Source organism: Eucyclogobius newberryi, unplaced genomic scaffold (genome assembly GCF_026437365.1).
Source record: "Eucyclogobius newberryi isolate DKJ021-1_F unplaced genomic scaffold, fEucNew1.0.hap1 SCAF_10, whole genome shotgun sequence".
Lineage (NCBI taxonomy): Eukaryota > Metazoa > Chordata > Actinopteri > Gobiiformes > Gobiidae > Eucyclogobius > Eucyclogobius newberryi.
The window spans coordinates 23,972,056-24,116,234 of NW_027315724.1; the positions used below are offsets into that span (position 1 = coordinate 23,972,056).

Sequence of the window (144,179 nt, forward strand, 5' to 3'; positions counted from 1 at the left end):
TTACAAATATGAGCCATAAACCAAGTCAACAAATCTGCATTCTGACCGTTAAACCACAAATTCAACCATATAATTCTGACCTGTCTCAGCTCAGGGTTCTAAAATGTCTAGAAGATGATCACGTGAGCGCAACCTATTGGTAGAATGCAGTAAGGCAGCAAGATTAATCGTAATTGAATCGGAATTTGAATGGAGGCAATCAGCAAAGTGCAAAGGCATACATTTTTGGAGGTATAATTTCCTCCACAAACAACTAGATAATGAGTCAATCACATCTTCTGAAACGCATGGGATTCTTTTATTAAGTTGTTAGTGTAAAGGCAAATGTGTCAGTTTTTGTCAATTCTCCTGGACGTGTTGAACTTTCTCCATACCCTTGTAGGACGTGATAAGATATGAGGTGACTCGTTTCTTTTCTCTGCATGTCCTACATTCAAAATGAAACAATCTGAAATGAATTGCATCTCTTAAACTACAATGTTTTAAGGCACATTCTACAGCTCTTCCAATGTGTGCACGCGTACGACTACTACGGTTTTTACTTTTTACTGGGGGGAAAAAAGCCTAAAACTATGCCTCCAGCTGTCTCGTTTCTTTACCAGTTTGTCAGTATAACATCACTCTGTTTAAAAGGTTAACCTAAAAAAGGTGTCCCCCATGGAGAAGAGACTTACTCAAAAGCCCACAAACTTTGGAACACTGATCTGATTAAATGGCCTTTTTGAACTGGAACTTCGAGTTGCACATCCATCAGAGTGAACTAAAAACCCCAAAACTTCTTCTTGGGCTCATCCCTCTTTCTCCCATCTCCTCTTCTTCAGTCACCAGTCTCTCAGCTGTCCCGGGTCTCCTCTATCAGTGTACTGTTTGTCCCAGGGCTGCCCTGAGCCCTTGTCTGGGCCGCTCTGTCTTTTGGTCTGTCAAACAGTTTCCTTCACTACATTTCTCTCCCCTCTCGCTCCTACTGCTCCTCCAAAACAACTGCACTCCTTTTTCCCATTATCCCACTGATGGACTGTGCAAAGCTATTCTGGAGGACTAGTTTGATTTGATAGTGTCATTTATAAAACACAAAAGCTACTAACGAGTACTTAAATGCATGTGTTGATTCAAAGCACATCACTAAATCCACCCATAGTCAGATATGTACTTATATTTAGTTAAGTAACTTTTTAAAGAAATTGTAGTTTTCAACGTTCACTTTTCAAAACTACACCAAAAAGTACAATTTCTTCAAAAAGTTACTTAAGTAAATGTAACTGACTAAAACCCGAGATATTGATTATATACTGCAGCTAAACTAAAACAGAAAATTGTGTGGTACTTCTACGAGTAAGCAATCGCGGAGAGCTAAAATGGTGGTGGGAAATCTAAAGAGACAGTAAAAAATGGCAGACTGCGAGAAGGGCAGGCGTGTGCTTGCTGGGTAAATGGAAAGCAGGACTCGGAGGGTTAGCTGGTGAGAAGAGGGATGAGCCGGCCCAGCAATGAGGAGATGTGCAATGAGCCAGAGCGCGGCATATGAAAAGCCCATCTTATTCCTGGTAGGAGATCTTTCAACTCTACAGCTCACAGGTGGAGAGTAGCACTCACCTCCTATAGCCTCTTACCAGGCTTTGAGTGTGCACACTTTTAATGTCTCTTCTCCAGTATGGGAAGGGTAAAGGAATATTCTTAAAAGAGGCAAAGAAAAGAGTGGATGGTAATTTCTATTGTGTATATGTTTTATTTTCTTCCTCCAAATACAACCCAGTACAGACCAATCCGCCTGTCGTCCGTATGAAGCCGCCATCTGCAGCCTGGGTTTGTTTGATCTGGAGCGTGTCATTGGCCCTTGAAGGACGCAGTTCTGTCTCGTAAGACTTGTGTAATAGGTGGAGGACGTCTTTGACAAAAGGAGCGCTCGGATTGTGTCCCAGATGAAAACTCATGACCAGATAGCAGCACTTCCTGAGGGAGATGTAACCTTTTCCCTTTTTTTAAGATGTTTCCTGGTGGATTATGTGTATTTCAAGCACGAGTTACAAACTACAGTCGAAATGGAGTCTTATCAGATGTAGATGGGCTTGTAGGTGTATTTGTATTCACATTTTTGGTGTCCCTTTGGCTTCCCTGGCACCCGGACACTTACAGAGTGTTTATTTCCCTCACAGAGGTTCGTTCTGATGCAGCGTCATGAGCAAAAGCTACTCTTGGCTGTGTGGTGGGTCAAGCACGTTTTTTTTTGGAATTTGGTTCCAGTGGGACGAGACACTGAGTAAGAGCGTCTCGCTTTGAGTCCATGCTGCACGGTGGAGGACAGATTGGTGCGTCCTGTGCTCTTGCTGCAAGACAAGTTTATTTGTAGAGCACAATTCGTATGCAAAGTAAGCCAAAGTGCTTTACAGAACAGGAAAAGCATCAAAATTACAATACTCACAAACTACTCGAGACAAATGCATGGCATGTCTGGATTGACACTATACATTTGATTTTGGCAACGTTTTTCAGATGGCAAAAAACAGCCGATATTGAATGTGGCTGTATTAGATTTCATTATTAGATTTCAATTCAATGTTAAGCCATTGTGGATAACAGGCTTTTCGATTGATTTTGGGGGTAGAATTAAAGGTGCAATGGACGATTTTTCGGCGATTTGAGAACGCAGGCGGAAGTGCGCATGCGCACTCCCCCGTGCGGACTGATACAACACACACGTGCGTTTGTTTATTAGCGCAATGGAGCGCATCGCATCTCTCGTCCAAAAAAATGTCCATTCCATCTTTAATTGTTTAACAGTTAAAGGTGGTATGGACGATTTTTTTTCAGCAAATGTTTTATCATATTTCCTCGTGGCGTGGATAAATCATTTGTCCTGCCACGTATCAATCATAAAACGCACCTATCGCTCACCTGCAGCCGCGTCAGGCTCGGCCCCAGGTTTCCGCGTGTCTAAGCGCATGGATCTATCATAATATAGTTCCCTCAGTGTACGGGGCAAAATGAAGACGGAGAAAGACAGTTCGAGCTGACGCAGAAGTGGACAGAAATCTACGGGAGACGAGAGATGCGATGCGCTCCGTTGCGCTAATAAACAAACGCAAACGCACTTCCGCCTGCGTTCTCAAATCGCCGAAAAATCGTCCATACCGCCTTTAAAACTGAAATTAAATAGTTTTTTTCTTTTTTTTTTTTTATTATACAAGGTAAATACAAAAAATAAAATAAACATAAAAACAGAACACATACAACTAAGCAGTCATATTTATAGTCCCACTTTTAGTCCTGAGTTTGGCTCAGTATTTGCTAGAATGATTCAGTGCAGATGACGCAACTCCCAGAGCAGAGTGGATTTCATTCCATTTTACTGCACAACTTTCATATGCAAACATCTTTGGGTGATGTGTTACAAAGCAGTGTGCAATGTCCTGTTCATTTTTGGACTCCCACCTCCACAACCTCACTCCATCACAATTAAAACCCTACGCGAATGCCACCTGCCATGCTTAAGTGTCTCATACTCTGCTGCGACTCCATAAAGAATTTAATCTGGGCTCTAATTGCTCACACCAGCAACTAAAAGCTCCTCTTGGAACATTTACAAGCTTTAATTGGGAGAACGCTGGATGTGAATATGAATTTTCGACTTATCTGTCAGTGTGTTAATGGTCCATTGGTCAGCGGTGGATTGGCTTGAAACGGAGGCGGTCATCCTTATGTTCATGTACATGTCATTGTTGTCCATAGGCAGCAGGCAGGTTATTTGGCTGCAGTGGCTGAGCCTGTGGCAGCAGTGATAAGCTCCACTGCTTATCTCAATAACCAAGTCTGCGTGTGTGAGACGTGGACACATGGCAAGAGCCAATTCAATTTTTTATTTTATTTTTTTCAAATGTGTGGGAAATATTGGGCCAAGTGAAAAGATTCTGAAAACAATACTCAATCATCATGCTTTCAGAGTGAGCAATTTGGTGGCCCCATTGCGATACAATGAGTGGACAAAATGGTTCTTAAAAATGAAATAACCCCAAAATGTTGCCATAAGAACAGGCATATCATTTTGGATTTGGTAGAGGAAGCTGCAGATAAAAACGTATACCGTATTTTCCGGACTATAAGTTGCACCTTTTTTCATAGTTTTGGCCTGGTTGCGACTTATACTTATATTTATACTTATACTCCGGAGCGACTTATATGTGATATTATTTGTTATTTTCACACTTGCAACCTTATTTCATACTCCAGTGCAACTTATGTTTTTTCTTCTCTATTATGTATTTTTTGCTGGTGTGACTTATACTCCGGTGCGACTTATAGTCCAGAAAATACAGTAATGCAAATAAGTATATAAAAAAACAAAACAAAAACAATCAACGGTATAATAAAGCACCAAACAGTTGACAGGACACTATTGGGGTAGAGTATGTGCTGCTGTACTATACTATGTCTACAACTGCGACAGTCCTCGTTATCTGACCTACAGCATCAGATGAAGCGTGTCCAGACTCGAATGGACAATACCACTACAATGTCTAGAATATTCATATCACAACTGTATTATCAACTCAAAAATAATTACAAAAATAATACACTATCCAAACGCCTTCAGTCACCATATTTCAATTTTTATTTAATTCATAATGTATTTTAAAAGACTAAATGAACACTAGAAATATTTTTTTTGACTAGCTAACTAATCAAACAAATTTGCTATAATTGCAAAGCTACAAAAACAGATTTCCAAGTTCCGAGTTTAGTGGTTTTGGCCGTCACCAGTGTTTCAATTTGTCTCCAGGCTAGACAAATATGAGGCTGGCGTTTGTTGATCTGATGACTAATTCCACAGAGTTAATGGACAGATTTCCCAGCGGCTTATCACCACACCAGCAATGGGGAGGTCTGGCTGGAAATTGCCTCAGCCAATTATCCCCGCTGATGGGAGGTTATCGCTTCAATATTAGTGTTAGCCATGCAGTCTGAATCAAGAAGTAATGAAGCGGTGGACAGAGCCAATAGGACACACACAATCACGCTCGGCTGGAATGTTACCAACAAGGCTGCGCGACATTTTAAGTTGTATGTGTTGAATATTGTAATAATACCCATGTTTTTACCTTCATAGTCTTAGTTAAAATAAATTTAGCAATGGTATTATGTCCAGAGTCGGTGGGATAAACTCCAGTCACTCGCAACCCCCAATGGAGAAGTTGAATAAATGAATAAATGGAGATGCAAAACAATATGGTAAAGGTTTCACACTTTGGTTGATGAATGTAAATCCCAACAGGAAGGTTTTTGAAAGTTCTAATTTAAGGAGAGATACAAGGTCATGAGCTTAGTGGATCGAATTGGGAAACATAAGTTACAGAGAAGAGGTAGGTGCTATGACTAGATAAAATGACATTGTTATCTGCCAGTTTGAGAAAAAGTTGTATAATAACTAACTATAAAAATGACTGATTGCTTTTCTGTTTTATTCAGCTCTATGGTTCAAATAACCGTCATTATTGTTCATTGAAGTATGTTACGCTGAATGACCAAAGCAAGTTCACGGATTTTGTTCACTGGCAATAAACCTTTTCTGATTCTGATTATTATGAAATTCCCAGGGGGGTCGCAAAAGGATTTCAGGGGGTCCACAGATAAGGGGAACATTTAAATGTTATGCAATAGTCTTAAAAAAGGCTCGACACCCTTCAAATGCAGTAGTAAATGTAGATTCTTATTTCATGGGCTACCAAATTATAGTTTTTAAGCCTATATCCTGAAAGTAGAATATAACATTAATTTTGATCTAAGGCAACTTTATAATTTTGAAGTAGTCCATTTTGTGTGTGTGGATTCACTCTGTCACTGCATCCAACAGATCAGTGTGTGGATGCTAAACAACATTCTCCAGCTGAACTCAGACAAGACTGAAATCATCGTCTTTGGCCATAGAAACAAAGAGAAAGTGTTAGTGTTCACCTCCGCTCTAAAACCTACAAATAGAGTTAGAAATCTGGGGGTAATAATGGGAACTTAAACAGCCACATCAAATCAATTATTTTTTACCATCTAAAAACATTGCCAAATTCAAAAGTATAGTGTCTAAACCAGATTTGGAGAGACTTATCCATGCTTTTGTCTCCAGTAGATTAGACTACTATAACGGCCTGCTCACTGGTCTCTCACAGCTGCAGTACATCCAGAACGCTGCTGCTCGGGTCCTGACCAGAACCAGGAAGTACCATCACATTAGTCCTGCTCTCAGGTCTCTGCACTGGCTCCTGTGGCTCAGAGAATAGACTTTAAAGCAGCTTTGCTTGTGTACAAGTCTCTCCATGGCCTAGCACCAAAGCACATCTCAGACATGTTAGTGCCATATGAACCATCTCGGACTGAGGACTTCAGGGACCGGCCTCCTGCTGGTGCCCAGAGTCAGGACTAAATATGGGGAATATGCGTTTAAGTTTTGTGCAGCGAAAATCTGGTTATCTAAACTCTGAGAAATTAGACATATGATCCAATCTATTGCAGAGAATGAATTTTGACTACAAAACAAAGATTGTTTTTTATTTGAAATGAAAATAGCCCGATATGACAGAACAACACACACAGTACAGCCAGCGGTGGCGTCTAATTGTGTAGAAGCAGCAACAGGAGGGAGAGAAGCTTGTCACAGGAGCAGTGGATAGGAGAGCTTGCCTACAGCGACATTTCAGTGTTTGAATGCACTCTTGTTGGTGGAAAATCATGCAGCTCCGCACACGCAGCGTGTACAGGGCTTTGGGGTTTCAATATTCTGGGCCGCTGTCCCACCTGGATGCTTGGTCTGCTGAAGTAGCACAGCAGAGGAGGCAGCGAGCAGAGAAAAGCATTTCACCTCACAGTGGGAGAGTGGGACAGGCCTCGGCAGGTTCACACCATGAGTCTGTCATAAATGCATGGCCACACATACAGACACTGAACCTGTATTACAGACCACCAGTCAAACTAAGTGGGGGATCTGTGGGTACATTGTGCAGTTTATTAGAAGAGGCAATTTCCCTGTATGAAATGAAATTATGCTCATTATGCTAAGATCTATATTTGGTGACTTTAGCGGAAAGAACTACTGAACGAACGGAACATTTTTGTACAAATATATTTCTTTGCCGGAGATGATCAATAAGGTCAACTCAGTACATTCTGTCCATATAATATATAATGTCCCAAAAAAAAGTTTCCACTTGGATTCAACTAAGCAAATAGATACGAGTCTCCTGCTGGAGAACTGCTGCATGGGTGAAGATCTTTCAGCTGCAACACAGTGTTTAAACCCAACTGATGCTGTGAAAGGCTTCTCATTTCTTAGACAACCATGTGGAAAGACAAACCCCGTGGTCATGGAAAAGATGTCCCAGTGTGTCAGTGTGTTTAAGGGTCAAATCATTGGCATCAAACAGAAAAAAAATCTAAGGAGAAGCAGAAACTAATCTACTACAGTTCCTATCAAATATTAGAGGGTGTGTCCCTTTTTTCTGTGGCATCTTTATTTTTGGACATGCAGTGTATAAGTAACATATACTTTATGTAGATTGCGGTTGACACATCATGGAGTTCATAGTTTAACTTGACCAACCAAATATTATAATCAATTCAAAATAATTTTCAGCCTGTCTAAATGTAAAACAGCAGATGGAAACAATAAAACAACCTGAATGGGAGAAAACAATGTCATGAAAATTAAACAAACATGAAATGTATGCATGATGCACTTTAAATGCCTTTTGTGCACATTTATATTAGCTCTAACTTAATTTGGCTCTTTTGTTTTGTAATGCTGGAAAAAAGGGTCAGCAGTTGCTTTGGTAACAATTGGTCAAGGACAGAAAAGACGTAAAGAGAGAGAAATGCTGTGAACAAGTCTGACATCTTAACAGAGCTCCTTCTCTACCCGTCTGCTCTGGACCATCACCAGACACAGGAACTGTCCACCATCTGTCCCTGCTCTCCTTCTAATAGAAACCTTCACCAAAGAGGCTTAGTTAGGCTACAAGGAGAGTCTGGACTTAAGTAACACTCACTATGTTTTCATGCGCAGTGAACAGTGCTCAAAATAACCAAATAAAACTTGTATTTCCTCCAAAACTTGTCAGTCCACTCCCAGTCTACAGCAAGGCCAAGGAACTGATTATGTGCGAGCCTAGGACTGAGGGAGGTTCAGGGTCATGTAGTTTTTTAGCAGTAGCACCAGAACATTTTGGCAAACACAAATAAGCAAACTCTCCTTTAGTTTGTGCTGCGGAGAGCAAATAACATAGGAGTTCAATTGCAGTTCTTAGCATCTATGAAAATCAAATGTGCAAATATTCGCTTTGAGATTTTACTGTAATTTTAACCCAGCGGATCAAAACAAAACAACATGTGCGAGTCAGCGGTGGAAGGGCCATAGTTTGACATTTCTGCTGATCACAGTCGGTTCCACTCTTTATTGGTCAATACAACTACACACAGACTTCTCCGGATGTGTTATTGGGATTCGAATCAAGATAACTCAATTTTCACCTCAACTTTCCGGGTTTGCATGTATTTTGAAAAATCTGTTCGAATTGGACTAGGTAACTTATCTGGTTTACCTGGCGTGCATGTAACTGTTGTGACAGACTCCCAAAAAAATGACCATAAATGTGTTTGTTTGTATTTTCCTGACAAAAAGGGTATGTGCACTCATCCTTTCACATTCGTGCTAATGTACCATCGCTTTTAGTTTTTTCCCTCTTCACAAAAAAAGACGTGTTTGAGGTGAGTGTTATTGCTTTGACACAGTCCTTCCCATTTCCAGTGCCCCAAATGGATCCTTCAGAAAACAGAAAGCTCCTTCACGGTCACTCATCAAGGAAACTGCGAGCGACAGATGGAGGAGAGAACGTTGTGCGTCTGTGTGTCTCATGATGCTTTCTGTGGCAAAGTCCAAATAACACAGTATAAACCACAAATTTTACCTTTTTACTTTATATTTAAGAACACAACAAATATTTGGACACGTTGAATCATACGGATCCTTGGAGCAAAATATTGGAATTTTGTTCTATAATCATGCCAGGATCCAGAGATACAGACTACATAATCAACCTTAACCGTAAAGTATGTATCTCTCAATGTGACTTTAAAAGAACAGGTTGAGTGCCAGTGACCACACACTTCCGTAACTGCAAAAATAAAAAGTCCTGGAAACAGAGTGGTAGAATTCAATCATGATGGTGAATTTATACCCGGGCCATATTTACTGCTTTAATAAGAGTTGGGTAAGCAAAGAGGAGCACTGGAGGGCAATGGGGCTGTGTCAGCAGATCTACACACATGCACACGCACATACACGCGCACATGCACACATGCACGCACACATGCACATACACACACACCCGCCCTTGTCTACGTGACCTGCTTTACATATCAGTCAATGCATAAGCAGCAGTAATTTACACCCCACAGCAGATGAAATGTTTATGCACATACTTACACTTTGAACGCCTAACAAGCTCTAGGGGTTAATAAGATGAAATCTGAATAAATAAAGAAATAAATAAGGGCATTGTATTTCGTGCGATGGAGTGATATCAAATGAAGTGATATTGGAATATTTGTCTGAGGGCGATAGAGGGCAATGAGAAAATGAGTCCGTATAATTTAATGCCCTTCAGATATGGCCTGTAAATAAACTCAGATTCTGACTTGTGCACAATATATTTCTGTACCAAAAACGATGTATGCCTTTTTTAATCATGTTGGGGGATTTATTGAGCAGCTTGCCTGGCTCTGGGGCAGTCACTGATAACTAAAGAGAGGTCAGAGCAAGGGGGGGTGTGAGCGCAAGATAAAAGTTCACCGATAAAAGCAATGCAGAGATAGACGCTTGGTACTGAATCTCAATGGGTTCATAATAACACTAAGAGGCGCAACGGAATCTATGTGTAAATGTATTTGATCTTTCTGATGTCGATGAGGGTTGAACTATTTGCCATTTCTGCAGAACATAACCTTTGAAAATCTCAGGGTGTATCTTATTCCACACAGACATGAGCGTGTATCTATGGATAATTAATGGTTCGCAGGTATCTTTTCGAGGGATCAAGGCAACTGTGAAATATTTGAATTAATGCAATAAGAGCGGGCTGAGAAACGATTAGCGAACCGATAGACATACGGCATTTGGTTCAAATTAGAAAGATCATTTAGAAGTTGCAGCAGAATGCGTCACTACAGGAAACCGCAAAGAAACCAAAGCCGAATGTCAATTTCAGCGAACCATCTTGACAAATAATACGCTGCAAAGTCAGTTTTCCACCACTGCATTATTCCACACAATCAAACCGTGTCGTTTCTAGCCGATGATCGCTGTTCCTGCATCTACACAGACAGACAAGCATGAAGTTCACCTTGACTTTTGAATCTACCATTTCCATAAGCTTTCCACTAGAACAGACATTTTCCGGCAGGACAGAAACCCAGCAACCTTGGACCTAAATCTTCATTTACCTTACGATTTTAAGTCAAATGCCCTCCCTTACAACATGTTTTTATTTATTAATTTGTCATCATCAAGTGACCAAAATTGTGCATTTTTCTGATAGCATAATAATGGTGTCATCAGGTTGTATTATTATTTGTCAAATCATACCTATTGCATAATTTATAGGTATCAGTTATGGAATTACCTCTTCCTGTGTCACAGCGGCTGCTCATGTTCAAACAGGGAGTATAATTATGAGTCACCAAAACTGTAAAAGTGGAATACAGAGTGATTTTGTATTTAAGTTTAGAAGTTTTTTGTTAAACGTGTGTGCAGTTTGCAGAAAGAGCGCAGATATGGGAACAAATCAATCTAAAAGTGATGTGTCCATCCCGGAGACACCTGTCATGCTGCAATGTCAAATAAATATGGGAAGGAGTGTCTGGAATGCCTGTCAATGTGGTCAGATAAATTTGGATTTGGCTAGGTGTTTTTTTTTTATTTTTTATTTAGTTAATTTTATTGTATTTCTTTTTCTGTAATTTCTTTGTGATTTTAACGCATTTTTCCTGCTGTGTGAAGCACGTTGAATTTCCTTGTGTATGAAATGTGCTCTACAAATAAACTTGCCTTGCCTAAACTGATGCGTGCACAGAAGGGCAAGCAATATCATCTGCAAGGAGACAAGCAGGTGGCCAACTCCCCACCAGAAAAGATGCCTCGTCGAATATGTTGTGAAGACATCAAAAATCTATAAAAGGTTGTACCACAATTTCCAAACACCTGTACACATATATGTTGCCCAATGCCATTTTCCTGCCTGACAACCTACTCTATATCCATGACTATAAATGCCAGGTGGTGACCGCTGTCTCAAGGGGCAGGATGAAGGGAAGACTGAGAGGAGCCGCAGAAATGGAGGAGGGTCTGACCTGTGGCTAGAGCTGCCTCCTGGAGGCCAAACTGACAGATGGGGCAAACCAGATAGAGAGAGAGAGAGAGAAGCAGGTAGAAAACAGAAGTAGACTGATTGGTCTATTCTCCCTGACATCCTCAGTGTACTGGGTGACGGAGGCATCCCTGACTATGATACTGTCAATGGCCAATGTTGTAAGCTGCAGTATGTCCACAATCAATGAGATAACTGCATTTAAACACATACAAATCAGATATTACATTGTGACCACCAGCCTTTTACTGGTATTGAGTGCTAATGCCTCCTATTGAACAACTCCCTTGCCACAAATTGCTACACTTTTGATTTTAGAGATGCTCTGGTCCGGTCAACAAACAAGTGGTTCACTTCTAAAGACTAAATTTAGATGACACCAGGTTGAAAATAAAATGTCAATGTTGTGGTTGTAGTAGTGCATACTGCCTCCAATGTTGAAGTAAACTGGTGTATGAATGAATGTGTTTGAGAAAATGTAGGACAATGGATGGAAATTAGCCCATGGCAACAATCTGGCATGTTTATAGCATTTATCTCATGTATGTTCATTAATATGTAATCTCCACTCTATAAATACATACAAATATTGATAATGACAGACCCTACACCAATCTAGAAATCACAAATCTTTTCAGTTCACTGTGCACCATCTAAACCATTTTTCCAAATTCTGATAACCACAAAAATGGTAAACATTTTAAAAACGTATTTTGCCAGAGATCATAAAGTTGCATCTTATGGAAGAATGTAGAAAGGGTCATCCAAAACAATGTACAAGAACTCCTCTGGCGTGTGGACAAAGAGTGAAGCGGTTCGTCTTCGCTGTTCGCTTCTTTATTTGGTGTGAGTGGCATCTGCCCAGGCACTGTCAAAACTCAGGCAGAGACAATGAAATGAAAGCGGAGGAGGAGGAGAGTGGTGGTGGTCAGCCGGGCCAAAGGTTACACAAAGCTGTTAAGAAACACCTGATCTACCCATTCACAGCTCACTTTGCCACCGGGAGAGAAGCAGCCAGCCATAGAAGAGACATGGTGTTTCCATTATGTGTGTTCTCCAGGTTTCTGTCTGTACGTATCAACTAACACACACATTTTGTCATGGCGTAGGCTATTGTGGGTATGAACTGTTATGTAATCAAAACAGGGGTAATAGAATTTGCTGCTTACTGAAAATGATAATAGATTCAATTAACAAGGAAGGGTTGTCTTGGGGCCGTGACTTCTTAATTGATTATCCATCCATCCATCCATTTTCTACCGCTTGTTCCCTTTCGGGGTCGCGGGTGACTGGAGCCTATCCCAGTGACTTCGGGCCTTAAGCGGGGTACATCCTGGACAGTGACCAACTTGTCGCAGGGTCAACACAGAGACATAGACATTACAGACAGTTCACTCTCACATTCATTCACTAGGGCCAATTTAGAGTCACCAATTTTGCCTAACACATGTATGTCTTTGGATGGTGGGAGGAAGCCGGAGAAAGTGGCAAGTAACTAAAGCATTTTTTTTTAGTTACTTGGCCAACAAATACAGTCTAGAAATTCAAGGAGGTGTAACATGTTTTATTTTCTTACAGGATTTTTTAAAACGATATAAAAGTAAAATTCTTATGTCAAATAAATGAATCCAAAAACACTGGAGTATGGTAAAAGTGCCTCTTGAATACACTGAGCCATTCATTAACAATGGAAATGTCTAAAACCCCTCACACAGGCGTAGTGTTAGCTGCTCAGATCACTGACACAGACAGATACAGGATTCAGTTCACCTCTGCTGCAACAGAGCTCTCACAATGAAACTATAAATTAAAATACATATATATGTATGAAGCAAACAAGCTGTACACGTCATCAATAATGCGCATAAAAACTTGATGCTCAACTTAACCTAATGATTGTTGATTTCCTCTTGCCTGGGATCCAGAATTCACACTTTTCTAGTGAGTCTAGTCACGACCATTGCGCCTCAAGTCCAACTCAAAACAGCCCTGTGCAATCACAATAGTCTACTGTATTTCTGTGACTAAGGGTGGGCAACATGCCAAAGAATAAATAGCATGACAATTTCAAATTTCATGTAAAATGAGATCACTTTTAAGGGATAAATACAGTCAACTACTTGTACTGACAGTTCATACTTCACTTTGGTTAATTCTGTCCTTCCCTCACTTACGTATAGTCCCTTAGAGCCTTGAGGAAGTTGACCAAAAAGCGTTTGATCATAGAGCTGCGTTAAACAGCAAACACTGAATCATGCTCTCACGATATCAAAAAAAACGATATAATCCAGCCCCATCAGTGAATTAAACAAAATCAAACTTCTCTTACCCTCAGATTTTGTGCTTCGCTCATTGATTCTGTCGAAATCGGCAATGTCTTTCATTCCTGTGATATTTTTTTTCCTTTCTACTTTCTCATAAGCAGCCAGGTTTTCTACATGGACGGACGGATGCTTGTCCCTGATTGGCTAATCCATCTGTCAATCATGCCCATCTGAACTCAGGGAGATGAACACAGTAACCAGACTGATCTAAATCTATAGAAAAATACAGAAAGACATTTCTCTGTATTTTCCAGGCAATATTTACCATAGGGGGATATGATATAGACATGATGACCTTTAAATATCTTGAACTACAGGTGGATGAAAGTTTCACAGTGACTAGATCTTCCAGAACTAGTCTTTTATGGTTGGTCACTTTTTGAGTGTTCTTGTGTGACTGATGGAAAATACATATTTGAACAGTTAAATGTATTCATCTATTGACCTTTATTTAACCAGTAAACTCCCACTGTGTATGTAGCATCTAATTTTCAGGGAGTTCTGTTCCCAGGAAAAAAAAAAAAAAAGCACATCTATCTAAAAAGAGATTTCATGGTTTCAGTAGTATATTGTATCATCCCATCCTTCTGTATTCATCTCATTCCGGCAGATAGACTGAGCGCCGTCATCAGATGTAATCCTTCTTCCGGTTGTATTAGTTAACAGGGCTGCCGACCTCGAGAGAAATAAAGTTCTACACAGACTAACGAGTCGTTTTCAGGCCGCCCAGGGAATCTGTGTATTGTTGACTTGTTGGTGCACATGAACACTTAAGTGCTACCCACCACGCCATTACAGTGGAAGTGCCAATCCGGGGCAAAAAGACAAATGCAAAAGTGGGTGGGGCGGAATAAAGTAATTAGGACCCATATATAACAAATATTAGCTTATGGTGCATATCCAGTAATGTAAACTTCCATGTAAGCCATTTTCATGTTTGTTCAAGACTCAAAGAGGAGTGTGTGGTACCTCCCCATAGTGAGACAAGACTCTGGGGGAAGCAGCAAGAGTCTGAAAGACATTTTAAACATAGAGATGGATAAGAGTAAATGCCTTCAGTCTGCCAAGCACATTACTGAGGAAAAACTAGGTAAAACAGCAACGTAATTGAGAAATCTAGATCGTACAAGCAAAGTCCGTTAAAATGCAAGAACAGGAAATTCACAAAAAGACCTATATTGATGGTGCTGGCTACAGTCCTGTTAGAGCCAATAGTCTTATATGTTCCCGGTTTCCACCACACTCACCAGAATAGACTGTCGTGCCAGGCGACTGTGCACACAGAGGGCCGTCTGGGAGATAAGGGGCTAAATATAACCATTACACAGACTTGCGTCGTGCTCCTCCAGCCACCAGGCCGGCTGTCGCACTGAGACCAGCGCCTTCCAGGCAGACAAATGATCTGGATCTGACCCCATTGATGAAAACTAGCACAATGAGCGTGCTTTCCTATATTTGAAGTATGGTCTATTGAAGATGTAAATATTGATAGTGCAATTCTGTTCATTAGCCTGGTTCTGAAAGCTTACAGCCCACAATAATACTGAAAATCTTAATCCAATAGTTATAGTATTGTATAGTATAAGCAAATGTACTTTCTGGAGGTGGTCACTTGCATGATTCCACAGAAACCATATGTTAAAATCATACTTTCTCCACAGAAATGGACACGTTTTATGCCATGTTGTAAAATATACTAATCAAAAGAACAACATCTCCATAGAGGCAAGCAGAAGGAGGCTCCTCCAGGCCAAGTAAGTCAGGGTTTTCAGTGCAATAAAAACCAAATTTTTTGAAGAAACATGCTTTTATATTAGCCTATTTAAAAAAAGAAAAACATGGTGGGGATTTAAAAGAGGAAGCTGTTTATTTTACAAAATAAAATGGACTTTGAAGAATAAAAAAACATCCATATTGTTAGTATTAGCATTTCAAGGTTGATTTAAAATTTTAGTTTTGCACAAACTGAGGATATTGCATTTTCCAAATAACACAAGTACAATTGCCATAGTATTAGTATCAAAGGGGATGCTCAGGCAAAGCAGAAAGCAGATATATTTTTGGTGGTGTCGGAGAGGCCAATTAACAGCCAACACACCAAGGCTGTGAACATAGACGAGAATAGCAATGAGGACACAGTAAATGGGAGAGACTTAAACAGAGATGGGACTTTTGTGAAATGCCATATTTTTAAACACTAATACCACACAAGCAATGTTCACCATCCTAAGAACTATACTTCCCCCAATTATACAGCCGCCATGTGCAAAAAGCTGTATTAATCCAAATCAGTGCAGAGCAAGTAAAACTACACGAGTGCTGGAAAAGGATGCCATCTGGGATAAGCAATTATCCACTAAAGTAATGATCCTTTATTGCGCTATAGTGTTTTAGTAAAACTGAGATGCTGTATTCTGACTTAAGCTTATGTGCCTGTAAATGGTAAAAGGCATAATTATTTCATAAGCCATTTTTCTTCTTGAAAGCTGAATATTACTTGTATTAAAGATTCATGGGCATAATTTTACATATTAGATTTTTATCTTATAAATCTTTTTAAGGACAAAAGGCCGTGTAACATTCTCCAATTATGCATCTACTAGCACTATACTTAAAACATGGATATTGTGATCTCATCTTGGCAATCCACGCATCGATTCAGAAATTCAAGATTCAAGTGTTGAAACAGTTTTCTCATTGGGTTTTCCCTGTAAAAATAGATACAATTAATGAATTGTCATTGTTGTCATAGAAAATTAAATTTAGTTTATAGCATCAAATACTGCATAGTTTTGATGTAAAGAACAGTACAACAGTGCAATACCTTACCCCCATAAGCCCCCATAGATAACCACAGTGTTAAAATGAGTACAATAAAGACACATATGTTTGAGTTTTATGTCATTATACAACAATATAAAGTCCGGTTAATTGTTATTGTATTGGTGGATGTGTTTTTTGTCTGTGGGAGCGGGAGGGGGGCACTGTTCAGCAACCACACAGCCTGAGGATCCAGTCTGCTGGTCAGTCTGGTTGTTCTGGCCTGAATGGACCTGTGCCTTCTCCCTGAGGGCAGCAGGGAAATGATAATGAGTGTTGGTTATGCAGCATGTTGAGCACTCTTTTCAAACATGGCACTGATCTCTGCTCACACAGGACTGCCTTGCTCCTTCCTTCCTCCAATTTCATCATTAAATTCACCAATGACACCACAGTGCATTAACAACAATGAGAACATTGGTTTTAAAAGGATATCTATGTATCAGGACAGGCATTGTATTGTGGAGCCATTGTATCGAGAGGTACTAAGCAATACCCAGCCCTGGCATCTACTACATATTTACAGTCAAAAACACACAAGATATTGCATGATCAAAATAGTGTTTGGCGGAATCTGCCAGGAGAACCGTCCGATCTTTTGAATGAAAATGGACGTTTTAAATCATTCTTGCACTAAACCCATTTGGCACATTCTGCTGCCTCTGAGAAGAACTTAATAAAACAGAGTGAATAAATTATTAATAATTCTATTACAGCTCATGTTGACCCTGCGAAATGAGACTATTGAAGATCACTTGCACTTTTTCGCAAGTTTTATTAGACATTTCAAATTATATAGAGCACCACTATTGGAGATTTGTGGAAGAACCTTTGGTACCTCTATTTAAAAAGGGCATTAACAACATAGAGCATAATTTTCTAAACCTGATGTAATCCTTTTGACCTTTAAGAGTTCACTGGTTTACAACAATACATTTAAGGCTACACTACGAGATGATTCAAAGTGGTACTGATAGTATCCAGTTGCATTTCCCAAACATAAGATAATACTGAAAATTTTATCTATTATGCTCACAACAAGGCAGATGTCTGTATTCTGTATAGTGGATGTCTGGTCAAGATATCCCTCCTTTTTGTACGGAATCACATTATTTTACATGTCATGTTACATTATATACTGTATATATTCTCTGTTCACTGTCTGACCTAAAATGCAATTTGCGGCAGAGGGAAATGGGTGAACTAATTGCATGACAGTGGAGATAGGAGGACAGAAGCGAAGAGAAAAGGCAAAAAGTAAAAAAAAAAAAAAAGAAGCTCCTCACGCCCAGCATTTAGAATCAGATGTGATAAAGCCTGAACTCAGGTGCTGGGTTTGTGTCATTAAAGGTGCTGTGATGAGTTCCACTGAAGTGAATTATTTTAAGTTTATAGTGCATTGTTGATTCAGTCAGAAACTAAAGCATAGACAGCACATGGTTGTTCTTAACGGTTTACAAGTCATAAGACATACATTGTGGTCCGATTAGATTTGTTAGGTCTTTGCGTTTTAAGTAGGATTGCTTGTAGTCAGACCTGTATTTCAGTGTCGTACCTTCCTCAGAAGTGCCACTGATGTTACGGTGTTTGTCTGGTCGTCTGATTTTGGCGCAGTCTTCCTACTTGGAGCCGTAGGACAACAGCACCATCATTAGGAGGCCATTGAGATCTAGAAACGCGCCCACCAGACTAAATAGGGATGAGGGGGCATACCATCTTTCTCAGAATTCTGAAGAACTGTATGCCGTACTGTGGGAGGACAGCGTCAAAATCTGTTCAAACCAGCTGACCAGGCACGCCACAGTAACAGCAGTGAGTAAGAGTGAGTACAGTGAGCAAGAGTGCAGACAAAATATGTCATGATCCGCCACTAAAATACAGGTACAAGAATACAAGAAATCCTAAAACGAGACATGAATCGTGTTCAACTACAGCAGGCCATACATGATTTCAGAACAATACAGATTAGAAACCAGCAGTTAATAAAGTATCATATCTTTATAAAAGGTGAGAAGTATTCAAAATGGGCCCTACTGCAAACAACAGGAAGCTGAAACCCATGAATACAGCTCCAAAACTTCCATAACTTTAGAATAACTTTAGACCCAGTGAAGGTTATATAAGACATAGCTGTCAGGTTTCATCCTCTTACACCAAGTTATGGGCTGTGATTGACCGGTCTGAAAGTGCCAGATATCTTTTGCGTCTGACTGTTACCATAGTAATGACAGAGCATAAGTGTCCAGGAGCGAGCGCATGTCTAAACTTCTGGAGGGACGCACGACAGGTGATGTTCATATTGCACATGCAACTGGGCGCAAAAATGTTAATGTGTATGCAAATGAGGCTTTTGCTGTGGCTTCAAAGATTCCATCTATCATGGACAAAGGAGACACTTCAAAGACAAGACGCCTGGCTGAGAAGATTCCCCAACACAGCAAAGCATACTAACGGCTCACAATATGATAACACCTTGAGATTATATACTTCTTCAGCAAGAAACAAATACAATTAAATGCACGATGCCGCCTCTCCTTCAAAACGTACGGGTAGATCAAAAAAGCACATGAGAAACGGCAAAGATCAAATAGGCCTGTGAGAAATCCACCTACGGGAGTCTCTGCAGGCATTAGGAGTGAGGAAGCTCCTGCACCAGGAGGGGGAACCACTGAAAATGTACAGTAATCATATTTTCTAACTTCTGAATGTAAGTGGTGATGTAGAACAATTAGAATTGCATTTTAAAAACATTATGTGTGTGTCACCAGTTTCGATTCAACACCTGCCATTCACCAGTGGAGGAAAGTGGAAGATATAATGTAGAAACCACTGCTGTTACTACTATACTATACTAACATGTCAAACTCTAGAATAGCAAGGTTTTTTCTTAGTATCAAAATAAACTGAAACCTTTAACACAACAAAAACACTTCTAATGGACAATATCATGTCATTTTCAACATAAGTAATCGTTCATTTAATATTATCGTGACACTACTCAGGAAAGGTCCAACATTGTCCTTTTTTCCCCAGTATTGATACAAATAGAATGAGCAGTTTTATTATCAATTATGGATGTCAAGATTGTTTGGTATGGATGATATTGGATTGATAATCCTTATTATTCAGGTCACAATATAATAGTAAGAACTTAAAGGACAAATATTGTGTATTATTTGTATTGTTTTAAACATGCTCTTGAGTACCTTGACTTTAGCATTTCATATTTTATTTGTTTTGTTTGGGGGGGGTTTAACAAAAAAACAATATAACTTTGCCACAGCCTTGGGACATGTCAGAGCAACTGATCTTTGGCTGAAGAGAAATTACAAAATTTAATATCAACACTGTTTGCTAATGCAGCTGCTTGTCAAATTCCTGGTTTTAGCATGTAGCAATGATCGTAATTTGACCGCAGAAATGCAGAGAATGAGTCTGCTGATGATTTATGGACTTAAAAACAGCAAAGAAGATGCTCTGAGCCATGTCACATGTCGAGAAAACACCACATCAGGTGATTCAGAGTTGTGAGTGTGAGTGTTTTTGACAGTTGGGAGGGAAGAGGACTTTCAATCCAGTATTCATCAAACTAGCGTGAATTAAGCTAAATGTTTCTCTTGGTGTGGTTAAAACTAAATTTTCCATTATAGAATTATTTTGAAAATAATAATTGTGACAATCTTAAGCAAGTGAGAGTTCTACTGATGAAACATGTGAGAGGAGCGTGGGACAGTGGATCTGCTGCAGCTCTTTGAGGAGCTGTCAGCGGCCCTTCCCGTGTGTTGCTTCTTTCTGTTTTGTTTCGTTGCGTCTTGTCTTTATTCACAAGCATGAGCTCCGGACCCATTCATTAACTTTTGAAAAGAAGCGATTTTGTCCCGTCCACTTTTCACAGCAGCTGCTCGTCACAACCTGAAGTCTGTCTTCCCTGTGTTATATGATCTATATGCTCATGCGCAACCCTCCAATTGTAAGTGAACTCTGTGTTGCTGCTCTGTGAGTTTCCGTCTTCCCTCTGTGCTTCCTGCACAGTGCACAGCAGGGGAGAAGGAGCAGAGGTGCAGCGCTAGTGAGTTTACAGTGCAGAGGAGAAGGTAGAGACACAGGGCCTGATGTCCACCAAACAGGGAACATTTTGCTCTTTGAAGTCTTTCATTTTGTCTCAATTATTTTAAAAACAAAGGGCTACAATTTCAACTTGTAAAATATGTTAAATACAGCCCTGCAACCTATTTAGCGATTGATAACGTTCAACATTTCAGACCGTTTCATTCATATTTGTTCAGTAGAAAGCCAGAAAAAGCAGGAGGCTTTAGATTATACTCATTTCAAATTGTGATAAATAAAATGAATACTGTTCCAAAGATTTATGAATGAAATCGTATTTAACCTTCTGCTGTAATTGACTGAAGCATCAGCAGTGTTGTTTTATGAGGGAGGGTTTTTATTTTAGTTTTACTTATTTTAAAAGGTGCACTTTGTAACGTGTGTGTAGGTATATGCATGGTTCTTGAGGAAGTGCCTGTCCCCATAAAACTGATCTCTTGTCTAGAACGTTCCACAATATGGTATATCTCCCTGGAGACAAGCAGTTGCACCCACCAGACCTACAGTAGTTACAAGTCAGATCTGTGGAGAGGTTACCGTGCTCAAAGTAAAGATACAGATTTTATTTGTACGGTAAGTAAAACATTTTTTTGAGTAATAAAAACATCTGTAATTGAGCAATTGTAAGATATATTTAATGCTGTGGAACCTTCTAGGTAAAGCAGTAACAGCTCCACAGAGACAGCAGGACCCCACCGGAAACAGTAAAATGTATGCACCTATAGTCTGCTGCCCGGTAGTCGAGCAACGTAACATGCTCCAGTGTTTTATGTGTGTATATTACAATTATAAATATAAAATATAGCCGCAAGCGGCAATGATCGGCCCTCGCCACGCCGCCGCCGCTGCCCCGCCGCAAGAGGAGGGGGCGCTAACGCGTCCCAATTGTCCTTTCAGTACGCCTACTGCTGAATCTGTGACGCTGTCACATCTTCTCCCCTTTGTTTTACCATTCAAAAAGCAATTTTATTTTGAATTCTTGGCAAAATGTGCGGCTTTGCCGCACAGACACCGTGACTCTTTGAATAAAAATGTGGATAACTTTTGATGGTCCACCCCAGAAGATGAGTCTCACCAAATTTCAGGTTAATAGGGCTAACGCCCTAAGAGGAGTTCATGAAAGTCTAAAGTGAAAACATGTTCTGGCGATTTCCCCATTGGAATAACATGGGAGGTTTCGGTCATCGCTACGGCAACGCCATAACAATTATGACATGGGTCTCATTGACTTTTTTGATTGGGATGCCAAAATTGAGTCGTGTGTCAAATTTCATATAATTTCGCAAAACTAAACATTTAACCTCCATATAAAATCTGTAGGGGGCGCTGTAGCGCCAAATTAATTTATTTCACTTCAAGTAGGTTTAGGGCAAAGAGTTTATCAACAGATTCTAATTTGACGCAATTCGGACTTTATCTGCGCAAACGGCAGAAATGTTAAATTTGGGAGATTTCTGAAATTCTAGCTACAGTTTGCGGCTTCGCCGCACAGAGACCGTGACAGGTATCAATGTAATTTGAATAACTTTTGATGTCCCACTCCTCAGTACCATTTTCACCAAATTTCAGCTTTTTAGGGCCAACGCCCTGGGAGGAGTTTGTAAAAGTACGACGTTTGGAAAAACTCCCGAGTCATGCTTGAAGCAATATGGGCGACATTTGGTTGGGCGGACGGCGTTGCCGTAATAATATTTTTTACTTCTCTTGTCACCATCTACCTCTGCGCCAAATTTCATGATTCTACGATCAGATGTTTTTTGGGTCATTTCCTATCTCTCAATGCATTTTTGGTACATTTGGGGGCGCTGACGCGCCAATTTTTTTATTTTAGAAAAGGGAAATAGCCAGAATGTAGAGAGGCACGATTTTTAGAGGTGTGCAAATTTTTGTGACTTTGTCAATGTTCACTGGGTGAAAAATAGGGGGGTTGGTCCCGAGAAGAAAGAAGAAGAAAGAAGAAGAATATTCCGATGCGAAAACAATGTTTTCCCATTTTTCAAATATCATAAACTATACATTTTCGAGCGCTTTCCTACCTCATGGTGTGGGTCCCTGGTCATTGACGGGTACTTTCGTTAATTTTGAGTGGGCTCCGCCCACTTTGTGTTTTTGGCCCTCTATACAGTAATAATGTTCAATTTTTGCATTACATGCTTATATGCACAGAACATACAAGAGATGGGGAACGTATTCGTGAGCTACTTAGCGCAAATGAGTGCTTTATATGGGGATCCAATGTAAAGTGCTCGTTTAGTGCGCACTTTTGCACGGGCTTCGCCCGTTTACAACGATAATGTTCCATTTACCTACTACTAATTAGTATGCACGGGGCGTGCATGAGTGGAGGAGTGCGTTAGTGAGTGTTTGGAAGTGGGCGAGCGCTTCGCGCTCGATTTCGTGCGCACTACGTGCGCACTTTCGCAGCCGTGCTTCACACGGCCTTACGAGACTAATAGGCCTCTCGCCAGCTTGTGGCGCTCGGGCCTAAATATACAAGGCATTGCAACTTTACACTATGGTTTGATGCATGGTTCTGAGCATTGGCCAATCTGGTTTGACACTTGAGATTTCATCCTCTTATAGGCTCTTATATATAGATTTTTTTTTTTTTTTGGACAACTCTAATGCCCACCACCAGATCTTATATGCAGTTGGGCTTTCTTCATTCCTTGACTTCCCTCTCTCACACCAACTCCCCTGACATTGCACGCAGTGGGAATACTGTCAGTGGAGAATTACTGGGCCTCTGATCTGCTTAATGGCCAGTAATGGTCAGGGCTAACAAAACAGAAGAGATGTCAGAGAACTGGTGAAGAAACAGCATCTCCTCCTCCCTCCATGCTGTTTTCAGACACTGGTTTTACTGCTGCTGCTCTTCTCTAGGGGCCTCATTATACTGGCCATAGCAGCCCTGTATACATCTGTATATCCACTGAGCAAACAGGAGAAGAGTATAGAGGATTTAGAGAAAATTCTAAAGGGGAAAAAAATTCAGACATGAAAAAGTGACGGTGAAGGGTATTTTCATGTTCAGGTGGTACAACAGTGCAGCTTATTGCCCAAGGTACCAGATTGCTACAGATGGTTGGGAGCCTCCGATCAGATTTACAAGTTGCTGCATCGCTGCTATAAGAACGTATACATGCCATACATCCATGTGGCCATATGTGAGCTGTGCTTGTTTTGTTTGAGTAATGTCATCAATTGTTTTCAAGGTAACTAAGCAATTAGAAGCACCAAGGATGTTCCAGATGGGAAACAGCCTCTAATTGCACACCAAATGTATAGGATTACATAGAAATTCATAGAAGATCACGCTGACATTGGAGGTAAAACAACAGCAACACCCTCGTCTTGTTAATTGATCAGTGCGTAGAGCTGGTGTAACTGATTTTACAAATTGTGAAAGCAAATCAAAATATTGGTATCGGGAAATATTGGACAAATATTAGACATTGGTATTTGCTCAAAAAATGTAAATCCATATCAGACCATCCCTAAAAGCAAGTATTTAAATATTACCATTTAAGTATTCCTTATTACTGAGAAAACTGTGTCATTTATGGAAAAACTACAGACAAACTACACTTTAAGTTCAGAAATGTTCACCCTGAGACAATGTTTTGCACAAGCCCTTCTCTCTATCCGACTCCAGCCAGACGAGCCCGGGCTGGTTTGGACAGTAAATAACCCAATAGGCAAATGTCATGGCTTTTAAATGAGTTAAGTCTGATCGATGTCAGCCCCAGCACACGGGAATATAAATGCATCACAAATGAGACACAAAACCTGTTTGTATCTGTCTGAGCTAGCGTGGCACCGGTGCATGTGTGTGTGGTGTGTGCTGTGGCAGGAAAGGTGAGGTGACAAGACTATTATAGAAGGATATGTGAGACTACTGCAGGTATAAGATGAGCAAATGATCTCCCACACGAACGCAGAAATGCTTACAGTCACAGTTTTACACAGCCATTGAAAAGAGTGAGCCAAAAGCATCTGGCTGAGGAAGGAAAAGATCAATGTTCAACAAAGACGGCCAATTTTTCTGAATGCCTTCCTTGTTTTTCTGCCATCTCTCCATCTGAAATCATTCCATTAGTGATCAGGCAGGAACAGAGTAGTGTCTTTGTCAAGTCAGCACAGGACAGGAGCAGAACACAGCTTTGATCATTGATTTGAGTCCCTGAATACAGCTCACTGGACACTCCCATTCAGCTGTGAATCATGGACGTCCACGAGAAGAAGTCACAGAGCACTGCTTATGCCATGGAAGTACAAATGGGCATGTGATGTTTTGTCTAAACCAAAAGATAATTATTTATATTGTTTGGGGTATGCACCTTTTTTTTAGCCCACATTATTAAGGTAAAGGGGAAGGGCAAATGAGAATTGGGATTATATAAATTTGTCAACTAATAAATGACTAATAAACCATTGACAAATTACTAGAATAAACAACTAAAATAATGCCATCCTTAATATATAAATACATCTACTTAATATACTTCCAAAACAATTCAACATTTACAACTGATGACTATTTTTTCAATTAAACAAGTCAACAAATCAGGGCAGCAAAGAAATGACAAACACAATTCAAACTGTGTAAATTACAGTAGATTGTTGTTTTTGCAATAAACATTCATGTGTTAATTTGACAGCTACTGTAATGTAGACTGGCATGTTTTTGACGTGTAGAAGAATAAAACATGTATTGCAAATTATTTTACTTGAATATTCCTATATAATAATATATTTTCAAACAGTGGGTTATGTTAACATTACTAACATAAAAAGTCCACTGCAAAATGACAGTAAAATATAATATTCCCACACATATGTCAAAAATGAGTCCTGGCTTTAGACTTTACTGCTCCTTTGACTCTGCAGCAGCTCCAATGGCTCTGCAGATACGCCGCAGCGCTGTGTCCACAACAGTCAGACCTATTGATTTACTATCAGTGGGCAGGACATGTAGGGTCCGGCCCCCCGAGGTGTATAAATAATACATTCAGACCTTGGGCTTTGGCAGGTTTTAGACCACCTCGGCTGCCATGCACTGCACCCATAAAATATAGTCGGTATTGATATAAGGATTGCAGATGTGGAGGATTTTCAGTTGGGGAAGATGCAGAGCTTCTGAGCCACATCTACACGTTTGTGTAACGCGCGCGCACACGCGCACGCGCACACGCACACGCACACACACACACACACACACACACGAATGCCTGTCTTTCACATCGCTCATACAACATCCTCAAGAGGGCGATGCGTCTGAATCAGGACAGATCCAGACCTGATGATGGGTAGGAGCCAAGAAATATAGAACCATTTGTAATATTGGAATTCTTGCTTAGAAAATATGCAGAATTGATTGTTATCATCTAGAACAGTTATTTACAGTTCATGTTCAGATCATGTTTTTCCATTGTTACTCGCCAAGAGGAGATATTATTTTTTTGTCAAAATCCCCTACCCCTTTATGACTATATTACTTTAAGCCAATAGAGGTGCATCACTAATTAGAATAGTGACAGACGTAAAAGTAAAAAATTAAGTATAAGATATTGTGTTGTGTAAAATGGACCACATTGTAATGTATAAATTACAATTATACAGATTATTATAACAGTAAACCATAGAACTCATATCAAACTTGTTCTGATACTTTATCTGCTCACATGGAGCACACGTGCCATTCACTCCACCACCAAGCAGCAACATGTTAAAATTTCTTAAAGACATTGTTCCTGATTTTTTCCATTTTAACAATGTTAAAAACAGCTAGTTCATTTTGCACTTGTTCCTCACATTCTGATTCTTCACTGCAATGAGTTTATAAGCATCTTTCACACATTTCAGAGACCAGATTTTTGCTGTCACACTACTGCTAAAACAACATGCTAAACTTGCACCAGCGCATCCTGGTGCAAGTTTTATTTATATAGATGGCTAGATGGCTAGATGGCTAGATGGCTAGATGGCTAGATGGCTAGATGGCTAGATGGCTAGATGGCTAGATGGCTAGATGGCTAGATGGCTAGATGGCTAGATGGCTAGATGGCTAGATGGATAGATGGATAGATGGATAGATGGATAGATAGGTGGCTGGATAGATATAATCTCCTAGGGATGAACTAATTTGACTTTATGATATGAAAAAACATCAAGTACAGTCCATTTACATTTTACAAGGAAGAGATATGCATTTGTTGTTTTTTGTCATCTGTTGTGCATCCAGCTTTAAAGGACACATATTGGACAACATTTACTTTTATGAGCTTTTAACCATGTTCTAACATTGATCCCTCATCAGAATAGAATATAATTTAGCTTCATTCATGCAAGTTTGATGAATCCTGGTATAAAAATCCTCTCCCCTCCAAACGTCAAAAACACTGAATCCTCTCAATAACTGACATTTTATTGATCTGTGAAGTGGCTCTGAGAATCTTCATAAATCATCACCAGACTCGTTCAGTGAATTTCTTCCATCTAATCACGATCAGTACAACGGTGTGCCGACTCCGAATTGAGAGGCCAGATTGAAACATGAAAACATGCATCTGTTCATCTTAAACTATATGTAATTCAATCAGCAGCCAGAAGATGGCATGAAAACCTAGGTAGTCCCAAGGAAAAGAGCAGAAATCCAAATGTAATTCTGTTTGATATAAACCTTTTTTTTAGTTCCAAAACATGATATGCCAAACTAAAAGGTACTCAAGAGCATGTTTAAAGGCTAATAACAATACAGATCATGTATAATACTGTCTTAAAACTAAAACACAGATGTTGCTGCCGATAAACATTAAAACAAATAAGGAACGAATAAATATGATTGATTCTCACCAACAAAACAACAATTAACATTACATACAGAATAATTGCAGTAATCTGAAAATGCAACAGAGACATATTGGTTGTCATCTTGCGATTTAAAGTTAATGTAAGCAAGTTGTTATTAAGAAGACTCTTGCTACTTCACTAATGATGAAGTATTTCGAGCAGGACAAACAACCACAAATATAAAGACATACGCACTCACAGTTCCCGGTCCATCTGTTTACTGCAGGAGTCATGGTGTTCTGTGACTGGTTAAAGTGAGCGGAATATAGTCCCCCGCTCCATCACGCGCAGACATGACATCAGATTTTGTATGCCAAGCAGCGTGGGCTAGTCTTTGAATATTTGGTCTGCCACTTAAAAAAATAAAGCCATCTTTTTGATTCATCTGCTCATCTATGCCGTCGCTGTTGCATGTTAACTTTGTTCTTTCTCTTCTATTAACAGTTTCTTGGCTGACTTTATTTTTGGGGCCTTTGTTTGGCTGCCATGCCCTGTGAGCACTGTTTAATTTCTCCACAGAATTCCTTTGGGAGACAAAGGCGGTCGGGTTGGTTTGACGGGTAGGACGGGGGCAGAGGCACTTCATTAATCAATCAACTAGCTAAGAAAATTTACCTAATTACCGGCTAATTACAGATCTGGGCATCGTGCCAGCTGGCATCCCATTCACCCTTACCAATTCGACCCCTGCAGTCACCCAGATGACACTAGAGGTAAACAGCCCGCCCTAATCTTCCCCAGTCTTTGCTTTTGCCTTTAGAAGACTCATTAACACAGCTACTTAGTCATTACATCATTTACAGAAGCTTCAACGAACAATAGGCCACTTCAGTCTTCACTGTTTTCCTGCTTCGTTAGTGAGATAGTGAGATGGTGGTCCTACCACAAAAATATTAGTTGGCATCAGGAGGCTGGATGGCACAGTCAGACTCTGGGTATTCTTCTCTTGGCCGGTCCTCTTGCCCCGTTTAGCTCGCCAGGCTCGCTGAATCCTAGAGGAGTTAGCAAACAGCAAATCTTAGACTCCAACTAGTGCCTTGCTTTACTTACCTAGCATTAGAGTACAGTTTCAAAATTAAACATATCCAATAAACTATTGATTGAAAGGATGAGATAGAGATAGAGATAGAGATAGATATATAGATATACACACAAAACAAAATACTCTTTGTTGCTTTTGTTTTATATATAAAAATGTAAACAACAAATCCTTTCAATTACAACAAAAAAGAATAACTTCAACATAGGTTTAAAACCTTGGAAACAACAATATCACAATATAATTCCAAAGGTTGGAGATGTGTCTTTTATCCTTGCAGTGGGCCTTACAATAAGGCCCAGACTGGAGTCCTGGAGTCAGATCAATTACTCAATAAAGAAACACATTCACCTCCAGTGGAGCAGAGAGACAGTCGAGCCAACAAATTGAATTAAGCCATAACTTGGAGCTCCAAAACCAATACCATTCCCCTGGCCATTTTCCAACCATAATCTCCTCACTTTTATTCAATACTCTTTCTTCTACATCTTTGTTCTGACATGCTTCTTGGTCCCTGCAGATATTCTGCAGTTGTTTCTATGTTGTTGTTTTGTTTTAGAAAAAAAATCAATGTGGCCTTTCCAGGTCCGTATCATGTTAATTCTACTCCGAAACCTTCATTTTCTTTAATCCCTAATTTTCTTTGAACCGACAGCTCCAGGCAACCGCTGTCCTTCCTCGTTGCTCCTATTCTTATTAAGACATCCTCCATGTTTCAGTGAAGGAGAGTGAGATTGTAATCTGCTGGGGTCATGCACTCTGAGGTGAGCTCTGACCCCGACAGTGAAACTTAATCAGCAGCAAGATTGAATTAAGCCAAAACACATTTGATGTCTTTCTAATAAAGTAATAAGGCTGCAGTGAGGTCACCAGGGATTCCTGCTGCAGGTATTTTCACTATTCATGAATTAACCGTAGCTAGAATGATAACATGTTAAGTAATAATAACTTCCAAATTGCAGAAGACAAATATTTGACCTTAATTTTGAGCATCAACATGAAGGTACAGGAGACTCACACAGTGGCCTTGATTTCCAAGTGCTGCTGCTCAGAGCGCCGCATTTTATTGTCAACATCTTCCTCCCTGCGGCGAGAGCTGCTCCTTTGACAACACAAGAAGAAATATGACATCAAATTCAAACCAATGGCTATTGCAAGGTTTATCAAAGATAAGGCAAAGCCTTAAAAGTCACATTTACATTCTGTCTAATGTTCAGTCTTTTTAAACCACTTGTGAAGTAAATAGAGTTTTGATGTTATATAAATTAAATGTATGTGCATTACAAGCACCTCAGTCCTGATATTTGTGTGTGCAAACACTCCACCAATAAGACCATAAAACAAAAGAGGTTTGATGTTGGCATGGCTCACCTCTCCGGCTTCACCGCTTGTCCTCTGCTGTGGTTGCAGTAGCGGTGGTACCTCTTCACTTCCTCCTGAAGTGGACAAAAAAAACGACCAGTCAAAATACGAAGAATAAAACACTCAGGGACTTTGGTTAATATGTTGTACGAGTATTTGAATATAAACATCCATCTACTTTTGTAAGGTTGACTTGTACCCATCAGTCAAACGAGAACTGTGTTTTAGTATCAGAATCAGAAAAGTCCTCCGAAACACCAGGGCATCCGGCTGCGGAGCAATCTTGTCAATTAGCGTAATGCACACATAATTAACAAACCACACCAACAGGGCAACCAGGCCAGTCCACATTATGGTGTGTTGTTGTTTTGTGCGGCAGTGGAGCAGGAGAACAGCATGTGTGCGCTCTGCAGGTGCCGAGCAGTCACACAGCAGATATGAGTGAGGGTGAAAACTGCGATTTAGCTCAATGGGCTGCAGCAGACCCTAGTCCGGGACTATTAAGGTTAAGGTAAATACTGTAAATAAAGTAAAAAAAATCTTATTTCCGCTGCTGCCTAGCATGGACTGAATGCTTTGCACTCTGCAAAAGGCCAAATAGGGTTGAAATATAACTATACTTACAAGTGTTATACTGCGTGAGCTCAACACAGATGGTGAGGCTAAAACAGGCATTTGGAGGCTCATACTTTGGGTTTGTCTGTACTTCCTGCAGCTGTTGGCACCATTTTGTGGCATTTCAGGGAACAGGGAACTTGGACAGCAGGAACTATACACAAAATAATCAATCATCCAAAATAGGAGCCGCCTCACATATATCATATATAGCCGCCTGATATTTGACTGAAAAATAGCATACAGAGATAAAAAGGAAAACAGTGGCTTCTTCTGCCCTTTAATTGATGAGTTATTAAAACCTTAATTTCATCGAGGCCTAGTTCTATCAGAGAGATGGATGGCCAGGATATTAACAGTCACATTCACACACACACACACACACACCGAAATGAAAGAACAGAAGCTGAATCAATCCGAGCTACGACAGGGACGGGATTTTGCTGTGCTTTAGAGATACTTTACTCATTTCATAAGAACAAACATGTCTGCCAGCGAGACTGCATGTGAAAATGAGATCCAAGACTGTGAAGGCACCAGATAATCAGTCAAAGGAAATGTCCACTAAGAAGCAAACCAGTAGAGATGCTCATTAATCGTACCATTGGAAATCAATTTACATGAGCGGAGCATGGCCAGAGTCAACATTTACTCTTTCACTCGACTCACTTAGTACAAAAAAGATTGTGCAGAGAGGCATGAAAAGGAAAGTGATCTCATCTTTTACACATGTGAATAATTAATAGCGAGTACAAGAGGGAGCTATATCGAAAAATGAATAATATGAGATTGTTGTTTGGGATACAGGGAAAATGAGAAAATAGAGAATATAGTATATACATAAAACTATTAAAAATGACCGCAAACACTTTAATGTCCGGTGTAATTTTCCAAACGAGGGTGTAAAGTCATATTTCTACCCCTTTGTGGTCAATTTTATGATCTATAACATTTTGAGCTAGACTTAAACCTCAACAAAGACACATTTACAGGCAAAATTAGAACATTCTTGATGCATATGGTCATGGAGATAATTGTATTTTTTTTTTTTTTGATCGCCTACCCCTAGTAGTATCCCATATTGTACCTATTCAAAATTGTTGGCGCAAAGCAAACATTTTTACACCAGATTTTGATACCAAGGACAAGGCAGACAAACTCATTTGAAAACACTACCAGGCAAAAAGCTCAACGTGATGAAGACCAAGGAACTGGTGGTTGCTTCCATCCAAGGGGTCGCTGTGGACATGCTGGAGGAGTACAAGTATTTGGGGGTATTTGGACAATAAACTGTCCTGGGGCAAGAAAATGGACACCGATATCTGCAGGACAATGCTCAGGATGTTCTACGAGTCTCTGGTGGCCCGTGCCATCATGTCCACTGGGGTCTGCTTTGGTCTGTGCATGAAGGACCCCAACAGACTCAATAAGATCACCAAGAAGGCCAGACATGCTGTGTGGGAGGAGCTGGACTCTGTGGGGTCGGAGAGCAGGATGTTGTCCAAACTCAGAACCTGCTCCACAATGTTCTGGTCATTCCTGCGTGTCCATGTCAAACTCCTGAACTCTGGACTGTAGAATACAGGACTAGAACTACTTCATCTGCTGCTCCTATAACTTTGACACTACTAGAACGTTCAAAGCAGTCATTTTGACTGCTCCCAGTCAAACCAATGGAATTCTGAGGGGAGTAACTGCAATATAGTGTTTGTTGCCTGGAAATGGAAAATTATCACATTTACATTGAAAGAGTTAGCGGTAGAACTTCTCAAATCTTACTTAAATTAGAAAATGTTCTTAGTCATAACACAAAATATATACATTTATAGGAAAAGTCAAAACGTGAGGAACAACAAAAATCTACCAAAGCAGGCGTAAAAATGTAACTGCATGTTCTAGTGTTGGAGGATGTTTTGGCCCGTAGGCTTTATTAGACAAGACAGCTGAGCATGATATGAAGATGAGAGAAGGGAGGACATGCAGTAAACTGTCGGAGCCGGGATTCAAACTATATTTATTTTATATATCAACAACAAAAATAAGACAAACAAATGACGTTTCTTCCCATAACCTGCACTGTCAGGACCCAGAGAGGTAAGACACCTGACGTATGATAATGTGCTTCATCTCACTGCTATGCAGGTTATTACACCTCAATCACAAAGTGTTTTGGAGAGCACTCAGCTCTGTCCCATTGGAGCGGAGAAGATCATAATGTGATAAAGCTCCTCCTGCAAACATGGATCATCACACCATGTATTAACACACCTTATCTGAGGTTTTACCAGGGAACTACATGTTCTTCACTCTCATTGGAGCCAAATGCAATGCTCTGCTAAGTGAAATATGTTTCTTTAAAGAAAAAAAAGCCAATAAAATGACAAAGATATTGAATTGTTATTTCTCATTTGATCAAGGAACGTGTCACAAAACGATTAAAAAAAAAAATAGTAACATTCGCCTGGAAGTAGTTTTTTACAACTAAGTCAGTGAAAGTTAAAATAAAAACCAAAAAAAACATTACAGATAATGCTGTTAGCTATTGACTTTATAAACTATCAAGAAGAAGTCATAGTATTTGAAGCTTTACATGATATATAATTGGATGCATGTGGTAACAAGAGAATGCTGATAGATGTTCTTTGGTTAGTGAAGCAAGTGTCAAACTGTATTTTATCCATAACCTCATTAAAGCGTTGCTCCTCCCTCCCCTCTCATTGACATGCTGTTTAAATAAACACTGTTTAAAATGTCTAACAACACGGACCCTGAGCCATTAACCTCTGTGGTCCCATTGATTATGGCGAAATAGCCGCATGGATTAATGTGCTTCTTGGGGGGTTCACGCCTCGATAATGAATCTGAATCACTCACTGGCACAGTAAGTACAACAACCAGCATATATCACATGCATTTATGCACAAATGCTCATTTTTCACACTGGCCCAACAAATGGAATGCAGGTAGGCACTTTAGTTCATTTCTTCACATTCTGCAAATATATTATTGAAGCCAAATTTGACCTCACATTATAATTTACAGGCCGGTCTTTTAGTTGAATTAGGATTTTGTGGTGGAAGAGAATATGGTATTACTACTCTGCAATAAATGAATCAGTAAATAGCATATAGATATTGTGTGAGAATAACTGTTGTAATAAACACATAACAGATATTGTAATAGCAGCACTAGAAGTTGCAGTAGCAGTGGTGATGGTATTAGACTTTTAGTACAAGAAGAACAAGTAGAAATAGTACAAAACTTTTGCTCAAGCGGATCATTGCGGGACACTCCTTCTCCTCCACACATTCTCTGACGCCCGACGCTGGGGATGAATCAATCAAACGTGTCACATTGTAAGGATGTAAGATGAAGCAAGGGAGGCAGATTGGGACGGCGCGGCGGTCCAACTAGAGAGGAGGAATGAATTACAGGATACTACGAGCGCGTGTGTGTTGGAGGGATGCATCAGGAGGATATATTGCAGTGCAGGACGGAAGCGGTGATGGAGCAGGGGCTTTCAGAGCTCACGCACTCAATATCCAGCACCGCGGCGAGTAATGTGCAACACTCTGACATTAAATATTCACAATCTGCACGGAACACCAGGTGAACGTGTGCGCCTGCGCTCAGCCATGCAGGGGACATCTGCACAAGTACTACTAGACTTTGATGACACTGATCCTTACTTCACTGGCTATTTTTAGATTCTATAAAACATGACATCATAATAGCAGGTCCCGTGTAATCTCGGCCAATCTGAGCCACGATAATGATTTAGAGAGTCTCAATAAGAGTAGTTCACAGACTTGTCCCACAAACTAGTGGGCAGTCACATATCCCACAAGAACACGCATTATTCCCTGCTCACAAAGCTGACAGTTGTTGCATTTTATTCCACAGACGTCCCCAAACGGAGGCACAGTTGAATGCAAAGAGCTCTTTTTTGTCATTTGCCCGTCACTTTCTTTGCACGTAACGTCGGCTAAACGATGACCTAATGCCGTGGACCACTCTCACTTACCTGGCTGTTAATGCACAGGGAAAGGTGCTTCCTTTCCCGGGATGCAGCCGCGTTCCCACTGCGCAGCCTCGCGTCCTCTCCCTGGTGCATGCTTCTGGAAACGACACGGCTCAAGTTAGGCACACTCATCCCCCCAAAAAAATGTCAAAAATCGTGCGTGCTCTGTCTGCGTGTGCTCGCGGTGAATGCCTCAAGCCCGAACGGCCAAAAACGGCACCGCGCAGCAGGGGCAGGACGTGCGGCTGTAGCAGGCAGACACCCGCAGCATATACGCGTGTCCTTTGAAGGATGAACGCGTCGGACTTGCGTATGTGACATAAGCATGTGCGCGGATGTCTCACTCACCTGTGTGCGCCGTTTCGCAGCATGACAAGCCCCGTCTCCTCGCCCAGACAAGGATGAAGAAGCGCGCAGTCCTCGGCAGCCGGAGAGGGGAGCTCTGCCTCGCGCGCGCTGCAGCCAATGGGAAGCGGAGCGTGAGCGGGTCTTTTAGGTGGCGTCAAACTTCCAAGTCAGTGCTGTAAAAAGTGTTTTCTAAAAGGATTTGTTGTAGTTGTAGGTGTTTTTTTTTCCCGGATGGTGTGTGTAAAGGGCCCGCCAAATCACAACTAGTCTCATTTGGTCCTGCAGGATATTTGGATTATGGGCTCTATGGTTCATTTGGCATTTACACGTCTTCTTTGAGTGCAGGTAGCCAATAGAAACGCAGCACCTCTTGTTTGCGTATTTACTTTTGCTTTCTATGACAGATGTGACAATAGGGTGGTGGACACAGGTGTGAGCAGGGACATGAGGCTATATTTGGTGTATTATTATAAATCAGCCTGGCGCGTGTTCGCAGAGGACAGTTACTTTCTGCCCCTCTGATTACACCTGCATTGTTGGATTTAGGTCTTTACTGCTGTTGTAAGTGGACCGATCTTCTGAATGGAGGGTTTTCACTTATGCCCAGTGCAAAGCTTCTACCAGCAAGTCCTTCTCCCAGTGGCCTACACTACCGTCTTCTTTCTGGGCTTTGGTTTGAATGGCGGGCTGCTCTGGAGTGTCTTTTCTCAGACTCGCCACAGAAGCAATATGATCATCTACTTGAGTAACTTGGCTGTTGCGGACTTGCTGTTCGTCCTCTCCTTGGCCCCGCTCATCATCAGTAACGCCATGGGGGACCTGTGGCCGTTTGGAGACGCCATCTGTAAGGTCACGCGCTTCTTATACTTCGTGAACTTGCACTGCAGCATGCTGTTCCTGGCCTGCGTCGGCGCGCACCGCTTTGTCGGAGCCTGTTACCCACTGAGAGCTGTCCACATCAAGACCAGAAAGTTTGCGTTTATTGCGTCGACGTCACTCTGGGCCGTGGCAACTGCGGAGATATCGCCGACGCTTTACTTTTCTCACACCGGCGTCATTAACAACATGACCGTTTGCTATGAGATGGTCGGCCCGGGACAGTTTAAAGCATATTTCCCATATTCACTTTTCCTCGCCATAGTGGGCTTTCTGGTTCCATTGGTGGTGGTGGTCGTCTGCTACTGCTGCGTGTTGAGAGTTCTTTACAGAGGAACTCCGAACCTGAGCGGGATCTCTACATCAGACAGGGACTGGCGCAACAAGTCACTGCGCACACTGGTCGTTGTGGTTCTTCTCTTTTTCATTTGCTTCCTCCCTTATCACGTCGCTCGAACGGTCTACGTGTTTGTGAGGGTTTACCGACCTGGAGACTGCGAGCTGCTCAACATAGTCATGATTTCCTATAAGGTGTGGAAGCCCGTGGTCAGTGTGAACTGCTGCGTGAACCCGCTGCTCTACTTCTGGGGCTCTGCGGACCACCGGACCCGGCTGAGGGCCTGGCTGGGGAGGAACAGAATACAGCCCCGTGTGTGAGTGTTGGATGCTGCAGGATGGACTTAGAATAGAGAACTGATACATTTTATTAGACAAAAATGAATAAAAACGATAGATTTTTGTACTCAAATATAATAAAAGCTGTTTTTCCTGGTCTTAAATAGCATATTCACCCAACAAACCAGTGAAAATATAATCATGTCATTGGTGTCCAGGAGTGAATAATTCAAGGCAAATGCTGCCCTCTTATGTGTAACTATGGTAGAGCACCTTTAACCACAAAGACTGCGAAATTCCAGAACGTGCATATAATAAATTAAACTGTATTTAGGTGGGCGTTAAAATGTAAACACAAGAAATCTTTTAAAACATATGGTGCCTGTGTCCATGTCTCCGATGTGCTGAAGACCTCATTTGAGAATACTCCTGTGGGCAAGTGAAGACATGTGAGTTGAACAGTGGTCTGGGACCTGGGAAAACACACACAGAAAAACACATTATTGCCACAACTCTGCTTACAGGCATCCAAGAACATATAAAGGCTTTATTGTCAACAAGTTAATCAATAAATAATGAACTGATGTAATATCAATGTGTGCGTGCGTGTGCATACCCGAGCTCCCAGTCTGGAGAGGTAACGATTCCGTAAACGACAAGCCGTCATGGGGGTCAGCCTGGCAGATTCACCCGCTGTCAGTTTGCTTGGGCGCCTTTTAATCCTGCAATGAACAGAATAACATCAAATGAAAAGTAAGATTACCATTACCAAACACACACACAATACAACACAAAAATGTTCTAAATATAAAAAATACATATTTGAAAAAAATAAAAGCACAAATAAATAAGTTGGGGGGGGAGGAAATAACACACTTATAACAGATTACAAATATAACATTTAATGGCAGATCATGATTTTTTAACAACATATTTGTGACCATATCCATTGTTTAGAAATAACATAAAATCATTTGGTAGCTACACTGTCCAAATGAGGTAGTAAACTTAATCTCCCCATGTCACTGGAATGATAAGGCCACAACAACAGTTAAAGAGCAACTATCGAGGCAGTGCTGAACGCATGAGTTACCTGAGCTAAAAGGGCAAACTAAAAAGGATGTTGATATTTTAAAACATTCACAAAAATAACTTCTTTCTCTCCAAACCCTCAAAATATATCATGCCACACAAAATCTCATCGACCCATGAAGTGCAGATAGATTACATGCAAAAACATGAACATTTAAAAAGGTTGTTATTATAAAAAAAGAATACATAGTGGTCATAATTAGTCATTTCTATGCTGTACAGTAGAACAACATAGAATGTTGATTGTTCAGCAATATCAGATAAAAAGTATTTCTTAAAATAAGCAATATAAAGCAATCCACCCAAAGTTGGTTGTTGGCACCTTGAATATGATAAACATTTGTAGCTGTGAACCTATCCATCCAGATCTGAAAATAAATGCCTAAGTCAGTTGAACTTGATGCACCAAAGAAGTCAATAAAAGTTTAAATTATGATAAAAACTACAATAAAAAGAGAATATGACAGTGTGACACCCGTGTGACGGTAGTGATAGAAAAAGCCCAGATGTCAGTGCTGAGCGCCGTCAGTGGTACAGTCCAGCCCCACGAGAGTGAGGACACCAGCTGTGGCTGGACACTGCAGCAGGCTCGCTCTGACACCAATGTGTTCCCCTAGCAACATTAGCATCATCTGGAAGACACAACAACAACAACAACAACAGGGTACAAAATCAGACATTGGACTTTAGATGAAGTGTAAGTGTAGAGTGTGCACCACCAGTGTTTTGAGATACCCAGTCAGAAAAGAAAATACTACTAAAAGTATACCTCTCGAGCTGATGAAACGGCTTCATCTTGTTCATTTCCAAAATAATGTTCCAAATCCAAACTCTCTCATAAGATTATGTATTTTTGAAATAAACAATAGTTTGTTTTCATGTTAACATGAATGTTTCCACACGTCCTACAGCATTCCTCAGAGGAGGAATGTGTGAAAGATGACATACTGGTATAGATACGTTCTTTCTACTCTGGGCACTTGTCCAGAGACAGAAGTCTGGTGTCTGGTGCAGAAAGACTGCACCAAAACTCTATGCACAGAACAGAGTAATAAACTACAGAGATACAGGCTACTGTACTCACTCAGAGTGTGAAGCGGCTTCTTTCTGAAGTCTGGCTCTGTCGGCAGCTGAGCGGTTTAAATCTCCTCCTGATGCAAAAAAGATTGAGAAATTACCCCCAAAAAATGCCCCATTATCATAACTGTGGGCGCTCAGATTTATCCTACCTTTGTGGTAATCCACAAAATACAACATCACCACAGCCATCAGTGCCACTGTAAAACAAAGGGACTTTAAATCTTTTATTTTGTTAAAGCACAAACAATGTTCTCTTACAAATAAATACTAACAGCATAGGCAGAAACAGAAAAATAGTTCTAAAACCAGGTAGCCTCTGGTGTCAAGGATGGCCCCTGCTGCCATGGCGATGAGAGCCAGTCCCAGATTCTGAATCGACTGCATACTAAAAATAAAGACAGATGAACATTGAGCATTCAGTGAATAATACTGCCATGTTCCCTCTTGATGGAGTGTTACAATGAAAAGTCCTTACAAGCCGTAAGCGGTGCCCAGCTGGTGCTCAGGGACCACAAACGCCACCATAGGCCACAAAGCACACGCCAGTAATGAGTAGGACAATCCCAATAAGGACTGCAAAACATCAGCACCTCCCATTAGGTCCAGGTGAAGGGAGAAAATAATATTACAATATGTGTCATATTTTGTTTATAATTGTGAGGTATAATAATAGTCAAACAAACAACTGTACATTTGTTACATTAAAATGACAACCACCTTTACAAATGGCTTCAACCAATATTAAAATTAAAATAGTTATTTTTGTCTATGATATTAAGCATACATTACCATGGCGATCCACGGGTTCCAAAAAGTGAAGGCCAGCATCATGTGAGCAGCCAGTGTTGTAATCACAGCGCACAACACCCAAATCACGTTTCTCCCAACCTTATCCACCATGAAGCCCAGAAGAGGAGAGGCTGGAGCCGAGATGATGTACACAATACTAAGAGAGGAAGATCATCAAATTAGAGAGGATCCTGGCCAACGGGAACGACGAATAGTGCATCTGAAGGTGAAGAGATTCTGATGGTCAGTCACCTGTTGACCGCTCTGGCATTGGCAGGAGAAAAGTTGAATTTTTCAATAAAGAATACTCTGAAAACAAAAACATTTATAAAAAGTTAATGATAATGTCACAAGCATAATGTTTAACCAAATACAGGTAAAGCAGGAATAGAAAAAATATCCCAGTCACAGGAACCATGTGACGCCCTGAACTAGCCATATTTATTAGAGCTGGGTTGAAATAATCAATTTTCCAATTTTTAAAATCGATTCGCATATTAATGACCGATTATCGATTTGTACGTCCAAAGATCGATTTATTTATTATTATTTATTTTTTTAAATTAAAATTATTTTCTACATTTCCCTCAGTGAACTTCAATCTACCTCCAAGAAAGATAATTCAGGACTCCTGGATTATCATTCTTGAAGGTAGATTGACCCTTAACCTTTTCATCAGTCTTCCATCAGTAACTACCAATACTTGTAATATTTGCTGTTTAATATTGATATAATACTAGTTTTAATATGTTGCTTCTCTACACAGTCATGAAGTGAAGGAAACGGTTCAAATACATTTTTCATTTTTAATAACATTAACCCCCGGATCGAATCGAAATCGGAAATCAGATCGAAATCGGAGCAAATAGGATGGGATCTGAGAAATCGGAAAAAAACAATTTTGAAACGTAAAAATCGGAATCGATTCTTGAAATTTGAATCGAAACCCAGCTCTAGTATTTATCATATATGGTATTTATAAGTCGCACCTTTTTTCATAGTTTTGGCCCGGGTGAGGCTTAAACTTATATTTATACTTATATACTTGTACTTATACTCCGGAGCGACTTATATGTGATATTATTTGTTATTTTCACACTTGTGACCTTATTTCATACTCCAGTGCAATTTATAGTCGGGAAAATACGGTACTATAAATCTGGAAACAAGTATAGTATAGTATGAGCTCCTTTGAACCTTTCTCCACAGTGGAAGTTTAAACAGATCCAATGAGAAGCCAATGAGTTGTGATTCTCAACCTCATAACTATAGAAACATTTTTTGTTCTACATTTTATTCCACCTCAATCCTGCGTCATCAATAGCACGCCGAACCAATCACAAACTCCTCAATACTCACTGTCCGAGTCCAATAAAGGGGAATATTGCCACATAGTACCCCACACAAATGATAAATATGAGCCATAAGCAGGCAGGGAAGTCTTTAACATCGCTCAGCTTAACGACTTCTCCTGAAAGACAAACAGAGAGCAAGCTAATCGTTACATACCAGCATTAAAGTAGATGGACTGAACATGTAGTGAAAGTAAAAGGGTTATAAAAATATGTCACCTGTCTTGCCCTGCTCTTTGTTGAGGATTTTCTCTGCTCGTCTGTCAAGAAATCCCAAAACCAATGCACAAAACAGGGAGAACAAGCAGGTAGAAGCAGCTGAGAAAACAAGATCGAAAAAAAAATAATAAGTTTATGCACTCTAGAATTGTGTTCAAAGTTGCAGATAAGAGCTGAGTCAGCCAACGTCAGCATGTTTGATAACCACGGAACATATTTTCAAGAAGTGACTCTCGTGTTGCGGTTTGAACAACACTTTGGACACTTTTGACACGTCTGCTGCTTATGCGAGCTCATTCGTTTCAAATATAGACAGTGCTGCGTTGCTACTAATGCAGTCATGAATCCTAAAACAAAGTATGTATGAATACAAACATGTTTTTTTCTTACCGATCATCAGTGATACTCCCAGTGTAGTGTGTCCAGCAGCTACAGATTCACTCACTTTATTATAGACTGAGCCCATGATGTTCATGTTCACCGTGCTGCCCTGGAGTCGAAAGACAACGTAGACATTAAAAAATCAACGTTTTGCTGTGGCACGTTTGTGTGGTAGACTTAAATTTTACAAAACTGCTATTATTGTTTTGTTTTCCAGACAGTACTTACAAGTCTGGCCATACTAAGCTGCAGGCCAAACACCAGGTTAAGTTCCTTTCCTTTAAACCAGTTCACTGCGTAAGTGTTCTGCGCCACAGCCAGGGACTCTCCTCCAATCCTATCAGAATATCACAAGACATAACTCTAATGTCCCGTGTCCCAATATGAAGCTCACGTGCGGTTTATTGGCTTTGCTTACCCAAATATAAAGCGTCCAACTTCCATGAGCCAGAAGTGGTTCACTAACCCTCCAATTGCAAATACTATCTGTGCAGGTTACAAAGACAAATAAAGATGACACACCCATGGATTAAATTGCAATAGATGATGAATGCCTACCTGTCCAGCAAAGACGAAGAGCGAAAAGATTATAGTCCCAAGTCTAAAAGCAAAAAAAGCACTCACATCTTACTACATTCCTCTACATTCTACAGATATATGCAAGTGCATGTCTTACCTAATACCAAATACCCTGTCCAGAAGAAATCCTCCAAGAAAGCACAGGAACACGTTTGGCCAAGAGTACCAGGCGTAGAGCTGCATAAAATCTGTAGTGTTCAGATCCATGTCCTATTTGCAGAAACAAGTGTTAAGCACAAGGAGCAAATATGAAACAAGAGCATTTATCATTCATCAAAAGGAGATGGAATAAGTTAATAATAACCTTAAGAAACTCGGTCTGGAGTGCCGCCGGGTTGTCATAACAGAAATAACTCCCTGAAACACACGATGGAGCAGAAATCACCCTTAAAAAATGACATTTTCCTCCAACAAAGTGTGTGATAGTAATAATAATAATAATAATAATAATAATAATAATAATAATAGTGGGCTCACCAAATCCCAGGAAGCACATGAAGGTTAAAACGACGATGCGGTGCAGGAGGTGGCTGGGGTCGCAGATGGCGGGCAGGGTGGTCGTCGGGGCCCCCTCGGCCTGCGTGTCCGGAGCCGGCGGGACATCAGCATCATCATCTTCTGCTGCCAACAGGCTCCGCTGCTCCTCATCCTCACACTCCGCCATGTTCGGTGTGTTGTTTGGGACGAGGAGCCGCCAGGAAAAGCGTGAACGATCATATGACCTGCGAGTCACGTGGCGGGGACAGCCAATCGCGACGCGGCATTCGGTGGCATCGTCGAGCACGAGGATTATGCGGCAATAAAGTGAGTAAACTCGTCTAAAAAGTGCAATTTCATCGTTTGTATTATCTTGTTTTATCCTATCAAATGTGCGTTTAGTTTTTTTTTATAATTTTTTTTTTTTTATTTTGTCGTAAAATAACCTTTGCCTATAAGAAAAAGTAAAACTATTGTAATTAATTGTGTAAGATTTTTAAAAATGAATTACACATATTGAAATTAATTTTGTAAGCTGTTTAATTTTATCGTTCTTATAATAATTGTTTTTTATTTTGTAGTAAAATAACCTTTGCTTATAAAAAAAAAAAAGGTAAAACTATTGTAATTGATTTTGTGAGATGTTTAATTTATCGTTACAAACACGTTTCAGGGCCAAACATACGTGGATCAAACGTACAATACAGTGTTTGATTTACTTTGTCACCGAGTTTCAACAGAACTGCCATGACCCTGCTTGTCCACTAGAGGGCGTCACACTGTCTGTCCCGTCGGATCTGATGACGCTGAACACTGTAATTATCCTGAACATCTTTTTACAAATACTATAATTTTTATACAAATAATACATACATCATATTATGAACAACAACAACAACTATTATTATTATTATTATTATTATTATTATTATCATCAACAACAACAACAAAAACTAAAAAGAGGGTTAAATGTCCTCACTTGTCATTTGTAATGCTTTACATTTTCTAGCTGGGTTACAAGAATAGGCTGTTTACCGCATGTATATACAGATACAGTCAATAGTTACAAGCTTCCTGTTCTTGTGGTTTGGTGTCTTTGTGCATTAGTTGCATGCTCACAGTTTTATTAGACATTAATTGCATGTGCGCCTATTGTCTATTCAGCTATAGTTGTTGACCATTCCCAAAGGAAACTCGAGTTCAACTAAGATTAGACAGAAGGAAGTAAAAAAGCCATATCCGCAAGATGTAGGAACAGGATGACTTGACAAATGTGCAGAAGTGCTTTTTCAGTAGTCTTAATGTGTGTTAATATAAGTGATACTTACTTGGATTCTGATACATTTACAATATAAAATGATCTCACTTTTGAAATACAGAATGTTCACGCTTAATGAAATGCACTGTACAAAATATACAATCAATGCAAAAATTGTTTGTTGAGTTCATGACTTCATAGTCCATCATAGTCTGTTGTTGATGGGGATTTCTGTCATCTCCATCTGAGTGGATGTGACAATGGCTGAGTCCATGTCGTTCTTCTGAAGAGGTTTCTGGCACAGAGTGGCCGTCAGCCTCCTTCTGAACATTTTACATAGGAACACATAGATAAGAGGGTCCAAACACACGTTGGTCGCAGACAACCACAAAGTGGTTTCCTTTGCAATATACCAGTCATTTTGTGCTTTGCATGGACTCGTGTTACGGGTTTGAGTTAGCGTGTATGGGACTCTTGTAAAGTGGAACGGTGCAAAGCAAATAAAAAACACCCCCACAACCACAAAAACTTTAGCCTTGGTTCTGCGCCTTGCAGCGTGCGATCTGCTTTTTGATGCTTTGTAGGACTCATAGACCTTCTTACTGATGAATGTGTAGCATACTACCATCAGACAAAGTGTGCCCCAGAAAATCACCTGAAACCCAAGAGAACAATCAAAACCAATATTAGTCTCTCAAAATGTCCACATTTACGGTATATTTTAGTTTTTACCTGACAGAAGTAGTTAAAGCCCTCATGCCATAGCAGCCCGGCCTTGCTCTTCATCGAGGAACACTTGAGCTTGTTACCAGTGATCTTGGGTTGCTCATCACTCAGAATGACATTTGGCAGTGCTAACGACAGCATCACTACCCACACCGCCGCGCTGACCACCTGCCCCACCCTGACCCGCCCCAGGGCACACTTCCCAAACGGCCTCACGATCTTCAGGTAGCGGTCGAGGCTGATGAGGCCCAGCAGGAGGATGCTGATGTACATGGTGATGTAGAAAAGAACAGCAGAGTATCGGCAGTAAAAAGCCCTCAGCTGCCATGAGCCCACACCTGCATCACTCAGCACTCTCAGAGGGATGGTCAGTGTCATCAGCAAGTCAGCAACCACCTGCTCATACAGACACATCCAGATCATACAGAACTATTCCAAATATCATGTCATTTCTAATGGAAATCAAGACTAAAGTGGAATTAATGAAGTCTAAGCACAAAACGCTGAAATTGTAATAATATAATGTAGCATTTGCATGAATCAGATCTGTCATTGTATATTTTTGTACATTTTCTTACCACATTTTTCAGAAAGACGACAAATGTAGAAGTGCTGGGGATGCTAAAGAAGATCCAAGCAGCCAAGGAATTCAAGACCAAGGCGACTATGAAGAGGAGGCTGTACAGAACCGGGAACACCACGGCGGTCACGCTGGTGTCCCGGACACATTTGATGGACAGGTTAGATGTGTTCATCTTTGGAATCTTCAGATACAGAACAAAACAGGAAATTAAAACAGCTAAAGTTAATTTGTGGAGGCAGACTTATTTCTCATTTATTATAATTTGTGTTGCTCATGTTTTCAAATCTAGACTATTCATGCCCGGCCCTTATATTTTATATTTCTGCTCTGTATTTAAGTGAATAACTGTTTATCTTTATTTATTTGTGTTGTTCTTGAATTTTGTGTTGCAACACAATTTCCCATTGTGAAACAATGTTTAACAAGTTTATTTTCTCTTCTCTTATCTTATAAGATAATCAATTTTGACAAGCTTCACTCTGAACTCCCCCTGTGGTTTTATGTACCACTTGCCCAACAAAGTCGGTCAGTGCATGTTGTACATCTCAAACAATCCGTGTAAGATAAGAAGTACAATTCTACATCTAAATTGCCTAAAATATCAGAAAGTAAAGCGCAGCGCCAAGTTGGTACTTGTAAATACTAGTTTAGTTCTCTGAATTTTGACATTTCAGTTCCATTGAGAATTCACTCAATTTTCTACTTCCATATTTTCTATTCTTCTTGCCACAATTACAAATCATTTTGACAGTTGACAGCTGAAATGTATCACAAATATCAGAGGAATACAAATATCACAAGTATTTCTTACCTTCTTGCTGTTGTCAACTGGCAACAAGAGAAAATACAAGATTTCAAAAGCTTGAAAAGTTTCAAAATAACCACATCCACTTTCCACTTCAGTTTAGCTCTCCTCGTACAAGCTGCAGTCTCATTCGCTCCCCAGCTTCGCTTTCACGCTCCCTCATTAAAGTGTGTGTGCGTGTGCGTGTTTGATGTGTGCTCTTACAATGGGTGGTCTCTGGAGCTACTGTGTGGCTGTCTTGTCACAATCCCAAGGCGTTTGCCAGTCTTCCTCCACCGGTCAATGGCCCTTTCCTTCCTTGCTTCCTGTTCCAATTGTCTGCCGGGGGGCTTGTTCAGCTCCGTGCCAGTCCCCCTGCCTCCGCTCGCCTTATGTCAGTCTGTGTGTGAGCCCATGACGCGTAAACACCAAAGCTTATCAAGCGCTTCTGTTTGTCCCGCCTTTCAACATCATTCTTATGAGGCAGGCTTTTTTTTTAAAGAAACGATAACGGCGATAAAGACATACTGTGCGGTTTCGAATGTGGTTTATGTTCCTTATAATGAAACTATTGCTCCAACATACAATGAAATGAAAGGAAAATAAGTTTTTGGGCTGGGCAAATTTGATATGATGTCTCTGTAGTCCATATTATTTCACAGTCTAATTGGTAAATGGTTGTTTTTTTGTGCGTGTATTCCCTATTGGTGGATTCAGCTAAAAATACATCTATCTGAGAACAGCCTCATATGACTTCCTCTGTGATTTTGCGCAGTTTTGATGCAGCAATTTTGACAGATGGGAATAACAAAAAGGAGAAACACATCACGTCCCCATGTAACCCTTAAATGCTTTATTGGAAGAAAGAAATGTGGCACTTAACATGACAGAACAGTTCAACAACCTTAGTAGAAGTCTAGATACATAACTTAACAGAACATTTGATAAATAATTGAAATCCTTGGCCCCAAAGCAGTGCTACAGTATATGTTTTATTTACATTTTGTATTTTTTTTTAGTATTTGTGAGCATAACGTTGCATTTTTTCTGTTTTGGTTGCAGTTTATCCACTCCGTTTACGCTGGCTTGTGTGACCCCAAGTGGCCGGACATTAATCTTCAAGACAAAATAGGTACTCTGCGCCATTTGCTGTGTTAATGAAACTCACAGATAATTGGTTAACATTTTCCAGTCGGAAGTTATTATAGAAATTAATTAGCATTGATGTGATCATGAAACACATTTCCTAAAGACATTTCCTACATCCATGTGAGGATCATGCACGGCCTGGCTTTGTAATACAATTAAGTAATAACAGAAATACAGCACATACCATCATTTTGTCATATGCGGGTCAGTTTAATATATTACGTTTAATAGATTAATGGATTCAAGACTTAAAATGTGCTTCTATTAAATGAACACGCACTAATTACAGCACAAATTCAACACACTTACAACTGAAATCTTAATATATTGTCAACAACATCCACTGGAATTTAAAAATCGATGCGTATTAGAAGGAGACATTGTCAAACTAGGGTTACGTAAATATATTGTATAAGTCCTTCAGTAAGACACAATAGGTTCTTGATGTTATTCACTAGTTGTACCCGGGCGGATCCTCGTGAATTTCTTGAATAAAGATGACAATTTCTCCTTGAACTCCCGACACAGAAACACATAGAGAAGTGGATCCAGGCAGATGTTGTTCGTAGCCAACCACAAACCAAAGTCTTTGGCCAACTTACTCCACCAAAAACAGTTATTCTCAGCGTTCACCTGGTCAAAAGTATACGGGATCCTTATAACGTGATATGGGCCAAACGACCCAAAAAAGACCACAAGCACCATGAAAACACGCAGCTTTATCTTCTGCTTCCCTTTGCTGTTATTGCTGCCAGACTTTCTAAATGACTGTATGACCTTATTCGATATGCAAATGTAGCAAATAACCACAACCACGCTGATAAACCAGAAATATACATTCAAGGTTATGGTTATAAATTTATGGTACACTATCCCAGCTGGAACTTTTGTTTCCATGCATGACTGAATCTCTGTCTCATTTGTTTGTTTGTTGCTCAAAAAGATTGTTGGCAACGCATTGAGTCCGAAAATGACCCCCCACACCGCCAAAGCTATAACCGAGCTCAACATTACACTTCCTCCGAACTTGCTCCGCGGAGTGACGATCTTGGCGAAGCGGTCCAAACTTATGAGGCCCAAGAACGTGATGGAGGTGTAGAAAGCGCTGTAGAAAATGACTCTGAAAAACTTACAGGAGAGGACGTACAAGTGCCGTGGCGCAGCGGGAAGCTCGCTGATGGCTACGGCCGGGAGCATGAGGGTCAGAATGAGGTCGGCGCCGATGAGGTTTTTGAGATAGACGATGAACGTGGTGGTGGATTTGAGGTGCACGGCGACCCAGGCGGCCACGCTGTTGAGCAGTAGAGCCACAGGGAACATTATGAAGTAAAGGGTGGAGAAGGGGTTAGAGTACACGTCGTTACAGTCATCGGAGGTGTTGGTGACTGACGGGAAGACGCCTGAAGGAGAGAATAGAACATTAACGTTGCCTTTGGATGCCTCTTTCCAGGTGATTTAGTACTCACTTGGCTTGGCTTCGTCTTCCATTTGTTCTGATCGTGATTGTGATTCTGAGGCTCCTGGCTGGATCGATTAATGAGCTAGAAATGTATAAAAATACACCAAAGGCATGTTGTTATTGACAGGTCCCCTCGAAATCAACAATAACGTCACATCCAAACAAGTCCGGGCCTCACTTACTGACTTTTTAACTTTTTAACTCCAGAATTTTTGTTATGTCAGATTCCATTCACTAACAGATACCACAAATACACCAGAATTTTTAATTTTATTTTAATCGAGCCAAAAAGTTTTTTTTTTTTTTACCATTTAGGAGCACAAATCTATATAATAATTACAATGTTTCAACTTACAGTCAAAGTCTTTACTGTGATGTCCGAGTGTCCAGTGGCTGCAGCATGAATGTAATGTTCTCATGGAGAGGTTTTTTAAATCGCAGTAAATTTTCATAGCGTATACATCAACTTTTTTTAATGTGTTACATCCAGTGATAAATCGTGACATATGCAAAAATAGACAAATGCATGTTGGTTGTATGTGGCATGATTAATGCCAAGGTTTTTTTAAGCATTAGACCATAAAGGCCATTGTGAATTGAGGTTCTGGAAAATTCCTGATGTTTTTATTTATTTATTTATTAACACATTTAATGATTGAAAAAATATATATTATTTTTTCAAGTTACAGAAGTAATTATTTTTGCATACATTTTGGTGCAAATCTAAAATATTTCTTTCTAATGGTAGAATTGTATGAAAATATGTCTACATTTCAGAATACCTTCCACTACTGTATTGTACTGCCCTAAAGGTCTCCTTTGGACAGGTGTTGAAAATAGGCATGTTTTCTATAACATATTATACCATTCGGTTCGTCTTATGATCTCAAACACCTAAATGAAAGAACATCCTCACATTCACAATTAATGCAAATGTTTTGAAAATCAGTTGGCTGAGATACATTTTTATTTCAATTTGAGCTTTGAGTACATTGAAGCATTTAATGCTGCTGTTTGTCAAAAGCAAAATGGATTTGGAATGACACCAGTTATTGAAAAACAATTACAATGCATTTATTTTTGTTAACAAAAAATAAAAAAGCCTTTATGATTGCAAGTTAATATGTCTCGACTATACATTTTCATACAAAGGCTACAAGTGCAAATACTGACATTCAAACAAAACATTAGGCCTGTGTGGTTTTTGAAGTTCTAATAAGAGCTATACCTATTGTGCTCACTAGATGGCAGTAAAAGACCACACGCTTCATGGAAACAATGGGCTAATCAGAGACAGGCCTCATGTTTTTCAAAGAGCATATGTTTCTACTGCGTGCCATTGTCTTTTTCTTCAATGCACCAGCCAAGAGAGATCCCTCTTGCCTTCATCATGTCAACTAGTTTATTTTTGTACTCCCTGCATAGGAAAATGTAGAGCAGGGGGTCCAGGCACGAATTAGTGGTCGCAAGCCACAAGACCAGCGTGTAAACCACGTCTAACCAAGGTTGAGTGCACACCCCATATACCTCATTTACAGTGACAGGAATGCGCATCACATGGAAAGGCACAAAACAGACAAAAAAGACCAGTAAGATCAGAAAAACCCTCAGCTTGGTTTTCTTCTTTCCTTGGCTGTTGTTGCTCCCAGAACTTCTGAAAGATTTGAGCACTTTTATTGTGATAAATATGTAGCAAAAGACAATCACTGCATATGCAAACCAGAATACAGCGTTCATGATTGTCACCACGTAGCCGTGCAATTTCAGCCCGCTCAGGCTTTTCATCTTCATGCAGAAGTCCTCTGACACGCTCGCAGGTGGGGGCTGGTTGGTTAGGATCATAGTTGGAAGGCCCGTGCCCCCAAACAGGACAAGCCAGACTAAAAAGGATGAAACTTGGCTAAACACCACACTTTTTCCTAAGCTTTTTCCACAGGGTTGCACTATTTTAAAAAAGCGATCCAGGCTGATCAGGCCCATCAGTGCTATGCTTGTGTACATGGAACAGTAGAATATCACGTCAGAAAAACAACAAGTAAAGGCCTTGACTTCCACTGTGATCCCGGGTTCTAAGCTCGCAGCCTTCAACGGGAGGGTCAAGGTCAGGAGGAGGTCAGCAGCAACCAAGTTTTTCACATAAACGATGAAAGTAGATCTAGATTTCAGGTGTAAGGAGATCCAAGAGGCGATTCCATTCAAAACGAGCGCGCACGGAAACACAAGCAAAAACAGGACGGACAGTGCGATGTTCAAAGTCGCGTCGTCAAATTTGGGACACAGCGGCGAGGGAGAAGATGAGTTGGAGGGTGTTGGTCTTGTGGAAGTATTGTAGAATGTCATTATGAGATCTGGAAGATTAAAGAGCTATGTCAGATTACAAACAGTTCTGCTATTAATTAAGAGTTCAGTGCATTCAGAGTGATATTGGATTGTTATTACTACAGGTGTATGGTTAAATCATTTGAAAAGTGCTCGTCAATGAAAATAGTGGGGGAACTTTAGACAATGCAAATGTATCTCACTAAAGCCATATGATTTGTGAAATGTTGATCTTACTGGCACCTGATTTGTGTGTGTCATTTGTAACTTTGTCATAGTTTTGAATTGACCATCAGCAGAGCGTTTGCATGCATGCAAAATGAATTCGACACTTTCATGGCATCGGTAAATGACACAAGTTATGTAAATTCTGACATTTCTATTTATTAATGTCATTTAATAATACATAATTTGTCATATTATTTCAACACTTTTGGAACAATATAAAACTTGTCATAAACATCTGCATTATACTTCAGATCAAACTAATGCATTTAGATGTATTAACCTGTATTTATGACTCCATTGGTAGAGGCTTTTCTGTTGTTAAGTGCGAGCAACAGATAAATGTCTCCGTAAATGTAACAAAAATATAATCCATCTGAAACATGCCAACTTTGGAGTGTTATGTCTGATATAATCTATGTGAAGTCAAAGTTTGCTCTGGAGCTTTTTTACTAAAGTTAGGTAGTTAAAAATACCATAATATGACCCTAGTCGCTAGTCGTAAATAGTTAATTATATCTACTCACCAACAAAGCTTTGATTCCACACCATGCAGGCGACCAAAGGGTCACATACTGCTGTTGTGATGGCCTCTTAAACCAGAGCCATGCAAATATGACAATGAGTGATGGCAACAGTGAGCTGTGGCTTTGTGTCTTTGTCCCTTTAGCAAAGAACAACTTTACTAGATTTTATATCATAGTCTGATTTTATCTTTGTGAGAAACAAATGCTGGGACATTTTCTCCAGAAGAAAGGATATAAAAACTCAGCACTAAATCTGTCTCTGGAAATGTATTTTACATTTTAGACTTCATACTACAAGACAAAGCATGCTTCTGTCTCTCACAGTAGTGGGCTCTTTCCATTACTGACAACCTCTGCAGTACATCAATAATCTTGGCAGCCAAACGTGACCTGTGACATACAGCTTCAACACTCTTTGAATTTAGCCTCAAATCAACACTGTCTATGTTCATAAGCAAATACATTTAAAGCATGTATTGTATTATGTTGTGCATGAAGTGACGATGGGAAAGAAGCTTCTCTTTTGCTGAAACTGAAAAGTAATTTATGCACTTGTTTTTAAGTAAGAGATGAATCGTTTTCATGACACAAGACGGCCACCTTGTTGCAATATGCATTCAGATTTTAACAAGGAAATCAATCAATCAATCAATCAATCAATCAAAGTTTATTTGTAGAGCACAGTACACAACAGGAAAAAAATGCATTGAAATCACAAAGAAATGACAAAAATCGCAAAACAGATTTAAGAGAAGAGTGTCATATGCGGGTCATATGCAATAGTAAAAACACGTTAAAATCCCAATAGAATATAAATCACCAGACAAAAATAAAAGCATAAATAATGATGTTAAAACTGAATTGTAGATCAAATGTTCATACGTTTATGTGTGAGGTGAGAAGTTCAGGAGAGAGTCAGGCAAGGCAAGTTTATTTGTAGAGCACATTTCATACACAAGGCAATTCAAAGTGCTTCACACAGCAGGAAAAATGCATTAAAATCACAAAGAAATTACAGAAATACAATAAAATTAACTAATTAAAAACAATTTAAGTTATATGCACGGCTAAACAAAACTGTTTTTAGCTTAGATTTGAACATTGTTAGAGTAGAACCTGTCTCACATCTTCAGGAAGACTACAGTCAGAGGCAGTAATGATACCACCTTCTGTTACGCAGTTCTAGAAATCTTGTCTAACCTTTTCTGTCCGTTTCTGTCCTTGTCTGGGACACTTTTGATAAAACCATTGACATCCTCACCAAACCAGGAACCTCTGCAGATGACCGTCTTTTACATGGTTGCATTTGAGTCCGTGTCAGCAGAACTTCTCCCCGTCAGCCTGCTGCATGTACCGAGAGGCAAACGCAGGCTTTTGAATAGCTTTGTTCTGAAAGATTTGCACAGAAAGAAGTAGAGGAGCGGGTCCAAAACCGAGTTAAGAGAGGACAAGAAAAGCATGCTCTCCTTCAGCTGATAGAGTTTCAGTTTGAGTTGACAGTCAAACCTATTCACCCTGGTTTGGCTCATTGTGTACGGCACTCGGGCGAAATGAAACGGCACGAAGCACACAAAAAACACCACCATGACTAAAAACACTTTTGGATTCATTTTCCTTTTGGCACTGTGAGTCATGCGCCGGGGCCCCTGAGCATTGTCTCCATCGCGGTGTTGGTGGGCTTTAGTGCGAGTGTAGGACTTGTACAGTTCTCTGGAGATGAGGGTGTAACACACTGTCACCGTGGCCAAGTTGCCCCAGAATATCACCTGGCAAATATAGTTGACCACCTCGTGCCAGTTCAGGCCGGCCGGCGTCTTCAGGTCGCTGCACTTGAAGTAATGAGACGTTGGATTTTTGTTAGTAAGAATGACATTTGGCAAACAGAGAACCAATAATGCCGTCCATATGGAGCCCGACAGTATTTTGCGTCGGGCCAAGCGGGCGGAGTTTGTCCCCCGAAACGGTGTCAATGTTTTTCTGCAGCGGTCAATGCTGATGAGGCCAAAGAACAGGATGCTGATGTACATGGTCAGGTAAAAGAGGACCGACGAGACACGGCATACGAACACTCGCAGTCCAGTGGAGGCCATGTTGGAGTCGGACAGAACCTGCATGCGACACAGCGTTAGATACTTTCTAATCGTAAACTTTGACCCTTGACCGCACATACAACATAAAACTGCTTATTTTTTTGGTCCTTACCTTGAAAGGAAAGGTGAACGTCATGATGACATCTGCCACTACAATGTTTTTGAGATAAATGATGAAGTGAGAGTTGGAGGGGATGCGAAAGAACACCCACATGGCCACTGCGTTGAGGGTTACTCCCACCAAGAACAAGAGCGAATAGACAAGCGGTAAAACCACAGTCTTCAGGACATTGTCACGGGAACAAGTGGCGTTTATGTGGCTGTGGTCACCAGGGAAAGTTGTGTTTCCGTCCATGATAGAAGCTGTAGGGAACATACAATTCATTTACTGTTTATTGTCTTTTCATTTGGCCGAACTGTAATATATAGTTGTTGTACAGTTTGTTAGTTCTTTGAATGCATTATATACAAGGCTCAAACAATAACTTGTTCATGTTTTTTTATGCCTTACTTTTAGCCAACTTGAGTAATCATATGGATTGTACTACTCTATAAATCTTTGACAATGTATAGCTGTATATGATATGAAAAACGGTTAGAAACTTACCTTCTATGAACTCTCCTAACGTGCAGTCTTGTTTGAGTGGCTCACCTCTGCTACAGTCAGTAATGTGCCATGGCAGGCTATTGCAACACCTAATTCTGTCTTCTCCTTTCTCTTTCCTGACTTGACCATGTCTGCACTCTGACTCAAATCTGTACTTAAGTTAAAACACAGGTTATTGCATAACACATGTGACTTGACAATAACACATAATAATGTAAATTATGCCACACTTTCTACAATGTTAGAAAATTATGTACCGTATTTTCCGGACTATAAGTCGCACCAGCCAAAAAATACATAATAGAGAAGAAAAAAACATGTACAAGTTGCACTGGAGTATGAAATGTGGTTGCAAGTGTGAAAATAACAAATAATATCACATATAAGTTGCTCCGGAGTATAAGTCGCACCCCGGCCAAAATGATGAAAAAAGGTGCGACTTATAGTCCAGAAAATACGGTAGAAATGTTTGAGAATAACATACAGTAGGATCAACTAATAGCAGACTAAATATGTAAAGTTATATTTTTTACAGCTTCCTCTGTACAGTAATATGCTATACCGTAGAAGCATTGTTTTTTGACACAATGTTTTCAGTTCATCTTTCTTAGGAAACATTTGAAACTGTCCTCTTTCATCACATGACCCTTTAGAGTGGGCCCTTCCGATTGCCAGCAGTTGTGTGTCTGGCACTGGCTCTGGCGCTGCCAATGTCAGCAAGATTCACTTCTGCCACATAGTCCAGGAGTCTTCCTCTGCAATTCCTCTGTCTCCTTTTTTAACTAAGCCTCTGAAAGAATATTGTGAGTGAGTAAACACAGTAACAGTTATTCAATTTGGAACAAAGACTATCAACATAATGCAGAATACAGCCATACAACATTACAGGCCATAAGGCATTTCTGTTTCTTATTATTAGACAATCTGGAGTGAAATGTGGCCTGACATGGCGTCATTGAGAGCTGAGGTGAGGGCTGAGAATGGTTCCCGCTTCGAGAAAATAGAAGCCGATTTGGCAGGTCTGAAGACGGGATGAGATGGCAGGTGAGCCAATAAGATGAATTGTCTAATCTACGGGCAGAGAACGGGGCTATGAAGAGCAAGATTCTTGATTTGGATCCTGTCCAGAACCTGATGAAAGAACATAAGAAAAGAGAACTAAGGCATGTTTTTTTCATTTCCGGCAGTTCTTCTGGGGACCTTTGAAGGTGAAACACTTGCAGAACCAAAATGCTCCTCAGCAAAATTCAAAACACAGAGAACTGAACAGCAACTTGAAATCATCAACATCAATATGGGTATGTGACATTTATGTTGTTTTCAAGAGTGTGCAGCGTATGTGTGTGTGTTGGACGGGGCCCAGCGCATCAACATGCCTGATCTGTTTATAATGATTGTCTGGCGTACACGGGACTGTGAATATATGCGCTGAACGACCGATCTGTGACACACAGAGGTCCACACTCGAGCGAGTCAACTGCATCAGCTACAGTCAGTGAGAGTACAGTTGTTTTATGTCTGCTGCCTCTTGCGTTTACACGGAGCCGAGTGAGGGGCTGCTGGATCATCTGCTCCTGAGCTCATACTTAGAAAGTGTTATGTTGTAACATGAGACATTTACACAAAAAATATGGTCCATGGTTGTGATCCACAGGTTGTTTTTTGACAGGTTGTCATTGGACTAATTTCTCCGTGAATATGACTCTGATTGTAATAAAACACACAGCATTTTGAAGCTTAAAATATAGAAAAGATGACGTGTCCCTTGACGTCTTCTTCTTCAGTGTCCCCCGGTGGCCCTTAACCAGTAAACATCTATAAATTAGATGCACCATTATAATGACCACAGGGTTCAAAGCGTAGGAAAAACGTAGCGGCTTAATGTCATAAAAGTACGGTAAGTACGGTTGTATCAGCTACAATGAGGTACGAATAAGCTTAATTTTGTATTATTTAATCTATTTGTGGCCATTGCATTTTATTTTCAAAAATAATCTTCTGTATTAAATGAGAAGCAGCTTGATTTATATGAAAAACATATTTTCCTCTCACAGGAATATTTGCAAGTTTAAAGGCGCAATGGACGATTTTTCGGCGATTTGAGAACGCAGGCGGAAGTGCGCATGCGCACTCCCCCGTGCGGACTGATACAACACACACGTGCGTTTGTTTATTAGCGCAACGGATCGCATCTCTCGTCTCCTGTAGATTTCCGTCTACTTCTGAGTCAGCTCGAACTGTCTTTCTCCATCTTCATTTTGCCCCGTACACTGAGGGAACTATATTATGATAGATCAATGCGCTTAGACACGCGGAAATGTGGGACGATCCGCACGCGGCTGCAGGTGAGCGGTAGGTGCGTTTTAAGATAAGATAAGATAAGATATTCCTTTATTGTCCCACATGGGGAAATTTCATTGGTGCAACGCAGGTAGATACAGAGGTAGATACAGAAGAACAGATCACTTATAGGAAGTCTGAAAAACACTTTCAGTAGAAGATCTCCTATAAATAAATAAAAACTCCCATAGACAAATAAATAAATAAATACCATTGCATGTGATCACAACAGTAATTGCACATGAATATGTGTCACGACAGCACATAGATTGCACATGAATTTCACAGTAATTGCACATGAATTGCACATGAATTCCAACAGCAATTGCACATACGACAGAATTGCACATCAGTATTAGGTTAGGTCAGTATTGCGACGGGATAACGTGACGATCTCCGGGTAAGACGACTGTTCTCCGCAGTTTCATGAGTTCCTCCTTTGTAGAAACGCGGTACGGCGCCGGCCGGGGGGCGGGGCCGGAGCCGGGGGGCGGGGCCGGAGCCGGGGGACTCAGAGCCAAAACACATCGCAACGACACGATGAAAACACTCAATCCAGCCGAATAAAGTCAAAACAAGTTTAATTAAAGCGATTCCAGTGCGTGTCCCGATCGTTCGTGAAGTTCCTCTTTCATATAAACGTGTATATAAACGTGTACCGACGACACGCCGTACTTTAGCGCGGCCGGAGGGCGCGGGAGGGGGGGGCTGGTGGGCTCGCTCGGAGCTAGCTCACGTCACAACAACACAACGAACGCAACGAAAAACGCTCAAATCCAGCCGAAAAAAGTCAAAAAACAGTTGAATTAAAAAACTATTCCAGCGCGTGTCCCTATCGTACAGTAAAATAGAAAAAATATACTAACTATATTTACAAAATATAGGAGATAAAGCACAATAAGTGTGAGAAAGAAGAGAGAGCGTTTACACCGGGCTGCCAGCTGTACCAGCGCCTTATGACGTATTATTTTATGATCGATACGTGGCAAGACTAATCGGCAGTCCACGCCACGAGGAAATAAGACTCAGATTTGGGCCAAAAAAATCGTCCATTCAACCTTTAAACATCATTCTTTTTTTTTATATATATATAAGCGTTTTATAGCCTGACATCCCTACATCTGTCTTTATTACATCTTATAAAGCATTAATGTGGTTCTGAGGAGGCTAAACAGTAACATAACCATCTTACTTTAAATAATTTGCTGTCTTTTTGTTTATTTGAGTTTGCATTGCCAGAACAGTGATTGGTTGTCACGATGAGGAAAATGTCACCAAATTGACGATGGTATTTAGATACAAACATGCTTTATGCATTTGAGTTGTTGATATTTTGTACATGCACATTGTGTCTGGTTGCATGAATGTGGTAAATGTGGGGGACTGGTTGCGGGAAATTTGATTAATATATACAGAAAACGTGGGGAGCATAGTGGTCTGGGGAGGCAGCATATCCAATTATTTGAGAGGATTGGTACCAGGATCAGGCTGGGGGACATTCAGGGGGCCCTTCATTAGGAATTCCTTCCATTTTTTGATCTTTTATATGATCAGGTTTTGGCTTCAGTGCATAATTTTGGTATGAACCCTTTTGTTTTTCAGTTTATCTTTTGTTCTTTTTTCTGTTTCTGTAGTTTGGATTTCGAAAGGGGCTTTCCCCTACACCTTTAAGGGATTTCATTAGTAAAAAAGCTCCAGAGCATTTACTAGGGGAGAAATCACTATAATATTGTGAAGCTTAAACAGGCAACTACATTGTTTGTGATCTACCTCTGCTCAAAAATACATTATGTGTTAACTTGAAATGTTGCACTTTATATTACACTGTTCAATAAATGTTCAAGTAATGTTCTTTTCGCATGCAGTTTTCATAAAGTAATACTTCATTTGATTTGATTATTTCATAATTCAATGCTTGTCATCGGCTGACCAAAAAAAAACAACCTCTAGACAGGTCAGCTGTGGTCTGAAATGGGAAGAGACAGGGTAGAGACATTCGACAAACGCTTGAGTTCGAAATTCCGACCCACAACGCTGCGGTGTGTTGCAGCCGCACATGTAACGGATTCGAGCACTGCACCACAGATGAACACATAATGTATCTGCTTTTCAACTGGCTTTTTGAATTGATAATGGACACGTATAGCTGCTGTTCTGCCCCTCATGGACTGCCACCTCCTTCCATAAAGTAGTTCCATGTGTAATATCTAATACAGATTTAGGTATTGTCTTTGCATACACAACCCCCCAGACTCACCTAATAAGTGCCTATTCATCTTGTTCATCCATCCACACACCACCCTTTGACCTTTTAGTCCTCACTGTCGCTTCGGCTGAACTTCAGAAACGCCGAGCACCTTCACATCCTACCGGTAAACAGCTCTCTGCACACAGGCCTCGCTTTAAGCAACCACATAATAGGTGTTTGAAAGGCTTTTACCACAACAGAGCGCTTGGGGTTAAGGAAAGGTTGACGCCATGTTTGAGGGTCGAGCTAAAACAGTTTCTCTAACAGCTGTGTTCAGGGGGCTCAAGTGAACTTTGACCCCTGGGACCACAGATCACGTTGTGGCAGGTCATATTCACTTATTTACATAGACGGGCATCCAAACACAACATTCAGGGTGGCCTTTGCATGTTGCTTGTTTGTGACTTGTCTTCACGTGTGATTGATTGTATCCAGGCTAAATTGTTTGGAGGACTAGTAGTGCCTCCACTTGCTGAAATAGGCCAGCTACACTTTGTTTTGACAGCGTAATATTTCTGGTGTTACTCGTGTCTGCCCAGTCCAGTCTACTGTAAGAGCCGTGGTCTGTCTTCCATACGCTGTAGACATAAATCTGACAAATCTAAAACAGCTTGTCATTTGGAAAAGCGGAGATACGGACAGAAGGGATTTCAACTTTGCTCTTACGTTAAAAGTGACCTATAATCTTCTCTCATTCACACATTTTTTTATATAAACCACTGTCTATATGTTAGCCGTGATATATTGTAGTTTGAAAATCCTTATTCTGTGAAAGGTTGAAGATTTCTGACCTGCTGTCCCTGCCACATAATGCAGTGAGCGAGCACCTAGTTTCCCCTCATTTACCCCATATGCCCAGAACTGGAGTCCTTTTATCTTCTGCATCTAAACTGCCCACGTCCAACGGGCTCCTGGAACGGAGAACAGTGTTTTTGATTTCATCCTCAACATCGCCCTAGCAACTGTGTTTGTTTTGGTTCCTGCTCTGAATCAGCTTTCATCTGGTCTACACATCAGCAGACGACCTATCAAACTCGGCCTCCACCAACACACTAAGGCCTTTTCCATGACACGAGGTGGTCTCACTCACTTTTTTGTAACAGGCTGCAATGTAATCGCACCGGGGAAACATATTTCTGGTTTTATTTCCAGTGCTCCTGACGTGTGCCAACAGCAACATTCACGGCTAGTGTTGATGTTTGTCTAATATTCCCTCATCTCTCTGTTGGAGAGAGCAGAGTGCCAAAAGGTGGCATAAAAAAATTGAAAGTTGAAGGACAACAGCATCTTTGAAAGTTCTTCAGGTGGCTGGATACCACACATATTTGACACGTTATCGCTGTATGCTCAGTTCAGTAAAAAGTATCGGCAAGAGGTGTCAATTTGCACTGAGGCAAAGACCATGTATTTGATAATGTAAGGTCTGTTCACACTGTATAAAATGACTTACCAGTGTGTGTATATGTTATTTACACCAGCTGGGTGGTACGGTAAAGGTAAAGTTTAACATAAAAGTGCCCTTGTGTTTAGTACAAATCACTGGCATTGTGACCCAACTGTGGCTTAGTTATTTTTTGATAATAAGATTGATATGTTGGGTCATACTGGACAGACATTATAACATGAGCACCAAGATTGTCTGAGCAGAATTCTTTGGTCAAGTTGAAAAAGTTCATAATATTTATGTCTGTAGCCTTTGCCATAGAAATATCTCAAATGTATTACCCAATAGGTTCACATACTTCAGATAATCATAATTAAGGGGTAAGTTGCATAATAAATAAAGTCACATAGGCCATCATAAAATGTTAATGTTACAAAGTTAAACATCTTTATGGCACTCATACTTCCCAAACATCCAGCTGTATTTGCTGACCGTGTATTTTGGCTCACTGACATCCTTAAGAAGATTTCCCATTTTGCAGCCCCCCTGGCACGTCCATAACACAAATTTTTACTGCCTCATCAGCCGAGCTGAAAACATGCTCCTGCAGGAGCTCAACGTGCCATTTAAGTGCCATATTGTTTTTGCTGGTTAATTGGGTGAACTGGCTTGTTTCAAACCACACCACCCTTTAGGACGTGGCCACTTAAAAGTGCTTTGATGTCAGAAGCTTAACATTAGTTTTGATGGAGGTTAGGCATACAGTAGTGGGCTAGAGCTGTCCAAACGAGGCCCCGGGATCACATCTGCTGCCAATTACTTTAGTGCACCCCCGCTGCCACATTTCCATTGGCCCCAAAGCACAAGCTGAAAAATATAGCCCTTAAAAATGTGTTTACCAAAGCCTTTTTATTTGCAGATAATCCATTCAAATTAACTGCTCCTTGATATTTGTACTTATAAGTCTTTGAGCACCCTTGAGTATATACCCTCTGAAAACTGATTTACACGAAAATGATGTAGATATTTCAATTTCTTCAAATTGTTTGTAATAATAATGTTGTATCTGTCCAAGGAGCTTGAGAATCCCTTGGTAGGGATGTGCAAATATGAATATATTTTACTTGCGGCTGGAAAGGTCAAGGTGAGGATTCTGTAACTGAAGTGTAAAATGTCAATGTTTCCGTAGACACCAGGCAGGATCTACTGTATTTAGAGTAATTGAATGAGTGATGTAAGATATTCAAAACAATTCCCCCCCTTTGAAAAAAAAAATATCCTGTGGATGTTACATGTTCCCAAGTTTGTGTCTTTTTAAAAGATAAATAATTATGTCAGGGCCGAGGCTGCTGGTGCCTTATTCTGCACTGTGGGGGTCAAGTTTAGAACTCACACCACAGACCAAAACTATGTCTCACCTTTCACTGGTTTCCTCTGTCTGACCATGTGCAGCTTGAGTCCCTCAATTTCCTCTTTTCCAGTTTTCAATGACTTGAAAGATGCAAATTACTGTTCCCGTATATACAATTTTAATGATCTAGGCCTGTTGACATTGTTTTTATGCATGCAGTTGGAGTGGTCAGGGTTTTTGGTTTCCCCATGTTGGATGTTTAAATTGCAGAGAACAATAGAGTGATTCAGAATGCAATTTTAAATGTTGCAGTTATTGAGCCATCTATTTGTAAAGCGACACCTTTAAGTTTTTCATTAGGTGTAAATGCAACCATCTATTAAAATAAATACAGCATAATGGCTCGTCTAGGTGAGTAAAACTAAACCCATTTTCATAAAAATGCTGACTGAAGACAAGCAGCATTGTAGCCATAATTTGCCAATGAAGAGGTCAAAGCAATTTAATCACTTATTAAGTTATGTATACTTGGGATCCTTATTTTTTTTCCAGGGCACCTTTGATTTTCCAGTCCTGGTCAGTAAGACATGGTTTTGCTTCTGAAGAACAACCTCATATCTTGTAGCACCATCTGTAATGAAACCCAATTATAGCCACATAAATGTCCTAGTAAGTCATTTACTGGAGAATCAACACCTACTAGCTTTTATTAAAGATGGGGCACATGCAAATCAACTTTTTTGAGTGAAGGACAATATGTAAAATGCGTTCCCTGTTAAGTAAACAATAAAGGTTTAGTTTGCATATGAGTGTCCTGTAGTTCACATGTGCAACCAGTTTTCTTTCAAATCACAACGCAACCAGCCTACATTCCAGGGTTTATAGAAGAGAATTCCCTCTTTCCCCATATCCGTCTTAGAGATATTACACACGCTGCCTCTTCTGTCTCAAGTCGTTGGTCTATAGATTTTATGTGTTGTCACTTGTAAACTACTGGTTGTTGCCTTTAGACATTGGGGTTGTAGGTCACACTTAATTAACACAACAGTTCCACCAGACAGAGGCCCTTTAATTTCACAGTGACAACATCCTTCTCTGCCCTGACATCTCTTAAATTAGCAAGAGCCCAATTAATCAGTACAAAATGATAATAAATAATAATTGAAATGTTTATTTTTCTATAGTAATCCAGATCCTTTTGAAAACATAGTCTAATTGTCTCTGCACAAGTGACATGAAACCTACATCCTGCATTTCCAAGTATAATTTACACATGCACACAACATCTTGTTTGAACAGTACAATTAATCAATCAATCTATCTATCTATATGTCAGGTTATTTAAAACAAATAAAGATAAAGTAGATACTACAAACAATTAAAGTAGCATAATGTATAACATTATTGACATATTTTGTGTACAACACAATGGACTGTTTAAGTGTGTTTTATCTTTGGAAAATACTTGTTAACATTTAGAATATATCCAGTGATTTGTCTTTCACTGACTGTAATGTCAAAAAGGAGATGAATATTATGTAGTTCAGTCAATAATACTATTCTATTGCTGACAATGAAATGCTCAAAATTAGGTCTGCGTATTCTTGTCAAGCATTTAGAACATACAAAAATCCAGAAAATGCCATTGTTGATATACTATTACAAGATGATTCTGCATTGTATATCTCATGTATCAAAGTACACGTACATATGTGGCCTTTGCATCAGTTCCCAGGTAGTTCTTGGCCAGACATTTGTATGTACCAGAGTCAGAGAAGGCGGTTCTCTGGATGATGAGCATGCCCTGTGGATGGAGCAGCTCACTGCCTGTGGGACGGCCCTGCTCTGCTGTAGATAACAGTGAATGATCAGGAAGCTCCCATGTGATCTCAGCTTTAGGAATCCCAACAGCCACACAGTGGAGCTGCAGTGGCGCTCCCCTGATAGCCCGGACTGAGGCCGGTGGTCCTGTGGTGATCCGTGGTGGGTAGGCAATAATGACAACAGGCACTGTGAGCACAGCTTCTCCTGCATCATTCCTGGCTCTGCACACATAGTTCCCTCTGTCGTGTGCTGTGGTGTCCTGAATGATCAAAGTTCCATTCTCCTGCAGCTGATAGCGCCCCAAGACCTGAGGGCGAGCCAGTGTGTGCCCACCAGGAATAGTCCAGGAGATGGTGGGCCTGGGGTTTCCATCTGACAGACAGTGAAGGAACAAGGTCTCACCAGACATTATGCGAATGATCCCTCTGGGCCGGGTCAAGATGTAAGGCTTTTGTCCCACCTTCAGCAAAACTAACTTTTCAATATAGCCCATGTAATTCTTGGCTCCACATCTGTATTTCCCAGCATCCTCTTGTTGTATGCTGTAGATAACTAAACTTCCATCACTGCTAAGATGATGCCTGGAGATATGCCCTTGTATTTGATTAAATCTTGTGCCATTTGGCAAAGTCCAGAAGATCTCAGGGGCTGGATGCCCACTGGCCGAGCAGTTCAAAACAACAGTTTTCCCAACTCGAGACACAGCACGTTCATTAAAGGGGCTCTTGAAGATAGGTCTCTGCAACATACCTCTTACTTTGAGCTGAACCACCATAACTGTCTCTCCTCCATCATTTCTTGCCATGCAGATAAACTCTGCCGTATCAGTATGCCTGACATTTTTTATCTCTAATGTGCCATTATGATGCACATTAATTCTACTGCCAAAGTAAGGAGCAGGCAGGAAAATATTGTCAGGCATAATCCATGTGACAGTAGGTGTGGGGTCACCTTCAGCCTTACAGTGAATTAGTTTTCTCGAGTATTTAGCAGCAACATCTGTAATAACAGTTCTATTTTGATTGTAGCCATTGATCACTGGGAGGTTCCAATCTATTTCAACTTTATAAACCTTTGTACTCTCTCCAGCAGGGTTTCGAGCCATGCAGATATAGTCCCCAACATCTCCTAACTTCACATCCCTGATATCAAGAGAGCCATTGACATGCACTAAGTATCGCTCATTAGATGCAGCCATTACATCCTTAGAGGGCAACATCCAGAAGATCTTTGGTTTTGGTTCTCCAACAGCGTTACAGTCCAGACGGACATTCCCACCGGGCTTCACTCTGGCCTGTGTCTGTACAGCTGCATGTATGTGTGGAGCTGAAGCCACCACAGTGATATGCACATGCATTTCATCTTTCCCAACCTTGTTCTCGGCGTAACAGGTGTAGTCTCCTTCCTCGGACATACCAACCTGAAGAAAAAATAAATACAAATAATAGTAAGTATTCATACAGTATCCACTGAGGCTTAATGGTTTAACAAACCTGGTTAAGGTAAAGGGTTCCATTGTCAAACAGAGTGTATCGCCGCATTCTCCCCCCTCCTCCGCCTGCACCTCTGCTGTCAGACTGATAAACACTGTTGACCACCGTCCCATCTGGAAGGCCCCAGGAGATCTCTGGCTTAGGTGCACCAGAGGCATTGCAGTCCACTTTTATGTCCTTCCCAAACGTTACCTGCTTTTTTTCATGAAGCTTAGTTTCTATCTTGGCTGGCTTCATTGAAACTCTGACTCTTAAGAGCTGAAAGTCGTCTCCAATTGTGTTCCGTGCCACACAGAGATATTCTCCCGTATCTTTATCACTCACCGAATTGATTTTTAGTGTCCCATTTTCAAGGACCTGGATTCTGCTTCCCATTCTAGGAAAGACATTTCAAATTATTCCACTTTGTTTTATCCTTAGATATAACCTTTAAACCATCATTTATACACAATTTCCAGAAATGAAAAAATGCCATTTTTACCTGTGCCAGTGTTCCACCACAGCTTTAGAAGGAAGCCTCCATATGATCCTAGGGGCCGGCTCCCCTTTTGCTGTGCAGTTCAGTGTCAGCTGATCTCCAAAGTAGAGTTCTGTGAGACGCTGAGATATCTGCATTATTTGGGGTATGGACTCATACTTCTCCACGATCAGTGTTACGACTCTGCGCTCTGAACCGGTGGAGCTGGTGGCAATGCACTCATATTTGCCACTGTCTGACTGCAGCGCATCTTTAATGTAAAGGGTTCCATTGTGGTGCACTGATATCCTGGATCCTGGACCCTTGTTGGTTGGGATCACTGTGCCGTCAAAGAGGACCCAGTGAATAGTGGGTTGTGGGCTGCCATAGCCAGTGCAGGGGAACCCTATGTTTTGAGTTGCTGAGATTCTGACGACCTGGCGTTTCTCTTCTAATATGCCTGGAGGAGCTGCCACCACCTGGAGTCTCACTGTGGCCGTATCTGCCCCAGCTGCATTACTTGCAATACATTTATAATGTCCTCTGTCATGAACAGAAACCTGTTCGATCACTAGAGTCCCCTGGTCGCTCACAGTCACTCTCCCCTGTGAGTTTTGGCCTCTAACCTGGGTCCGGTTTGCCAGAATCCAGGTGATTGTTGGAGCAGGTCGGCCCTCTGCTTTACAGTTTATTTCCACTCGATTTCCTGCATGAGATTTAAACTCTCGCATTTTGGGCTCCAGAATGCGTGAGGGATAAGCCACCACTGAAAGTGTGACCAGGAGTTTATCTGTACCCTGATTATTTTCAGCCAGACAGAGATACTGGCCTTGATCTTTAATGTTGACATTTTGGATTAGCAGTGTTCCGTTTACAAGCACCTCAAATTTTCCTACTTTCCCTGTGATAGTGATGGTGTTTCCTGGAAAAAGGGAGTAAAAAACATAGTAAAATACAGTTAAAATATCATTTTGCTTTTACATAAACATGATATACTTATATAAGAAAATACATTAAAATCCAAAGAAATAAAAAATAAAGGAAGATGAAAGGAGAAGAAATGTATAAATGTAAATGTATACCTGTGATTGTTGAGAAGCGTCTCCAGCTGATAGTAGGTTGCGGGTTTCCAACAGCTTCACACGGCAAGAAGGCGTCTGAGTCCGACAACACAGTGAAGCTGGCGGCATTGCCTCCAATCAGCTTGGGCTTGCTCATTGGGGTGGGGGCAGATTCAAAGAGCACTGTATTCAATGTCGGCCTTGTAATCTTGGGCCTATATGTGGTCACTTTTTGAGTTGGAGTGTTGTTATTTGAAACCCTAATCGAAGCGGTTGTGTAAAATGCCTTTGTGCTGACTGGCATTAATGTGGTGGAATAAGTTCTAGCAGAAGTCATCCTGGGAGCCTGCGTCGTAAACCTGGATGAATGACCTGATGTAAACACTGCTTCTTGCTCAGTATAACTTGTAGCGGGGGATTTTGTAGTTGTTTTAGGTACTGTAGTTCTTGGTGGGTCAGTGGGGTCTTTATTGGTGGGCCGTCTTCCTCTGAACGGCCTCTTTCTCCGTCCATGTCTGCCTTTTGTCCCACTGGGATTTTTTCCACTGAACCAATTATCTGGTAGTCCTCCAGAACCAGACATGACATCTTGATTTACGACTGTACGAGGTTTGACAGTTGGCGGTGGTGGTAAAGTGTGTAAATCTGATAGAGTTTGAGCTGTAGACGAAGACTGTGAATAGTACGATGGCGTGGTGAACGTCTGATAGTCTAATCTCGGCTTTTGCGTAGTGAACTCAAAATTGGCTGAAAATTCTCCATAGTCGACATCTCCAGAGCTTTCCTTCCCATGTGAGCGGGTCGGGGCAGTCATTGTGTCAGGTACAGCTATTGCATTGGTCTTGACGGTAGGCACAGCCGCGGGGGTTGTCGTAGCAGCCGCAGTTGTTGTTTCAGCTGTGGTGGAAATGGTAGGCGTGATAGATGGTTTCCGAGTGTGGCTGTCTATATTTTCCCTCCGCAATGGTCTGCTCCAAGAAACTCTCCCACTTGTAGTAGCAGCGGCAGCAGACGGCTCCTGGTTTGTAATCCGAACCGGGTTGCTGGTGGGGGCTGATTCAGGTACGTCGGCTGAAGTTATGTAGTCTCTTGTGGAGAGCAGTTCCCTGGGTCCAGCATGGGTGGGTTCTTTCAGAGGAATGTCGCTGTTAGTGTTTGTGTATCGCACGCTGGCCGGTCTATGAGCTGGAGAGGCGGTGGGCGTCAAGACCTGCACATCACGGACCGATGTTTTTGCCTCACACTGACACTCTGAAAACAAAATTCAATGAACATGTTTGATATATTTCGTTTTACAAGTGCAAGAATTTAAATGGGTTTCCCCTTGCTTGACCAATTTTATAACAAAAACTAATTTAGTCATAGTATTTACAATTTAGTAAGATTTAGACCACTTTTTATACAGTACATTCCTTTATTTTTTTCTGTTTAGGGGGAAAATGTAAAAAGAAAAGTGATGCATTGAACTGTTAAAATGCATTGAAGAGAATACTGTGGATCTGTTAGATTATTATTTATTTATTTTTACTTTTTTTACAATTTTTACTTTGTATTAATACAGTTGGACTAGATTACTCACCTGTAGTCACTTGAATTGTGTAAGGCACTGTAGAATTGCCCTCCTTTGCTGTAGTCTGCTTCACTTTACTGATAAACGACTGTATGTCTGTGATCCTGTTTGGTTTAATGATCCTTCTCCGTCCCTGGAAGAAGTTTCTCCTCCCTCCTCCTCCTCCGCCTTTTCCATTTTTATGTGGGATAATATGAATGTGCTGCCTGGAAATGATAGTGGATCCTGACTGGCGGCTTGGAGATTTGATGGTTTGTGTGGTGTGAAAGGTGATCTGGTCCTGTTGCCTCTCTGTGGTGGTGACAGCGGTGAAGGTGGTGTGGCCGTCTGGATCTGTGGAGGTGAACATCTGCGGCTCTGTTTCATCTCTCATGGGAGTAACATAAGGATCGGCTGTGAATGAAATGGCTGCTTCTGTGGAGGTTTCTGGATCTTCAAGTTGGCGGGTTGTAAAATATAGTTGATGCGGACCAGACTGAGAAGTAACTGAATGCATGTTAAAAGCTAGATTAGAAGTTTTCTCCAAATTATAAACCTCAGTAGGTTCATTAAGAGTAGGAGAGCGTTTATTTTGTAAGGTGTATACATACGGTGCCTTACTCTGACCCTCTGGAAAATATGGTAACGTAACTGGATGTTTCATCTGTTTATTTTGAAAATATGATTCTGTTGTCCCCATGTTGGAATTATCTGTTGTAAAATACTTATTGTCATCAACATTAAATATTTTTGTGTCTATTTTATCTGTTGTTGCTACAGTTGTCCATTGGATATCATTTTCTGGCTTAGTCGTGATTGTTTTTACTATCCGAGGCAGAAAGTGGTCATCAGGATTCTCACCCGAACCGACATCACCATCACCAGAAAAAATATTTGACTCTGTAAGTTTAGCATTTTCGGGATTTGAACCGCTGTGTGTTCTTCCTTTAGATTTAACGTTATTCAAAAATTTAGCAAATCTTTCTGGGTCCACTTTGTTGAATGATCTATCGAATAGTCTATTTCTGCTGCTGTGGGGACGTCTCCTTCTGTGGACTAGTCTACTGTCTAAGTGTTCCCTGTCCCGGGATCTAAGCCTGGGATAGGGCCGGTCGGATGTCATGGTCCTTGATTCTTGACTTGTTTTGTCAAAATTGCTTGAAGAAGGATTCTCACTATCAACTTCGTTAATATCTGTCTTGGCTGGAATGTTCATCTCATCCTGGTCTAAAACTGTTACTGTTTTAGCTTCTTCTCCAGTCAACAATATGTGGGACACAAGCAAGTCGACTCCTAATTGATTAGATACTAGACACCTAAAATACCCTCTATCTCTTTCTGTGAGACTCTCTATCTCTAGTGATCCATTTTCATATGCCTTTTTCTTCTGCACTTGCTGTGATTCCAATATGGTGTGATCAGGGAGAATCCATTTAATTGAAGGTTTTGGACTTCCTGATGCACCACATTCAAGTAACAGCCTTTCCCCCAGTGGCTTTGTTAACTGGAGACCATTGACCTCAGCTTCTTCAACATCCGGAGACAGAACGGTCAATCTGAAGGTGAGAATGTCTGCATCCAGGTAGTTAGTGGCAATGCAGTGGTACAGTCCAATGTCAGAGGCAGACACTCCTCGAATGCTCAACTTTCCATCTGCAGAGATCAGAAGTCTCTTGTCTTCGCTGTTGTAAGGAGCTCGAACTTTATTTCCATCTGGTAAAATCCACTCCATTATTGGTTTAGGCTCACCGACAACTGCACAGCTGAACTGAGCAACACCACCTGTGTTAGAACACAAAATCAATGGATGTTCTTCTTGCTGTATTTATTCATATTTTTGAAGGGCACAATAAGTAGCAAATAAAATGTGACAATTTTGAGCTTGTTTAGCTGATAGCCATGGCATGATACTGTATTTTAATGCTTTTATAGTATCTAAAGGTTTAACTAACCTGTAACTGCAGTATGTTGAGTCTTGGTCTGATTGTCACGCTTGATCATGGTCCAAGAGTAGCCATCTCTGTTCCTCTGAGTATTGTCCACCCGCAATCTAACCACAGACTGGTATTTGACGTGCAGCGTGGAGAAGGTCGTAGCTGTTCGGTCGAGCTGTAAGTTAATCTCTGGCTGCATCAGAAGGGCGGGGCTTGCTTTGATCACAGCTTCAATGTTTGTTTGAAAATCGTCCTCTTCGTCGATGGGTTTCACCTGATTGTACCTGTACTTCATTTCTGGGCTTTTGGATATCAGTTGGCCTCTCCTCAGCTGCATTGGAGAGTCACTGTAAATGGCCAAGATCTGCCATAGCTGTGACATATGCTCATCATCAACATTGCATATCAAATAAGTTGTCATAGTAGCAGTGAGGTGGTTAGCACCATCTTCTCCCAAGATTACAGTCAAGTTGTCAGAAGCGGCGGGCCTCTGGACAGTGCAGGACAGGTGGCCTTCATTGTGGAAATGATCTGTAAGGTTCATTTGTATGAAGCCTAAAGGTGCAATAAAGTCTTTGGGCGAAAGTTGACTGTACTCTCCCTCATCCACTGGAGTATTTTTGTGCTTAAGTTGGGCTTGGATCCCAGGTCTAGTACAAGTGAAGGCATCACTTGTGACAAGAGACAAAAGTTTGTTGTGATGAATGGAAGGATTTTGACAAACTGGACAAAGCTGGCCTCTTCGCTCACGTTTGCACTTCAAGACACCTATTAAAAGATACAAAGTTTTATACACGTGTTTGGAGAATTGGTGTCTCTGACTACATTTAATGTATTAAGGACAATGAGACAAACATAGAACAGGAAGGGAGTATGTGCTGAACATTTTATGTAATCAACCCTATGGAAAACCACTGCCCATTTGGCCCCTCCTACAAAACATGTCTAGAGCTGCCCCATGGTTTTCAAATAAATAAAACTAAATCCTCACCAACATTCCTAATCCTCCACTTTGGGAACCATGCCATACGGCAGTCACAACTCCAGGGGTTCCCATGGAGGAAGAGATTGTCTAGCTGGACAGAGGATGGTAAAATGTCTTCAGGGAGGCTGGAGAGGAGGTTGTCTGACAGGTGAATGCTCTTGACTGAGGAGATTTCAAACAGGTTATTATACCGCAGTGTAATAAATGTGTCAGGGTGAATCTGCTGAAGGTAGTTTCCTTCCAGGTTTATTAACTGTAGACTGGTTAGACCGTAGAATGCATTTGGATTAATAAACTCTAGGTGGTTGTGGTCCAAGTGAAGTCTTAAGAGACTTTCCAGCCCTGTGAATGTCTCTTTGTCGACTTTCCTCAATTTATTGTAGGACATTTTCAGAACCTACAAAGAGATAATTTAAGTTAGTTATATTAAAAACATATTTCATTTATTTGAATATTTTAATTCAAACCACACATTTATTGTATATTCAATATGTTACTGTGTCTTACCTGTAAGGATTTTAAATCTTTGAAAGCTCCAGCTTCAATGTTGTGGATGGTGTTACTATGCAGCATCAATAACTCTAAATTCTTGAGACCAGTCAAGTCATTTTCTTTTAACGTTGCTATGCTGTTGTATCTAAAACACAAAACACACATAAGACATTTTGAATTATTAAATAATCCTGAAGAGGGTGCGCCAAAAGACACTACAGTTAGAACAACAAACATACTTTAGTTTAGCTAATTGTTAGCCTATTACTTGAATATTACTGGGCCTGCTTTCAGCATATCCTGTTCACACTGATGCCATGACAGTTAAGTCTTGTGTATTCTGCGATTATAGTAACAAGAGTAGGCTGCAGCTCACCCCAGGTTTATCTTCTCCACTGCTGGCTGGATGTGCTCAGGTACTGCGCTCAGGTATCTGAAGGTGCAGTGCACTTCGTTGGTGACATGGCAGGTGCAGGACTTGGGGCAGGGTCCTCCCTCTGCTGTGGAGCACGCTGTCAGCAGCACGAGCAGAGTCTTCAGCACACACCGCCACAGGCATGTGGTGCCTCCGGCTCGCTCAGTCATCTTACATAGAACAATATGAATCCCACCTGGGGTCAGACATAGATCACTCCTGAACCATGTGCAATTTTAGTATTCAAGGCTAATTTACAACTCACCCCACATGGCTATGATGCACCAAATCATATTCATAATATAAGATTAGATTAATACATGAACATACAAAATAAAAAAGAGTAAATTAAAAAGAATGGCGATATTAGCTTTGCTAATGTTGGATTTGTTTACTTATTGTTGTTTACTATATTGTTTACTTCGCCTATTTTGTCCGATTCCTATTTTTTATTTTCACTCTTGTTGCATTACCTGAATATTAATGTGTAACAACAACAGACAAAAACAAAAGAATCTACACAAATACAATTGATCATTTTGACAAGAACATTAACTTGTTCTCCTAGTCTAATGACTAAAAGGGTTTCTGGTTTAGTCAAGAATTTTTCCTTTTAGTTTAAATCAATCAAAATGTCTGGCCGAAGTGAACACTGCACAACAGAGTACATCTTAAAATCCTGTGAGTAAGTAAGCAGTGTTTATGCAGACATTGATGCTTTAGCCAGTATAAAACTTTACAACAAAACAGTATTGGTTATTTCTTACCTTAATTTGTCAAAAGCGCAGTTGTATGATCCACGTTAGTTAAGTTTTACTCCAGATGAAAAGTTGAGGTTAGTCCTGCGTGTGAGACGCTCAAGGATGAGAGGCATCTGAGAGCCCGAGCTTTAGCCCCGTTCTGTGGTCTCCCCCCGCCCCCTGTAATGTGCTGAAACTCAACCCTGAAATATCCACGGCACCTTTGAATGAATCATTGTGGCACACTTGTTGACCACTTGTTGTTGAAAATCACTTCACCTATATTTGGCCTCTTCATAATCATGTTCTGACAAAATTAGTTTTACATATCTATTGTCAGCTGATTTATTTTTACTCCTTGTGAAATATCAATTGCAGATTTATAGTTTTCTGACTATATATCAAATCCATGTGGACGTTTCTTCTGCTTCATCCTTACAGTTGCATGGATGAGTTCATTTGGCTGTCTTGCTCCTTTGCTTAGTTTGCATACTCTTTTCCCATTAACAGCCACAGACCTTATTCATAGTCATTCATTGATAAACAGTGTTTATGAAGCAGAACCTATAAAAAGAGAGGTCAAACCATGTGTGTTTTGACTCAAAATGTTCCCTTTTACAAAGCTTCTGGTATAATCTGCATCACTGAGAGAATAAACAGAATAAACAATAGAATGTTCAAATTGCATATATTTATGGCACACAACTAAGGGTGACTCCAAAGTAAAAGTGTGGCTGCTTAGTGCATGTGGTAATGGGCATGTATTTTATAAGTTGTCTCAAGGCGCTGGTAATTTGGCTAGTGTTGTCATTGTTTGTATGTGCTGTGTTGTCCAGATGTTCAAACAAACACAATGTGGCATGTTTGTGCGACCCAAGGACAGTTTTCAGTACAACATCGTTTTTCCTAAAAGACTGCAGGCTTTTGGCGTCTTCTCTGTTGTCTACGTTTGCTGAAAAGAAGTGGAGAGCTGAGGTTGGTTGTTAAAAGTCACAGTTAGCTGGTAGGCTTTGAGGAATCTGTAGACACACACTCACTGCTCAGTTATGACTTGGGCCCCTCTGTGGGAGGTGATTGACAGGAATAGCATGGTTTGGAAATAATATCCACTCACAGGAGGCGTACGTATCCTTGGCATCTTATTTCTTTCATGTTTGGTCTAAAAATCTAAGTCTGAAATGATATGTTTGCTCTCTTTTAACACACATTTAGGAAGGGAAATGCAACAAACAATGTTAATTACCTAATTTACTAGTAAAACCTTGCCAGTTCTACTAACCTGGCTCATGCTAGATTGATCTTTGTCTCACTCTGAATTGAGTTCTTTTGAATTTATCTTGCTGGCAATGTGTTACTAGTAAATTAGGTAATTTACATTTGTTGTTGCATTTCCCTTCCTTAAAAGAGAGCAAAAATATGACTAAGCTTAAGGTACAATCCACCGGCTCCTTTTATGCAGGCTTTAGATGGTCACAAAGGTTGCTGTGGCTTTGGTTTAATCTGGTACATTGATTCATTATTGTTTTGTGACAAAGCTGACATTGGTACTACTAATATAATCTTTTCATAATAAAGATTTTGAGACGGTTAGGGTCATGTGAGGAACTGAAAAGCATGTAAGCAAACACCATAATGTTCTTTTTATATACCTTGTTCTTGTTCCTGGGTCTCTTGTAAATACTTCTTATTTCCCAGTAAAATCGGTTCCTACCAGAGCTTAACAGGTTCAAAGGAGCACCAGGCCAGAGGTCTCTGTCAGAATTTGGAAAAGTCATGTTAACACGTGTTATCCCTTATTCATTTGTGACACAGACTTCAGCCTCTTGTGGGAAAAGTGTGCTGTTGTCGCGGTCCCAGCTGTTTGCAGTCTTAGTTTGAAGAGGATGCTTGTGTATTTGTATTTGTCTGACGACTGTTATCGTCCAGGTCAAAGTAACAATCAACTGAGAAACATGAAGGTCTTTCTTATCTAATGTGCGTGTAATGGTTTCCTGAACAGATTGTTATACCATGTGTTTTGAATTATAGCATGCTTTTCAAAATGGTTTGAAACAAGTAATATTCCTCTTAGCGTAGCCTTACTCTGCTGTCAATAATGATTTCATAGTTCAACACTCTTATTGCATCTATTATTGAGACTGACAAACAAAAAAACATTAAAGGCACTTTTAAGGCACTTTTTGCCCATGTATTATGTGTATTGTGTTGTATTGTTGGATATCTAGGGCTTCTGCACACAATGATCATATCTGGAATACTGTTTACATCACTCAATACTACAGAAGGCTAGTAATCTTATCAAACATCACTGCTCCTTTTACTCTTGTGTTGAGTTCAGAGGTCATAGGTCATGTGAGGTCATGCTACAGGAAGGTTGTGTGAGGATCTTATGATGTTCAGTTATGCTGTCTACTGGCCACAATGGTGCGTCAGCCGTTAACTTTGTATTTAATCTTGAAGTGCTGTACAAAAGCTGTTTAAGTTTATACAGCATAACTTTCTCAACTCAAATCAAGAGTCTAATAGTGATGTGCGTTCTAGTGCGAATGTCTGGAGTCTTAACGCGATCGACCACGACATACTGTAAAAATGGTCCGTTGTACTGTTGTTTGACTGACACTAATGATCATGCATGTATGTTTGCATGTCGTAACATCGGTTGACTTGTTTATGAGCATGTCTAAGTTTCTCCAAACATATCAGGAACACAGATAAATCCCGACTTGTGTGTTTGTCTCTGTTTATCATCTCAATTATACCAGCAGTCTTTTGAAGCTTTTGATATTTGTTTTTCTTCAGACTCTTCTACATTTTCCAAAGAGTTTTTCACAAAGCTTTCTCAGTACATACTTTTAAAGAATAACACAACAATTATATTAACTGTTGAATTACCTAGCCTTTCTATAGAATTATGTATACAATGTTTCTTTTCTAGAAATATTGCACCCCGAATACATGATTTCACTTGTGTGGTTTTTTGTTTTTTGTTGGAAAGATCTTCGTACTTAAATACTTTAACATATTTATTAAATTCCTACTTATTCCAAAATCCAAAAACCCAAAAGCTCAAGGACCATTCCACTGCTCAGGGACTGCGCTCGGCTGTATGAAGGATGCGTGTGGGTGTGTTCGCCTCACATCTTTATGACTGGCTGTTTTTTCCATCGTCATAATGCCTTAAACCAGACCGTGACAGTAGAGGTCTGGTTCAAACAAAAACATAATGTAAAATATATAAAGAATTGAAGTATATTTTGAACTATCCTAATTGTTATTCGTCAAAACTGTATCCCTTTTGTACATTTCAACAATTACTAAAGATAAACTGACATTGCATGTATTTTAAGGTGCACTATGTAACTTTTCTGTTAGAGGTTGGAGGTTCTGCCACCTGCCTGTCTCCATGGCGATGTCATTGCTGTGCCCAATATTGCATCTTGCATTTATTCAATCACAGGTGTTTTTATTGCTTTAAAAACATTTATTCGTACTGTGATAAAGGTCATGTCTCCGCAGATGTGACCTGTAACTTGACCTGGTGATGCCACATGCTTGTCCCCATGGAGATATTGTTTGATGCTGTGTAGTATCCCAGGTTACACAATAACCTTTCAGAGACAAGCAGATGGTGGTAACTCCGTGCACCTTTAACTGCATGAGATCTTTTGTAGAATAGCTGTAATGTAAATAGTTCACCTCTAGAGGGCACTAAAGCAATATTTAAATAGGGTTTGCAGAGATGAACGGTCTAATCCACTTAAACACACAGGCCTAACTTGTTTAACCTGTTGTAAGCCAAAACGGAAGTATTTTTATGTTTCATTTAGTTACTTAGATTATATTAGTATACATAGACACAGTATGTAGCATTCTCTTCTAGGTCTGAAAAGTAAGTGCCGGTGTGTACTTCCCATGCTTTTTGCATTTTAGCAGCAGTATGGTTGCACTAAAACAGGCTCTTTTACTGACTCTTTTCTGACTCTTAAACTTATGTCTGGACAACTTGACCTGTAGCTCCCTCTTGTGGACACACACTTTCTTTTGTCACGTCTCCACCTGAGAGAAATGAGAGAAACTTAGAGGAAAGAGGTGAGAGGGCAACATTCCTATGACACAAGTTGTTGAAGGCCATTACTGATAAAGAGCTTATCCAGGGCTCTTTCCTGCATCAGTCCCATGATTCCCATGATTACATGGTAAGAAGCACACCCTGGGGCATTTGTCGCTGATTTAGTCACAAGTCTTTGGTAGACATGTTTTTGCCGGCTGTGGGTCAACACTTCACTGCTCCTTTGCACCAACTCTTATATCAAAGCAAACAAAAACGAATATGTATTATGTATGGCAATAATAAGTGAAGTCGTTCATTCACTCATTGGGAAAAACCCCATAAGAATAGTTCTCTTTTTCATGGATACCCTGTTAAACATTACACAAATAAACAAACAAACAAACAAACACAGTACTAAAACACAAATAAAACATTCATTAAATTAACCAATGCATAATAACACATTTACACATACAATATGAGACAAACATATATAAAACAAGTGCAAAAATCATTAAAAAATGATTTAATTTTAAAAAGTCTCGTTCCACGGGACTGTAAGATAAATGTCCTGAGACCTCAAACGGTGAATACCTGATCTGATGTGCATTAAACTTCCTTCTCCTGTAATGAACCTTAGAGCTGAATGATAAACCGAGTTCAGAGGTTTTAAGACTGTTGCTGTAGAATGATATATATAATATCACCATAATCTAGAAGTGAGAGAAATGTGGCCTGCACGAACTGTTTTCTACAATTAAGAGGAAAACACGTTTTATTTTTAAAGAAGAACGACAATCTGGTTTAAGATTATTTGTCAGCTCTTGTACGTGTTTGCTGAAGGAGAGTTTATCATCGATCCAGATGCAAGTATTTGTAATAGATTACTTGTTCAATCATAATACCATCAAGCGTAAGTATAGATATCTCTTTTAGGTCACTAGAGTGTCTTTTGGAGAACAGCATACATTTTGTTTTATTTTGTTTAATTTAAAATTAATACACTTTTGATGGATGTAGTGAAAATCCCCTTTGAATATTTTGAATCACAAGAAGGTGCTTTAGCATACAGAATCACATCATCTGCATACAAGCAGATGCTCCTGTGTTGTAGATTAAACTTGTTATAAATCAGCCACAATTAAATATTTAAGACTTTCAGATGTGTATTATGCAAATACCTTGCATCAGTAGGAATACAACTGTCAAATGTTTTATCTATGAATAATATCTTGCACATTATGTTATAACTTGGAAAATATAACTATAATATATGCATACAAGGGTTCACAAATCAGCGCATCGTTAATTCAAGTTGATGGAACCTCGTTATTCTTCCAATCTTCTTCCCATCTCACTGTGTAGCGTGCCGGGCCGCCCTGTGGCGCAGCATGGCAGTCCTAGATGAAGACAACATGTGAACCCTCTGTCACCCTCTCCCACTGACAGAGAGCAGAGTGAACCCCATTAAAGATTTAACATCTAACTGAGGTGGTCCCCCTTAGAAGATGAGGGAGAGCACTCCTGGAGTTTCTGAAGCATGATTCATCTTCAGAGACATGAGTCAGTGTTGTGCAGCTCAGTGGTGATCAGGCTACATGGGGCTGCACTAATCCTCCCAGCGTCCCGGGTGCTCCCTGGCTAACCTCAGAGACATGTGTCCCGTGTACAGCCCTGCTCGTTCTCACATAGTATCCTGAGACAAAGGAAATACACGCTGTTGCATAAGCAGCTGTTTTAGATTCAATATATGCTTGAAGTTAGTACGTTAAGCAAAGTTACCGGTTGTTGTTGTTGTTGTTGTACGAGTTGGTGTTTTGCTTAACAACCACATTATATCATGTTATTTTAAAGATATAATAATGAAGCGACTTTGCCCTGCTAGTGGAGTCAGAACACATTAGTTTACATCTCATCTCATCCGTCACAACTAATATTATTAGCTTAGACTGCCTGTAACCATAGCTGCTCTGCCAAGGGAAGTCTTATGCTGCAGCAGCAAGATTATGTGTCACAGCCATTTTGGGCATGTCAACACACAGGAGAACTGCCACTATCAGGGGATATAGCTCTGCACTGTCTCTATTCTTTACACTCTTCATTAAGCTCCAGTGATGCAAGAACAAGGTGATTCCCCTGGGATTTATTAGACACGCCACCACGCAAAGTGTGTTCACAATATAAAGCTGAGATTTAGCCTTTTATCTTTTCACATTGTGTATAAAATCTGTCAACAAAGCATGGACACAAAGTATTTTCGCATGCCGATTTGCATAACAGAAACCTAGTCCATGTGGGAACTTGTTGCATTGATTATATTGCATGTGAGCTGGTGCCAATAGTTCCCTTTTTGGCTTTGTAGATTTGTATTGTAACTTTCACAAGTATTAACCTTTTTTTTCATCTTGCCGAGTTGGTATGGCATCAGGTTTATGGCTACAGACACTACATTGTACCACATTTAGTTTCTTTCAACAAACTTGCCAATACTTTAGCCACACTTCATCTTGCACCAAGCAACTTCACTCACCAAGTTTTGAAGGTAAAGGTGGTATTGCTTTGCCTCAAATGTGCCTCAATTTGACATTAAACTTATCCATCTCCATTGTCATTTGCCAAGTCGTTGTCATTGGTCACCAAGCCAATTTACAGGTCAGATCTGTGGAGAGGGGACCCTGTACACAAGAAAGAGGCACGTTTTTCACTCTAATTTTGTAGTGTAAAAAACATAAGCTGAGGACACACTACATGGCTTTAAGCCAGATTTTCTTACAATTTTCAGTTGCGCTTTGCCACTGAACCTGTTACGACTGGACTCATGTTTCAAATCACAAAGTGTGGACCTCAAAAAGACACGACAAGACTCCGGTTGCAGTCGTTCAAACAACGATTTTGGTCGTGCTCCGTTGCAGCTGCATGTTTCCTGACACTTTCGCACACACGGGGCCCAGCGGCCAATGACAAGGAGCAGAGGAGATAACAGCTGTGGGGCTCAAACTTTAAATTTTGTTTTTCACAGAATGTAAAATGCAAAAACAATGACAACAGCGAGACATGTTTAATATTACTGCCTAATCTTCAGAGTACTAATACAGAAAGAGCACATGTACTATTTTTGCACTTACTAGAGCTAAAGTGATAAACAAACATGGGGCGGCTTCATACAAATGATCGAATGACCGAATCCATGGGAAACATGTCCAACTTCTTCACCTTTGCTCTGTCTGCATTTTAAATGTCCATTTAGGACAATCCAGAGCAAGTTAGCAACACTGCCATTGCCCACTCTGCATAGTTTTTTATCACTACAACTGTTTTGATCGGCCTGAAGTCTGAAAGCATTAATGTATTGCATGGATTATTGTCAGGGTGTCATAGTGTGTGTGTACTCATGACTGTCAGTCGTGTAGTGTGGACCTCAGACTCTATAATCACACTCAGTCCAGTCGTGTAGTGTGGACCTCAGACTCTCTATAATCACACTCAGTCCAGTCGTGTAGTGTGGACCTTAGAGTCTCTATAATCAAACTCAGTCCAGTCGTGTAGTGTGGACCTCACACTCTATAATCACACTCAGTCCAGTCGTGTAGTGTGGACCTCAGACTCTATAATCACACTCAGTCCAGTCGTGTAGTGTGGACCTTAGAGTCTCTATAATCAAACTCAGTCCAGTCGTGTAGTGTGGACCTCACACTCTATAATCACACTCAGTCCAGTCGTGTAGTGTGGACCTCAGACTCTATAATCACACTCAGTCCAGTCGTGTAGTGTGGACCTCAGACTCTATAATCACACTCAGTCCAGTCGTGTAGTGTGGACCTCAGACTCTTTATAATCACACTCAGTCCAGTCGTGTAGTGTGGACCTCAGACTCTTTATAATCACACTCAGTCCAGTCGTGTAGTGTGGACCTCAGACTCTTTATAATCACACTCAGTCCAGTCGTGTAGTGTGGACCTCAGACTCTATAATCACACTCAGTCCAGTCGTGTAGTGTGGACCTCAGACTCTATAATCACACTCAGTCCAGTCGTGTAGTGTGGACCTCAGACTCTATAAACACACTCAGTCCAGTCGTGTAGTGTGGACCTCAGACTCTATAATCACACTCAGTCCAGTCGTGTAGTGTGGACCTCAGACTCTCTATAATCACACTCAGTCCAGTCGTGTAGTGTGGACCTCAGACTCTATAATCACACTCAGTCCAGTCGTGTAGTGTGGACCTCAGACTCTCTATAAACACACTCAGTCCAGTTGTGTAGTGTGGACCTCAGACTCTCTATAAACACACTCAGTCCAGTTGTGTAGTGTGGACCTCAGACTCTATAATCACACTCAGTCCAGTCGTGTAGTGTGGACCTCAGACTCTATAATCACACTCAGTCCAGTTGTGTAGTGTGGACCTCAGACTCTATAAACACACTCAGTCCAGTCGTGTAGTGTGGACCTCAGACTCTATAATCACACACAGTCCAGTCGTGTAGTGTGGACCTCAGACTCTATAATCACACTCAGTCCAGTCGTGTAGTGTGGACCTCAGACTCTCTATAAACACACTCAGTCCAGTTGTGTAGTGTGGACCTCAGACTCTCTATAAACGCACTCAGTCCAGTTGTGTAGTGTGGACCTCAGACTCTATAATCACACTCAGTCCAGTCGTGTAGTGTGGACCTCAGACTCTTTATAATCACACTCAGTCCAGTCGTGTAGTGTGGACCTCAGACTCTATAATCACACTCAGTCCAGTCGTGTAGTGTGGACCTCAGACTCTATAATCACACTCAGTCCAGTCGTGTAGTGTGGACCTCAGACTCTATAAACACACTCAGTCCAGTCGTGTAGTGTGGACCTCAGACTCTATAATCACACTCAGTCCAGTCGTGTAGTGTGGACCTCAGACTCTATAATCACACTCAGTCCAGTCGTGTAGTGTGGACCTCAGACTCTCTATAAACACACACAGTCCAGTCGTGTAGTGTGGACCTCAGACTCTATAATCACACTCAGTCCAGTCGTGTAGTGTGGACCTCAGACTCTATAATCACACTCAGTCCAGTCGTGTAGTGTGGACCTCAGACTCTCTATAAACACACTCAGTCCAGTCGTGTAGTGTGGACCTCAGACTCTATAATCACACTCAGTCCAGTCGTGTAGTGTGGACCTCAGACTCTATAATCACACTCAGTCCAGTCGTGTAGTGTGGACCTCAGACTCTCTATAATCACACTCAGTCCAGTCGTGTAGTGTGGACCTCAGACTCTATAATCACACACAGTCCAGTCGTGTAGTGTGGACCTCAGACTCTATAATCACACTCAATCCAGTCGTGTAGTGTGGACCTCAGACTCTATAATCACACTCAGTCCAGTCGTGTAGTGTGGACCTCAGACTCTATAATCACACTCAGTCCAGTCGTGTAGTGTGGACCTCAGACTCTATAATCACACTCAATCCAGTCGTGTAGTGTGGACCTCAGACTCTATAATCACACTCAGTCCAGTCGTGTAGTGTGGACCTCAGACTCTATAATCACACTCAGTCCAGTCGTGTAGTGTGGACCTCAGACTCTATAATCACACTCAGTCCAGTCGTGTAGTGTGGACCTCAGACTCTTTATAATCACACTCAGTCCAGTCGTGTAGTGTGGACCTCAGACTCTATAATCACACTCAGTCCAGTTGTGTAGTGTGGACCTCAGACTCTATAATCACACTCAGTCCAGTCGTGTAGTGTGGACCTCAGACTCTATAATCACACTCAGTCCAGTCGTGTAGTGTGGACCTCAGACTCTATAATCACACTCAGTCCAGTCGTGTAGTGTGGACCTCAGACTCTATAATCACACTCAGTCCAGTCGTGTAGTGTGGACCTCAGACTCTATAATCACACTCAGTCCAGTCGTGTAGTGTGGACCTCAGACTCTATAAACACACTCAGTCCAGTCGTGTAGTGTGGACCTCAGACTCTATAATCACACTCAGTCCAGTCGTGTAGTGTGGACCTCAGACTCTATAATCACACTCAGTCCAGTCGTGTAGTGTGGACCTCAGACTCTATAATCACACTCAGTCCAGTCGTGTAGTGTGGACCTCAGACTCTATAATCACACTCAGTCCAGTCGTGTAGTGTGGACCTCAGACTCTATAATTACACTCAGTCCAGTCGTGTAGTGTGGACCTCAGACTCTCTATAAACACACTCAGTCCAGTCGTGTAGTGTGGACCTCAGACTCTCTATAATCAAACTCAGTCCAGTCGTGTAGTGTGGACCTCAGAGTCTATAATCACACTCAGTCCAGTCGTGTAGTGTGGACCTCAGAGACTCTATAATCAAACTCAGTCCAGTCGTGTAGTGTGGACCTCAGACTCTATAAACACACTCAGTCCAGTCGTGTAGTGTGGACCTCAGACTCTATAAACACACTCAGTCCAGTCGTGTAGTGTGGGCCTCAGACTCTCTAATCAAACTCAGTCCAGTCGTGTAGTGTGGACCTCAGATTCTCTATAATCAAACTCAGTCCGGTCGTGTAGTGTGGACCTCAGACTCTATAAACACACTCAGTCCAGTCGTGTAGTGTGGACCTCAGACTCTATAATCACACTCAATCCAGTCGTGTAGTGTGGACCTCAGACTCTATAATCACACTCAGTCCAGTCGTGTAGTGTGGACCTCAGACTCTATAATCACACTCAGTCCAGTCGTGTAGTGTGGACCTCAGACTCTATAATCACACTCAATCCAGTCGTGTAGTGTGGACCTCAGACTCTATAATCACACTCAGTCCAGTCGTGTAGTGTGGACCTCAGACTCTATAATCACACTCAGTCCAGTCGTGTAGTGTGGACCTCAGACTCTATAATCACACTCAGTCCAGTCGTGTAGTGTGGACCTCAGACTCTTTATAATCACACTCAGTCCAGTCGTGTAGTGTGGACCTCAGACTCTATAATCACACTCAGTCCAGTTGTGTAGTGTGGACCTCAGACTCTATAATCACACTCAGTCCAGTCGTGTAGTGTGGACCTCAGACTCTATAATCACACTCAGTCCAGTCGTGTAGTGTGGACCTCAGACTCTATAATCACACTCAGTCCAGTCGTGTAGTGTGGACCTCAGACTCTATAATCACACTCAGTCCAGTCGTGTAGTGTGGACCTCAGACTCTATAATCACACTCAGTCCAGTCGTGTAGTGTGGACCTCAGACTCTATAAACACACTCAGTCCAGTCGTGTAGTGTGGACCTCAGACTCTATAATCACACTCAGTCCAGTCGTGTAGTGTGGACCTCAGACTCTATAATCACACTCAGTCCAGTCGTGTAGTGTGGACCTCAGACTCTATAATCACACTCAGTCCAGTCGTGTAGTGTGGACCTCAGACTCTATAATCACACTCAGTCCAGTCGTGTAGTGTGGACCTCAGACTCTATAATTACACTCAGTCCAGTCGTGTAGTGTGGACCTCAGACTCTCTATAAACACACTCAGTCCAGTCGTGTAGTGTGGACCTCAGACTCTCTATAATCAAACTCAGTCCAGTCGTGTAGTGTGGACCTCAGAGTCTATAATCACACTCAGTCCAGTCGTGTAGTGTGGACCTCAGAGACTCTATAATCAAACTCAGTCCAGTCGTGTAGTGTGGACCTCAGACTCTATAAACACACTCAGTCCAGTCGTGTAGTGTGGACCTCAGACTCTATAAACACACTCAGTCCAGTCGTGTAGTGTGGGCCTCAGACTCTCTAATCAAACTCAGTCCAGTCGTGTAGTGTGGACCTCAGATTCTCTATAATCAAACTCAGTCCGGTCGTGTAGTGTGGACCTCAGACTCTATAAACACACTCAGTCCAGTCGTGTAGTGTGGGCCTCAGACTCTCTAATCAAACTCAGTCCAGTCGTGTAGTGTGGACCTCAGATTCTCTATAATCAAACTCAGTCCGGTCGTGTAGTGTGGACCTCAGACTCTATAAACACACTCAGTCCAGTCGTGTAGTGTGGGCCTCAGACTCTCTAATCAAACTCAGTCCAGTCGTGTAGTGTGGACCTCAGAGTCTCTATAATCAAACTCAGTCCGGTCGTGTAGTGTGGACCTCAGACTCTATAAACACACTCAGTCCAGTCGTGTAGTGTGGACCTCAGAGACTCTATAATCAAACTCAGTCCGGTCGTGTAGTGTGGACCTCAGACTCTATAAACACACTCAGTCCAGTCGTGTAGTGTGGACCTCACACTCCAGTTATGTGGTGTGGATGTGGACCCTCCTCAATGTTATAAATCTCTCAGTGGACTATAGCCCAGTTTATTAAAAGGCCCCAAGCGCTGTCTCATTCACGGAGAACGCAGTAGTGCAGCCCAGTCGTGCATTAGATATGAGCAGGTTTTAAGAAGTGTTTAAAAATAAACTGGGAGATTCCTTCGTTTCCTTGCTCCCACCTTCTGGCTCCAAACACACAGGAGCCCAGCGCAGGAAGAGCAGAGCAGATATGGAGAACAGCACTGACATGCTCTTTATATGTGGAGCCGCAAAAGGAGGTGTGTTTTATTACAATCTGACTCATATTTACAGAGATACTACCCTGATGAGGAAAAGACTTAAGAAGCTACTTAATGCAAAGGTGCTCATGTGGCTCACCAAATACACCGCGGTCACTATCAGCCTTTTATGAGCTGTATCAACTCGTCCCGCTATAAATGATCCTTTCTTGTCCTGACCCGCACCACGAGCTCGCTTCCTGGGGCATCAACGTGCGTCAGATCACAACACCGTGTTAGAGAACAGTGCAGGAGATCAGTCTGTTCTGTTCTATTCTGACTAAATAAGAAAGAAGCATAGTGCTGACTGATGACAGAGTTTGCTTTTCTTTAGAGGAACAAGAGGAACGTGAAGGAACCTGGCTGCATTGTTTTTGTAGAGGAAAGTCTGTCAGAGTCCTGTGTGTGATGTCCAGCACAAAAGCTGAATTCTGCTCCCTCATGTCAGGTTTATTTTCTAAATAAAATAAACTTTTAAAAGAGAATCAAAATATTACATTTATTTTACAACCATCATTAGACTATTTTATATAAAATATTATTAATTGGTATATTGTGAAAAATACTAACTAAGCCTATTATTATACTCTTTATATCATAATAGTACATAATATATATAATGTAGAAGTGGCATAGTTGAAAAGTGGCCATGAAGTTCCAAACCATAGTTTCAAGACAATCAATTCGTCCTTAATAATCTATAGACAGATCTGTACACACAAAGTCCCTCTATATAGTTTTCACTACACCATATCTTAAACATTGAATTACATGATATGTATAATGCATATTTCTTTCCCTTTTTGTGTCTTGCTGCTCTCTCTCCCTTGGGGCAGTTTGTGAGGCGTGTTTCAGAGCAGCCAACGGTCAAACAAACACACATGAGCAGATCCAGGTACTGCGAAAACCAACGCTTTTACTGAATAATGATAATGAATTAATTACAAAAATCTATAACTTTTATCAAGTGATGAAAGTTTAATTGTTAGAGATTAGGAAATTCTGTGTTTTCTCAGCATTTGAACTTAACTCCTAATGATGATGAAATTAAACACATTCTTTGTGACAACAACATTCTGGCTCATATGTTCCTGCTCCAAAGCTTTCATTTAAATTCAGTATTTATCCTTTGTTTTTGGATCCAGGTGCTGTGATCTACCTGCAGCCCTGCTGCACACATCCACACGTGAACGCACATGCACCTCCTCTCTGTGCCTTGCTCGTTTGTTCTTTTCCTTTCCCTTTTTTTTTACAGTTGGAAGTAACTTGCTTCATATTTCTGCCCTTGGGTCATGCGTGAGTCTGTGGGTTTTGAATAGAAAGGGAAAAAAAAGAGTTGCTGTTACAAGTGCACTGGCTTCAGAAGAAAAACACTCCTACGCAAGCCCATTTTGATAATGTAAGGAGTATTAAGTTAGTAATGAAAAGTAGATTTAGCTACTTTGTTACTCTCTCCCTCTGATCAGCTGGTGGATTTGACCTTTTGTGCATGCTTTGGGTTGATGCAAACATGAGGAGAAAATGCATTGGAACCAGGCACTTTCTTGCTGTGAGGCTGCTAGCAACTCAGCCCCCATGAACCCTCAAATACACTATGTATTATTTAGATGGATTATATAAATGGAAAAAGAAAACATGAGATACAGTATGTATATATGTATGTATGTATACTTGTCCATTTAAAAGTCTTTTCATTTTGACAATTATTTTCCTTACCAAGCTCCTCACATGAGTCAAGGGGCGGGATTTCCTGAAGAGTGACCAATCACTAATCACCAGTATATCTGGTGGGTGCCGCCCCTAATGGCTAAAAGTGTTTCTCAAGCAAGCAGAATTTCACATCCAGTGAGCAGAGGAGTGCGCACACACGCTCTGAGAATTGTGTGTCAGGACTTTTGCATAAATCTACCGCCATAGCCCTGCTTCTAAATTAAACTGCAGTGTAGGTTAGACACAGACTGTTGCAGTTTGCAGCCGACTGTCAGCTCTGTGTAGCGCACCTTTACAATGAAGTGGGGAAGCATTATCTTATTTGTTTCTGTCTGCTCCTTTTCTGCTTATTACATTTATGAACCATTGCCTGAACAGATGGAGCAGAAATGGAAAATAATGCTCACCGACTCTTTCTTCAGAACTCTCAGCCATGTGGTAAGTCTTTGGCATATTATTATACATATCAAAGTCACATTATTTCCAAAGTCTCTCTGCCCATGTTTTTTCATTATGTATAAACCTGAAATCGTGCATGTCACAGCTCTATGTGCCTACTTATGTTTTAGTTTTACACACATTAAAGTGTTTATTTTGCTGATGAGGTGGTGACAACAGATTATGTCAGACACTAATCCATCAGATGTATAGTCTTATTCACTCTAATAATAGACCTAATACTGGTCCTGTTGATTGTTTAATGCAATATTAATTGTACCATTTTTAAAAATTATTTAAGTTGAACCTGTTTTGTTCGTTATTCAACATTATCAAAGTTTGCTATACATGCCTAATCATCTGTAGACTTAAGTCTAAATATTACTGAATAAAAAAAAAAAAAAATATATATATATAATTATCAACGTTTGAGGGCTTGATATTAGTTAAACAAGCTGTATTTGAAATGTTACTGTATGTATTGTAAATGATACAGTATTTTGCATCATGTGTGAAGTGTAGTGTTAAACTGATAAAAGTGTTATGAATATAGCGTTGCGGTAAATGTAAGTGATGAAGGTGTTAAAATGTATTTGTTTTTTCCTTTTCCTGTACAGGCAGACTTCTGTGAATTAGTGGGGCTTCAGCACTATATGGGCGTGATGTACCTCATTACTTTGATTGAGAAAGTAGTTCCATTGTCTGATGAACAAGTCCTCGTGATAGAGGAGTCGTTTGAAGGAGTGGATGTACTTGTGTACCAGCCGCAGCATAAAGCAGATGCCAGTGATCTCAGAAGAGCTGTGGTTTACCTGCATGGAGGAGGCTGGTGTCTAGGCAGTGCTAGTGAGTTACTTTGCAATTAGCTTTAAATGTGGTCAATATTAACCTCTGGTGTTAATTATGATGTTATAAATGATCTGTCTTTAAAGGAATGAGCCCATATGATCTCTTGGCCAGAAAGATCGTAAAGGAGCTAAATGCTGTTGTTCTTTCTGTTGAGTGAGTATTTTGTAATGCATTGCATCAATATATACTGTTATTATATATTATAATATTATATATTATATTCTAATACACACTAAAGTGTCTTAGATAGATGCTCATTTGAACAAATATACAATTACCTGAATGAGCCAACACTTCTCTGATTGTCCTAAGAGTGTAACTTAGTCCCATCAGTCTTAGCTACATATTTAGTTTATTTAGTATTCAGACATTAAAGTAAAATCCAAAACATGAATTTGAAAATGTGTTATCTTTCCAGTTATCGTCTTGCTCCTCCTCACCACTTCCCTGAGCCTTATGAGGATGTATACCGTGTGGTCAAACGTTTCCTCCAGAAGGAGATTCTGGCTCAGTATTCTGTGCACCCAGGGCGTATCGCTGTGTCTGGGGACAGTGCAGGGGGAAACTTGGCAGCTGCAGTCACCCAGCAGGTATTCATTATTATATATATATATATATATATATATATATATATATATATATATATATATATATATATATATATAATACATACACACACGCACATGTGTGCGTGCGCACACACACACACACACACACATACACACACTATACTGTACTCGTACGAAGAGTATTAAAAACTAAGGCTTGATTACCCTTGACCACCCTTTTAAAAAATCATATTACTTTTCTCATTTAAAATAATATACTTCTACTAAAAGTTACGGGTGCGTTTAGTTGAGGAAATAAGTGGAAAAGAAGATTTTGAGAGAAACCCAGGGGAAGAGCAAAATAACAGCCGCAGAAGAGACGTGCACAGATAGAGCCCTGGTGATTACTTTTACCTTTGCGTTGTGTTGTCGTGGTCAACATATGTTGTTTTCAAGACAGCATGTAAGATGTTTAATACACTAATACACATCATTTGGCTGCCTCTCCTCTTTGTCAGCCTCCGCGAGTTCACCCGTGCCCCTCGTCACTTCCCTCAGGGAAGCCAAATGCTGCTGCTTTGCTCCTGTGCAGCGTGAATCTGCTTCATCATTAACAACATAAAGCACAAAATCAAAGACTGTAGGAAGAGTAGTGAATGCATGAAGATGTCCTACCCCAGCTGCTTTTATTCGCTTTCTATTTTTGAACAATCCGCCTCACATTTGAAATGTTATGAACAAAACTGCTTATGAAATATTGTTTATAGATTCAACACCACTGTAATGCATGGCATATTTCGCGATAAAATCAAAATACATGTTCTCATAAAAGCAACATAATACGTCCAGGTAGAAGGACATAATTCATGTTTTAGATAGGACTGATGTCTGAAGCGTCTGTCCAAAGCCCAGTGTGAGGCACCCGACCAGTGTCTGGTGCTAATACATTTTCCAACATCACAAACTATGAAGAACCAGAAGATTTTGGAGACTGACAACCACTCCACCACACACGAGAACCACATAATGCTCTTTAGGAAAGACTGCCGTGTGTACCATTCAGAGGTCGAGTGTCGAGTGGATAGTATGCATGCCATGTGAATGGGCTGCAGTGTCGGGAGTTTGCTGACAATTTGCAGCATCTCCTTCCCCCATCTCATTCCCATTTCATGATGCACTGTTCTGTCCGGTAAAGCATATGGGCCAAAAAAATATTTTTAAAAAAAGAAAGAAAAAGTTATTATTCCTTGGGTAATGTAAGTTATGGTAAGGCCAGAGCTTCAGCTGGGCTTGGGCCTATTGATCCTGCAATGCTGCCGCTGCACGCTTGTTTGGTTCCCCGTCGCCAGGGGCAATTGCTGGCATTTTAAAAAAAACGAGTCCGATTAGGACCAAATTTTAATCAGTTGTTAAACTTTCAAATATGGACCTGTTCATTGTGAGAAAAATTTAAATGGGCACAGTAGCGCCCCTTACAGAGTGACATTTAAATTTACATTGACAGAAAAAAATTTACCCTACAAAAATGTCCAAAATTTTGCACAAAATTCTATTTTGGCATTCCGATCAAAAAAGCCAACCAGACCCATGTCACAATATGTAGCAATAACAGAAGTTTCCCATGTTATCCCAAAGGTAAAATTGCCAAATCTCCCATGCATGGGAAACAATTTTATTTAGTTTTTCTAAAATTCATGATCATTTGTTCAAAATTCCATTTTGGCACCGATCAAAAAAGCCATATGGACTCATGCCGTATTTTGTACTGCGTAGCCGTAGCAATGACAATAACCTCTCATGTTACACTAATGGGAAAATAGCCAAATCTTGAAAATATGCACATTTTTTACACTTTACAAGTGTTACGGTCTCTGTGAATGGGCGCAAAGTTAACTGAGAATTGTGCTAATTTGCACTGGTTATGTACAGCATTGGCCATGTCCAATGTGTTGCGTCTGTTTATTTCTTAGATAACACACACAATGAGGGTGTGTAAAATGCAGAGCGCCCGGTGGCCTGCGAGGGTCGTTAGACCGCTTGCGGCTTTAATTTGACAATTTTTTTCACTGACAATGGCAATAAGCATTTTTTCTGATTCTGATTACCTTGTGCTAACAACCATGTTATGCACATTTCTTCAATCAATTGTTATACTAGAAAGATCACGCAAGATATTTTTTTCACTTTGTTTAAAACATTTTTATTACTCCTTGGCTAATGTTGTGAATATATAAACACCAGCCATTTGTTTGTGCTCTCTACAATTATCTAAATCACATAAATCACACTTTTTATGCCAGTACCAGTCCCGGCCTGTGGGTGTAGCTATTATTAAACACATTAGTCTTGCTGTCATTCTAAATCTTTTGCCTTACTTAGCTTTTGAAGAAATTAGTCTTAGGTCTATAGGAGCAAATATTTCAGGCCTGATACTGCGTGAGCATACAAGCCAATATTTATGTTCACTGAGCCAAGCAGAAGGGCGACAGGGAGAGGGAGTGGTGACATAGAATCAGAGAAGCCAACCCAATCTCTTTCACCAAACAAAAACATAGTTAGGTAAAGAGTTAGCACAAAATAATATTTAGACATCTTCTGGTGCTTCAACTTAAACATAAGTAACAATATTGATCTGAAATGACTAAGTTATAGAAATGGGATATTTGACTTCCTGTTCAAAATTGCAACTGTGAAGCATTTCCTCATAGAAGTCAATAGGTTTTAGAAGTCAAGTGTTTTTATTTTTGAAGAATGAAAAATCACGTTGAATCTTAAATTTTCAAATAAGTACAGGGTTGCGCGGTAAAAACAGACATTTCCAGTACACTCAAGCCTCAGATGCAGGACTATACAAACATGCATGAATCATCCATGAGACAATATGATCACAGATAAGCCAGGGAAAGTAGGCTCAAAGTCCTAATTCCTAATGAATTGATCATCTAACATACAAATTCATCCAGAGCCTGGAGGTGTCTGAAAATGGCATTATAATGACCCTGACCAACCCTCAAAGGAGCTCATACTGCTACACTTCTGCTATGAGGGGCAGATACTCTATTGTCATTCACTGAGCTGTATCAGACTAATCTGATTGTTGTTTTTTTTTGTATAGTTTTTGGTTGTCTTTTTGATTATGGACCACCATTGTGCCTGAAATAAGGTAAATATAATTGAATAACATGTGTTTATTTCTTTACAGTTACTGAATGATCCCGAGCAGCAAGTTTATTTCAAGGCCCAAGGTCTACTGTACCCAGTGATGCAGGCCTTGGACCTCAAGACACCATCATACCAGCAGAACCAGGACATGCCCCTCCTGCCACGGACCCTCATGGTGCGTTTCTGGAGCCAGTACTTCACCAGTGACAAAAAACTGTTTAAGGAAATGATGGCAAACACACATAACAGTCCTGAGTCTTCCACTCTGCTCAAATTTGTCAACTGGAGTGCCTTCTTACCTGAACGATACCAAAACCAGTACAATTACAGTGCACCAGTGGTGATGCAGGCGGATGGTAAGGCCGTACACAAAAGGGGACAATGGCGCTCGATTGCTGATCCCAGAGCGTCCCCCCTGTTGGTTCCAGATTCAGCTCTGCATGCTCTTCCTAAGACCTATGTTCTGACCTGTGAGTTTGATGTCCTGCGAGATGATGGGGTCATGTATGTCACTCGACTGCGCACAGCTGGAGTGGACGTGACACATCAACACTATGAGGGAGGATTCCATGGAGCAATGATGTTTACTGTGTGGCCAACTGACTTCCTGATTGCACATCTAATGACTGACAATTTTGTCTCATGGTTACAACTGAACTTGTAAAAAAGACAATATTTAAATTATTTCATTCCTCTTCTTTTTATTTTTCTATCTTCTATTTTACAAGAAGATTTTTACTCAAGACAAAGGCTTTTGGAAGCTGGTGCAGAGTGTGTGAAGAATGATTACATGTGTAGACTACTGTGATTCATGATGACTGTACATTTGTGAAAAGTAGAAGAAGAACCACATAGTGTTTGACACTTGAATGTAAAAAACCATGTTTATTGACAAAACACCTGAGGGGGAAAAATAGCAGCCATTTATACTATTGTTTTTTTCTTAGGGTCCATCACAAACTTTATCATACTGAGGTATTAAAACCTTGGAAACTTTATTGTTGACAAATGCACTGAACTTTTTTTTTAAGTGTGTTGCTTTTTGCACAAAATACTTTTATGATTTCTATAAATAAATACCGGTACATGTACAATGTTTCAGACGTATGTAAATCATTGTTGATTCTTTGACAATAAACTATTTTCATGAAACATGTCGGTACAAGTGATGCATTTACAATGTGACATTCCATTCAGAACCATTTCAATTGTATAAACCAATCATCAAGAATAACATTTGTCAGACTCTTAAATAAAAGAATACATACATAAAACATACCTTTTGTTGTTGGAGAGACTTAACCTGGTCAACCAGGGCGTTTATGTCATTTTCTTCCTACAATGGAATTCAATCTGGCATTGCTTGTCAGCGCATTCACAGCGGGTGGCAGGATGTTGAATTTGTTGAATCAGAACATTAAAAATGGTGCCTCTGTATGTATTGCTGTTTTTGATGAAAGACACAACAACTGACAAATCTTAAAGCTTTTCCCTTTATTTTGTTACTTTAATATTGTGTGTAGAGGTGTAGGGTGTAGAGTAAACGTGTCACATATGTTTACTCTACACCTGTTAATCCCATCGTGAAATTGCTCTCAAGCAAAGTAGTACCAGGCTGAATTTCTTAGTGGAATATAATAAGAAACTTGTTCTGGTTGGCCAAGCTTAGAAAGAGGAGCTCTGCACATGTACATTTACCATAGTGGGAACTATTCTGACTAAATCCTCTTGTTTGAAGTTTAATAACAGTAACGTGAAATGGATTAAATAATATTTTAAACTGTTCAGATTATACTTACACACTGTAAAGTATGTCCTGTTATGTGGCACTGAGCATGTACTATTATGACATAACTGGATATTTCAGACTTCCTTCAGCCTAATGCTTTTTAAGCCACACATTTTACTCTATACACCCTTTTACTACAAAATACTATTTCCATGCGCATGTCCTCACTTGTACCTTTCATTCTGTTTGTCCTGTCTCTCGTTTCCTGGTGAAACTCACACTGAGAGGACTGACTAGTATTTCATTTGTTTTTCTGACTCTTTCCAGGAAAATTGCCAGTATAAATGAACTGGCACCGGGCTGTGTTATGATCAGCCTTAACCGAGAGAAAGAACCTGGTCTTGTCTGTTATGCTAACTCCATGTGAGTCTAAGTGCTTAAGAGTGTAACCACTCCAAGGCTACTGGCTACATTACTACTGAGAACAGTATTATCTAAAGCCTACACAGGCCACTTAACCTACACAATATGAGAACATGATTTTATTATATTATATTATATTATATAAAAGGTTACAGTTTGGGACTATTTTAAGTTTTTTTACCCAACTTTAAACAGGCCATGTTAAATGGACAGTTTATTGTTGGATATCATAACAGAAAACAGGATGATTTTAAACAGGCATTTATAAAAAAGCCTTTCCTTTCATTTTGTGTCATTCTGTTACTTTGGTTTTAGGTTGGTTCTTGTTGCGGTTTTGTCTTTTTCAGAAGCAGTCTGATCTTTGCAAGCAGCAGCTCTCTGAACTTATCCCCCATGATAAAGTAAAATAACGGGTTTATTACGCTGTGTAAAAAGGCCAAGGGCCGTGTTATGATGTATATCGCCTCTATGTACATTTTGGTGCAGAGCTCCAGGTTTGCCCAGGGCTTTTGAGAAGCAATCCTGATATTCCTCATCACATGGTATGGAGTGTAGAGGACCAGAAAGATCACTGTGGCAGAGGTGGCTACTTTCAGAGGCCGTTTGTAAGAAGTATTTCTTTGTGGTAGAATCCTCTCTTGTACACGAAGCAGAAATGCAATCTTGTAAGAGAATATACAAAGTCCTATTAAAGGCAAAATGTATCCAAAGAAGGTCAGCCCCAGACTGTAGCCTAAATGATCAATATCTCCTTTGAGACTAGCAAAGTCTTTGCAGTGGCTGGAGTTCCTGTTCCGCAGATCCTGGACCATCAATGTGATCATAGGTCCCATTTCAGCATTGACAATGAGCCAGCTCACCCCTGTCACCACGAGGGCTGTGCGCGGCTTCAGGAGGATATGATTCCGGCTTGGATATTTGATCAATAGGAAGCGATCCATGCTCACCCACATCATGAAAAGAATTGACGAATAGAGGTTGACATGCAGGACATAGCGGTTAATTACACAAGCGTAAGGACTGGTTTCTGATTGGGCATGTGAGTAGAGGTGGGTGAGTCGTGGGAATGTGCACAAGAATATAAGGTCGGATACTGCCATGCTGAACAGGTAAATGTTGTAGCTTTGCCATTTGGGCAAACAAACGATGTAACCAAGTATGACTAACACTTTTCCTAAAAAACCCACACAAAATTCAGTAGCATAAAATGGCGACAGGTAATATTTCTCAAGCATGCCATCTATCAGTGTACAGTCCCACATCTGAAAAGGAGGAGACATTATGAACATTTACAACTGTTGTATTTAGTTTAAACATTAAAAAAGTCTTACCCTGCGAGTAGCCTCTGGTGATGTGAAATACGCGTGTTTGGTGCGAGCAGGTGCTGCCACTATCTGTGCAGTGAAAACAGTAAACACTGCAGGTTGTGGGTCTGATGTCTCAATACAACAGGCTGGAAAGGAAAGTGTACCAGAATAAACATCTCATCAGCATCTGCTTCAGAGGAAGTAATGATGAGGTCATTTTGTGGTTAATATGTAACTTTCAGATGGAAATGGTCATTGAATTTTTTGAGCCATTGCCTCTATACTTTTGCATAAAACCATTTGCATAATGTTTTATTAAAGAAATAAAAAGTATATATATATATCTAAAAAAGGTATAAAGTATATCTAAAATAGTATAAAGTATAGAAAAGTATATCAAATATCTTTTGTTATACGCTGGCATTGATTACATATTTACAGCCAAATTTGTGTGACGACTTTAAAAGTACATTCTTTGTATCATGCTACAACCAAAAGGTCGTCTTGATATTGAGAGAAACTACAATATATGTTGATGTACCAAAACATATTCATTTCTCTGTTTCCCTTTCTTTTTTTTATACTACGTTTAATGAAAAATCTGTCCCAACTTTTGGAGCAATAATATGTGATGAGACACAGTGTTGATCTTTGAAACTTGACTCTCTGCTGGTGGGCTTTTGCTAGTTGCGTAACTGATCTGGTCGATGTTAATGCTAATGGAGATTTTGCTGTATATTTTGGCAACACTGCTCGTTATGTTGTCAGTCTTTAGCGAGCACATGATCGGCTGCTGAGAAACATGTGAGACCAAGTCAGGATGAAAGCCTTTTTTTTTACCTTGCCCCGCGGAGAAAAGTAAGCTGTAGTTAATAGAATGTCCTTAAGAAACCCAGGCTGGACTAGTGGTTTGTTTTGTTTTATTAATATGGAATCAAGAGTATAGTCTGCTGCATTCCTGCTCAGTGCCTCTTTGGACTTGGTCTGCAGCAGGTTGTGACATGAAGGTATTGTGATAACTTAATTTGTTTTATTCTTATTTGCTGCCAGTGTAAAAATGGAATGTGAAAAGCACTTTAGAAATTGATTTGTGATATTGCATTATTATCTTCAATCAGTAATGGTTCTAATCTGGCTCCTCTGTTACTCTGCTTCATTTGAATGAAATGTAAGGTCATTGTTTTTTTTCCATTACATGTTGTTTCACCATTACTTTTATCTCTAAAGCCAATGCAATTATGTACAATGAAACACATGATTTGAATAAGCCTTTGCATAATAGCAATAACTCTTCTATAGATGTACGTGAGTGTCCTCTAGTGGTGGAATCATGCAGCACATATTAGCGCCAATAACGTTTTGAAACTAAAAGTAGCTTCTTTATGTTGCCCAGACACTTCTCTTTGTTCCAGGTTTATTTAAATGTGTATGTCCTGATGTTACATTTTAAGCTTGTGAAATTACGTGTAAGAAAGTCCTATGTTTCCAAAGTACTTAGGAATCTGGAAAATGTACTCATCAATCCTCTGTCCCTTTCCCCAACCCTTCTAAGCTAACTGGGAAAAATATATTCTAAGTACAACTGAATACAATACCAGGAATATATATCTACGGCAGACATGTCCAAACTATGGCCCGGGGGCCAAATGCGGCCCTTAGACCAATCTTTGTTAGCCCCCCGGCTTCCTAATATGTTGGTCCAAACAACAAAAAGCTGTACTTTATAGCGTTAAATTTAGAGTTCCAAGTCTTGTTAAAGGTGTGGAGGCATCGAAACTATGTCAAATGCAAAATTTCGAATAATTCGACACATTCAACATTGGCGGGTCGTTTGTGGCCCCCTGCTCCGTACACGTGTCGAAATGTGGCCCTTAGTGAAACAAGTTGGGACAATCCTGATCTACAGTGTTTTGTGCCATAAATGAGCTTTAAACCTGCAACACTAAGCCTGTACACTAGAGGGCACTATATTTCTTCATATTAACATTATACAAGTTCCACAAGTGGCCTTGAAATGAAACCATATTAATGTAGGTCTATTGATTTCAGTTGCTTTTCCTGTTTAATAAAACTTCCAACACTTTTCCCAAATCAATTCACTCAGGCCTAATTTATAAAATCAACTTGAATTACCTCATTTTTGTTAACTATTGCTGCGATGGCTGCCATGCATGTCCCTCCCAATAGCTTACATTGTCCCAGTTTGGGAAGGTGACACACTTAGAGCTTTATCACTTAACCCTGTCCTAATTATCAGCATGGTTCAGTTATAAGAATGGGTTAATTGATACAAAACCAGTGCGGTGTCTGGCCTGGTGAATGTGTGCTATGTGCAAGCAAGTATGAAATTTAGATTTTTATGTTCTCCGGTACATAAAAAAAACTGATTTAGGGTTTGGGTTTGGGTTATTTGCTGCTATATTTTATGCTGTGAAACCATACATTTATGTACAACTATTGGGGATGTGGAACCTGAACCAGTAGCCTATGCTAGTATATGCGTAGTTCCCTGTTCATAGAAAAGGGGGAATTTAGGAGGGAACATAGGTACTGGGGAACAGGGGAATATAGGTATGCACCCCTGAAATTTACTATAAACCAGTGACTATTAAAGTACCAGCTAAGAAAACACTTTGCCTAACACGTATCAACAGATCTAAACCAGGTCTAGGTCAACTTGGGAATCTAAATTAGGGCTAAGCCAGGTCTAAATGAGAACTACACTGTTGCTACAGTAGTTCCAACAAAGAACCAAGAACCAAAATTCCCTCTTCATTTCAGTAAACATAAGAACCTTGCCACAAGTGGTATACGCACCATATTTTGTGAACCACTGAGCAATAGTCTGCAGTGAAGACTACACTGTTTCTACTGTATTTATAATCTTTTCTGTCTATCACTGGGACCAAACCCAGCATTACTTTGGGGCTTGGACTTGGTTGACATGAAAACTATTCACTTTACAAAATTGTGAATAAAATAAACGACCAAACACATGCATAATATCTTTCAACAACGAGAAGAAACTAGAACACAAAAGAAAATGACAAAGCAATACCAAGCAGTTCATGCAAGGCAGGTGCATATCATTACAACCCAGATGCATGTTTTAAACAGTATTCCAGTATGATTGTGTAATACTGATGGAATATAATAGATGCATCTTTTTGTCAGACCTCCCTTACTTGCAAATGGCTCTTAGATCTTGATATCATCGACTTCCTGTCTCGATAGGATCTTCTCCACTTTCCGCCTCAGTGTAATGGTATAGTCTTGTTTTACACATGCTGCTCTATGCTGCGTCAGGCTTTCTCAGCATTACTGATATGATTGCCTCTTCTGCCTACTGGGACGAATAAATTCAAAACCACCATCAGGTCAGCTAACCGTCAAGTAATCGCTACGCTAGTCACTAAAGGCTTTGCCGAGCTTGGACTTCCTGGCCTCTGCAATATGTGTTACTGCGCGGTATTGCTTTGACTTCAGCTTTTCAGCCCTCAAGGTCAGTGGGGCACAAGGATGTCAAGTCATGGCTTTGTGTGCATGTTTTACACATTCTACATACACTCTCTGCCTGAGTTACTGCGTGCCCTCTTGCCCTTCAAGGCTGTAAAATAAATTCACAGGACTTTAAAACGACTAGCAAAAGATCTCCTCGACAAGCAAAAAGAAGAAAAAACACACAGTAAAAAAAACGTTTATTTGGAATGTTCAAACGTTGATTCCCTAAATTAAAGGTGCACTACGTGACTTTTCGAGAGGAGGGGTCAGTCACCTGCTTGTCTCTTTGGAGATGTCAATGCTTTGCCTGGAATATTACACTCTATCCCCATGGTTATAAGCAGGTTAGATCTGTAGAAAGGCTCTTTACTGCCTGTTTTTTCAAAGTTTTCTTAGCAATATCAACACCTGTAATTGTATACATGTTTAGACAGTGATGGGTGGAATATTTGTACTACTATGTAACATATTCCGTTACTTGATTGAATCGGAGTATTAAAATACTTTTACCTTGAGTTGCATCGAATTATAATATGAAAATACGACAGGATTTAAACCGATTAAAGCTTTTTGTTTCTGTTTCACTGTTTGTTATGCGTTGGTTACTGCCTCGGTGCTGTTTGTTAGCATGTTCCCTCCTCCTCCTCTCTCTCTCTTGCTGCTTGCTCCCTCCCTCTACCTGCCCCGTTACCAGGTGCCGCCCAGGCCAGTCCATCCGTCCAGCTCTAATGGCAGTCAGCTGGAGATAAAAGGCTGCTGCCGCCAGAGCTCGGTGGCAAGTGGGGCTTCGAAAGTTTAGTTTTTCTAATTTTTGACTTACATTTTTTGTCATTTGCACATTCTATAGTTTTATATTCTATTTTCACGAACGCTTACCGTTTTCGCCTAGTTTTCGGTTTGTTTGTGCCTAAACTTCCCTTGACCAGCCTTGGCACAAAACACAAGTCTTTTCACAAATCAGAGAAAGAGAAATGACACGCCCTTGCACTCACTATAAGAGCTGCCTTTTCTCACTAATGCTGTGCAGTAGGAAGCTACTACCTGAATACAGTTTCATTTTCAGTAACTTCCCAACACAGTGTATAGATCAGTTATAACCGTAGTACATTCCAGGTGAAGCAACATCTCCATGGAGACGTGCAAGGGATGGACCTTCCACCAGAAGCGTTACACAGTGCAGCTTTTAAATAATTCCTGCACTGTTCTGTAGTCGTTATTAGTAACTCTTTCCTTGGACATTTTTGCATTTCTGGATTACAGGCTTTTTAATGTCTTATCATAGGATTAATTCAGAATTTTGAGGTACATTTTTCTTAAACAGTAGCTTCATGATTCATTTTCACTAGAAAAGTTATTTTCCACTTTAAACTGACATCTGTAACTCAGAGGTTAACAGCTATCGGCAACATCTGTGTGTCATTTGCCTGTTGCGTCCTTGTCAGATTCTCGAAATTGCTGTCGAGCATTTGAGCAGGTGGCAGTTTTCTGTGGAAGAATTGTTTTCCAAGCACTTGCACTTGCACACGCACATGCACACGCACACGCACATGCACACGCACACGCACATGCACGCACTGACTTGCATGCACCTTTGGGCTCGTTCAAATCTTCATGTTCCATTACCAGCTTTTACAGATTTTAAACAGGAGTGGAAATAAGAGAGCTTCTGTTCTCGAGCTTGACTTAATGCCATATTACCAGGGCTGCAGAGGAACTTGAACTGGGACTTGTTATTTACACCATTCGGGCACAAGACCTGACTATAACGCACAGCCATACACTGCCTACAAACTGTGTTGCATTGTGTCCCTCTCATACTTTTTCATTCAAACCATGAGTACTTCTTCAACAGTTGTAGCTTGTCTGTTGGTTTGGAGTACATTGCCCTAACTTCAGGTAAGGTCTGGGGCCACAGAGGATCAGGTGTAGAGCGGATGTCCAATTACATGAAGATTGGCGGTGCAGTCCTAGCTTTGACCTGTGCATGCTGGTGTTGTTGTTCACCCACCATGTCTGCTCCAGAGAGGCTACTGTAGTACAAAAGTAAAAGTACTCTACTAGAATTAAATGTACTTTTTACAGTGGGTACTTTTTACTTGTGCTTCACATCACTAGGAATATATACAAGGACCAAGCCACAACAATGGAATATGAGGGAATGTTTATTGATAATAGTGATGATGACAATAGATATATCGATGATATATCGATGATAGATGGATGATGGATCGATGATATATCGATGATATATCGATGATAGATGGATGATGGATCGATGATATATCGATGATATATCGATGATGGATCGATGATGGATCGATGATAGATCGATGATGGATCGATGATGGATCGATGGGAGTTGGCTGGGTAGAGGCTCAGGATGGCGCTCCGTCTCAGGTGAGCAGCCCAGCCGATTCAGAACCGCCCGAACCCTTCCTTTAGATTTAGATGGTGATGTGTGAAGGTGAAGATGGAGACATGGGGTGGGAGGGTGAGGTCGAGAGAGCAGAGACAATACAGTAGCCTGTAACAATAGGGCTTCTGGGTAATAAGAGGTGTGGTTAAAGAGTGGTTACAGGAGGAGGAGTAAGAAGTTGAGACTACATTTTTTAAATGGACTGAAAATATGTTTTCCCTTATGATTTTAGACCTGGTAAAATGATAAAATAGATTTTGATGTGATACTTTTAGTTTTACTTGAGTATTTATTTGCTCCTGTATCAGTACTTTTATTAATAAAATGGACCACTGCCTTGTAAAGAAAGTGTCTAAAATAGAGCTATGTATCCACAATGCAATCTTATTATCAACCCTCTGGACACCTCGGATGGATTCTGACCAGGAACACTTCAGCAGACTCACCCGCTAGTTCATCCATCACAATTTTGTCCTTTCAAATTACTTTAAAGATATCATTACTAGTATGCCGTAGTAATGACCACATGACAGAATAACAACAATAAGTATCGGTTAGCATGGGCGCTGTAAAAAAAAAATGGTTACTTGAATAGTTTGCATTGTTTTTCATTCAAAATTGCACATTCCAACAAACCAGATGTCAGCTTCCTTGTCACTCATTCCACTGCTCTCATTGGCAGCTCTCACCTGACACTCAAATGTCTTACAAGAGAACACTTCCTTTCGCAATTGTGACATCAGCTGTTCTCTCGCCGCCTTTTAGCATCAACTCCACTTCTTTCTCCTCTCATTTCTGTCCTGTCAGGGCTGGTTTATGTTTCTTTTCCCTCCTCATCATTCTAATTCTCCCGACACCACTGCGTTTTCGCTCCTTCAGTCTCTCAATATGTTTCAGACACAATGAAACACGGTTCAAGTTGAGGTTTTTGTCATCTACAGCATTTGGACCAGTGGCTTGTCATCACTGCCACTGCCTAATTGGTGTCACGCGGCCCCCGGAGACAGGCATTCAGGCACCAGAGAAATTGCAATGCTTCAGGATCACAAAGAAAAGTTAATTGTCAAATCGTGAGTGGTAAGTAAGTAAAATATCAGATCATGTTTGCTCTATTACATAGCAAATCTAAAATGACAAAGTTGGCGCGAAAGACGATCCATAAGATTAGTGAGCGAGGACAGAAAGCTAAGTAGTAGGCCAAGAGTTAAGTTGGTAAAATCAACATAATTTGACGTCTATGGAAGATACACACACATATTGACAGCAGTTTTGATAAATTCATGAGAACGTTACTTGTTCCACCTCTTGGCAAATTGAAGTTTCAAAAACCAATGCTACAATGACAAAACTGGACTGAACGACACAGTTTAACCATTGTAAATTATATGAAAATCTCATTCTCGTGGACCCAATCTCGTTTTGTGTTTTGTCTCATGGAAAGTGTGTCTTGTCCTATCCATATTAGATGTAGTTTAAAGATGCTCTATAGCACTTTTCCTTTAAACCCTCCTATTATCGGCCTTATTATAGAAACTATTTTTCCTCTCATTCCTGATTTCTCCTCCTTCGTTGGTAAATCTCTCTTGCATACCGCGCTCCCCATGCGGTCAATCTGAGTGACGGGGCCGAGTCGTCGTGAACAAAGCAGTCCGCCCTGTATTTTCCTCTGCCTTTCTTTTAGCAGGTCATAAGGTTGAGGTTGGGGCCCCCGGTGACCTCCCAACAATTGTTCTGTCTAATGGGATCTCAGATTGCGGCAGTGCAGATTCAAGCGGGAGTCATATTGGGCTGCTGCTGACTCATTGTCCTTGAGTTATTCTGATGGCGTGGGCATGTGGAGGAGAAAATCTCATTTGTTTTGCAGATGCTGATCAAAATGAGAAACAAGCAGCATAGAATATTTATCCTTTTTGGAATAATTTGCTCTGTGCTTTGTTTGTAAATCGCCATTTTTCATGCTCTGCTTTTTAATGGACATGTGGCTTTGTACATTCATATTAAATAAGCCATTTCCTGTGACAAATTTGGTGGAAATGTTATGTTGATATAGTATGTTAGGCTGAAGATGTGTGGTAACTGTTTCTTCTGCCTCAAAACAAGAAGCTCCTCCCTGTTCTCTTTATCATCACCCTCGATCCAAAGGACACAGGGTATGGTTGTCCTCTTCTTTTGAAATATACCTTAAAATGTTATATCTATCGATTCTCATCCAAACTGGTAGGACTTTTATACATTTTATACCTTTATTTGTCCCACTGAGACATAGCATCTCTTTTTCAGGGGGTCCTAGAGGGGTGGAGCCTATTGCACATGTTTTTAGTGGTATGGGAAACCGGAACACCCTAAGGAAACCTACACAGACACAGGGAGAACATGCAAACTCACTCAGAAAGGCCCCGCCCCGACTTTGCTAACCTCTAAAGATTTGATGCAGATAGTGTGGTGTTAGGATTGAGACGTTAACATGACACAGAAGATTTAAAATCAAGCGACCAATAAAGGTGAGACATATTGTCCAGAGTACGAGTCCCATTTGGTCTATTGTATTACAAATAAGTACAGTTTCTACTCAAGTCCAAAGGTAATCTTTTCCATTTTTAAAATATCAGTTCTGATTTCATTCCACTCCTTGATTGTTGGTTTCGATTGTGTCATTTTTGTTCTAACCTTTTTCCCTGCTGCCAAAAGTATCCATTTATTGTGTCCATTGCAGGAGTTTAGTTGTATAGTTCTGAAATGAAGTGGGATGACACTGCCGGAAACATCTGCAGTTCTCTATTACTCTCAGACCAACATTTCTGAACACTTGATTTTGGCACCACAGCATATGTATCAAGCATAAGTTATACACCAGATTCCCTCACTTCTATCTATTCAAGCTTTGGATTGGCTTGTGATTTAAGCTGAAAGAAAGAAGAGAAGATTTCGTGAAACTATTGCAGATGACTACAGCTTTGATGCGACAGTGCTGAGTCTGAACGTGTAAAAACTTCCGGGCGTTAGATTCATCTTTACAGATTTCTATTGTTTCCTTGTATTTACTTTTCTCATCACCGTGTGTGGCAGAGCTCTAACTGTAGACGTAAGCCTTTTTCACTGCCCTTCTGACTCCACAAACAGCTTTACAACATTCCTAAGGAGGATCTTTGCTTCAGTCCTCAACCTCCACAACCTCTCTGCACAACACATATACTTTGTCGCCTTATAATCTCCGATACCTTACTACTGAGACTTTCCGGAACACCTCCCCCAACAGCCTTGCCCCATAGTCTCACAGCTTAACCTCCTCCCCACAGTGTCGATTCTTTTATCTATTCAGTGTAAACATGCTGTAAGCGAGCATATGGCGGGCCAGATTTGAGTGTTTGGACGAGCAAGCCTGGAGGCAGTAAACACGTCTTAAACTGATGTCTGCTACACTGCACGAGGCGAGGGTGATGTCATACGAGAGAGAGAGGCGTGGGCCAAGTTCAACGTCCTACAAAAGCATGCGTTGTTGTACCGTGAGCGCACACAGCGAGAAAAACAGATGACCAAAAAAAGGCCGGGCCGTATCGACAGAGGCGGCTTTAAGTAAACATCATTAGACGAAGGAGTGTGGCCAGCAGAGCAAAGAATTGAGTTAGCTCTGCAGTCCGCTTTTATCTGCACTCATTAGTTAACAACTCATTTAACTGAAATTTAACTGAAATTAAATCTGTAACAATAAAAAGGTGTAGCTTTCTTAGTGGTGGAGGGTCTGTAGCCTTCATCAGTATGGCAGCATTTCAGCAATAAAATCATCTGTACATGAATAAATGCAAGAAGTGCTGTGCAGTGTTGTTTTATTTAAGATATCTTTATGAACCGCAGGAGTGAATCATTCTGTAAACTTTATCCTTAAAAAAAGAACTGAAGGCTATAGGAATAAAAATGTTTACGCTTTTTTAGAAACTTCTACAATTGAATAGGGTGTAACTCGAAAAAGTTTATTTGAACCATGGATCTGTTATATTATTTGCACAAAGTGGGAATTTTATGTTGGACATTGTGTGCTATTACTTAATTGGGTGTCTTTTGTTTCCTTTTTTTTTATTTTGTTCTCTCTCTGTGTTGTATTCTGTGTTTTCAGTTTTATACATTTAAAAAGTTGAATACTGAGAATACAAAGGGATATTTAGCAAAGACACAGGCCTAAACACCAAATATGTTCCTTCTTCCTTGTATGCCTAATAAACAACTGACACAATTCATACATTTATACATCTTTAATTACTATACGCCTTTAAAACAGACGGGTCGACCCACAGGATTCACACTTTTGATCATAGGTGTGTGTTTCTTGCCTTGATGCTCCTGGAAGATCAGCAACACTGAACATTATGAAACACTGAAAATAAAAGACATAAAACAGCTTCAGTGACTACAGCCTCTCTGAGTCAGTGTGAGCGGATAAAGAGACAGAGCTGGAGTGAAGAGGAAGGGTGTTTAGCAGAGTGGATAACAGGAGGAAGGAAGACCGGACCGTGGTTGGAGAAATAAGGCATGACTTCATTTCCCCCGTCGCTCTTTGTTGACTATTGCCACCTGCCAATCTGTCGGTGTGACATGAACGCCATGCATACATAAAAGCCGGGACTGTACCCAGGAAAATTGCATACATTTCCTTTGAATACACAAACAACAAATGCCTGTCTGCTATTGGTATAGATGAATAATTCAGTAACATTGCAGCAAAACCCCAAACCCATCAGAAGCTGCCTGTAAAATCCACTCTGAAATATTATGTTAACATTGTTTTCGAATGGTTTATGCAGCCATTTGAACGTATGAACATGTGTTTGTATTCGTGGGTGTCAGTTTCCTGCTTATATTTTATATTTTGAACACTTTTGCCATTTCAAAACAGTTTCAGTTGTTGCTGGATTTTTATCACGCTGAAAACCATGGATATTTAATCGTACTTATACCAGTTGAAAATACAAGTCCATTAAAGTGTTAGCTACAAAAACCAAGACAATAGTTCTGTCACGGCCTTAACAGTTTTTATGCTTTCAGGAATCAGGATTAGATCAATATAGTGTTGTTGTGGAGGTTGTGAGTTAATATCTGTAAAATAATAATCACAGTCCATCACATCTTGCTTTTGTTCCTTCTTTTTTGTCCTCTTAAAGCCCCAATGGCAGTATGGGTAGTGTAGTCCCACAATGTGCCTGTCTCAGTGGTGGTGTGCTCCCTGTCAGGATGGTAAAAGGATTGGATATGCTCTGCTAATGCTATTAGTGCTGCAGCGGGGATTACTGTCTCCCAAGGAAAGGCGAAAAGAGTGTGAAATCATAAGACTCATTGTGTTGGAGGTGGGCGTGTGTGCCAGAGATTTACATGTTTCCACGTGGCATCAACGGAGCTGTAAGAAAAGGAATTTGTCCATAGAACTGTAAACGAACAGAGCTGCACGTCTGGCTTTAATGCAAAGTGTAGTGTGAGCTGGTTTTAATTTCATTAGTAGCTCACTGTCCTCGTGGGCTTTGAGTTAATTAGTCTATTAAGCTGGCCAGCTCCAGAACGAACCCATATTTTTAGCTAAAAAGACAGCAATGTCTTGTTTACCCTCGTTTAAAACAGCGTCGAATTTCTTTTCTACAAAGGTTCTTGCCTTAGCTGCTTGTGAATAATAGTACTGATTCCAATATTAGCGTATATTGCGGTGTATATATATATGCTGTCTCTGACCACTGCAGCTTTAGATCAATACAAACAAGAATACTTACCTAAAATAAAGCACAACGTGAGACAACAGCAGCATTGAACACGGACTGTGAGGCTGAATTTCAAGCGATCAGCATTTTCATTCTTTACAGGAACCGTTATATGCGTCTTCTGTCAAGGCCAGAATGAAACGGCTTTATTGAATTTTTCACTTGTAAAGAGTGTGGGACAAACACAAAAGTCACTGCAGTCACCTCATCTATCTGCCTGTTGTAGTTTGCTCTTCCTTTTACGTGTCGGGACCAGAAGAGCTGAAATGTTTGCAGGGAAAGCTTTTGGAAGCTTTTGGATTGAGTGTGTACAGCGCACCACTCACTAACATGTATTATTTTAATCCAACTGAAAATGTGATCCTGTATTGTCAAGGTGCAGCCGCATTTTTGGTCACATTCTGTTAGAGCAATTGCGTTATTATATTGTCACAAGAATGAATAAAGCAGTGCAAATGTACATTTTTCTCACACAGTTTTTAACAGTAACCTCCAGCCAAACATATATGTATTTTTAAGTGTTGACCTGTTGATATTTTGTCCATGGCAATATAGTTCTACTTCAACAAAACAACACTAATGATAATAAATGTGTTTTCATTTGTAATTCTTTAGCCCTAATAGCATAAGTTCTTGCCTTTATTCCCCATATATTCATTATCTCCTGGCATCTTCAACTCCCGATCTCACACCTTTCGGAACGAGCCTCCGGATGATCTTTATGAATATTTACCTGCTGTACATACCAAGGGCAAAGCAAGCACACATTGCTCACCGCTCACTTGATATGTGTGTTTTATAATTCAAGACCGATGCGTTCCTCAAGGCAGGGTCAGGTCAATGGATCAAACCGATGGGCAAATGCAGTTCACTAAGAACCACTGGGACTTTCATTATCGTCGTTCATTGTTTCATTTCGCCTCAGTCCATGCAGTATCTTCTCTCGCGTGTATTGCAGTATATACGCCCTCTCACTGCAGTAGAAGTACACATTTCATATTACGTATTGTAAATGACGAGTAACATGCTGACACAGACGGGCAATTCTGCGGCTCTATTGCACCATTCCGTGTGACTTGAGTTAAAGAGGAATTTTGTTTTTGTACAGCACTTTTCAACAATCACATTATCGTCCCGGCAACAGTGAAACATTCATGTGTGGAATGCAGTGAAGGGTAGTGATGGTGCGTATGGGCAGACAACCACTACATTAGGTGAGCATGTTCGGACAAACGTCTTAGTGGACAATGCTTCATTCACTTTGGTGGTGGTATAAGCTACACCCGGGCTACAACCTGCACCCATCACACCCAAACGTCTTCTGTCACACTCATTCATTCATATTGGCACAGTGGGTGAAGTCCCTTGCTCAAGGATATAACAGCAGTATGCAATTATGCGTAGCAGGTATTGAATACCAAGTTGTGTGCCATATGGAGAGCTTTTCTACTTCTGTCTCTGGGACTGTAAAACCAGGGATTGAAAGTCTAGTATTCCACCTCACATCTCGCTGTAAAAGTGTATGCAAAGTCAAACCACATGTAAGCACAGTTTGACAGTCTGCATTTTAGAAATATTTAAATCTTTCTGTGGTTTTTCCATTGGGTTTGCAGCAGAGCTCTCTTTGTGAAATGTGGCTGATTGTAACAGAGACAGACATCAAGCCCCCGACTCATCCTCCTTTTAACACGTATTTAAAAATAAATGATTATTTCTCTGTCAGATGCACTTTTACAAGGCCCATTCAGCCTGCCACCAGCTAGTCTGACTCAAGTCTCATAGTATTACAGTGCGGCTGCACCAAGACTCTCACTCCAGAGAGAGTACTGCACAAACTGATATTTAGCTCTTCAAATATTTGTGATGCGGCATGTGTTTGCATCAACAATCCAATGCTTTAGAAATACTTTGCCTGAAGCAATGGTAGATAGCACGCAATGCTTTAGCTTTTAGTGCTTTGAGGATGCTTATATAAGTTGAGTGAGGATTATGAATAGGAATCGATTAATTAAATATATTTACAGTGATTACTTGATTCTACTCCTCAGAGGATCCTTTTGCCGACTCAAGGTAGGAATTATACTGATAAACAGCAGAAGAGGTGAAAAAAGTAAACAGGCCATAATAAATACGGCTCGGTAGCTGCGCCATTATTATGCATAAGCCTAATCAATGGTCATTGAGCTTAAGGGCTACTGCAGTGTTGTTAATGAATAGTTCCAATGAGTGGGGCGCCTGAGTGTGTGTGTACGTGTCCTCTGGTTAGTCTTAATGTCTCTAATGAATAGACAAGGCACATGGAGCCTGTGGACACCTGCTGCTGCCATTACTCCCAAAGAGCAGCCTAATCACCTTGGCTTTCCAATCTGGGCAGGTTATTTGCTGTCCCTAAAATCAAGTACTCTTCATTACCTAAAGCCCATGAGGTTTCAGTCATAATTGCAGCTTCTCCCAATGTGTGCATCTTATGATTTCTATTGATTTAATGCATTTTTCTTCCTTTGGGGGCAGCTGTGGAGGATGTTTTGTGGCACAATCCTTGCGCAGCAGAAGAATAATGTAAAGGAGAAAAGCAGCACTGTTTTTCTTGATAAAACTCACCATCACTTTTTTGCTTTAGATCTTTCATTTATTTTTATATATAAGATCAAGCAATTATTTGAACAAGAAATTAAATAAGTGTTCCATTTTTAGTTCCTACCTGTTCCCATGGCTACTGGACACATGATTTTGATGTGTATTTGAGCTGACCTAGTTACTTTGTCAAAAAGGCAGCTGGTGCAGTCAATAAGACGTGCAATCGCCATGGACCGTTGTCGGGTCAAGTGTAAAACTGGTGTGTATGAGGCGGAGAGGCTAGCCGTGTTGGCATTAGCGTGTAGTGTTGTTGCCGTGTACGTCTCAGCTGTGAAGTGCTGATTTACAGGGCCTGAAGGACAGTCATGGCTTTCCTCCCACTCAGTCGCCATGGGATACGGTGAGAGCAGATCTCTTTATCATCCTCGTTCATTCCAGTTTGTTTAGTCTAACCTTGCAATAATGTAAGGCCTTTCATAATGATCAGCGTTAATTAAAGCACATAAATAACAAGATTGTCACTACAAAGAAGGACCCGAGTGTAATAAATAAGTGTCTCTCTAACTCTGAGTCCAAACATCATTTATCTTATTGATCAGTCAAACCACACTTCCTTTGTTACTGCTTTGTTAAGCAATTGCTCTACTCATTTCCCAACCAACAAAAAACAACCACAAAGGCAACTATTTACTTTGTATTCATCTTATGAAACCGGAGACTGAGCAACAGTTGTCAGTCTCATGCAAATGCATCTTTATTGTCTTCTAATTTGGTCACACATTTCAATATATTGTAACAAGAAGCTCTGACAAAAGAACAATCAATAATGTTTCTGTTGTATTTGTCCATTTGAACAGAACCCACAGAGAAAGCCTGAAGAGCTACAAGCGGAGAGGAGCAGGGGGGGAGCAGCGAGGAAGAGACTGTTGCTAGGGCGACCGGAGCCGCGGCAGTCGTCATCATGAAACGTTCTGCATAATGCGTGTGTGTGTGTGCAGTTCGGCCCTCCTCTATCCAGACAGGAGGCGAGGACATCCCCCTCTAACCGCTGTGCCAACGCAAGAGAGGAGAGGAGGAGAGAGGTGAGGAGGAGAGAGAAACCCATAGCCCATAATGCACTGCACGCTGCGGGGCTGAAGTCGTGCACATTCATCAGTTCCCGTTGGCAGTGGAGAGAGGAGAGGAGCTCACTCGGACGGCCCGGACGGAGCGAGCGAGCGACACAGAGCAGTGGGGCAGGTGAGTCGTCCTCTCTCCCGTGTCTGACCGAACGCGCCGACAGACCCGAACGCACTCTGTCCACATGTCTGCGGCCGGCGGAGGGGATGGTGAAGCGTGCGTGCAATGTGCGATCAGCCTTTAATATCGGACGGATTATGATGCTGACAACTTGGCAGCCTGTTGCTCGTCGCGTGGTGCGTTGCGGAGCATGTGTAGTCTTTGTTAGTCTGTGAGTGGAGCTGTTGGTTGACTTTGTGCGGCTTCTCCTCCTGCAGCTCCTCATTTGAATAAACAGCGGATCAGTTTTTGCATAAACTGTTTTGTCACTGTACTGCCTTTAAGAGGGGTTATGCATGTGGAAGTCATGGTGAAATGTTTCAGGAAGTTTCAATTGTTTGCTCGTGAAAAACGGTATTCATAGATGCATAGAATTCTTAAAATGAAATAAATGAAATGAAACAAAGTCACACCTTTAAAAACAAAAACAGAATCCTTGTAAATGTATTGTGTAAATGACATATGCTTAGTGTAGTGGCCAAGGCTATATACATTTAAACAGCATATACTGCCTTTCAAATTTAAATTCCAGTATTGTTGTGTTGAAAAGTACTGCCTTTTATGAAACATTTATACTAAGAGCTGTGAGTCTTAACTCCACATTAGCAATATTTTACGCATTATGCCACTTTTTTGCATGCGTTTGAATGTATGTAACTTCTCCAGTGACAGTGGACCAAGCAGTGAACTTTGTGGTGACTGACTTCTGTGGCTCGTGACCTCATCTTTTGTGCCAGACACAGAACAGGCTGAAAAATGCTGCAATTCAAATGGGTGGGAGTCCTGAACTTTATTACCCTCACTCAAATGAGAGATCGCTCTTCTCCACCCAGAGACTCATAAGTGACATCATATTTTCTCCATGCTTCCCTAAAGTAACACTTCCATCGAAAGAGTCGCAATGAGATCCCTGAGATTGTGTCTGTGCCCTGTCCTTGCTGTGCCGTTGAGAAAATGAAATGCAAATGTGGATCAGACAAAGAAATCTGATGAATATTCAGATTATTCTCAATTTAGCCCAGACTGAGCAGCTCTGTTTGTCCGTGCAGAAATCCACCTGTCAGAACTCAAAAATGGAGATCCTTCGTTATCAATATTGTGACAAAAGCAAAGACTATCCCAGCTGTGTTTAAATTGTAGCCAGTGTTGTGTGGCACTAATTAAGATGCACGTGTATGTTTCCATCTGTATAGGGAAAGAGAGCCTTTCTGAACATGCCTATTCAGTCTGAAGAATCAAACGCAAAATCTTTTTAATTTGTATGACAATGATTACATTTTCCAATTAAAAATATATTTTATCTGACATTTCGAAGCAAATCTCAAAGTGCTAGAGTCAGTTGAAATCACACACAACACAAGATACATAACATACTTTATAATAAAACACAGGTAGAAAAATAAACAATGAGCTTTTCTCAGAGTTAAAAAAAATAAATTAAGTATTTGTGAAGAGAAATGTTATATTGAATGTTGTATGATATATTATATCATATAACACCTTAACAGGCTTCCAGTTGTACTATTGTCACAGATCGATGAGGCTGTTTTTTTTCTTAATGTGAGCCATTCAGTGACTTCACCTCGAATGCTCCTTGTTTGAACAAAGGCCTGCTTCTTGAAGCTGAGAAACTCAGACACGCTCCAGGTTGCCCAGCTGGATTTTCCATTTTGTAAGATCTGTGATATCCTCTGGACGCCTTCTCACTGCATCCAACTCTGACTTTACAGAGCGATGCAGATAAAGTCATGATGAATGGGTAGATTTGATTTTCTCTGTTGTATTATATCAGTTGCTTTTCTGTGAATGGCAGCGGTTTTGCTCACTAACCACTTTGGCACCATTTTGACCACCAAAAACTCGTTCACTAATGTTTTTTTCCTTTTAAGAGTTCAGAAATACATTTTTTTACACATAGCATAATCTTGTTAGGGTTACATTTCGTCTGCGTTCGTTTTTCATTCACTTTAATAGCAGCTCTTTTACAAGTCTTATTTTGCCTCATTGCAGTCTGCACAGTGACACGTGGAGAAAAGCAGCTGACCTTCTTAAGTGTCAATGAGCCCAACACTAAATCTGTCCATGGCATGTGCACCAGAAGTAGATGTCATAATAAGTCTTCCTTCACTTCACACACAGTGGAGATGCAAAGCGTTTGTCTGTAGATTTGATCGAGGGGGTTACAGGCATTTACATAAATATCTCAGTTTAGGAGATGGATTAAAGCACCAAAAACGCCACCTGGGATAGGCCCAGGACCGAAATGAAAGTGAAGGACACGCAGGTTCGTTATTGGCAGACAGACACTTGGTTCAGTTTATACATAATTTAATTGTCTTTTCAGTTAAAATGTATCGTACACAAGATGCATCCACAAATTAGTGTTGGTTAGCTCACATTCACGGAGCCTGTCACGCCAGGTGCAGGACCGCCACATCAGACAGTACAATCACAGGAAATAAAACACAATGAGGGTATCAGAAGAAGAGGCAAGACAAGACAACAGGTCGTCCTCAGTGCCATCGTTCCACGCAGCGGCTCCATTGACCTCCCAGTTACCTATGAACAGTTTTATCAGTTCAACAGCCCCTTTACGTGGCAACACGTACCACTTTCCCGACTCACCACGACTCAATCCACAGGCTTTACGCCAAACAGCCGGGGCATAATGACAGCGGAACCGACCAAACGTGGACGACGAGGTCACTGACAGTGACAGTGGGGCACAGCGAGCCTCCAGACACACAAGCGAGACGTTGCAGGGGTGAGGCCCTAAGAGCGACGGCACTGAAGAAGCCAAAGTAGGTTAAAATGAAATTAAAATAGTCCATTATCAGCATATTTCTACCTCATACCTGAGGACGACGGGAGCCCAACCCTCGGCGCAAACCCGGAAGTGACAGCAGTGTCAAAGGTCAGAGAGTGAGAGCTAGAGGGAGCGCCCTTTTATAGGCGCCCCTGTCGGTAGAAGATGGCAGGCGCGCACTGCAACACATGGAAGACGACAATGGAGACAGAATAATGACACTGACTAAACGCACAAGAGGCAGGGATGAAGAGAGCTTAACATGTTGGTCTTGGAGTGACATGGATGGATAGGATTAAGATGGAGCGCAATGAGCCGGCTCATGTTACATTCTTTGGCGATAGAGTCAGAGAGGCCATATTGAGATGGTCTGAACGTGTCCAGAGAAGGGAAATGGTGAGTAGAATGCTGAATGCTGAGTTTAAAGTGGGCTGCCAAAGTAATCCCTAATATAGTGTGATTTGAATGCTGTATTATGGGCTAGGATTATAGATGGAGAAGAGGAGGCAGAGAAAAGGATGTATGGAGCAGAAAAAAAGCGACAGTACAATGATGTCACCTGTAGGGATGTCACGATTTCAAATGAGTTTATGATTCATTTCTCCCTGTGGCCCTCAGAGGCAACTGTTGTTGTGATTTTGGGCCTTACAAAAATAAATTGATTTGATTTGATTTGATTATTGTGAGAAGAAAGATCGTGATTTTATGATTGTGCACGATTATAGACTCCATTATCAAAGGACTGTGAAATCCTTGATTTACTTTAAACCTCTGTCTAACATGTTGACTAGTGTGCCTTGAGGTTGTGCCAGATGTGTCTAAAAAAGAAATTCCAAATGAAATTAAGACAATTTACAGCTTTGGAGTGTCCTTGACAAACTTCTGATCTAAAAACTAAAGCTAAACAGTCACCATTACTGAAAGAACCATTACAGTGTTATTATTATAGAACTGAAATGACCTTTCTCTTTAAATGTTTTAGTTCTTACTTATATTGTGACTCGTTTAATCACAATTATCCCCAATTATTACTAATTATTATCCCTAATACCAACCTGTCCTTTTTATCCATGTCAGTCCATGAAAACTTTTCTAAGACTCATTTTGAAATTCCAGATGACTGAGGTCTGCGTGGCACTGCATGGACTCAATGAAGAAATAAATAAATATTTATAGAAGCTGGAGATACACATTAGCACACACCGCCACGCTCAGATCTATCAGCGGCGATTTGGAAAGCACGCTGCCAGCGATTTCTCAATCAACACCTCTGCCTCTCACTCCACGCACACAAACCAATGGAGTGCTACATTCCAAACAGCCTGATATATGGCCGCCACAAGCCAGTGATGTGCATCTGAGTCACTTGGTTACACCCACCTGACACACACACACACGCACACACACCCACCTGACACACACACACACGCACACACACCCACCTGACACACACACACACGCACACACACCCACCTGACACACACACACACGCACACACACCCACCTGACACACACACACACGCACACACACACACCTGACACACACACACACGCACACACACACACACCTGACACACACACACGCACACACACACACCTGACACACACGCACACACACACACACACACCTGACACACACACACACACACACACACCTGACACACACACACACACACGCACACACACACACCTGACACACACACACACACACACCTGACACACACGCACACACACACACCTGACACACACACACACACACCTGACACACACACACACACACACACACCTGACACACACACACACGCACACACACACACCTGACACACACACACACACCTGACACACACACCTGACACACCCACACGCACACGCACACACACGCACACACACACTCACGCACACACACCTGACACACACACACACGCACACACACACACCTGACACACACACACACACGCACACACACCTGACACACACACACACTCACGCACACACACGCGCACACACACACGCACACACACCTGACACACACACACACGCACACACACACACCTGACACACACACACACACACACACGCACACACACCTGACACACACACACACACACACACACCTGACACACACACACACACCTAACACACACACACACGCACACACACACACCTGGCACACACACACACGCACACACACACACGCACACACACACACTCACGCACACACACCTGACACACACACACGCGCACACACACACACCTGACACACCTGACACACACACACCTGACACACACACACCTGACACACACACACCTGACACACACACACCTGACACACACACACACGCGCACGCACACACGCACACACACACACACACTCACGCACACACACCTGACACACACACACGCGCACACACACACACCTGACACACCTGACACACACACACCTGACACACACACACCTGACACACACACACCTGACACACACACACACGCGCACGCACACACGCACACACACACACACCTGACACACGGACACACACACACACACACCTGACACACCTGACACACACACACCTGACACACACACACACCTGACACACACACACACACACCTGACGTCCTGTTTGATGGAGTTAGGAACCATGGTAACTGAACTAGGACTCTGGCTGTCCGGCGAGTGGACCAAGCTGGAAAGGGGGAGGATGCAAAAGGCTAATGCTAATGCTAATCCTTGTGTTTGTCCATTGTCAATAAATGCAATCAAACTAGAATCATGTGCCCAGTTATGTGAATTATGCATCTTAATAAATGCTCTATACGGTTCACTATTCTGCTATAGCAGCCTGTACTCTGCATAACATTATGGCTTTAGCTGCTTAAAGCCATTTACATTAGCTTATGTAACTCTGACAGGATAATAGTCAGGTTATAGTCGCTCATATCTTTATCAATAAAAATATTTCAATTTGGGAGTATCCTAGAAATGATAATCAGATGAAATTATGTATGTTCAACAAAAATGTATTAATAGTGTCTTTAAAAATATAAGTCAGGGTTTAACTTTCATTATCAGACAAATGTGAAATGACTGTAAAATAAATCACAAAAGTGCAAAAATATCACCTTAGAACCTTAGTTGAAAGTTTATATCATAACCTTTCATTTTTTGCTTTTAATCAGTTCTGTTGGTTGCATTTTTCTTTTACTATACAAGATACTTAATACTCAAGTTTCGCATATCTCTTCAAAACAACGTTCTTATTACCCACCTCTAATACTCTCAAAGAAACATGCTCATATCTTTCTTGTTTAAACCTTTTAAAACATCAACTTGATCACAGACAAATGGTAACATTATGGAGAGAAAACCCGCATTCACTTCATCTGTCAGTGAACTGTAGTATAGTCTGCTTAGTGTGCACACAGTAGATACACACAAACATATACTGTATTCCTGGATTCACTGGCCAGCTACTTTTGAGATATTTTGGTCTCTTGAGATGTAAACATTGCAAGAAATAGCTTTACTGCTGTAACTTATAATATATTTATTTCACTGGAATTTCCTTATTGTGGGACAAATAAAGGCTTATCCTATCTTATTTATGTACTTCGGGGAGGCACACTACCCGAAACATGATTGATAATTCTATATTTCTATCACTTAAAACCATTTAAATACACCATTAGTAAAAAGCAGAATGGTGATACACTTAAATAGGTTTCAGACATAACCCTTGTTTTATCCGGGCTTGGCACTGGCAGTGTGCATAGTAGTTTTCAATCCCTTGTGGTCATATTTGACATAAAGGAACTGAGTCAATCTATTCCCCTGCTATTGTCTGCCTCACCAAGCACAGTATAAAGGTCGCCGCAACATGAAAAACTCATCCAGACGAAGCGGAGCAGGCGACGCAGAGGTCAGCGTGCATGTATTTTTAAAGCCATCGATTGTGCAAAAACCTGACACATCATCAGAGAGAATTGCGTGTGTGTTTTTTTTTTCTTCTTCTTCCTTCATGGCAGACTGCACGGCTCTCTATGTGGTGCCCTATTTGTTGACACATTATTTTTATCTCAGTCTCCTTTTAAACTCCCCGGCATCTTTCTGATTTGTTTCACACTCGGGTGGGGAAACAAAAAGGACTTCAACTCCTCCTCCTTCCCTCCTTCCCTCTTTTGAATCCACTACTAATTTTATTTACAGCAGCTGGCTTCCTCGTGCCTGTCACTCATGTTTTATATAGCCAGGTAGGTTACTGGACGATGCATGGGGAGGGGGGTTATTGAGGAGGTGGGCAGGTGGGCCTCTTATAAACAACTAGATGTGATTTACAGCCTGCAGACACAGATGGTACAGGGAGAAAAGTGGGCTTTGTGCAGCGCCTGTGCATTGCATTTTTGTTCTCCACTTGCATTTTCACGGTCTGTTTGTCAGCGTTTGTTAGACATCCACATAAATGCAGCAGTGACTTTTGAAATTTAACAACATTACAGGAGTTTGCAAGAGATCCAAGCTCCGAAACGTGAACTTCTGTGGATAAATTACGTCTGACATGTTTAGCTGTGCGACCTTATATGGAAGCTGGTATGTGTGAATACAATAGATCAAGAAGGAAAAGAGAGAGAAAGGGAGTGAGGGGATGGCAAGGAGGTAGAGAAAAAAGGAAGAAAGGGAGGCAGGGCTGAAGGAAAGAGGAGGAACCAGGAGAGGACAGTGACGGAGAGAGAACCGGAGAGCATGTGCTTTTCACTTTCCTTCAGCAGCACTCAGATGAGCCCATGCACAGATACAGTAAGTCTCTGCTTTTGCCTGCGTGTGTGACTCTGTTTGGACTAGACTTGAGTTCTCGTGTTTGGTTTCGCCTTATCGCTTTCCGACTTTCTCATTACCATCTGTTTGGAGAACTTACAGTATATATGGTGCTTGTGTGTGTGTGTGTGTGTGTGTATGCAGATGGCCTGCACACTTCACTGGCAATGCATGGTGGTTGGAGACTTTAATGTGGAAAAGAGCTGAGCAGACGGATGAATGGTTAGTGCCTAATGTTCCGCGGGGTAGTCAGCGACACACTGTGTGGCAGGCTGATGTCAGTGTTCCTCCCCTTGTTTCTTTTGGAGCTCTTTTGACATTACAGCGCGAGGTAAATAAGTGGGCACATGTTCAGATGGATGATTGAAAACACAAACATACATTCGTAATGGGCAGACTTGTGAGCAGACGTCCCTCTCCCTGTATTATGACAAGTCTAGTGTTTACACCAGTCTGGCCTCAGGAAATGATTCACCTCCTGCACTGACCTGGGCGGCTGCACTAACACCGGGGAACACAGCGCACCTCAGTCCAAACAAAAGTCACAAACTGTCCTGTGTATTTGTTTAAATCAGTCAAATTATATAGTATTGAAATCTACAGCAGAGCAAAATAGAGGCAACATTTTCCTGGAATGAAGAACGAGCTAGAGAAAACCTTTCTACATGAATGATATCCAGCAGAGGCCAGCCATGGGTTACAATGTACAATTTATTTCCATGATTTAATGCACTAAGAGATTGTGGCATTGAATGTAAATATTATCTGACCCTTATAATTAGAAGCCGAACGAGGAGATTTATTGTCTAATTGAGATTTACTCATGACAATAATAATGCAATCAATCAATACCGCCCTGAGAGTGTGCCTTAAATACATTCTACAGTCTGAAGCCAGTACGGCTCAAATGTGGAGAATGATTGTACTTGCTGAAAAGAAACAGTGGTTTTCTTTGTAATTATTCAATAAAGTTGTTGGTTTTAGTCAAGGCAAATTTCTTTGTTAAAGTCTTTAATATTGTCTTACAATTGCCTTTGATTGGAGACTTCCACAATGGCATGGGGAAAAAAACAAGAACCATCACTTTGTGATATGTTCTTTCTTACAATTTGAAAAGATAAAGGATAATATCTTTACATAGAGGGACAAATTTAAATTCATATTTCATTTTGAACGGACTATATCCAGCAGCTGCAGCAGCAGCACATCTGTGTTTGTCTTAATGCAGCTTTCTGTCTGGGTTTTTCTAACTCACATATTTTCTTTGGTGCTTTGAAACAGCTCCTCTGCAGATCAGAGCCTGCAGTTCTACAAGGTCATTAGAGTATAGAACAGATAGAGCGCAAAAGCACTCCAATACATACTGAATCTAGCAGCGCACGAGCTAGACTAAAAAACACTAACAAGATAGACTCCCACCCAGGAGAAACGCAAGACCCTTTGCATTATACGAGCTGTCTTTCTGTGTATTTATACAAAGGCGATATATGTGTCCTCTTTTCTCTTGCCGCCTCCTCCCTTTAACTAATGTGTCCTTTGGAAATGATGTCATCTCTGTGCTGTCCTCAGCAGGCACGGGCTGGTGTGAGGAATGCAGATGAGCTATGTTAGTGTGTGTATGTGTAAAAACATCAGCACATCCTGATTTACATTAGTTCATTATTAAGAAAAGAAGCAGCATCTACTGATCAAGGTGATGGCAGTGGAACGTATATATATACATAATCATCTACTCTTCTTGTTTAAGCATAAAAAAACGTCTGGTTTGTTAAATCAACAAATCATCTTTAGACTTTTAGACTTAGATTACATTATTACAACTGCATGTTTGTACTAGCATGTTCGGGGCAAGCTAGCTTTTGTTTTCTTCAACCATACTGCTACTAGATCTTGTGCTAACACCAAATCTGGATGAGGGAATGCCAGACTGATAGAAAGTGAACTGTATAATGCTGTATTATAAGATGCCAAAGTGCTCCCTTTAACGGCCAATAACAATACAAACGCGTGTTCTTTAAGACCTTCTTTGACAGTCCTGGTCCTCTGCTAGTCCTGATTTAGTCATTGTCTTGCTTATTCCAATATTCACAATTTCTTGGTAATGTTTTGTTCCTATACTGTGCAGCCCTGGTGGACAGTCAGTGTTGGTATGGTCCTCTGAGGCAATTTGGGGAGTGGTGAAATCACGGGGAGTCGGTCAATGGCGTATGATTGCTGTTTTCCCTTCAGTCTGCAAAGCTGTCACAGGACTAATGCACAGTAGTGGGAGATGTAATCTATAGTAAATACACTTGGCTCCATGAGGGGAACCAAGTGTGATTTCCTCAGATTAAGGTGTCAAACTGAATCACTGGTCACAGACAGCTGAGGAGGACAGATTATCCTCCTTTGGACCAAAAGTCACTGTGGTGTTCATTGCCAGATACTTCATGCGGGGACATAGGAAAATGAATTTTCCTCTGGGAGACATCCACTTCTTTGGTATTTCCTGAGGTGATCTAAAATGCTGCAAACAGAGGAATGAAAAGAATGCTCTTAACCCGGATGATAGTGTAAGAATGTTGAGATTATTCAATGCCTGATGATTTCCTTTTAAGGCGTTATTGACTTTGTCCTTGGAAATTGAAAGCGTAAGTTGGGTAAAACCTATGCCAAATCATAATTCATGTTATTGGTATTTAGAACATTGCTGTGCTATTCCTTCTACAACAAATACAATGTATTATCCAATAAAAAAATATGTGCAGGGACAAAAAACTGTAAACAAATAAGTAAACTGAAGTGTTTCCCTCTTAAAGGCTGGATAAACCACTACACATGTGCAGTCATTTAAAGAATGCAATTGATTATACTTGTAATAAGTTGTGAGTGATACGTTTAATAATAGTACACCATAATGTATTTGGATTGGAAAGCTGTAGAACAATCTCGTTCTCATAATCAACATTGCCCCAACTTTATTGCCCATAAATAATTTCGATCCGTCTGCCTGTTTATACGTCAGTCTGACACCTCCTTCTCATTACATGCTGTACATCCTCAAGCTGTCTGTCACTGGGACGTGTAACCTGTATCTACCCTCCTGTCCACCTGTCTCCCCATCAGCCTGCCAATTTGTCTTCCCAAACCCCGCCTCTGGCCTTCACCTGCCTGCTTTTACATGACCAGTGTCTGTCTGGCGTGTCGGAATAAAAAGCTTCTCTTCCTTTTTCATGTTTGATAATGGCACTTGGTTTGAAATGCCACGTGCACAGGAGCGCTGGGCGGACTACTTTTTCATCTACCGCTGTATTACATCTCTATCCCTGACATGTCTCCCCTCTCTCACTCACTCTTTCGCTCCTGTCTGTCGGTCCCTTGTTCGCTTATTGTCGATGTTTTTCCACTCTTCCCAGCCCTTCCCCGTACACACTCTCGCACCTCCTCCATTGCTATTCCTGAGAGGAGCAGCCCGGTCTGGCAGTAGCTTGGTTTATGTCCATGAACTCAGTGACATCCCCTGCTGCATTACACCACAGTGGCACCACCAGAATCCAGGTAGAGACACGGAGACGAGATAGCGTTTCAAAAGCCGGTGAAAATCATTTCATCAAGCTGACAACCCAACTGGATGTAATTACTGGCCGGATTAGCATGCACAAATGAATCCCCCTGTCATAAATGCAAACATATATTATCTCAACTCCCTGCAGACGTCGCCTATAACTGGTTCTCCTCCTGTCCGTATGTGTACGCAGGGCTGTTTAAACACTTGCGCTGATAGCACGGAGCAGACGACAGCTTGCACATGTGCCACTTGACTGCCCCTGTTGTCTCCCCCCTCCTCCCGCTGTTTGTCTTAGCGCCCAAGAAGCCGGACGTATACATCGTGCTATAGTTGCTTATATGCAGGAGCAGGAAGTGCGCGCGGTGAATGTGATGGTGCAAATGCATACGTAAGATGAATGCAAAATGCTACCGACTAGTATTCCAGCTGACCTTCCAGTACAGTGTTGTATCTAAAAGTGCTGTCTCATAGTTTGCGGTCAATGCTAATGCCCAGTATCAGTATGAGTTATGCAAGGAAGTCTAAGATTACCATGTCTGTAATGGGCACTCAGCTCCAAAAATATCGGATCAGATTTCTGAACTTGCCAGGATGTGTTCAAGAAGCTGATTTTCTCTCATGTATGAATTGATGATATTTAGTTTTATATCTAAATTATTTAAAGTAGACATATAATGCATGATTGCTTATATGGAGTGACAAAGCATTAAGGGATTTATTTCTGTGCTTTTGAACTAGAAATACATTTTTAGATGAATATTGTGGTTTCCAATGAACAAGATGTAGACTAATTATCTACCAAGCAAAAAAAAAGCATTGTATGTCTTCTTTAAACATTATAACAGTAATTTGAATACTTGTCACAGCAAAGACAGGACTACAAAATTGAAAGATAAAAATAAAACATTATCGGCTAATGCAATGGCCGCATAGTTATTGCCTTCCAGGTTTATGTCCATATTTTATGGCCTATAAAAGAGACAGGAGGTCTTTGCACCAAGTCACGCCTCACATTGCGTATACTATCTTACTTTCTGTGAGTATTTATGCTTTACCCATATTGGAATGTTGTTGTTTTTTAAATTGCCTAACTAATCCTTAAAGAGTTTTTTAGCTGGCCACTCATTAATATTCCCCTTTTGTTTTCCCTAAATAACAGCCATTACAAGATGATTTAAAGTAACTGTATTGTTGCTTTTGTTCTAATTCCATTTAAATTGAAGCTAATCCATGTAGTATTTTTCATGGTGTCTGATCTTTATACTGTAAGTACCTGTATAATATTTGTTATTTATACAATAGAAAGTGTGGGTTATAAAGTGAAACATCTTATTTTTAAAGAGCTAACTTGTCTTTTATGTAATTTACCTGTATATCAGTGAACCATGATGCCAGGCCTGACACCACTAAGCACTTTGTCCTTGCTTTAAACAGACATTTCTGGTTGCTGTGGAGATGATGACCTTGCAGCACATTAGCGTGCTACTGCAGCATAAGGTGTTGTGTGAACAAGGAACAAAAGCGGAGATAGAGCTAGTAGAAGAGATATGAGGGGGAAGCTCCAGACCAGTAAAATCTGGACAGTTACTATTAAAAGACAAGGCACATTCACCTAGTTGTTTGAGACACAGCAGAGTGGGGAGTCTGCAGAAGCAGATTTTTAGAAAGAAAGCAGAAGGAACAAAGGAGAATTGAACCAGCGTGGCAAATTAAACTGCTGCATCAGTGCATGACGAATTATGTTTATTATGTCATATTTGAGCCTGTCACATGATCACTATCTCGAAAGAATATTTTTTGGAATGTTTATTTTATGTGCCATATCTTGTCCCTCACTAGTGACTAGTGACAACATCTTTGACTCAATAATGATACTTAAGTAACTACTTAAAGGTGCACTTCATAACTTTTGTCTTGGACCGCCCCCTTCTTATCTCCATGAAGAGTCAATAGTATGATATTAAACATGCAACTATCTATCTCTACTCTCTCCACTAGTCCAAGTTACTGGTCAGATCTGTGGAGAGGCGAGCCCGCTGACGGAAAGAGTGCATGTTTTCCAATGAAACACCTATAACTGGATGTATGGGAGTTTAATGCTATACTGTGGACAAATCCAGGCAAAGCAATCATATTTCCATTAAGACAAGCAGGTGGCAGACCTCACCAGAAACATTTTCATTCTGCTATGTATATATTCTAGCTTGTGTTTTTGTGATATGGTTCATTTAACACCCACCGCTTCTGATCAAGGATGTTTTGAGGTCAAGCTACAAAGACATGCTGTATATTGTTGGAAAGTTTTGTTTTTTTTTCTCACAAAAAGTTTATTGCATTCATTTCATGCCACTGTGTAACCTAAAAGGGCAATATATTCAGCACTACAATTATGATGTTCTTGCCTTTATTCAATTCAATCATGGCAAGTACTCCCTGTTTCCAAAAAAACATCAAAATGCAAATTTTAATAGCGTAAAACAAAAAGTACCAAATGAGCTAAATTAAATAATGATAAGAAAGGATTCCTTGGTATTTCTATGTTTTCCAACTTTTCCTCTTCAAAATGAGCCTATTCTCCGCCATTGTGCCCTTGCATTGTGAATAGGCCCCAAAAAGATAGCTCTGAAGTTAACTCGCTCATCAGCTTTAGCAGTTTTTGGCAATGTTTTTCTACTAAATAACAGCCAGTCTTATGATTTAACATAAAACAGCACTAAACTCATAAAAGCTTCAAAAAGATGTGTCAAACTCCCAGGTAAAGCCCCAGGAGGCGCAGGGGAAGTGGTGCACAATGGATGAGCTAATACATTTGCTTAGACATTTACATTTAAGCACTTGGAAGAGAAATGGCGGAATAAGGTGGTATATACCATGTCCTAATTCAAGTTTTGTCAGAATGTGTTGAAACTTTAGCAGGTAATTTGACAAGTTTGAAGAAATACGTTTGTGTTAGTTGCATTTGGCACTTTTGGATACATTAGGGCACTATTATGCAATTCTAAGCGAAAATACATTATAAAAACCACGGTTTTAAGAAACTTGGAACCAGAGCTCTGAAATTTCACAAAGCTTTTGTTGACCAGAAGGACAATAACTGTAGTGGATTTAGAGTGTTTACTATGAAGTATGTCTGCTAGAGCAATTTGAAATCTAACATTATTTTGTAATCAAATATCAATATTTTGAATATAATAGCATTAGCTTTGCCTGTGCACCACTTACCTTGCTTTGCATATTATAAAAAGTAGATATGATGTATAACACATGTATTTTGGTCAAAGTATACCAAGTTTTGAAAATTCCAATTGAAAGACTAGGTGAGGATGGGCAAAAATAGGTGGGACTTAACAGGTTAATGGAATAATGGCATAAAAAAACATTAATATTATGGATTAATGTATGATTTTCTGCAATTAAATGTCACACTTCAAACCGTGTTATCATGACAGGCCTAGTTGTTGGAGCACTATGCACACTTTTACCCCCTGTCTCTCAACGGCTCAACGGCTAATTACCCTTGCCAACCTGCTATCAGTCTTCCTCCAGTGCCTTCCTCTTTCTTGTCACCACTTCTTCATGGCTTTATTTGTGTACCACAGTTTCCTTGTTGGTCCTTACAGTGGCAGTCCAGGTCATAAGTGATATGCTGGTCACTCAGCCATTGATGTAATATGAGGCTTCCAGACATCTGCTTTTTGCTGCAGCAGTTAGTGCCCTTTAACCTTTTGTGTTACCAACGTCCTTCTCTTCCTCTTTTGCATCATTGCTTTATTTTATGTACGCTATATATTTGTAGGTGAGTTTTGTTTCTTATAACCAAAAGCCTCATATGCTGTTTTTTTCTAATTAGTTGTAGCCACTGCGCTAGAAATACATAGCAAATATCACAGATCTTCACCACTAAACACTAATGCAGTTATACAATTATATATTAGGCCTTTTTTCAATTCAAGCAAAGTTTCAAAGGCGCTTTGTGTGTCCCAAATAGAGTTTTAAATAACTGATCCTGCTCACAACTTTCCAACAAACATGCTAATAAACCAACCAACAAACTAATGCACACAATTGTCACATTCATATCATGTATCTACCTGCGTTGCATCAATGAAATTTCCCCATGTGGGACAATAAAGGAATATCTTATCTTATCTTATTCAAGTTCAAACTGCCCTTTACTTCTCACAAAACTATAAAGAGTATGTGCCTTTATATATGCATTGCCTGCGATCATGTTTCTGTTGTTTTTGTCCTATTATTGCAGGGACTTTTCCCAAACCCTGTGAGGTTCCACTGAGCATGAGCTAATCCAGACTGCAAACAAGTGCCTGTTTTAGCCGACACATTAGCACTCGCTTATGTGGCTTATTTTAAACGAGGAGTTACTTGAACCCTGGTTATGCAGCTGCCGTTACGTATAGTGGGATATTTAACTATGCCTCCTTTCTTCTTCGTGTATGTGTGCATATGAGTGTGTGTGTGGGTCGTGAAGTCGGGGGCTCATAATGTGCCACGGCCTCGCTCCTCTCCTACTTATTACCTTGGCGAGTTGATCGGATGGTGTAATAATATCTCCAGCCCCTGGCAACGGGAAATGGCCACATCCATTATTCACACATGCTAAGATGCTTATTGATGACTCCTTTATTTATATACTATCTTTCTCCAAAGCCTCAATTTTCTAACCCCGTTTATTCTTTTTTTTTCTTCTTTTTTTTCCCCCCAAGAGAAAATACAGACAGAATTATCACTTTCTGACCTATCACCTTTGTGGCTGTTTTGCTGCCTCAATTGATGTAATGTATGTATTTGTATTATTCAACTGTCTACTAATGCATTTATGTGCTTGGGTGATGAGAAGTTGGGGTCCCGAGCGTTTTCTTTCATGTTTCTTTTATCGCTGAAAAATCGGTAGGACGTGACGTTGTTAGCCGACAGTAAACGCTTAAATGTAGTAATGTTAAGTCGAAGAGCTCAAATGTTTAAGATAAATTGACGAATCAGCACATTTTTGTTTATCTCCGCACAGCAGGCAACGTATATAGACTTGATGCACTCTATATGTGTTGAATCACTTTAATCATTACACCTATAACGATACATTTATATTGAGAACACGTATAAAGTGGGGTTCACACAGTAAAAGAGATGACCTCCCTGAAGTCTTTGTACCTCCGTTACAGACTGTGGCTGCCTTGGTTTCTTGTTTTACACCTATGGTCTACCCGGAATATCATGTTGGATGTGTGAAAGTAGTTCACCCCAGATGTGACTGGACCAGATGGGAGACAGGAGCATGACACAGAAGCAATCCCTGTTTGACCAAAAGACTATTTTTACCTCTTTCTTCTTCCGCCTCACCTTCTTTTCATCATGGCTCGTTTCTTCCGTGAAAAGCCCTTTTTCAAACACTTTTTCTACAGCTGGCGCAGTGTTAAAAGCAAATCCATAATTTTCCACCGTATTTAGTCTGGCCTTGAACAAAAATATCTGATCGTGAATAATACATTTACACTTTACATTTTGTTCACATGTACTTTGGTATTTGATGATGTTTAGGAGCTAATACAGCTGTAGAATGGGCAGAGTGAGGAGGGTTGACAGGTGCTGAGCCTGGCTGCCTCTCCCTAGGCAGTGATGGAGCGATGGTCAGATCTGTGTCTTGTCTCTCACCTGGCCCCCCGCCAAGTGACGCCAGACTTACAGCAAACTGATTGGCCATTTACCATCTCGCCAGGCCTCACAGATCAACAAACCAGTTCAAAAACACTTGCTCATTTAGGCTTTAAATCCACAAAAATCAGAGTTATGCACACACATTCAGAGAGCAAAAAGTATGTAACATTAACTGTAGTACTTTAGATTCCATCACATTTAAAATATGGTAGGTTTAGCTTATTTACACCTCACTCAAACTTTGGCACTGCTTCTTCATGAGGCCTTTTTTTCCTTTTGCCTTGATCGCTCTCTTTTCCTCACTGTCTTCCCCTTAAATAAATTGTCCACGGCTGAGAGCTCGAGTGCTACTGTTAGCGATATTGTGTTTGATTTGATTTTCCAGCTGAGATACTGGCAGTCTGTGTGAGGGCCACAGTGGGGAGGGAGGCGGAGAATGTTTGGGAGCAGTTTGAATGAAAAAGTCAGTCTGATGGAGTTCTTTTACAAATTCAAATATGTATTTTGAGGCGTGCTCCACTGACACCGTTCATGTATTTCTTTTTTTTCCCCCACAGAGAGAAGTGCCTTTGTCTGGCTGAGCCCGGCGGTGTGGCCCTCCTGAAGCCGCCCCTGCCTCTGTGCCTGGACCCAATCTCCGGCCAAACCAGGAGAACCCAGGCTGCCAGCTTCAGCCGTTGAGACAGTGTTTTAACAATCTGTTGGCCGTCCCGCTCTCCATTTATGCCACTCAGCCCTCGTCTGTGGAAACTAGCACTCCTCCCTCAGCACCCAGCCTAATACGAAAGGCTTTTATTAGCTCCTGTGAGAGGAACAACTTCTCTTCACTGACCAGCCTCCCTAACTCTCTTTTCTCAAAATCTTTTCATCATGGACCAGTCTAATCGATAACAACCTTCGCCATTCATTTCATCAGACGGTTGATCTTTGGCTGTAGAGAAACTTTGCATGCTCGTTGAAGGTAGTTGAAGAAATCGAGATTGAGGCTGCAGAGTAACCGCGTGGCTGTCCCCGGCACAGGCCCAGGGTGACGGGCACTCACTACACCGTCATACCCCTGGCATGGGTCGCGGGTGGTAGGCGAGCCCGAGGCCTAACCGGCTTCAGTCCAGTCGCGCACCGGGGGACAAAACCATCTCAAAAACCAGCCCATGTCATTTCCTTATCCCATCTCACTTGTCCCAGTGTCTTTCGAAGCATACACACAGATATCTCTTACGCTCAATCGACCCGGCCTGCCCGCTCCAAAATGGCGGTGAACGTGACACCCATCAGGGACACAAAATGGCTGACGTTGGAGGTCTGTCGGGAGTTCCAGCGAGGGACGTGTTCGCGGCTGGACAGCGAGTGCAAGTTTGCCCACCCGGCCAAAAGCTGTCAGGTGGAGAACGGCAGAGTCATCGCCTGCTTTGACTCCCTCAAGGTGAGCCTGACACGCACCTGTGACTTTCATTCAGCGTGTCTTTTTCCTGCTCACAATATGCAGCACTGATAGCCATTGTTTGAAATGACATCTCTTTCAGGTCATTCAGTGGCCACGCAATAGCTGTTTTTATGACACAACTGTGGATGGTTATGCGTAATGGTAACTGGAAACCACAACAAGGAGTTGAAAACATATCTGTAAATAGTTTGGGGATTAGCGGGGCATGTGTTTGTGTGTGCTCAGATGAACTTAAAATGACTATCACATCTGTTGTGGAGACTGAGGGGCCAAACCTGTGCGATCACATCAACAGGCCAAAGAAGTAGGGCACTGTGGGGATGTCACATTTGTATTGAAGCGGGTATATGTGTGTGTGTGTGTGTTATTTTGAGGCCATGCAGCGCAGCGGGGAGTTCTCAGAAGACCCTGTAATTTACTTTCTATTTCTACCCTGGCACCAAGACAACACACTCCCACCAAGCAGCTCCTCAGTCCATAAGAGCAGAGGGGGAAGAGCATGAAACAGTAGGAAGACTAGGAAATATACTGGACTAGTCACAGCAATTTGTACTAAGGACTCATCAAACATTTTAGACCAATAACCACGGCTAACTACTGTAATAAATGAGATCCAAACGCATGTGCTCACTGTTTCACAGGGGAGCTCTGATCAATTTAAATACACCGTAAAGAGTTTCCACACACACACAAAGTGACAACAGCACCGCAATACCATGAAACCGATCGTTTTCAGTGGCGCAGGCACCACACCGCTGACAGCAGCCCAGCGATCGCCATGGCAGCCAAAGTTCAATAGTGCTGCAAGCTGTGGCACACTTCCACTCGTCCAATAGAAATAAGGAAACCCAGCCGCCAGTCAGGCAAAAAATGATGTGTACATATTAAATAGAATGTAGCACAAGCTTCGGCTTTGTCAAACTGTGTTTTTACAGGCATGGTTTGTTTTCCCTCATTTATTTTGTGGACTCACACTAGTCACATCCATTGAGACAAGAATGTGCATGTGATTGGGGCTTAGCAAGAATGATTGGGATGAATGGACTTAAAGACGTTTGAAGATCTTGGCCGGAGGAAATGCATAACTCTGCACTTTGGCCCGTTTCAATGACAAACGGATGAGCAAAGGAATAGGTTGGATACACTTACGCCAGATCCCATTTGTATATTCAGTAGAGTTCAGTGGGTCAAATGTGCGTGCAAAGCCTATGAGACAAAAATGCTTATATGTTTTTTATTGTATTTTTTTGGCTCCTGCTGTGTGTGCCGAGCAGGAATTGGCATATCATTTGACATATTGCACAAATCTTGGAGCAGCATTTGAGCTCCCTGTGTTTTTGTTCTTGTGGCTGGAATGTGTTGGATACAGACATATCAGTGCAGTAAATCTTGGTTGTTTTGGCTCAAGTGGACTGTCTGCTGCTGCGCACATGTCCTGCAATTTGTCCCCTGCCTATCTGATTGGCAGCGTGCAGTGTGATTTATTGTAAGTATAGAGCGGCGGGAAGAAGTCAGTCAAGCCGATCCAAAGCCCGACTGCTGCTGGGATCCCTCGGTTGAAACTCTGGTGCGTGTTATTCCCTGTTCTGAGCTGCTTGGACAGAGAGCTTACAGGCAGGTACAGCCAGGTGAGCCAGGATTGAATGGGCGCCTGAGCATTGTGGAGGTCATGGAGACATCGTGAGCCTGAGCTGCTTTGGGGAGGTTAGGGGGAATGTGCATGGAAGCGTAGCCCATCCCTGCTCTGCGCTGGGGCATTCCACAGTCTACCTCCCTCCCCTGCCTCCGTGACAGAATGATAGATCTGCTTTATCCGCGGATGAATTTGTAACACACAGCCAGGCTTGGGGAGAGAGGGCAAGGGGATAGAAAAGGACGGACAGGTGGATGTGGGAAGGAGAGGTGCAGGGGTGGAGGTGTATGCAGAATCCTTCCCCAGAACCATTTGTCAAAGCAGCAGAATGTGTTTCTTACATTTGAGTTTGGTAGAATGGATTGACAGGGCTGTCGTGGGATTCTGTCATCACACTCAGGATAGGTTTATTGCCTTTGTCAATGAACACAATACAAAAACATAGGAACTTGTCCTGGTCACAGCAATAAGCTATCAGATGAAATAGAATTTTAAAAAAAAATGAATAAAAATAAAGATTAAAAATAGGCTTATGGTTTTGTATGGTGATGTCTAACTTCCTATAATATTTTCTTTTATTTGAATTGCCATTGTGAAGCAGTTTTAGACAGATTTAGATAGGTGGAATAGAATGACACTGTTTAAAGGGGCTATTTTAATATAATATACTTCTATGAGCATTTAATAATGCTATAATAGTGCTACCTGATTAGTTTACAAAAAGTTGTATTTTGCATTTGAGGTTTAAGTTGAATGTTTTCACCTACCTACTTTTTCCTCCGGCATTACTGTATTTGCTAATGACAAGTAGGGTTCAGAAATATTCTAGTCTATTTTCGTCTATTTTAAAAGCAGACACTATATGCTAATAACATACTAATAAAGTATGTTATCTAGTGTAAACCCGAAGGCAGGAGCTGTTATCGGAGTTTGGATTGACTGTGATTCAATACAAGGTTATTGTTGTAATAATAATATAGCAGTAGAAGCCATGTTGGTGGCACCAGTGATGATTTGTACTAGTGATATCAATCGTTACAGTTATTAAAGTAGTATGAAAGGTGGTAGTATAGTTGTAGTATAGTGACATCAGAGTGATAATAGTACTACCATAACAGTACACATATAACAGTAAAGATTTTGAGCGCTTCTTCCACTCCTTTTTTTTTTTTAGCTTAAAGCTGGGCGTACTCAGCGATTTTCAGACCATTTTGACACAAATTTGTTGCATGACAATTTCAAAATCCGGCTGAATTTTGGCTCCTTCATGTGTCTGTGGGTTATAAGCTGTGATTACGGCACACAATGAGAACACATGCTGATCGTACTGTCGCAGGGAATTCCGACATGTTTGATATTTGTTGTAAGTCATAGGGTCCGAGCGCTGCTGAAGTGAGGAGAGAGTGGCGTGAACACAGTTAAATACTTCGCTGGCGGCAGGAAACACAGCTCAGAGAGGTGGAAATAAACTGGGACAAAATGTTTGCCTCTGACACTTCTTCTGAACAAATCATCGCACACACAAAAGCCAGAAAGGTTTTGTGGCAAGCCCTCTGACTTTAAACAAAACAGTGCCAAAGTGAAGTGCCAACGTTTTGCAAATGGTTTGTTGTTTTTGGAGTTTAAATGCGCCGTATGAGGAGAAAGTGGGACCACATATCCTCTGGCTCATGGCGCTCGTACAGCAGTGGGCAGCGCTGAGTATGTGCACGCCTCCATTGAGAGCTCAGGCACAATGTGATAATGGAATACAGAATTTTGGAATATCTTAAACAGACAAAATCACACAGCGTAAGGCAAACTTAATATTTAGGATACACAACTCTCCCAAGAAAATGCTTGACATTTTTCCCACAGCGTTTCATTTTCTCAAACATACTGTAGGTTATAGATTACAAACGATTTTTCAATGCAAAAAACCAAACAACTCGACAATTTGGGGATGACAACTTGTCTGAAGCTGTCACTTAAATGAGACAGGAAAGAGGAGTGTCGCTTTTCCTGACCTGCTATTAACTGTTGGACACTTTCTCTGTTTGGTAAGCAGCAAGTAAATCTGAGTTTATTTAAGTCAATGACATTTTTTTTAGCATTTTTTTTTTTGGGTGGCAAAAGGTTAAAAGGAGTTCAACCCAAGAGTAACACATTTTGCTGTAATGAAATATTACTGACCAGGAGGAAATGATTGTGTGATTTTAGTTTTACAGTTATTGTGAGAAGAAACATCACAATTGATTATTGAAACCATAACCAAACAAACGTGAAATTCTGAATTAACTTGAATCAACAAATCAATTAATAGTGCAGGTCTAATCCATCTTTATGAAAATGAATTGTTAATGTTACCTTTAGGAATCATTTGGACAGAGGTCATTCTTCCACTCCTACATCAGGCTCTGTTTTAGGTCAGGCCCATTTTGAAAAGGCTTAGACTGTTTTTGGCTGAAGGTTCACTTACTGTAAACCGTTGAGTGTGTGGATATTGTGTTAATGTGGTTGTCCACTCTTGATATGTATGAGTCACGCCTGCTGAAAATCTATTCCTGTATAAAAAAAAATGAAATTAAACTTATTTTTGCTCCTAAAATACCCCTGATTATTATTACATTGTGAACTGAATATTCACAATTATTGATTCAATGAATAATCTGAACACCCACAGTCCTAAGTCATACAGCGAGACAAAGACAGGGACAGGGACAGTGTCTTAAGAGAAAAGGAGTGGAGTATGTAGTTGTCATGTCATTATTTTATCAGATTGTTTGCCAGTGTAAATGTACAAAGCACGGTCACAAACGGCTACATTATGCCAAGTTTAGAAAGCTGCTTTTCCTTTAAATTCAACATTTCAGGTGTATCATTGCCCACATTTCTCCTTTGCGATCTTTTTAGATTGGAGATATACATATTAGCTGAGTAATGCATGAAAGCAATGCCCCTTCTGTGGTATTAGAAGCTGCTGCGCACAGTTTTTCATTAAATTTTACGAGAGCTTGTCGCAGCCAGAACTCCACCTCATAATGTACAATCATTCAAATCTCTGGAGAGATTTATTTTATCTGAAAAATCACATGTAGTTTACTTTGCTGAATTGCTTGTAATATAACAGTTTAAAAACCTCACAGCACAGGAGCATTTGCATTTTATACACTTTATATAAGAATTACTGCTTTAGAACATGCAACGCAGAGCAATAGAACTCTTTAGTACAGACATATTTTATTTGCATTTGGCAATTGTGCATTGTAAAATTAAACGCTTGGCAGTTCCTGTTGGCTCTGGAATGACAGCCTGGATAGCAACGTTAAATTAAAAACTAGATGATTAATGATTTTGAATGTCTAATTTGCACCTTAAGGCCTAATAACATTTGACTTTATGAATAAATACATATTAGAAGTAGTCTGTATTCCCATCATTTCTCACAAAGGCACCATACTGTAGCCTAACCCATTTGTTTAACAGCACAAGCTTTTGTACAGTTTCTAAGACATTTACTTTATTTCTGTTTGGAAAATCTAGTAGACCTATTGGGGATTGAAAAACATACAGTAAGTCCTTGAAGAGACATAATTTAAATGAATAAAAAGTGAATATATGGGCTCATAAGAGTCCAGTGGAGCATTTGTGTGCGTCAGTGTGCCGTTCACAGAGGGATGCTGCGCTGGATAAGAACTATTTGAAAAGGAAACCTACTCCAGCAGTGTTAATCTCCTCTGTATCTGTATTCTGCTGTCATGCTCCCGCTCTCATCCTTTCCTCTCATTACCTCTGTTAATCTGTTTCTGCTCCTCCCCAACTGCTTTTTTTTCTCCCCGCCAGCCCAGACGTTTGTATTTCCATTTCACACATACTGAGTCTTATCTTTTTTCACTTTAAATGGCTTTTCGTCTCATTATTGGGACAAAACTCTTCCAACTTGTGAAAGGGTCAACAGTTAACAACAGCTGACCCGTGCTTCTACGTGGCTCACTTCTGACTCGAATTGAATAGACGTGTGATAGCCGTTGTGTTACCTGCTGCAAGAGTTTAAAGCATGTGACCTTTGACATTAGGGTATGGATTGTGTAGTAGCAAAGTCCCCACATTCTTGGTGTCCTATAAGTAGCATTGTTTGAATAGTTTTGCCAGTTTATTATAGTGTACAGGGGCGATGTAGACAATAAAGATTCTCTCTCGATGTATTATGACAGTCTGTCAGAACTGGGCTAAAACATGCCTGTAAATGTCATGGTTGCGGTTCAAGAATAGCACAAGGAGATAATGGACTGTAAAATCAACCGCTAAAGTGCTGAAACATCACCTCATACTCAGTAACAGTAACACTACTATTTGTTTTAGTTTAATTTTCTCTTTTTGCAGACTTTTGAAATGTTTGTATTAGGGATAGAACACGATCTCGTGCTACAAGATGGAAAATGATCTCATGATATATTTAGTTTTCCTTTGTGTTTACATTTGGCTCAGTCCAAATACTGTTGAGTTACACTTCTTGAGAAGCCGTAGTTGTAAAAAACAGTGCTGTAATGACAACATGAGTATAAATATACATAAATAAATCAAATTAGGAGGCCAGAGTTGAGAACTGAATGGCACAAAATCTAATTTTGCCTCGTTCGTGTGGACCCAATCCCATATCGTGTCTCATCTTGTGGGAACGGTGCCTCTTTGTCATATAATATACCAGATATTCTAATTTTATACCCCAAAACAACGATTGCAATAGTGTCCATTTTAAAATACATTTCCCACCTCCTCTCAGATATATATAAAACCTATATTCTGGGCCTAAATAAGCAGAACATTCCTGATATCTGATTTCCCACATATTCTGGCCTACAACAACATCACACACCGAGCTTTTATTAGCGCAGTGGCCTGGAGCACCCCTCACAGCCAGCAGCCAATAACTATGTCTAGCTCTTTTTACATTCAGGTCCTCCCTTGAAACCTCTCCTCTAAACGTCTTTCTGTCCTGAGAGGGGCCACCGTTTCTCCATCCATCTGTGGATGTGCAGCCTCAGCAGGAGCAGCACAGACTCACACAACCCCCCTTTAAACAGGCTTTGTCAGCAGCCAGACATGACACCATCACATCAGGCCAAACACACACAAGGGCGATGGATGGAAATGGCCATATGCCTCTCACTGGTCAGCCTCTTCCTCCTCTTTACATTATTTTACAAATTTAACATGGATAGATGATAGAAACAGTTCAATTGTGAAAAGATTGATTTATTTTTGTCAATTCTACAGGTGATATCAGTGTGAAGAAGAATATTTGTTCTACTGAAAAAATGATTTATGTTCCACTGGTCGAAAACCCCTTTAAAGTATTTTTTTTTTGATACTATACAAACATAATGCTAAACTCTGTCACTTAGACCATATAGAAACTGTCACAATAAGCTGCACATAAAGAAAAAAACGCTCATTAAAATAAGTGTTGCATTGTTATTTCTTGCATATGACAGGTTATAATGATTTTCCATTTTTTTGGAACTCATTCCTTTCAAAATTTGGCACCATTTCATTCAAAATCAAATTTTTTCTGCCTCTTTTAACACTAATTCAATCAAATACAGATGTTCTCATAAAATGTTATTCGTCAAATACAAATGTGTATGTCATTTAAGTGCTTTTGGCCCAGTGTACAACATGGGAGGAATCAGGAAGTCAAATTATAAACCTTAAAGGTTGTAATACTGGAAGAATCTTGAATATAATGCTCTTAATTAATTGTATTTTAGTCAAATGAGTGGTCCAAACAGTCATAGGCACTTTAAGCGTAACACTTTTCTTACTTTGTTCTATAGTCACGTAGTTGAGTGTGTCATTTTGGGATGGCGTTTCATGTGGTTTCACTTGAGTGTGATTTTGTCTGAGGCCAGAGGCTGTGAATGTTTTGAGCAGAGGTAATATCTGCATCTGGCCCAGTGTGCGGCTACGTCCCATCGCTATTGTAGCTCCTTCTGCTTCTGCTGTTGTGTCAAGTATATCTCATCAGTTATACTTCCACTGCTGCCTGCTCTTTCACGCTGCAACAACTCCAGTGGCTTTAAAGGGGAAATATTATAAAAAATCTACTTCAATGAGATTGTAACAACAGTGTTTCCTCCTCATGGTTTACTCAGTTGAATTTGGATTGATTCATGCATATTTAAGTAATCCTGTCATGTCCTGCAACTGACGCCTTAGAACATTGAAGAAAAAAAAATAAAAGAAAAAAGATGCCAAATGATACATGGGGTGAAAAAAACAAAAAAACACTTAAATGACAATCTGCTGCCTGAAATGTCACTATGAAGAGGCGGATCAATTCTGCAGTTTTGAACCGAGAGTCAATGGACCTGTTTCTGCTATTAAGCCATTTTAGATCAATATTGCCGTTTACAATGAACAAAATGTAAAAGAATGATCTGTTCTAGTTAAATACATGTCTAAAATGAGATAAGATGCTTTTAAGATTGAATATGTAATAATTATAACATTTATAAATGATATAATTTGAACTGAGCACATTTGTTTTTGTTGCTTTATCATCAAATATGATCATCAAAGTGGCTTACTTGAAACGCATTTAACCTTGAACAAGCAGATATCCATGTTTCTACTTTTATAGTTTGTAATTTTGATCCCTCTTTGGGCAATTTGTATTCATTTTATTTGTCTCCAAGACGTGTGCTCAATTATGCCAATAATATTGCTCAACTTTTGATCAGCAACTTCAGAGCTGTCTTTAAACTAACCAGCATATTGTGTTTTCTTTACATGTTTGTCTTCTGCACTGGCCTAGCAACCCAACCATATACAGTAATCAGGCCTGCACCAGTGAGACGCAGGTATAAATTGGATGGAAGACAAACAGGGAACATTAATTCACTTCAGGCCGACCATTCGTCTGATCGCCAACTTTCATTGTCGTTTGGCACCACCGTAACTCTTTTTATTTCTTCATGTTCACGCCTTTCCTCCACTATCTGTCACCGACCCGCTCATCTCCATCTGATCTCTGAAGTTTGGTTCCACTGCAGGCTGAATTTTGAGAGAAACATCACTCTTTTTCAAAAAATTTTAAACCCGCACACACTTTCTCATCTAAAGGCAGCTTGGTATTCGCTTGGAGTGGGCTGTAATCAGGTCAGGCTGGCTTTAGAGGGTGGTTAATGCTATTGAAGCAGCAACAGGCAGAAAGTTACACAGAGAGAAGTCGTGCTTTGTGAATGTGTTTGGTCTGTGCACCGTAGCGGGAGTCTCGGCACAGCGGCTGTCAAATCAAAATGAAACAAAAGGAACAAATTAAAGAAAGACCGTTGTTTATGACGTGTTTGAGTTTTAATTTTCACTTTACAGTACACTTTCATCTTCTTTTGTTGTGAAATCTATTGTTTCCAGTGTGTCGGTTTGTCTGCTTGCGTGTGAAAGTACTGAATGTGGACATTTGTGTTGTTTATGGGGATGAATATTTGACAATACTGCAAGAGAATGACTCTGTAAGGTTCTTTTTGAAAACGTCTGTAATTGTATTGCAAAGATAATGATGTGTATTGAGTAGATATGAAGTCAAGGCTATCCAAAAACCCTTGAGTTATAAAATAGCTTGCATATTGCTGTGGAAAGCTAGAAATGAAATGAAAAATGTAGTTACTTCACGAGCGCTCACTCACAAGCGTATAAATGCAAATAATTCTCTCTCAGATTGGCTACAAGGAAAATAAAAAGTAGCTTGTTAAATCCTGACAACAGAAACTCAAATGTAGTTTCACCTGATAAATAAATATTTAACGAGAGAAAAACTAATTTCATTTGAGTCCCATTATGTGTGATTTGTAATTAGTTTATGCCCAAAATGCAGTTGGCAAATGAGCTGTGTTCCCCGGGGAGCAGCAGCCTCGCCTCAGACTTCACTTCAGACGGCGGGTGCAGTTGTTTTATTTTCCCCGGCAGTTGTAAACACATAGACATGAATTTACTCATCAACCCCATCATTCACTACTTTAATTAGAAAATAATCAAAGCTGGATAAGAACTTCATTAAATCGTGAGCTGGAAAGCCATCAGCGACAAACACAGGATATTATCAAAAGAACTTGTGTAGTTCACCTTTGTTTTTGTGTCCTATCTTCTGTGACACGTGGGATTGGATTATAAGAGAGGGAAAGACTTTTTAATTTAGTTGTCTTTTCACTAAACTATTTTTACCTTAAGTCAAGATTTAGTCGAATAATTATTTTTCGTTTTAGTCCATGAAAATGTCAGCAAAACATAGTATACATTGTTTTTCTCAACCTGAAAGTAGACATGCGTTCGCACATCCGGGAACTTGTGCAGTGGCAACCGAGTCGGCCATTTTGAAAGGGGCACAACAGCACGTATACTACATATGAAATCCAGGAAATATAAGGCCAAAATGCCATAAACCTGCGTTCTGTGAGGACATTGCTCTGTTGACTGACCAAGAAATTATAGCTTTGTCGTGTACCGTAGTTTGCCGTTATCGTCTAAAGAATCAAAGTATTCGTAGCTCATTATGCCGTAGAAAAGGATGCAGTTGTGTTGGCTTTTATATATCGCGTGCCCCTTTTAAAATGGCCGCTATGGGGAAGTCCCGGCTGTATGACGTCACCGCGAACGCATGTATATTTTTATTTGACTAACTTTGATGAATTGTATTGCTCTGATTGGTCTTGTATAAGGTCAGATTTTGGGCTCAGAGACTGAAAAGAGGAACTTGAATCTTCTTAATCAGCAACAAATATGACATTGACAAAAACAATTACAACATATTTTTTTAATGTCTTTTAAATGTTATATAGACATCGTCTCTTTGCATCGTATACATGCCCTTACAATCTTTGCTGCTCGGCTTTGAAATGAACACTCTTTTATCCGTCTGGTCTTTCGTTTGTTCGTCTTTGTCCTACAAACCCACACATTGACATTAACCATAACTCTAAAGTTAGCGCTGATAATTAAAAGAAGAAGTCTATAGATTCTTGTCTTTACTGTGTGTTCTCTGGGCATCATGAGGATTTGTACTACTGGCATTACAGTCGGACATAAAACTCATGGACATATGTCGGTGTAATCCCTCATTCGTCCAGGCGTGTTCCATAGTAGAAAAAGCTTCAGTCCGAAATGCCCTCTCAGCCTGTGGTTACCCCGCTTGGGCCCTCAACAGAGTGAAGAGAACCAAAAAGCAGGACAAAAGGGAAACTGAACAGAGAAGGAAGGGTGTTTCTATCCCTTATGTGTCTGGCCTGTCGGAAAAACTGCAGAGATTTTTTAGACAACACGAAGTCCCTGTTTATTTTAAACCAGGAAACACTTTAAGACAAAAACTGGTTCACCCTAAGGACAGGTTGCCGACTCAAAAACAGAGCAATGTAGTTTATTCGATCCAATGCAGTGAAGAAAGTTGTAAAGAACGTTACATAGGTGAGACAAAACAGCCTCTACACAAGAGGCTTTATCAGCACAGAAGAAATACAAGTTCAGGACCTCAGAGTGCCGTGCATCTCCATCTTGAAGCCTCTAATCACTCGTTTGAAGACGGTGAGGTGAAGGTTTTAAGCAGGGAGAAAAGATGGTTTGAAAGAGGAGTCAAGGAAGCTATTTTTGTTAAAAAAGAAAGACCTTCTTTAAACAGAAATGGAGGGCTAAGGTTTAATCTTCCTGTTATTTATAATGGGTTACTGAACCCCTGGAAAGGTAGAGGACCAGTACCAGGACATTTAGATGCTAATCAGGTACTCAGGGTGGTTGAGCCAGGGTCTCACAAAGACAAAGAGGATTCTAATAGCCCATTGAAATTCTGAATAGGCTAGCTCGGTAGATACAAGGGGGGAGTTTCTGTTGAAACAAACAACTCTTTCTACTTCAGGAAGGTTCCTCCCAATGGGCGGGTCTTACCACAGAACAGTATTAATATCGGAGTTCTCGATCTAAATTCTTTTATTGACAATGACTCTTGGATGAGAGTCGAAACGTCTATTTTTTCTAACTGAGTCCAGATGACTACAACTGAAGCTTTTTCTACTATAAAACTCATGGAATTTTTTTCTTGGAATGGAGTCGAGTGTTAAAGTGCAGTACGAGTAGGAGGAGGGCACGGTAGAAAGACATCATTAGAAAAGCGCTAATTAACAGAAACCGCACTGTTTAGCAGCACTTTGTCTCCATGCCATATCGATCCCTCAACGCCATTACAGAGCGGATGTTTTCCGCTGTGGCTTCTTCTTCTTTCATTCTAAAGAATTGCTTTTCTGGCGTTTTACTTACTTTACGAAACAGAAAAAAAAAACAGAAAAGAAAAGAAAAGAGAGCAACAAAATTACCCCACCAAGCCTATTCCTTTGGGTTTCAATTGCGTCATTAAATATGAGGCGTAAAGGTGCTGGTTGCAAAGAGAGAGCGATCGGAGAATCTGTTTCAACAAGCATATCACAGCAGAAGTAAAAGCGCTTTACTAGATTGCGTGCTTTGGGGAAAACGGAGTGAGAGAGTGATGAATGGGTGCCCGGACATCAAATGGTGTAGCTGCAGACGGTGATGGACAGATAGAACCAGCGGTTAGATGGTGACTGGATACAGAGGCACAGTAATAATAGAGAAGTGAGCAGGCCAGATTGAAGAATGCCCGTAATATCCCTTTATTGTTATGGCGCGTATCGCAGGGCTCTCGGTCGGGCGTTGTGATTCTTCAAAAGGCTTTAACTGGATTAAAGCTGTATCAGAGGTGGCCATCAGGAGGGTCATAGAGCTGCCACGCTGTGTTGAGACCAGTCTGACAAACACGCCGTCTGTCATGGCGCTCCTTACACACCTGTAATACTCCCCGAGGCAAGTCCAGAGTGTTTAGAATTATAGAAGCCTTCTTGTTCTTTATGTTTATTACTGGTTTAGTCCTGGAAATGTTGGGATTATTCAAGATTTAGTCTCAATCTGAAAAAATCAATACCCAGATATTTAAGATATTAAAGGCGTAATGGACGATTTTTTGGGCCCAAATCTGAGTCTTATTTCCTCGTGGCGTGGACTGCCTATTAGTCCTGCCACGTGTCAATCATAAAACGCACCTACCGCTATCCTGCAGCCGCGTGCGGATCGTCCCCATGAGAGCAGCACGTTTCCGCGTGCCTAAGCGCATGGATCTATCATAATATAGTTCCCTCAGTGTACGGGGCAAAATGAAGACGGAGAAAGACAGTTCGAGCTGACAGAAATCTACGGGAGACGAGAGATGCGATGCGATCCGTCGCGCTAATAAACAAACGCACGTGTGTGTTGTATCAGTTGCGCACGATTTGAGTTTTCAAATCGCCAAAAAATCATCCATATTGCCTTTAACAAATCCAGATACTCACTTGATCAAGTATCGATACTGGGGGGAGAAAATGTAGAAATAGGACAAAGGACCTGGCGAGACTCTTTTTAGAATGGTCTTGAACTATACTTTAACCAGTAAGAACACGTGGTATTAGAAAAACTACCATTGTGTTTTTAATTACCATTGTGGTATAAAAATTTGAGTATTGAGTTTCTGTCTTAGTATCAAAATAGAATGTTAGTATCACGACAAGACTTCATCTTAACTCAGCATGTTACAGGGCCCTATGAAATCTATTTTTTGGTCATATTTGTCATGAACTGTAGGAGTAACACAGAAAGCACAGCAGAAATGATGCGTTTGGGAAGTTCCCTCCAGTCCAGTGAGACACGGGCTGTTGTTACAGGCTTAGTGAAGGTGAACGGTGCGCGCCACGTTCCCCTGCACTCTGCTGAAGTGGTACAAGCCGACTTTGATCAATGTGGATCGATGCGGATGAGTGTGCTGCCGGAAGGTGCTACGTGAGCAGGGAGGGGGTGACGGCCCTCTGCACTGTCACGCAGCGTGTCTGTGTGCGAGCGCCCGATTGAATTAAGACACCGGGCCGTCCTTTTGTCTGCTATTTATCTCACAAACAAAACACGTCCCACAAGTGAGTCTGTTGGCTTCTTCCCCACAGTTTATTCAGTGCACGCTCAGGATGGCGTCTGCTGCTTTTGTCACTTATTTCAAGCATTAACATTTCACATTACAAAGCTCATGATCAAGTAAGGCTTATGTTTCAGTCTGTCTTTTTATGTTCAGGAAATGTGTTTTTAGTTAGACAAAATGAATGAAATAAGAAACTAAGACAATATGAAAGGAAACAAACAATATTCACAAATAATATATATTGTTGCTGTATCGCACAGTCCAAATTCAATGGTTTTGTGTTGCTTACTTATGTTACAACTGTGAACTACTGCTTAACTTTATACTTTTCTATCTCTTCTTAGACTGATTTATCTACATTATACATAGAGGACAGAAGCCATACAGGAGAGCCCATATTTTAATCTTCTCTTGACAGAAACATTTTGAGTTTTGCAGCGTTTTGTACGTCTTGCACCTAATAGAAAATCTTCCCATAATTCTATTTGCTGTAATCTTCTTGGATTCAGTCACAGACACAGTGCAGTGTGCCTGGAGCATGTCTCTTCATCATTGTGCATGTGCTGGTGGTGGGTATCCTCTCTGTATGAAGTAATGAATGCTAATCCTCTCTTATCTGCTTTAACCTCGAGGCAATGACACGATCGGTCGCAGCCAGCGCCAAACACCCAGCGCAGAAAGAAAAGAGGACGACTACGCGCTCTGATTTGGGATAATGTGCAGACTCATTCCCAATCCGAGCACTTCGGGGGTGTAGCTACATGGGTTCAATTGTTCAACATCCCCAAATGAATCAAGGGTAATTAACGGAGCAATATATATATATATATATATATATATATATATATATATATATATATATATATATATATATATATATATATATATATATATATATATGTGTGTACCTTTTGCAGCAGAGGGCCTGGAATGTTCCAAACTACATTTCTTGTTTATTATAAGCCTACATTTAACCAGATAAAACCTATTTAGAGCAAAAACCTCTTTTTCAAGGGTGACCTGGGGCAAAGGGAAAAAGTAGCAGCAAAAATCATTAAAAAGCATTTACACATTTAAACGACATTTAAGAAAAACAGAACTACCCTGAACATTTTTGTGTTTGTATCTGAGCTTGGACAAAAAAACGTGTAATATTGTAAATATTACACAAAGGAGGAACTCATGAAACTGCGGAGAACAGTCGTCTTACCCGGAGATCGTCACGTTATCCCGTCGCAATACTGACCTAACCTAATACTGATGTGCAATTCTGTCATATGTGCAATTGTTGTTGGAATTCATGTGCAATTACTGTGAAATTCATGTGCAGTCTATGTGCTGTCGTGACACATATTCATGTGCAATTACCGTCGGGATCACATGCAATGGTATTTATTTATTTATTTGTCTATGGGAGTTTTTATTTATTTATAGGAGATCTTCTACTGAAAGTGTTTTTCAGACTTCCTATAAGTGATCTGTTCTTCTGTATCTACCTCTGTATCTACCTGCGTTGCACCAATGAAATTTCCCCATGTGGGACAATAAAGGAATATCTTATCTTATCTTATCTTATCTTAAATAAGGCTTCTTAGTGTCTTTTCTTTCTGTGGAAACTTCACAAAAACTCTAACATTGCAGCCAAAAAGAGCAATAATGTGATCGGCTCAGCTAAA

The 144,179-nt window shown here is 40.6% G+C and overlaps 10 protein-coding genes across 22 annotated transcripts in view; 3 read left to right on the forward strand and 7 right to left on the reverse strand.

Moving 5' to 3' along the window:
- The first annotated feature begins 35,472 nt into the window (after nucleotides 1-35,472).
- On the forward strand, nucleotides 35,473-36,423 carry LOC140369629 (P2Y purinoceptor 3-like). Its single transcript, XM_072456962.1, has one exon. It carries the CDS (start codon nucleotides 35,473-35,475, stop codon nucleotides 36,421-36,423), a length of 951 nt encoding a protein of 316 aa, XP_072313063.1.
- Nucleotides 36,424-36,589: 166 nt separating this feature from the next.
- Nucleotides 36,590-42,555, reverse strand: mfsd1 (major facilitator superfamily domain containing 1). 2 transcript variants are annotated; one of them, XM_072464125.1, is made up of 17 exons: nucleotides 42,351-42,555; nucleotides 42,178-42,230; nucleotides 41,971-42,083; nucleotides 41,853-41,895; nucleotides 41,713-41,780; nucleotides 41,523-41,631; nucleotides 41,304-41,403; nucleotides 40,914-41,012; nucleotides 40,702-40,813; nucleotides 39,595-39,651; nucleotides 39,343-39,499; nucleotides 39,029-39,126; nucleotides 38,826-38,938; nucleotides 38,703-38,750; nucleotides 38,558-38,624; nucleotides 36,998-37,103; nucleotides 36,590-36,854 (listed from the first exon to the last, which is right to left on the reverse strand). In XM_072464125.1, the coding sequence occupies exons 1-17, from the start codon at nucleotides 42,535-42,537 to the stop codon at nucleotides 36,795-36,797; spliced, it is 1,590 nt and encodes a 529-aa protein (XP_072320226.1). In that variant the 5' UTR covers nucleotides 42,538-42,555; the 3' UTR covers nucleotides 36,590-36,794. The 2 variants fall into 2 exon arrangements, with proteins under 2 accessions (XP_072320226.1, XP_072320227.1); XM_072464126.1 differs by lacking the exons at nucleotides 36,590-36,854; nucleotides 36,998-37,103 and adding an exon at nucleotides 37,272-38,105.
- Nucleotides 42,556-43,628: 1,073 nt separating this feature from the next.
- On the reverse strand, nucleotides 43,629-46,147 carry LOC140378678 (P2Y purinoceptor 13-like). 2 transcript variants are annotated; one of them, XM_072464128.1, is made up of 5 exons: nucleotides 45,927-46,147; nucleotides 45,729-45,745; nucleotides 44,913-45,098; nucleotides 44,341-44,730; nucleotides 43,629-44,263 (listed from the first exon to the last, which is right to left on the reverse strand). In XM_072464128.1, exons 3-5 carry the CDS (start codon nucleotides 45,087-45,089, stop codon nucleotides 43,814-43,816), a joined length of 1,017 nt encoding a protein of 338 aa, XP_072320229.1. In that variant the 5' UTR covers nucleotides 45,090-45,098; nucleotides 45,729-45,745; nucleotides 45,927-46,147; the 3' UTR covers nucleotides 43,629-43,813. The 2 variants fall into 2 exon arrangements, with proteins under 2 accessions (XP_072320229.1, XP_072320228.1); XM_072464127.1 differs by lacking the exon at nucleotides 45,729-45,745 and having other exon boundaries at nucleotides 45,927-46,146.
- Nucleotides 46,148-47,297: 1,150 nt separating this feature from the next.
- Nucleotides 47,298-48,338, reverse strand: LOC140369647 (P2Y purinoceptor 13-like). Its single transcript, XM_072456963.1, has 2 exons — nucleotides 48,317-48,338; nucleotides 47,298-48,250 (listed from the first exon to the last, which is right to left on the reverse strand). The coding sequence occupies exons 1-2, from the start codon at nucleotides 48,336-48,338 to the stop codon at nucleotides 47,298-47,300; spliced, it is 975 nt and encodes a 324-aa protein (XP_072313064.1).
- A 1,297-nt stretch (nucleotides 48,339-49,635) lies between these two features.
- Nucleotides 49,636-50,649, reverse strand: LOC140369663 (P2Y purinoceptor 13-like). Its single transcript, XM_072456964.1, has one exon. It carries the CDS (start codon nucleotides 50,647-50,649, stop codon nucleotides 49,636-49,638), a length of 1,014 nt encoding a protein of 337 aa, XP_072313065.1.
- A 1,642-nt stretch (nucleotides 50,650-52,291) lies between these two features.
- On the reverse strand, nucleotides 52,292-53,830 carry LOC140378704 (P2Y purinoceptor 12-like). The gene is made up of 2 exons (XM_072464129.1): nucleotides 53,583-53,830; nucleotides 52,292-53,488 (listed from the first exon to the last, which is right to left on the reverse strand). Exons 1-2 carry the CDS (start codon nucleotides 53,823-53,825, stop codon nucleotides 52,673-52,675), a joined length of 1,059 nt encoding a protein of 352 aa, XP_072320230.1. The 5' UTR covers nucleotides 53,826-53,830; the 3' UTR covers nucleotides 52,292-52,672.
- An 8,593-nt stretch (nucleotides 53,831-62,423) lies between these two features.
- igsf10 (immunoglobulin superfamily, member 10) lies at nucleotides 62,424-72,461 on the reverse strand. The gene is made up of 10 exons (XM_072464130.1): nucleotides 72,378-72,461; nucleotides 71,572-71,806; nucleotides 71,211-71,340; nucleotides 70,710-71,100; nucleotides 69,737-70,486; nucleotides 67,815-69,566; nucleotides 66,257-67,486; nucleotides 65,199-66,096; nucleotides 64,718-65,093; nucleotides 62,424-64,644 (listed from the first exon to the last, which is right to left on the reverse strand). The coding sequence occupies exons 2-10, from the start codon at nucleotides 71,778-71,780 to the stop codon at nucleotides 63,094-63,096; spliced, it is 7,287 nt and encodes a 2,428-aa protein (XP_072320231.1). The 5' UTR covers nucleotides 71,781-71,806; nucleotides 72,378-72,461; the 3' UTR covers nucleotides 62,424-63,093.
- Nucleotides 72,462-86,790: 14,329 nt separating this feature from the next.
- aadac (arylacetamide deacetylase) lies at nucleotides 86,791-92,538 on the forward strand. 2 transcript variants are annotated; one of them, XM_072464131.1, is made up of 5 exons: nucleotides 86,791-87,082; nucleotides 87,700-87,928; nucleotides 88,015-88,084; nucleotides 88,350-88,521; nucleotides 91,682-92,538. In XM_072464131.1, the coding sequence occupies exons 1-5, from the start codon at nucleotides 86,942-86,944 to the stop codon at nucleotides 92,303-92,305; spliced, it is 1,236 nt and encodes a 411-aa protein (XP_072320232.1). In that variant the 5' UTR covers nucleotides 86,791-86,941; the 3' UTR covers nucleotides 92,306-92,538. The 2 variants fall into 2 exon arrangements, with proteins under 2 accessions (XP_072320232.1, XP_072320233.1); XM_072464132.1 differs by having other exon boundaries at nucleotides 86,797-87,082; nucleotides 87,704-87,928.
- A 1,563-nt stretch (nucleotides 92,539-94,101) lies between these two features.
- Nucleotides 94,102-95,065, reverse strand: LOC140378763 (succinate receptor 1-like). The gene has a single exon (XM_072464133.1). The coding sequence runs from the start codon at nucleotides 95,053-95,055 to the stop codon at nucleotides 94,105-94,107; it is 951 nt and encodes a 316-aa protein (XP_072320234.1). The 5' UTR covers nucleotides 95,056-95,065; the 3' UTR covers nucleotides 94,102-94,104.
- Nucleotides 95,066-110,391: 15,326 nt separating this feature from the next.
- LOC140378779 (muscleblind-like protein 1) overlaps nucleotides 110,392-144,179 on the forward strand; it is a 62,649-nt gene continuing 28,861 nt past the window's right edge. For 9 of the 10 annotated variants that reach the window (XM_072464134.1, XM_072464145.1, XM_072464142.1 and 6 more), the window contains exons 1-2: nucleotides 118,100-118,208; nucleotides 128,004-128,869. In XM_072464134.1, coding sequence (XP_072320235.1) covers nucleotides 128,696-128,869 — 174 coding nt within the window. In that variant the 5' untranslated portion in view covers nucleotides 118,100-118,208; nucleotides 128,004-128,695. Of the gene's footprint in view, nucleotides 110,572-118,099; nucleotides 118,209-128,003; nucleotides 128,870-144,179 lie in introns of those variants that run through there. The other variant, XM_072464135.1, reaches the window with a different exon arrangement.

What these genes read in the sequence shown, in the direction of transcription:
- LOC140369629 (XM_072456962.1), top strand. Translation starts at nt 35,473, where the DNA reads ATGGAGGGTTTTCACTTATGCCCAGTGCAAAGCTTCTACCAGCAAGTC.
- mfsd1 (XM_072464125.1), bottom strand. Translation starts at nt 42,537, where the DNA reads ATGGCGGAGTGTGAGGATGAGGAGCAGCGGAGCCTGTTGGCAGCAGAA. An exon ending in TCCAGACCGAGTTTCTTAAG is followed by an intron (nt 42,084 to 42,177) that starts GTTATTATTAAC and finishes TTCTGCAAATAG; the next exon opens with GACATGGATCTGAACACTAC. An exon ending in CAAAGAGCAGGGCAAGACAG is followed by an intron (nt 40,814 to 40,913) that starts GTGACATATTTT and finishes TTTGTCTTTCAG; the next exon opens with GAGAAGTCGTTAAGCTGAGC.
- LOC140378678 (XM_072464128.1), bottom strand. Translation starts at nt 45,089, where the DNA reads ATGAACACATCTAACCTGTCCATCAAATGTGTCCGGGACACCAGCGTG. An exon ending in TCGTCTTTCTGAAAAATGTG is followed by an intron (nt 44,731 to 44,912) that starts GTAAGAAAATGT and finishes CTGTATGAGCAG; the next exon opens with GTGGTTGCTGACTTGCTGAT. An exon ending in GCTTTAACTACTTCTGTCAG is followed by an intron (nt 44,264 to 44,340) that starts GTAAAAACTAAA and finishes CTTGGGTTTCAG; the next exon opens with GTGATTTTCTGGGGCACACT.
- LOC140369647 (XM_072456963.1), bottom strand. Translation starts at nt 48,338, where the DNA reads ATGGAAGACGAAGCCAAGCCAA. An exon ending in GGAAGACGAAGCCAAGCCAA is followed by an intron (nt 48,251 to 48,316) that starts GTGAGTACTAAA and finishes TCTCTCCTTCAG; the next exon opens with GCGTCTTCCCGTCAGTCACC.
- LOC140369663 (XM_072456964.1), bottom strand. Translation starts at nt 50,649, where the DNA reads ATGACATTCTACAATACTTCCACAAGACCAACACCCTCCAACTCATCT.
- LOC140378704 (XM_072464129.1), bottom strand. Translation starts at nt 53,825, where the DNA reads ATGGACGGAAACACAACTTTCCCTGGTGACCACAGCCACATAAACGCC. An exon ending in CGTTCACCTTTCCTTTCAAG is followed by an intron (nt 53,489 to 53,582) that starts GTAAGGACCAAA and finishes TGTCGCATGCAG; the next exon opens with GTTCTGTCCGACTCCAACAT.
- igsf10 (XM_072464130.1), bottom strand. Translation starts at nt 71,780, where the DNA reads ATGACTGAGCGAGCCGGAGGCACCACATGCCTGTGGCGGTGTGTGCTG. An exon ending in GTGGAGAAGATAAACCTGGG is followed by an intron (nt 71,341 to 71,571) that starts GTGAGCTGCAGC and finishes TTTGTGTTTTAG; the next exon opens with ATACAACAGCATAGCAACGT. An exon ending in GAACCCTTTACCTTAACCAG is followed by an intron (nt 64,645 to 64,717) that starts GTTTGTTAAACC and finishes TTTTTTCTTCAG; the next exon opens with GTTGGTATGTCCGAGGAAGG.
- aadac (XM_072464131.1), top strand. Translation starts at nt 86,942, where the DNA reads ATGAAGTGGGGAAGCATTATCTTATTTGTTTCTGTCTGCTCCTTTTCT. An exon ending in TCAGAACTCTCAGCCATGTG is followed by an intron (nt 87,083 to 87,699) that starts GTAAGTCTTTGG and finishes TTTCCTGTACAG; the next exon opens with GCAGACTTCTGTGAATTAGT. An exon ending in GCTGTTGTTCTTTCTGTTGA is followed by an intron (nt 88,085 to 88,349) that starts GTGAGTATTTTG and finishes TTATCTTTCCAG; the next exon opens with TTATCGTCTTGCTCCTCCTC.
- LOC140378763 (XM_072464133.1), bottom strand. Translation starts at nt 95,055, where the DNA reads ATGTGGGACTGTACACTGATAGATGGCATGCTTGAGAAATATTACCTG.